General features: G+C 41.2%; 4 protein-coding genes across 16 annotated transcripts in view; all 4 read right to left on the bottom strand.

Moving 5' to 3' along the window:
- Positions 1–5260, bottom strand: part of vsx2 (visual system homeobox 2) — an 11093-nt gene extending 5833 nt beyond the window's left edge. Inside the window, exons 1-3 of the mRNA XM_060933023.1 lie at positions 4858–5260; positions 4302–4386; positions 3149–3272 (exon numbers count right to left, since the gene is read on the bottom strand). Coding sequence (XP_060789006.1) covers positions 3149–3272; positions 4302–4386; positions 4858–5260 — 612 coding nt within the window. The remainder of the gene's footprint in view (positions 1–3148; positions 3273–4301; positions 4387–4857) is intronic.
- An 8685-nt stretch (positions 5261–13945) lies between these two features.
- lin52 (lin-52 DREAM MuvB core complex component) lies at positions 13946–34804 on the bottom strand. Its single transcript, XM_060934043.1, has 6 exons — positions 34755–34804; positions 30990–31064; positions 30448–30485; positions 30288–30354; positions 30066–30149; positions 13946–14782 (listed from the first exon to the last, which is right to left on the bottom strand). The coding sequence occupies exons 1-6, from the start codon at positions 34771–34773 to the stop codon at positions 14727–14729; spliced, it is 339 nt and encodes a 112-aa protein (XP_060790026.1). The 5' UTR covers positions 34774–34804; the 3' UTR covers positions 13946–14726.
- A 7859-nt stretch (positions 34805–42663) lies between these two features.
- pomt2 (protein-O-mannosyltransferase 2) lies at positions 42664–97763 on the bottom strand. Of its 3 annotated transcripts, XM_060934039.1 has the most exons (21): positions 97227–97763; positions 97050–97134; positions 89186–89290; positions 86261–86369; positions 86000–86108; positions 82972–83131; positions 82783–82889; positions 82608–82690; positions 75649–75758; positions 70835–70895; positions 64492–64552; positions 60642–60720; positions 60266–60417; positions 57666–57757; positions 57504–57580; positions 57347–57418; positions 57188–57247; positions 49146–49251; positions 47940–48080; positions 44373–44484; positions 42664–43387 (listed from the first exon to the last, which is right to left on the bottom strand). In XM_060934039.1, exons 1-21 carry the CDS (start codon positions 97523–97525, stop codon positions 43282–43284), a joined length of 2286 nt encoding a protein of 761 aa, XP_060790022.1. In that variant the 5' UTR covers positions 97526–97763; the 3' UTR covers positions 42664–43281. The 3 variants fall into 3 exon arrangements, with proteins under 3 accessions (XP_060790022.1, XP_060790024.1, XP_060790023.1); XM_060934041.1 differs by lacking the exon at positions 97227–97763 and having other exon boundaries at positions 96950–97129; XM_060934040.1 differs by lacking the exons at positions 70835–70895; positions 86000–86108; positions 86261–86369.
- Positions 97764–100429: 2666 nt separating this feature from the next.
- The window catches only part of LOC132894343 (uncharacterized), a 35184-nt gene continuing 18 nt past the window's right edge, over positions 100430–135595 (bottom strand). The window contains exons 1-13 of one of the 11 annotated variants that reach the window (XM_060934034.1): positions 135556–135595; positions 129401–129519; positions 129003–129303; positions 128722–128914; positions 125126–125420; positions 122582–122885; positions 119989–120175; positions 115703–115901; positions 112078–112381; positions 107491–107655; positions 103899–104046; positions 103686–103755; positions 100430–101406 (exon numbers count right to left, since the gene is read on the bottom strand). The exon at positions 135556–135595 is cut by the window's right edge and continues 18 nt beyond it. In XM_060934034.1, the coding sequence (XP_060790017.1) occupies positions 101081–101406; positions 103686–103755; positions 103899–104046; positions 107491–107655; positions 112078–112381; positions 115703–115901; positions 119989–120175; positions 122582–122885; positions 125126–125420; positions 128722–128914; positions 129003–129303; positions 129401–129519; positions 135556–135563 (2619 nt within the window). In that variant the 5' untranslated portion in view covers positions 135564–135595 and the 3' untranslated portion in view covers positions 100430–101080. The other 10 variants (XM_060934033.1, XM_060934036.1, XM_060934029.1 and 7 more) reach the window with 10 other exon arrangements.

The raw sequence follows: 135595 nt of genomic DNA, 5'->3' as shown, positions 1-135595 counted from the left end.
AAGAATTATTTATTAAAACACATTTTTGAAATTCAATTATCTATCTACAGAGATACTAAGCCCTCATCTCACCATTATTTACATTATTTCACACACCACACCACCCCCGGAATTTTGAAACAGTTTCACCCAGAGAGAGACGTTCTTCTGCTATGATTCTTCTGAATACTCGACTTCTGATGAGGCAACGTGGTTGGATGTATGGAGTGCTGTCTCGCTAGGTTCCGGTAGTAGCTATACCTGTAAGTTGTTTTACTTTCTGTGTATGCTAGGCAACGAAATGAAAGCTAATAGTTTTGTAAAGTGATAGGCTTTAGAAAGTAAACAACTTGTGTGTTAGCATTACTAGCAGGTCAGCCTAGCTCGGGTTTTCGCCTGTGTGCTATTCAGTTTAGTGATATACTTAATTTGTTTATTTTAGTTTTACAGAAATCAAGGATGAACACATCTGTATAAGTTTGAAGTCTTCAGTAAAGATCCACAATCTAAACCGTTCGGTATCTGTCTATTTTTTGATACATCGCTAGGGCAGAATAGTTCCATTCATTGCTTGGGAATATACTTTCAGAAAAGATGGTTTAGATGGTTGAATCCATTTTCTTTGATGGTACAATAGCTCAATACATATTTGACAAGATGACTTGATTGTGAGTCTTTCTTGAGCGTAAGTAAAAATGATTTCTATGATTTGCATAAACTGCTGCATCGACAACCTATGCCCCCCTCCTGGAACCTATGCCTCCCTCCTGGAGCCCATGCCCCTCCTTTGCCACCCTAAGGAAAAATCTCTGGAGCCGCCACTGTTCCTGTCTCACAGAAACTGACTTGAGAAGGGTTCATGACGGCTTTGTGACGCCAGCGACGCATTTACGGCTATTTTGAGAGAAATTTTGTCGCACGGATTTTTTGAACATGTTCAAAATTTCAGCGACGAAGGGGTGACACTTTGCGACTCCTGTGAGGAAATTGAGAAGCCCCGCAAATGTTTCAAGACACTTTTGAAACTCTCTCTCAAACAACGTTCGCAATTTGTCGCAGCCCAGTGAGATCCTGGCTTATCTCACTGGGCTGTGACTAGTCGGAGACACAACAATTGCGATAAAATATGTGAATATCAATTCAGTGTGATTCCAAGTGAAAATTGTTGCTAATTCGCATATTTTATCGCAATTGTTGTGTCTCCAACTAGTCGCAGGGGTGTCGCCGCCCAGTGAGGTACTGGCTTGGACCTGCAGGGGCGGGGCCAATTCCGAGCTCCACACAGACCCATTGGATAGGAAATTATCCAACCATTTTGGAATTTTTCTATGGGCTCCTGAAGATGGCTCTCATTTCATGCAAGTGAAATTGGTTATCGGTCTCGGGAAAGAAAAGCAGGCGGAGACAGCGAGGAGAAGCGACCCCTAGGGCACGCCGAGGCTGATTGAAAAATAAGTTAATTTCAGGCCCAATCGATGGTGGACAGGCGGGCAAATATCACGGGAAATTAAACGAGCAGCGCCCAGGGGAGCAGCGCCATTGACCCGCGCTAATAAATTCAATGGAGTTATTTCATGTGAAGCCGCAGTGCGCCTCCGCTCCGCTCCGCTCCCCACTCAGCGGGCTCGTCTGATTTAACTAATTACACTCGATGAGAAAATTAGATGTTAATCTTACTTAGGACTGCAAGCAGCTCTTATTTATTTATTTATTTATTTCCGTATTATTTATTCATCGAGAGGAGCTATAATGAGGGCGAGATTAAAAAGGCGCGTGGGCAGATGGATGGCTCGGGTCACCCCGCAATCTCCTTCCGCCGTGATTGCTTGATTAGGTCGTTAGCGCTCGCGCTCCAAGACGAAAATTGTTTCACGTTCATCACGAGGCCGATGAGAAATGATGTGTCCGAATAACACAGAGAAACGGCAAGCTTTACTTTCAAGGCTCGTTAGGTGCTGACTGATGGGCTTCAGTTCCACCTGATGGAGCAAAACCTGAGACAGAATCAGCCTCTGAAAGGCTCACAGTGTAAAAGTGCACTGAAAGCCAGCAGGATCACCTGCACTATCGGACACACCACGCCAAATATTTTAACCTTGGTCAAAAAAAAAAAAATCGAACTGATCCCTTCCTGCAGTAGCTTGCAAATTGAGTCACCCTTTATCACTGCTACTGCAACCACTAAAACACTTAGTATAAATGCATGAGGGACAAATACCAATAACCTCTCTGGAGGCCAAAGAAATTCTAGAGGTTTTCAGCAACGAAAAATATTTTATACTGATTTTTTTTCCATTCAGTATCAAATTATGATTTATTGCATTTTTTTCTTTCTATCTGTATGATGAAGCAAAAGCATCCAATAAGCACCATTTCTGAATTGCTGGCTTTAGGAATGATCAAAAATGCGAAATTATTATTATTATGATTATTATGATTATTATTATTATTATTATTATTATTACAACGCAGCAAAACGGTCCACCAATGCATGTTTTAATTTACACATATAATCGTGTTGTAAAAGAAACATGATTAAAAACAATCGGTAAGAGTCGGATTAAATATCCGCATATCATTCATACAAAGGTAAAATATCTTAACCCAGGCAGAGCACTATGTTACAGACCACACAAATAAGATCAGAGAAATTTCAATTTTACTTCCTTTGCCAAAAAACAAATTTCATCAATAATATTTACTATTTTAGACTCAAAGTATAAAGATTGATCAAATAAAAGGCACGAAATGTTACATTAACACGGACTAAAGCCAACTGGTTTTAAAACTGAACCAACATTTTTTAAAATTATTATTATTATTATTATTATTTTATTTACGACATAAAGATAGAGAATAAAAATGAATTGTACAAAACATGTAGTGGACGCGATGAAGAAAGGTTTTCAGTTTCAACATCGTTTCAGGGATGGCAGATGGCCATAATGTATAATAATAAAAACAATAGACATACAGAATTATCGGTACTGTATATTATTATTATTATTATTATTATTATTATTATTATTATTATTATTATTATTTCCTCCACGTGTCTGATATGAAATGATAATTCCCTGTATTCTCTTATAGCAAATTACAGAATTAATTCCGTTTAACAGAAAATGACATAAGGGTCTATAGCATGCCTTATAATAGGCTAAATTACCTGTATTCTGTCTTCTGGTAGTTCAGTCTTCATAGCCAGCATCTCCCTGGCATACACATCTGGATAGTGAGCTTCATTAAAAGCTTTCTCCAGTTCTTCCAGTTGATAAGAGGTAAATATTGTCCTATAAAAGAAGAAATAGCCTATACTCAGCTGAAATTCCTGAAACACTTCCTAAACAATATTCTACACTCAATAATATTTCTCCATTTAGGTGACACAAAATAACGAAATGAAACTAAATTAATAATAGGAAACAAAGACTTCAGCCCTGTATTATCTTAACAGTGTTAAAATGTTTACTGAGAATCTTTTTAAGGCCAACAGGTTAAATGTTAGAATCCTTTTCCTGTGTAGTTGTTCAGGGCGAGGAGAGACTCGTTATTAAACTGGGTGTAGTTATAAGTATAATGCAGTATATTCAGTGTGAACACTGTGGCCTGTTGCACTGTGAAGGTACTGGGTCTGTAAATGCCAGTGGTAAAGTAGGTCAGTGTGCATTACTCTGAATGTAAACTCTAGTAATAAGATTTGCTTCAGTTATTATAACACCGCAATAGACATCAATCCTTTATTATTGTTTTTTTATACACAATCGAACAAAGCTGAGATTCTTAAAATCAGTTCTTTTTTTATTTTTAAAGGACTATAACGGTATATAAACGAGCACTGAAGTGTTAAACTCGACATCACCTTTCCAGCTAATAACAAGTTCACTCGGCCACATTATTGCCTTTGAAGCTGCATGAGCTCTTGGTTTATAAACTCTTACACCAGCTCAAGTCCAAGTGCAATTCATACTGCGATGGAGAAGATAAGTTTTCCATCATTCCTGTTATGTTACTAAATATACAGATCTATTACTATTATAATAACACGAACAGTAATAATAGTATTTATTATTATTATTATAACATTGTATAATACAGTATTGCAATACCATATTAAACTATAGTGTACAACACATACTATATATATGAGAATATTTACAGATAATTCTCTTCAAATGCCTATGTTTACATGATGGTGTCAACAGAACAAAGTATAGTCTTCATCTGAATTTATAAACTAGATCTAGCCGATTTAAAGTGTACATCTAATTCAGTGAAGATTAATCTCTATTCTGTAAAATCATAAAGCTCTGAATAATTACCTATGTCGCCTCTTCTTTCGCTTCTTGCTCTGGCCCAGGGAAGACTTGGATGTTTTTCGTTCACTCGAAGAAACATCCTCTGAGTCTATAAAATTCAGAAACACAGCGTTTGTGGCCGCGAGCAGAAACTTGAATTTGCAGAATAAGCGCCTCTGTGGAGCAGTTTTTCTGGCCTGTTGAACTCATCAGCATCAATTACCTCAAAATAAACCCATGACTCCATATGTAGTGTTGCTGTTCTGCTGAGGCCAGAATTACATTCGTTTGAATATTAAATTATATTGACTCACCAATAATTTGCCTCGATAATAATGATGATAATAATAATAATAAGAAGAAGAAAATGGAAGAGAGGATGGAGAAGGTGATGATGAAAAAAAATTCCTCAAAATTTGTTATTCATTCTCTTGCACCTCGTATAAAGATGGTAGAAATGCAGAATCAACACAAATCTGTAGCACCAGGTTGGAGCATCTACACAACAAGGCCCGTGTGTGTGTGTGTGTGTGTGTGTGTGTGTGTGTGTGTGTGTGTGTGTGTGTTATGAGACTCGTACCTGAGCTGGCAGACTGTCCGACCTCCTGAGGTGCTGTCTTGTTGAGAGGTTGGAGATGGACGTTCTGCGCGTCTGACAGGACATCCAGAAACGAGGGCTGCCTGTAGAAGGACGGAATACCCCCGGGGCCGATGAATCCCATACCGACCCCGACGGCAGCAGGGCCAAGTACGGAGCGCGCGGCCAGCAAGTGCGCGCCCCCGGGGATGGAGTCCAGCGCGCTCCGAGGCGCCGAGGACGCCTCCTTATTCAACCCCAAAATCTCCTGGATGCCGAAGCCCGTGCACCTGGGTGCGTGTGATGCGATGCTCTTTGACAAGAGCGGGTTGCTATTCCCTCCGTTTTCAACTAATTTCGGTTTGTTCATACTCTCCGATAACACAGCCCCTTCCTTCCCCGTCATGGTGCCTCTGAGGATAGTCCCCCGCTTCCCTTGTGCACAGGAATTCACCAGTGCAAATACACGCGACCCCCCCCCAGAAAATGTCCTTTTATCCAAAAGGTCCATCCCTACATGGGCCCGAAGTCGGCAGCCAATCACCTGCGAGCAACAATTTCACCAAGGCTCAGGACGCGTTTGATCCGTTTGTCGAAATGAGATTTTGTTTCAATAGTTTATATTCGAAACGAAATGTCAGGGGGGAAAATCGACATGTTCAGTCCTGGAGAGAAGCATCATTTTATCCCAAAGATTCACACCACAACAACAACATTATTATTATTATTATTATTATTATTATTATTATTATTATTAATGAATAAATTTATAATTTATTTATATTCAAATTTATATTTTCCTGTCACAGTTGGAAATATCAAATTCGAAATAAGCCTTAATAATATAATAACATGGTCAAGAAGTGCACTTCTTGCCCATGTTATTATATTATTAAGGCTTATTTCGAATTATTCCTGTCCAGATACCAGGACAAAGACCAGTCTACATGACAAGTGGATTTCTCGACTTGATGTCAGAAAATGACATCCAAGGTCCTCGGTATAAAATAAATAAACAAATAAAAAATATAAATATGATGAGAGGAGGTCAGAAAACAAGTGCGTTTGGTGGTTTGAGAAATTAATAAAGACATCACAAACTCACTCAGGGTCTGAATGTCACATTGTCTGGATCAAACCCATGGAGACAGATACGATACCCACTACACATCGAAATACTGTCGATATTCTACTCGATTCACCAACACAGGAACACAGCATGACTGGGACATTTTGCCACCAGGCCAATGACTTATACAGTGTATTGTTTTATTTTAGGTAGATGATATCCTATAAATCAACCCTGTCTGGTGTTATTAAAGCTGTTCATGAGTCGTTTTCGAAATACTACGAGTCCTGTTTCATTAGAAGCAGCTCCGGGGCTCCGATCAGTCAACCTCCTGGATTCATTCTGTGAAAACGAAACCAAGTCGAAACCCAGAAATTCTCCATTTTAGGCTACTTGCGATTGTTGAAAGCTATTAGAGCCGATTAAAAGCTTCAAGGTTTAGGGATTAAGGACACCCTACTTTTAAAACGAATCTATTGAGAAACCTAATCTCATTTCAGCACTTGGCTCATCTGTCCATAACCCTGCTTTGATCCAGCTATAATCACATCAATTGGCCGGGATTTTTCGATAACATAAATCAGCTTAATTTGCTGCAATTTACAGACAGCAGTTCTGAACATCAGACTGACATTGAGTTATTTATACTCGTGTATAAGCACAATTAAAAAGGTGGGATTGGTTTTGCCTAAATACAGGCTATTTAAATGGAAATGTACATTGGTTTTCTGTTCTTTTTGTATGACGAATTGTCTTATTTCATGGTAGGGGCATCAGATAAAACAGACAAGCGTGATTAATAGCTAACAACTGACATCAACAGTTTATAGGCTAATAATGTCTTAGATTCAATGGGAGGCTCCAGAAAACGCATATGATCAAAATAGGCTAACTCTAGTTCTCTTAATTTTTGAAAGAAATTTTTAAAGACTTGTATCAGAATGAATGAGAAAGTCCAGTAGGAAGAATCACGTAATATAAAAGGGAGGTGAAACATAAATCCAACCAGTCAAACCTACAGATGGCGTTACAAAGTCACAAACCCTGACACAGAGCTGAGACTGACATCCCCCCCCCCCCCCCCCTTTTATTAAATATCTCACACTGTCTAATCAGCTATTACCAAATTACAGTGAGATTTGTTTCGTTTGGAGATCATTTGTGCCACAATTTGGACATCTGGGCAGATAATTACTAGAAGATAATTTATGGAAATGAGCAGCGAGACGTTGATAGAGACTGAGATAACAGCAGTCTTATCAAAGTGCCATGTGCTGATGCATAAATAAAGGTCACGATTCGTGTGAGACGGCGGCAGAGCAGCGCGCGAGACGCGTGGCTGAGCGGATTCAAGTCGCGTAAAGTCCCGCGAGAGTTGCACCCAGCAGCTAATAAAAGTGACGTGTACAGGTGAGCTGAACGAACAAACCGGTGACATTTTATCTGTCCAGGTGAACGGACGATGAGTTTGGTGATATCTGTGCGTCCTGTTTATTATTTACAAATAAAGATGAGCTTTAATAATGGATAAACATCTGGAGCTTATCAGCTTAAAAGGGAAAAGAGCAGAGAAAAGCTGTGATTTTGGCCATATGGAACATTATTCAGTCAGCAGGCCATGCGGAGTCTTTACTGGCATGTCGCCAGGATAATTAGTTGAGGTGGCCATTTAATTCTAATTAAAAAGTAGGTGTAAACATCTGAATTAATTCCGTAGTTTATAACACACACACACACACACACACACACACACACACACAATGGGTTCTTTTTATATATGTAAACCAAAGACAACTGTTAATAAGGGTATTGGAAATCAAGGGTTAACTTCACTTTAATGTAACTTACAGTTACATTAAAGTGAAAAACAAAAAGGTGTTTCTCACACACCCGAGTATCCCTGATGGAATGACACACAGACTACATGAAGAACGAGTGAAGACACATTTCAACACGTCCTGAGATTGTGCATTTTTAAGCAAACACATGGCATTGTGTGAATACATGTGATTACAATAAAAAAAAAAGAAAGGAAACGAAATTATGATCCATCACATTGGGAAAAAAATGATCCCAACTGCCGTACGTCAAAAAAAAAATTACCATACAAGAAATTATATGGAGGGAAGGAAAAAACAAAACAAAACACAGACACAACATGTGAAAATCCGGTGAAATGTAACAGGAAATGGCTAAAAACTGTGTATAAATCTCATTTAGATTCACGTGACTATATACACACACACAATATATATATATATATATTTATTTATATTTATATATCAATCATGTCATTATCTCTAGCCGCTTTATCCTGTTCTACAGGGTCATATATTATATTATATTATATTATATTATATTATATTATATGGAGGGGAAAAAAAACCCACAGACACCACATGTGAAAATCCGGTGTGAAATGTAACATGAAATGGCTAAAAACTGTGTATAAATCTCATTTAGGTTCACGTGACTATACACACAATATATCTCATCTCATCTCATTATCTCTAGCCGCTTTATCCTTCTACAGGGTCGCAGGCAAGCTGGAGCCTATCCCAGCTGACTACGGGCGAAAGGCGGGGTACACCCTGGACAGGTCGCCAGGTCATCACAGGGCTGACACATAGACACAGACAACCATTCACACTCACATTCACACCTACGGTCAATTTAGAGTCACCAGTTAACCTAACCTGCATGTCTTTGGACTGTGGGGGAAACCGGAGCACCCGGAGGAAACCCACGCGGACACGGGGAGAACATGCAAACTCCACACAGAAAGGCCCTCGCCGGCCCCGGGGCTCGAACCCAGGACCTTCTTGCTGTGAGGCGACAGCGCTAACCACTACACCACCGTGCCGCCCCACACAATATATATATGTATATATTTATATATCAATCATGCCATTATCTCTAGCCGCTTTATCCTGTTCTACAGGGTCATATATATGTGTGTGTGTTTTATTATATTATATAATATATTATATGGAGGGTGGGAAACCCACAGACACCACATGTGAAAATCCGGTGTGAAATGTAACATGAAATGGCTAAAAACTGTGTATAAATCTCATTTAGGTTCACGTGTATATATATATATATATATATATATATATATATATATATATATATATATACACACACACACACACACACACACACAGGGAACAGTTGAAACTAATTAGAAGCTATTAACTAGAAATTTCATTGCGGTTAATGAAGAAATCAATGTTCTGCTGATATGCTAATGACGTCATCCAGTCAAATTAAAGCCATATATTCACTCAGTCTGCTGTCAATTACAGACATGCTCCTGAACTAATCTGGGCTGGGTTTTGCTGCTTATTGTAAATGGGTGAAAAAGCCTCGCAGCTTTTGATAATTCATCCACACTGGGAAATGGGCGCGTCCTGATTTGCATGCATAAGAGGACAGACTGATAAAGCTGCAGATTACAGAAAGATTTAGTTCAGTCATTCGTGAAGATCGGATAGCCCATCAAAGGCTGCAAGATCTGATGGCTTTCAGATTAAAACGCAAACAGCTGTTGCATAATTTGTTATTTTTGTTCTCAGTATTGTGCCCGTTCACAGAAGCACTGCAGCATGAAGTTTATTTTTGAGCTGCACATGCAAAGGAGTTTAGTCAGGCCAATCTTTAAATGCTGGGACAATAATTAAAATGTATTCTGCATTGCACGGGCGCACCAGCCTCTGCTGGGAATATGGATAAAATATGAAGACAGTAAAATGGAGCCTTGTCCATAGCACATGAATGCAGACTTTGATTGTTGGAATAATCCTCAGCAGTGGCACACAACGTGGCGCATACCAATCATGTTTACGAGCATATTTTGAAACACTTGACAGCTATTTTTCTTTCTGAGTTCTGGCAAGAACGTTTAGTCATGGGGAAGGTCACTAGAAGGTAACAAGCTTGATATAGGCTGTGGTTAGGGACAGTGCACTGCATTAGCCCAACCCTTATCCAGATTGCCAGAGCTTGATATGCTCATGTCAGGCAATCTAAATGAGAAATCGAGGCTCGAAGCCATTTGTCTACATTTTGACCCACAGGCCTATTAGAAGTGATGAATTGTTTTAAAGGTTGGATTTAATACTTTCATACTCTGTTCCCAGACAAAAAAAAGACAGAGTGCACTGTGTGGAATAAGGCTGTGGAAAAGATCTAAATTTGAACACAGCTCTATAAATTGTTTGGAAATGGACAACAGGCTTACAGAAGAGCCCTACGACTATGTCAAAGTGCTTGTGGGCATGAGGCCGGTACAACTAATAACATAAAAAAGTTGGCACTTATAGTGTCCTAAACAGTCTTATGTGAAAATAGAAAGAGCAGAAAGAGCAGCAGACACCTTGTGCTGAAGAAGTAGAAAAAAATCCCACCACTCAGCGAAGAGTTCCCCCCCTCTTCCCCTGTGTCTGCTGACAGGGGTGTGATGACCCCAAGAAGCAGAGTTTGCTAGCTCCAGTTTTCTCATGGTGCTTCTACAATAGGGTTTTTGGAAGTTGCCTGTCGGCATTGCTTAATTAGGCAAGGAGTTGATTAATTTGCACTAATTGACAGCTAATTAAAGGCCCAAGGGCACATTGGATTGACATTTGTCAGGACACTGGGGTTCAGTGAGGTCAGGGCAGCGGATTTGTCGCTCTGCTGGGATTTCTGGGTTCCACCCCCCTCCAGGAGACAGCCACTCTGTGGGGAACGAGTCCTGTTTTTTAAGGCAGCTGTCTGAACAACACCCTGGTGACCGCCGGCTACTAGTGCCGGAGGCCATACTGTGAACCACAGCAAACTTGGCATGGGGTCGCGTTGCTTTACTCACACGGCTCATTGCACTTGCTGGTGTGATGGTGAAATCCAAATCAACAAGTGCAACCAACAGTTTCAACAAATGCAAATCTCTTGCAGAGACGCTTCATATTGCATCAACTGTTTACAATCAAATTAGGAAATTCTGGTAAATTAACATGACTAAGTATGACATGAAAATACTGGTTAAAAAAAGTTCAATGACTCCAAACATATACTCAAGAAGCCACTTAACATCTGTACATTCATGATGTTATCCCATGAGCCAATCACGTGGCAGCAACACTGCATAAAATCATACAGATACAAATCAAGAGCGGTCAGAACTGGTTTGAGTATTTCAGAAACTGTTGATTTCCTGGCACATTCACAGATAACAGTAACTGGAGCAGGGATGAGAGTGGGTGGTCACCAAAAAAGCAGAAAACAAGATGGCGCCCGAAGCTGGGGGTCTGGGAGGGATACCCCCCCCAGGAAAATTTTGCAAAATAAGGCCTTACAAACCACTTTTCCTGCAATCTGAGCTGTAGTAGATAAAAAATCTGTTGTCTTTTTTATATATTTACATGAAAATATGTTTCAAATCAATAGGAGTATTGTTTGAATTCAAAATAAAATCACATTCTACATTCAAGGGTATGGTTATAATTTATGATCAACAAAAATGACAAACTAAATTCACATTAAACGCAAGTTTTATTAATTATCAAAATGTTCATATAATAAATAAAATTTCTTCGGGAGAAAAGGTCAGTCACCCTATGTCCTCATTAGTTGCATATGATTTCAAAGTCTTTTGAAATATTTAAGTTTTCAAAACTGTCAGCATTAATTCAGATTTACTGACCATCATATACATCTCATCTCATCTCATTATCTCTAGCCGCTTTATCCTTCTACAGGGTCGCAGGCAAGCTGGAGCCTATCCCAGCTGACTACGGGTGAAAGGCGGGGTACACCCTGGACAAGTCGCCAGGTCATCACAGGGCTGACACATAGACACAGACAACCATTCACACTCACATTCACACCTACGGTCAATTTAGAGTCACCAGTTAACCTAACCTGCATGTCTTGGGACTGTGGGGGAAACCGGAGCACCCGGAGGAAACCCACGCGGACACGGGGAGAACATGCAAACTCCACACAGAAAGGCCCTCGCCGGCCCCGGGGCTCGAACCCAGGACCTTCTTGCTGTGAGGCGACAGCGCTAACCACTACACCACCGTGCCGCCCATCATATACATGTTCAATGTATTAAATCAAACGAATGCTAAGTTTATGGGATAATGTCTATGTACACTTTATACAATTATTTATAGTTCACAGTCACTTCTCATTTTCATTTAATCATTTCGACGACTTCTTCAGCCTTTTGGCCAAAGACAAAAGCTTGTCAGTCCTCTCTCCGTTTTTTATACCAGCATCGATTTCACGTACCTTCGCTTCGTCTCGCTTGTCAATTGCATTCGGCATTTTGAGTAAAAAAGCCGATACGAAAGAGAAACGTATTTTTGAAGCGCAGTGACGATGAACATGTGCAAGTTTCGATAAAATAGAACAGATGCGGGTACTTTTGTAAGAACTGTTATGATTGGCTTTTGTTCTCTCCCACACTCTTGTAAGAACTGTTATGATTGGCTATCATGCTCTCGCCAGCGATGTTTTGGCCAATTACATTGTAGATAACACGTATTCTACCGCGAGACTTAGCGAGACTAAAGATGGCGAAAATTTAAACATGTAACATCGTCGTATGCTTGAGTATCACGAAGGAACGTACCCCAACCCCCCTCAATGAAAAAAAAATCTCAACGGATTTGGCATAATATCGATTTTTGCTCAGAAAAAGCGGAAATCCGCCGAAAAGCGGAAAACTCTCATCCCTGCTGGAGTTTATACAGAATGGTGCAAAAAACAAAAAACTGTCCAGCAAGCGGTAGGTCAAATAACTCCTCTTTTCACAACCATGGTGAGCAGAAGTCTCAGAAGACACAACAAACTTGGTGGATGGACCTCAGTGCTGCTCACAGGTTGTTTTTCAAACCATCATCTGTGACGTCTAGAGATTGTTGTGTGCAAAAATCCCAGATCAGCAGTTTCTGAAATAGTCAAACCAGCCCACCTAACAAAAACTACCTTGCTATGGGCAAAGCCACAGTGATCGCATTTCCTCCATTCTGATATTTGATGTGAACAGTCACTGAAACTGTATTTGTACAATTTTATGCATCATCTTATGACTGGAAATGAGCAGGTGTTCCTAATAAAGTAGCCACTGATGGCAAATCAAGTACCTTAAATGTCAGGAGGAGGAAAAAAAAAATTACCTAACCACTCTGTTGTCAGACCTTATAATAAAATAATGAAATAGAGACAGGGGGGAAAAAAAAGTCATATTGGAAAAATCTGCATAAAAAGCACTCAGGTTTTAGTAGGACACCAGTATGAGTGGTGTTTGTCGGTAGCAGGAGTCTCAATTCAAAGACAATCAGGGTGTATTAGGGAGGGGAGAGGCATAGTTGCTCAAGTTAAAAGGAGCAAGAGGACCCCAACCATATCTGAAGCTTCTGGACATCTCCAGCCAATAACAGCCCTGCCCATTGTCTCACCTAATTACACTGGCCGGAGTGTTCTTTGTTTCCCATTCAGCATGCCTGTCCGATTTCCTTTTCCGTGAGACCACTTGCTCCACTGTCTCTGGAAGTGTGCTAATTAGAGAAGAAATGGCCCTAGTAATTATGTCAAATCTCATTAACATGGATGACAATGAGCAATATTATTTTTATGCAATGTTTTGTGTCAGGGGCCTCCAAACTCCCAATTCACATTAAACAGGAGAAATGGCCTTGCACTAGCCTGGAAGCGGGATCCTAATGGGACAAGGCTATAGAGCGTCATAGGCATGAAGTTATTGCCCCAATTAAAATGTTTTGACGGTGCCGCTTAAACTGCCCTTGTTTTATGAAAGGTACTTTTTAGGAGAGTCCCTAAACACTATTATATCTTGCTGCAGATTGAAAGCAACAGAATAAATGTCAATGATGTCAACAAACCAGATACGTTAGTAGTTTTTAAATGTTTAAACAAATTTGAACCCATTAATTAAAAATTATTTTATTAAACAAATAGTGTCAACTGGAAATAAGACAAGAGTAATTTAGGTCAGTCAATAAATATAGAGCAGACAAAAAAAAAGCATTTAATTAAGGAAAAAAAAATAAAAATATTTTACACATTCTACATATACAGGAAGCTGCATCAGTTCACAATGTTTGTAATTACACCGATTGGCCATTTTATCAGGTTGGTAAGAATTAGAGACTGCGTCCCGTCTGTTGCTAAACCTCATCCACTAATGGTAAAGAACCACCATAAGATCACAGCTGAGCAGAGGACTTTTGGCACGGCAGCAACACTGACGATAACGTGTGTTGTGCTAGGATGAGCATCAGGCAGAGCAGCACTGACTGGGTTCTTAAACACTGTATTTTTACTGGCCACTTTATAAGACACACTAACTGGTTGGCCCAGCATGCAAGTGTACAGTTGGCCGGACATTTTTGTCAGGTAGTACGTTTCTTAACCCAGCAGTAACACTGCTGCACCTTCTGCACACCATTACTACTATTTCAGTGTGACTGAAAATGGTTCCCAACTTGAATGACGCTTGGACAGCAGTGGTCCTAATGTGGTCCTTTCCCAGTCGAAGATGTCAGTTTATAAACTGTATATAATCAACAGATCAGCTATAATCAATAATTTATCTATGTAGTTAATGCACCTGCATGGTAGATTTGCCTGATAAAATGGTCATTACCTGCATATGTACTTAATAAACTGGTAACTCTGCATATAAATAAAAATTTATCCAGCTAAGCTTTCAGATGTTACACATCGTGGCACTTATTTTGCTACAAAGTCTCTTGATATAGGTCCAAACACAATCCGTCCGTCCTTTCAGTCTTCATTTTTTTGGCCTCTCCAAGATGTTAAGGAATTTCCCTCTCGTCATTTCTCTGGCTGGAAAACAAAACAAAAAGGGGAGATATGAGTGTGCCTTTTTTTTTTAATAAAAAAAGTCAGTCAGGGCACCACAATGTCAGTTGGAGCTGAAAACTGTAGAGTACATGCAATCGCAGAAATACGGTGTAATTTTATATAACAATCTTTGAGAGGGTGAACTTCCTAATGCAGAAATCTAACGCACTATTCAGAGAGGATACGTTTTCTAAACATACACCACGGCCAAACATTTGTGGACACCTGATCATGTCCGTTAAGTAATGACACTGGAGCACATCTGTAGAAATTATGAACAATTTGAAATGGGATAAACTGCATCAATAACAGAGATGGGAGTGTCTTCATGACGTACACATGATTATAATGCTAAAAATTCAGTATCTACTTCTTGTACGATTTGTGACCTTGCAAGCTGTGCTCGTTTGTTAATAGGTCACCTGCCAACAACATATACAAAGCCTAGAAGCCTTGACATGAGCTCGGAACTCGATAACTTACCTGTCAAAGACAGCAGGGTTTAATATCACAACTGTACACAATGCAACAAAGATAGAGACAGTTGTGAGCAAATCTTCTCAATATAGGCCAAACAAAACTATAGCTCATAATTTAATGAGCCATAAGCATCATTTTAAGCATGAAAAGACAGCTATGATCAATCTTACTTAGACTACGTTCAGACTGCACCCTGAAACGACCCATATCCGATTTTTTTGCCCATATGCGACCTGTATCCGATTTGTTATTGACAATCTGAACGACACATCTGATTTTTTCACATGCGACCCAGGCCGCTTGGATATGTGGTCCTAATTCCGATGCATATCCGTTATTTTCACATGCGACTGCAGTCTGACCGGACAGGTCGCATTCATGCGACCTACACGTCATCAACAAGAGACAAACGTCACTATTCTGCGTTGGCTAATCCCGCCTCTTTGGTGGAAAACAACAACATTTGTACAGTTTTCAGAATTTAAATAGACTTTTATAGAACTGATCAAGCTAATGGTGGATTTGGTAGGGACCTGGATGTTAAATCATCCTGTATTACAAGATTATAAGATTGTTCTGGAAATTTCCAGTAATTTGACACCTTCGGTCTCATTAGTCTGCTGCCCACATTAATCAGATTATTGTGTGAGTTCCGCCGCCGCCACAAAAACCACATCGCCAGGTCTCGCCTCATCTCCATGCTTTACTTGCAAACTTGAAGAGTGCGCTTTTTTTTGTTTACGTTATTACGTAGATGTGCTTATTACATGTCAATTTGCGCATGCGGGACACTTTTGGGTCGTTTTCCGTTCATATTGGAGATCGCATACAAGTCTCATATAATTGGTAATGTGAACGGCCTAACAAAAAAATCGGATTTCACAACAAATCGGATATGGGTCGTTTCAGGTTGCAGTCTGAACGTAGTGCTACATACAGCACAATTAGCTCAGTTTCAAAAAAGGTTCAGAACCATCTTGAGTGAATAAGAGGAAAAACTGTTTATGAAGCAGATGGTTATAATCATAAAACGCTAAAATAAGCTATGGAGGAAATAATAATCCTTTTTCTTTAACCTGTATCTTCAGTGTTGAGAAGAAAAAAAAAGAAAGTCACGCAATGTGCAACTGAAACACACCTACGTGCAACTGGTGTTTCCGTCAGTGACAAGATGGGTCCTGTAGCTTACTGTTAAATAACAGACAAGTCCACAACCTGTACTGAAATGTGCTTTGCATTTGCTCCAACATATGAAGGATAGTCAGTATATCCCCTTCGGACACCAGGAAAAATGCTATGGAACATCACGTGTACAACCGTACACATTATGTCAGAAGGGGTTAAAATCCAGAGATGGCCAAAAGTACACAGAGGACATTACAAGTTTGCGTGAAGGTATAAAGTTTATTTTCGAGTGAGCGAAGCAAATGAGTGAAAATATTTTGAAAACGAGAAGATAAACTTCATATCTTTGTGCCACCATGTAATGTTCTTTTTATTACATGGACGCAGCCACAAAAAACATGCAAGTTAATCAAAAATAATTTTGATTTTGAACCGGTTCGCCATTTTGACAACGCGTGTCTAGCGAGTGCGAAAACATTGGGAGTGACGTCATCGGAGTGAAAAGGCCACTCAGATCTGTGATGTATTTTGTATGAAAAATGCGAGTTTTTCAACATGAGGTGATAAACTTCATATCTTCAAGCCAATGTGTGATTTTCTTTTTATAATACAGACACATTCACAGACAAAACGTACCCACATTTCTCAAAACAATTCATTAGTTTCCTCATGAGTGACGTATAGAGATTTACGTCATGGTTTTGAATCTCCATGTCCCGGCTGTAACTCATATGAAAAATACCAGGGGTGTATTTCCCAGTAAAACACTCGCGTCCATATAATATATAGAGATATGCAACCTATATTTGCCACTACTCAAAGGTAGAGGTAATTTAACAGCACTGTAGTGACAAAAGGACTGACGCACAGGAACACAGATGTTGGCTAATAGAATAGTGCCGCAAATTGTAATTTAGATGAACTGCCCCATGTGGAATAATAAACGCCGGGAGTTTGTGTCAGTAGCTAGACTCTGAGTTGTCAATCACTGGGTTAAACATGATGGCAACTGGATTCAGACTGATTAACTTTGCTTGGTACTGTCTCTTCAAATAACACAAAACAATATAATCAGAAGCAAGGCTGCTCAGGCAGGGTTGCAGCCATGAATGAAACCATCAAAAAGAGAAGGATTAAAAGGAAGTCATTTGACCTGCAATTACTGCTTAAAGAGGAAAAGGCCACGTTTATAAAAGTGAAATGCTGCCAGTGAGGGTGAGGCAGCGAGGCTCCATGGCAAGTTCTGAAATGGCAGACGACCTGGAAGTGAGTTAATGTACGTTTATACTAGGGCTGTAATGATATGCATATCGAAATCGAAATCGCGATACGCAGAGCCACGATCCGTATCACGATACAAGAAGGCAGAATCGCGGTACACCCTTTCAAACTTCTCCTCAGCCCAAAAACAGAGGCGCTTCCAAACTTCAATTTAATGAATACTCTACTTTTTATTTAAATTACATTTTAAACTTACTTAAATTACTTTTATTTTTTAATATTTATTAGTAAGTCATTTTTTCGCCGACCTGCGACAATCTTCTGCGAGTCACGCAACGTCCACACTCGTCACTGGCAGAGCATTCATTTCTTTTAAGCGGTCGCCATTCTGGTTGCGACGCGGGGAGCGAATCTGTAAACAAGCAGCTCATTGGCTGGCTAGGTGTGCCACAAGCCAATCACAATCACTTGACCGGAAAGGCATGCAGTGTTGCCAGATTGGGCAGGTTTAGGTGCTTTTTGGCTGGTTTTGAACATATTTTGGGGTGGAAAACGTTAGCAATATCTGGCAACACTGAAGGCATGTCTGCTTGGGCGGAAGCCTTCTGCGGCAGTTACATTTTGACACGCGAGCAATGTTTCACCATAAAAATTCCGTAATTTCCATCTGTTTTCCGCGATCACAGAAAATCATTGGCCCTATAAGAGTGAGACAGTGAGAGAGCCACCCCCCCCCAAAAAAAAAAAAAAAATCTTAACGGATTTACACGATTTGGAAAAATGACTTTTTCAGAACCGAAAAAAACAGAGCTTCCGGCTCAACAGTATTATTTTGAGAAATAAAACAATCTTTGGATATACATTTGTTCATTTTTGCATACATATTACTCATTCTCTGCAGTGGTCTGAATTATTTGTTATTAAATAGTTAATGTAAGTAAGTAAGTAAATGTTAATAAGTCAAATTTACTACTTTAAAAAAAACATTAAAAAAAAATCGTGGGCGTATTGAATCGTGGGTCAAAAATCGCGATACGAATCGAATCGTGAGTTGGGTGTATCGTTACAGCCCTACTTTATACACAAAGCACAGTAGTGACACTATTCAGTACATAATGCCCGAACAAAAATAATTATTCTTAAAAGACAAAAGGTAAATAACCGTCTCCCTAAAACAGGATTTTAAGATAAACAATGACCACGGAACTGTATTAAATGACAAAAGCGATTGTCGTATGGTACACACAAATTTGTACTAAATATCTGTTGAATTCTTGGTTGATACCTACAACATATAGTCAAAGACATTCACATCACCATGAAGGAGCTTGGGTTACTTCACTAAAGCAGTGAAGTATCATCCATTCCTCCCAAAAACAACAACACAGCGACCCTGTGGATGGCGCATGGCACAACTGGTACTCACGAGCTTGGTGCTTTTACAGCACCAAACTTCAACTGATTTTAACATCATCTATTCTAAACAAGCTCTAGCCCATGCCATTTGAACAAAGTGTTCTGCTCACTGCTCTGATTAGGTCATTATCAATTATTTCATTTTAAAATATATATATATATAACCCCCCCCCCCCCCCCCAGCTCATCAGTGTTAGAGAGCAAACAGTAACAAATCCATTTATAGACAAACTCATAAATCAGCATTTGCCACAAGTCACCATGTAACTTAATCCCCATTACTTACCCATGATAATCCCACTAACAGCTCGTTAAATGGCCCAGTGGTTTCTGGAGAAGTCTGCAAATAGAGGAAGGCCCTCATCATAGCTAAACTAACAATTTCATCCCTAGCTCTTTCGCACCCTTACAATCTCTCACTCATTTTCTGTCCAAAACAATACGGGAGCCGATCTGGCTTAGCTCTCTCCCCGGAGACCTTGCCACCAGAGAGCAACCCTCTGATCCACTCATTAATTAGATTTCCATTTATCCTCTAGTCCCATCAGAGCAGAAGGGAAATGATTTGCATTGAGTGGGTTAGATTAAAAGAGGGTCCAGCAAAATAGCCACCTTCTTCTTTTGGCACGTGCCCATACTCAAGTGCAGCACACAAACACACACATACAGGATCAATACTGATTAGCAGGAGTTAGAGATTTGTTTAGTTGATTCGAAAGGTCAATTACTAATTCTGTACTTAGTTAATCAGCAACTTCTTTGCCTTGACATCCATACAAAATTACATACTGTGGATTTCAGCAGTTCTGTATTAGCCTTTGCTGCTGTGTAACAAACAGTGATCAGAACCAGGGCAGCCTTCTGCAGACATATAAGCTCACTAAGGGGGGGAAAAAAAAAGTATTACATCAACTCAATTTGAAGAATGGAGTGATACAAGTGGCTGTTCAGTCACACGGTGTGAATGTGGCTAACAATGGAGATTACAACTAGCACAGCCATATTAGCTTCCTTTTCACTAGCAACCGAGTGCTGATCATTTCACACAATGAGTACTTTATTTTTGTCTAGACCTTGCAAGTTCAGATGGGGAAAATACATTTCAAAAAGGCAACATAAGCAGAATCGAGATCATCCAAACCTTTTGAGGATGCCTGCGTAAATAGTGGGGTGTGACATGGATACTCCTTTCTTCCATCTTATGAGCTGTGGCTGATTAATGTGAGGATTGCAACAGCAACAAGATGGATCCTTTTGAACCCAGAAGAGAAAATGAGTCCCTGGACTGAGCTGAAAACCCTGTTTAGATCCGACTGCCCCAAATCACTTTCATTAAGAGTCAAACACACCAATTGCACCCCTGTTGCACATCTCAAACTGCCGCTCGCCTATTACGGGGCGTAATCTTTATTTAATAGATTTAACATCCATATTCACTGCCCGATTCCCAGGAGAGCGAGGCGGAACGCCGAGGACACACATGGACACACTTTCACATACACATGCATACACATTAACCCACGCCCACATGTCCCCCGCTTTGGAATACATACACCTGACGCTCATGTTTGGGCTCAAAATTCAATTACCCACTTATTGATACTTCACAGGGATATTTAAGATGCAGACATGGAGAGTGATTTCCCAGGGGAGCCACCGCTTCCTCTTAATGTCCCAGTCGAGAGCTCCTCACCCCTCCCGCCTGTTCTCTACACCACGAATCATTACACACAGGCACGTGTACACACACACACTGTCTCTTTTTCGCACTCTCTCACTCACACACACACACCACAGCCTATCCCTGTCCATGAGGTCTCCTTATTAATAGGCAATCAGTCAAAATTCATTCATTAAAAACCTTAAAAGGTTTCTGCACAGACACTATGATTAGCTGGGAAAGAAAATCCAATGAATTCCTAATGCACCTATGGAAATGAGGTGTCATTTCCGATCTGTTGATAGAGGCAGTGGAGAGGACGGAGGAGGGAGCGGGAGCTGGTTGCGTTTCCTCTTCCTCCCTCCGGAGCCAGTTTAGCTGCAGCCAAATTCAGCTGTACATGTTGCACATGATGCGTGAAGCTAGAACGCAGACCAAAATATAACAAGACACTCGAAAATAATTATTGGACTATATTCTCTTCTTATCAAATGCTTATATCTTTAATAGTCAGAGATAAGCAACGTTCAGAGCGACATGCACTGCCTTTTTCTTATTATGCCCAGATCAGGTTTGTTTCAGCTTGATAAACTCGGGAGAGGAGAGGCTGCGAAGTCAGATCTAGCACACACATTTCTGCTTGAAAGGCTGAGGGAGTGGATATATAGGAGGACAGCTTTCACCCAGCACAGCCGGTCATCTGACAGCACTTCATAACTGTTGGCCCCTGTGGTCAGGTGTCTCTGATGGATTGATGGAAGCCCATTACTACGATGCTGTAGCGTCCGTCCAATCATTACAGTGCTACAGTGCACTTAATAGAGCTGAGATTGATCTCAGGGAGGGGGCATTGAACACTGGGGCTATTAGTGTTGGACAGGTGTGACCCTTCAGCCTCACTCCTGATAGCAGAGCAACTACAAGATGGTAGTTTTAGTGTTAGACGTGCTCCTTTTTGTGAATTTTGCAGATTTCTTCAGCCTGGTAATACGGTTTATCCAAATTGCTTTTAAGACTTTATTTGCTCTCAGTCTAACAATTTCATCACATCAGAATCACCCGTTCACTAATGGAAAGAAGTGCTACTCATGTGAAATAAGCAACATACTAAATCTTAAAGAAACTGAGTAAATAATACTAAACACCCCCTCCCAAAAAAACCCCCCAAAACAAAGCAGTATTACACTGTCCAAAAATCCCTAACACAATATTTACAAAGACATTTTCCTAAATTAAGACCCTGCCTCCTGAACATTTGTCAAGAGGAAACAAACGTTACATCACACCATCATTTTGCAACAGCAGGCATTAGTAGTATCATCAGCGTTGCCTAAGACCTACCTGTCCCAAAGGGCCACTCTCTATTCAATTACCTTCAATAACAGCACTTATCAGTGTAGTGAGTGTCCCTGTGGGACTGGAGGGTCCTGATGAGCACGCTCAGACAGCAATATTTATCATGGCCCGGAGCAGATGGGAACTGGTAGGGGGAAGGAAGGCTGGGCACGCGTCAGCTCCTCCGAGAGCACTGCTACTCAGCGTCACTTGGCTAATGGAGGAGGGTGTGTGCGTGTGTGTGTCCCCAAGGAGGTGGATCTGGCACACGCCTCATTGTCATGCTTACAAAAATATGGCCACATGTTTGCATGCGTAGTGAGATCAGGCACAATGATGCTTTCTCATGTTATACTGTCCTTGCTATATCCAAGAAAAAAAAAAAACTGTCCTGAATTTACTAAAAAATAAATAATCAAATTACCAACCTAAATAGCAATTATTAAATCCTGCTTAGGGGCATCTAAATAAATAACAGGAAGACATCCAAAAACAGTTTAAAAGAACTGTAACTCCATTAAGTCTAAGCCACTTGTGTGTCCTCCAGCCAAAGCCTTCAAGGGTGAGTTTTCACTGCCTGATTACACAGCCCCATTAACCAGCTCAGGACTTTAATGGCCACCGTGGCACAGTAAATCGTCCTGGCACAATCCCTCCGCCTCACATATCCTACCCCGCCCTTCACTAGCTCATTTTAAAAATGCTGCAGAGTGAAAGAAACATGAAGAAAAAGTAACTGAGATTTACAAGGCTTTCTTGACAGCTGCGAAAATGAAGAAAATTAAATCCCACCATGTTAAAGGTCATTGGTGGTTAAAGTCTCAGGGAACAAATAATAATCATAATTTTGTACTTGCTGAAAGTGGTCACTGTGGACCACCAAGTGGACTTCATGTATGTTATTGTAGAAGTACAAATTACCATTAATACAAAGTGGTTGGAATAAATATACGAGACCTATTAAAAAAAAAAAAAGTGATCAAATCCAGCAAATAATTAAACAATTCTCTCTTGTGATAAAGCATCTCCACAAAGAAATTTTGTTTAAGCTTAAGCTCCATGTACTTTTGGTTTATATACACAATTAGGACACAATAGTTTATATACATGGTTTAATAGTGTCTTATACCCTGTCCACACTAGGGATTTTGTACCGATACGATACTACTTTCGTACCGCAACACCTGTCCACACTAGCAACTATACCGGTACTGTAGCGGTGTAACTGTATCGGTACGAAACCCACAAATGTATGGGTTTCATAGCGGTACAGTAGCGCTTCGCTGTAGTGTGGACAGATGAAGCGGTTCTGTATTGATACAAATAAAATGCGCATGCGCAATGAACCATTCCTACTTCTTCCGGGTTATTCATACAATACAATACGCACGTGCTTTCCAGCTGTAAATAAAACGTCAAAATGGCTCAAAACGACCGTGGAGCTACATGGAGCAAAGACGAAGTTGTGTGTTTGTTGGAGCTTTGGGGAGACGAGCGATGCCAGGAACAATTGGAACAGGAGATTCTTTGTTTCTTTCTCAACTGCCTCGCGCGTTTTATACAATTCGACTGAATAAATGACCACCAGAAATACAGACTGTACAGTGACAACAAAAAGCACACACACGTTGTTTCATCCGCCATATTCTCGGAAGGAAGTTACTCGGTAACCACGGAAACATTTCGCGCACGCGCATTTCAACTACCGTGAAAGAAAACCGCAAACATTTCTCGCTAGTGTGGACAGATGCACTAAACTGTACCGGTATACTTTGTATCGATACAGTTGTAACACTATCATACCGGTATATATGTGAACACAGCTTTAATTGCTCTCCTACGATGAACTAAATTTCATTGTACATTTGTGCAGTGACAAAGGCATTCTGTTCTACTCTAATATCTTACTGATGTTTTGATAAAAACTTATGGTTAACATTCGTTTCCGAGGGGGGCATCGTGGCTCGGGTGGATGGGGCGCCGTGCCATGGGTCCGGGGACCCGGGTTCGATTCCGGCCCGAGGTCATTTCCCGATCCCTCCCCGTCTCTCTCTCCCGCTGATTTCCTGTCTCTGCACTGTCCTATCCAATAAAGGTGCAAAAAGCCCAAAAAATATCTTTAAAAAAGCAGTTTCTGAGGTTAATGCCCTTGTATACATTTTTTCCCCTGAAATTGTTTCTCCAAACAAGGAGTTTCCATTTGGAACTTAGAAGAAGCAGCCTGTAAGTGCTCAGCCGACATATATGAGAACTTTATGAAAAGACTCTCTTATGAAACTGGTTGAAAAAAATACCAAGAGTGTACAAAGCTTCAACAGTTATTTCACAGCATTAAAAGTCTATTATTTTAAAATAGCAGAAAATAACGAAATTTAAAAAGTGACCACGTCTACTTTTTAAAACATTTCTGCTTTTACAAAGTAATAGTGTTTCAAAACTTCCACTGCGAGTGAACAATGGCAGCAAATAAAGCTTACAAACACTGCACTGTTCCTAAATGCACAATTAATTCAAGCAAACATGTATACACCAAACATGCTTCTGAGCAAGCAATTGCTTTGTGCTATTTGCTGGGATGAGGGTGAGCATTTAAAGAGGTACAAAGTAGGTCTGTAGCCAGCATTTCAAAGAACCGAACTACTCAAAACCCACTCGTGGGAAACACCAAAACCATAGGCACAACCCTCTAGATCTGAATGGACAGAGCAAAGAGATTTTTGAAAAACTCAGAGAAGCCAGCAGTGTGTGGGAGCTTAGCCTGGGCCCACCCATCCTAAGCGTGACGCAACACGAGGGCCTGTTGCGAGCTTGTCTGGCCAGGCAAGCTATCTACAGCTCTTCCAAGCTCCCGAAAAATCGGGAGCCAATCAACTTTGAGCATCTCCAACGGCCCTGGGTAGAGGCGTGTTCAAGGCACTGACGTAGTAGAACTGCAACCGGAAGCCATAGATTGTTTACAGAATCTATGCCGGAAGCGCTTCATTCACTAGAAACATTATGAACATGGAGCAAGTTCTCATTGAAAACGGAGCAAAGAGCAGCCCTGGAGGTATTTATTGAAAGGAAGGACGTTTTCGCCTTGCTCCCAACCGGCTTCGGTAAGAGTTTAATCTACCAGTTAGCCCCGTCACGTCACATACGTCAGAGGAAAGAGTGATGTGATTGGCTTAAGCTTCGTCACAGCCTTTTCTGGCTTCGACCAGTAGCAAACTGAGGCATTTCAGGGAGGCGGGTCAACCACGCGCTTTGGGAAACGGTTGGGCTTAATATCTTTGCCAGACCAAATGCTCGCAGAGCTTTGAAGTCACGTTAGCCAGACTAGTGGGAGCTGGTCCTGTTGCACATCATGACTACGCATTTGTTCCTCCTTGAGAAAAGTAAGCTGGACAGTTGCATTGTGACCTGCACATGCTAGTTTATTAGCGTTGTATTTATTAGCAATTGTGCCAGGCAATCTAAAGGAACTGGCTAACTTTTTGGTTTTTTTTTTAAGCTAATCATTTACTGCTTGCCTTAATATCCAGAATATAAAATTAATTGACTGTTTGCTGTCACTCAGGCATTTCAGTACCTAAAGAGTCTTATGTCCTAGTGCAATGATCATGGGCATGCTCATTGCATAGTGTGTGTGTTTTAATATACAGCTTTCTGTTTTAGTGAACGTGAAGTGTTTACATGTAACAATTAATTTAGTATTCCAGCAAGACTATGTGAGGTGATGATACGGTCAGCTGTTAATCCCACCAGACTGAGAACTTTATGTGGAGAAGCAAAATCTATCCAAGACTAAGTAATGTTTTAAATCACACCTATGTTTACATTCCTTTTTTTGTCCGTCCATCCACCCATCTTCTTCTGCTTATCCAAAGTCAGGTCACGGTGGCAGCGGGCTAAGCGGAGTATTCCAGGCGTCCCTCTCCCCAGCAACGCTTTCCAGCTTCTCCTGAGAGATCCCAAGGCGCTCCCAGGCCAGATGAGATATATAATCTCTCCAGCTTGTTCTGGGTCTACCCCAAGGTCTCCTCCCAGTTGGATGTGCCCGGATTTTAGGAGGCATCCTAAAATCAGATGCCTGAACCACCCCAGCTGACTCCTTTTGACATGAAGTGGATCCCTCCAGATGTCTGAGCTCCTCACCCCATCTCTAAGGATGAGCCAAGCCACCCTATGGAGAAAGCTCATTTCAACCGCTTGTATCCGCAATCTCATCCTTTCGGTCACTACTATACGTGAGGGATGGAATGTAGATTGACTGGTAAATCCCCTCCGAAGAATCACCACCTTAACGTGGTGATTTGGGTTTGGGTGTCCTGGTGATCCTGGGAGCTGTGTTGTCGGGGACATCAGCCCCTGGTAGGGCCTCCCAAAACAAATTGGTTCCAGGGAAGGGGCCAGATTAAAAACAATTCAAGACCCTGATGAAATGGCAAAGAAGGAGCTGCAGCACTTCGCCCGGGAGCAGGAAACCGAGGCCTCCTCCTGGAGCCAGACCTGGGAGGGGAGCTCGCCGGCGAGAGTCTGGTGGTCGGGCCTTGGCCCATGGGGCCTGGTCAGGCAAAGCCCGAAGAAATTACATGGAGCCGCCGCCATGTGGGCTCACCACCTGCAAGGACAGGCACCAGGGTCGGGTGCATCGTGAGCCGGGTGGCAGGCAAAGGCGGGAGCCTGGGCGTGCTGATCCCCGGCAACGCAGACTAGTGATTTTTTTTTGTATGTTTCAGTAATTATTAGATACATATTACTGTCATTTTTCATGGGTTTGGGAGCTATACCATGATATATAAAATATTTTAACTGTATAGTCAACAACTCATTAGGAACATAGGTTTCTCTATAGGTTCTTTTAACATGTTACAATTCATTACACAGGCAACGGCTTCTACCGACATACAGGCTACTTGACCACTTCTAAGAAAAGTGCTGGATGCTGGAAAAGTGCTCATATACTAGCCTACTAGCTTGTTGTCAGGTTTAAGCCTGAGCAATCACAAATGTACAACTGAACTATGATCATTTTATTAACACCATGCAACCAACATTACATAAAACCATGACAAATTAGGTTAGGCATAATCCCTAAATGAATGGACACAGTCTAATCAGAGCCATCAGATGGAATTTTACAAAACAGCACTGAGCTCACATGGCGCTCTACCTCTTTGTACACTCAGCTCATCAATGAGCTTTCAACGCAGTGTGTTTGGCTGAAGCCCACATGTGCAACAGTGAAGGGAGCGCAGCATGCATTTAAACAAACGGTCCTCGCAGAGTCATCACCGACTTTAAACGAACATGAATTACCACAAAATGCTGCATTTAGAAAGCTCAATCTACACATGAACGATGAGTGTCATGTGGCATTTGTTACATCTGCTGCCTGTGCCTTTCAACCAATCAATCCCAGTTGCTTTAATGCAACTGAACGGAAAAATCATCCATAAACTAAACTCATTCTCATTATCTGCTCCCCGGATGCAGTGGCATTCTGACCGTTCTATAGATATGGCCTTGATTCAGACAGGCATTTATGTTAATTGCATCTATTAAAGTTATCAGGATCGTTTCACTTGGCGAGGAAACCAGTGACCTGCCACTGACCATGTCTGAACACATCTAGTATCCACACACCTGCTCAGTCTGCAGGTGACGTCTAAAAGCATTCTGTACCTACCTTGCACCTTGTCCAGGTCTTCAGTCATTGTCAGGTGACGGCTCTGCCTGCTCACATTTTTTGCGTTCGTTCAGTGCGGTTAACAAGAGGTGACGCCATCTGTTGCGATCTAATGCTAGTCTCGCACCATCCGAGATGTTGCAATCGTCACCCAAGGGGAGCCGGAGGTCTTGTTCTAAGATCTTCAACAGGGATAGCCTGGGACACCCCACGCGTCGAGACCCATGAGTGGGCAACCAGTAGAGGAGACGTAATGGGAGCCTCTTACTTGGCATTCTAGCTACATGACCGAAGTAGAGGAGACGTCGATGACTGATGACGGTTGCTAGTGTGGAGCACCCAGTTCTTCTCCTTATCTCACGGTTTGAAACATGGTCATAAAATCGGACATTCAAAATCCTTCGTAAGCAGTTGTGATGGAATGCATCCAAACGCTGCTGTTGTTGTTTAAGAGCACATGTTGCACAGCCATAGAGCAGTATCGTGATTACTCCACACTCATAGATTGTAATTTTGGTGCTCAATGTTATCCCTCTATTCTTCCAGAGCGTTAAAGGCACTAGAAGCTAGACCAAACCCGGTGTTAATCTTTTTATCTGGAGGAAGCATTCTGAGAACCATCTAAAATTGTAATTGGTAACCACCAACAAATACTGAACAACTCCGGTTCTGATATCTAATCCATCTAAACAAACCAAACCCATACTTAATAAACTACCTGCCTTTAGTATAAATACGCAGGTGATTATAAGCCTGTGTCAGCTGAATTGGTCTCCGATGATTTTAAGACAGCAAAACCCCAGCAGGTCCACAAAAGCAAGGTCATTCCCCCACCCCCAATTTTTTTTTTTTCACTCAACATGTCAAGTTTTTAAAGCTTAGAATTGGTACGGTCGTAGATATGGCAGGTCAAAAGGTATACATTTGGGGCATCACCACAAAATGAGTCCAATGGCGCACAAGTTCGTTCTGAGACTTGGCGTCTTGAAAGGAGAGCGCGTCAAAAAATGACCAATATATCATTTTTTTCTAATTTTACTCTAAATCCATTCTTTAATCTGTAATGTATTTGTCACCAAAATATTACAACCTGAATATGAAATCTGATATGAAAAATACATTGGAGGCCAAATAAGTGTGTGCTATGTATTAATTTAAATTTTCACGTCACAAAATTTGCAGCTGATTTTCTCCAAATTTGATTTTCTCATAAGATACCTTAAAACATTTTTGGACGTTTCTCTGGATTGGATGCACCAAATGTAAGAAATAAACCCTGATTATAAAAGGTGAATAACTGTAGATTTAGAATATCCAATAAAAGAACCTTTTTTTTTTTTTGACTGATCGGATTCATATACGTCAGGTGACACGCTCCATATACGTAGATTTACTACATATTTTCCTGGTATTATTTCAGTTTCTATTGCTTGGAAGCACAATCAGGTTTTCAAACCCATAGCAACTGTCAGGTTATTTGATTCTTTTATCCATCTTTCATTACCTGAAATAGTGAACAAGGGATCAAGAGATATATCCAGAACCAATTTCCCTTAACATTCTACTGATCAGTTAGCATCATATGGGAGCAGTTTGTAAATTATGTCTATCAAGAATAATGCTGTAAAGAACATATACTGTACTAGTATAGGAGTGTGCATACTTGGACAGCCTGCATTCTGTGCAACAGTGAAGCGATTGTGGGTTTTGTTTTGTTAAGCTTAACAGTACCACCTAGAGGACAAACGAGCTCTTGGCCGAATTCACAATAAATGCTTGTGAACGCGTTCTTTCAATATCAGGTCATCGATATTACTTCATTTTTATCAAGAAACTAATGCCCAAATATACAACCATGTCAATGAAACATGCAAGATCGAGACAGCTGAAGTTGGTCCAGCTGTAATTACCACACTGTTTAACAAAAATGTGGCAGGAGAAAGCATGCCAATGAATAAAGAGACTATTCCTTTTCTTCAGTTATCCATCATTAATTTACAAACATTTTGCTGTTTAACTACAGGTTTCACAATCATTACAGTTTTGTAGACTGACTTTTCACCTGGCGACTTGTCCAGGGTGTACCCCGCCTCTCGCCCGTAGTCAGCTGGGAGAGGCTCCAGCTTGCCTGCGACCCTGTAGAACAGGATAAAGCGGCTAGAGATAATGAGATGAGAATGACTTTTCAAATAATGTTCACAGTGCACAGAAAGTTTAATTTCAATCTATTTCTATGGAGTTTTGCTTTACTTTCAGACATGTGACTGATGTGAACTGGCCTTAACCTGCCAGCAGCTCCTGAGGCACACATTTTTCTTGGTTTGAATATAATAGGATGAAAAATATGTTCTGCTTACACTCTTCCAAGCCCAGCTGATATGCCAAGTTCTGCAGCCCTTTAACTTTTTCCATCAGGTTAGCTGTGGTCAGACTTCCCAACTCTGTGACAGTAAAAATAGAGTAGTTCAGTTAAAAAGAAAAACTGATTCGCACAACCAAAAAGTAATGAAAATCATCAAGATTAACTGCAAAGCTTTAACATGCATTTGCGGTTTGGTCAAACATGCATGAGATGAGACCTTTCAACATTTCAATGTCTTCTGACTCCAATTCTGCCATCCACTTGGGTGGAGAGTTTGTTATTGGCTAAAGGGGGGGGGAAGAAAATTATTCTACTCTTGATCACACCATACAAGTTTAAGATCATTAATATGTGATGACTGTGTGTACAATACTTACATTTTTAAATGAAGCAGCAAATTCTGAAACCCCTGGCACTGTTTCCAAACAACCAAGACAAATATTAAGTAAAATACAATCAGTGCAGGAAAGTGTAACTACATACATTCATCACTCACACTGGACAATAGATTTATTTCATAGATAAATATTTTTGGGGGCGGCACAGTGGTGTAGTGGTTAGCGCTGTCGCCTCACAGCAAGAAGGTCCTGGGTTCGAGCCCCGTGGTTGGCGACGGCCTTTCTGTGAGGAGTTTGCATGCTCTCCCCGTGTCCATGTGGGTTTCCTCCGGGTGCTCCGGTTTCCCCCACAGTCCAAAGGCATGCAGGTTAGGCTAACTGGTGACTCTAAATTGACCGTAGGTGTGAATGGTTGTCTATGTGTCAGCCCTGTGATGACCTGGCGACTTGTCCAGGATGTACCCCGCCTTTTGCCTGTAGTCAGCTGGGATAGGCTCCAGCTTGCCCGCGACCCTGTAGAACAGGATAAAGCGGCTAGAGATAATGAGACGAATGAATGAGATGATTCTTCCAAAACTTACATTGCTCTGGCCAGAGATCAGGTGAAGCTCGATCAAGGTTTTCATAACTCAGTAATGACGACTCAAAGTCCTCAGCTGTGACAAAGGACAGAAACTATTCATCAGCTAAAATGAGGGAAGCGTAAGATATAGTAAAGGCACCATATTATATATAAATATATAAAATATATACACACACAGTACAAGTCAAACATTTGTACACCCCTACTCATTCATAGGTTTTTCTGCACTTGGACTGTTTTCTACATTGTAGAACAATACTGAAGATATCAAAGCTATAAAATAACATATGGAACATATATGGAATTATGTGGTAAACAAAAAAGTTTAAAAAACAAAACAAAAAACATTTCATATTTTAGATTCTTCAGCATAGCCACCATTTACCTTGATTATAATACATAGGGCCAAATTACTCAGTTCTGATTGGTCAATCAAGCAGGGCATTTTTCCTTAACACGGGGCCGTATTTCTGAAATGCTATTGGCTAGTTCGTTGCTTGGTTACGGTTACAAAAATTAGCAAATTTTGTCAACAAAATGGCTTTTGTAAAAAAGTTCCAATAAAATTTTGTAAACCATTTTCAAAATCCTTGTGTCGTGTCATGATGAAAGACGCTTTAGAAACTGATTCAAATGTGCAAGATAGTCTTGCGCCCTGATTGGTTCAGAAAACATGAATGACAAATGTTGTGAACTTGAATGGCTTCCGAAGTATGAATTTGGCCCTATATATTATAAACAAGTAATCGTATGGTTCCTCATAAAATAAAGGATCAATTTCACTCATGATTTCAAAGTTTTCAAAACTTCAAAATCACTCGTGAAATTAAGCCTTAATTTTACTGGGCCCCATACACCTACAGTACCTATATTAATGCTTTACATACTATTGGCATTATCTTAACCAGCTTCATCAGGTAGTCACTTGGAATGCTTTTCAATTAACACATGTGCCTCGTCAAAAGTTAATTAGTGCAATTTCTTGCCGCCTTAATGCGTTTGAGATCAAACAGTAAATAGTAAATAATAATAAAAACACAGTAAATAGCCCGATTCCACAACTGTAGTAAGCCATACTACGTCAAGAACTGCTCAACTCAGTGAAGAGAAACGACATCTATTACTTTAAGATAGGGCTGTGCGATATATTGAATATACTCGATATATCGCGAAAATTCTGTGTGCGATACATTAAATTATTATATCGTAACTATCGAGTATTTTATGGTCATCTTCCAACTTGCGTTTGTTTCGTGTTTGTTTAAAACCTTTTCCGGTGGTTTTCTCCCTGTCCCTCAGGCAGTAACGTGAGAGGCTGCCTAAGGGTAAAGAAAACAATAACGTCACGCACTCGCCAACCAATCCCGGGCAACATCTCAGTGCTGAAAGGAACTTCCGGGAAGATTTTCTAGTTTCGGTTGTGTTGCCAGATTGGGCGGTTTTAAGTGCATTTTGGCGGGTTTTGAACATATTTTGAGCCGGAAAACATTAGCAGTATCTGGCAACACTGCCAGCGGGAAGATTTCCTGGTTCCGGTTTACAGCGCTGACTCAGTTCGTGCAATCGCTGGTGTTGCATAGGCTACTGTGTAAGCTCTGGCAATTTCAGCGACAAATTACTTCCTAAAAGAACTAGTAAGGGGTCAGTCAACTGGCATTTTTTGGATACTGCGAGGACGTGGAACAGCAAATGCCAGTTTGTAAAGTGTGCAAAAAAAACTGTCATCACGGAAGGCAGCAGCACTACAAATATGTTCCATCACCTGAAACTCACCCGGTACAGTATGAAGAGTCTCTTAAACTCTGAACTACCTGCCCACAAGCTAACTCCCCCAGCTAAACAAATGACCATAGCGGCCTCGTTCTCCAAAGCCCCCCCATATGAGAAAACGAGTCAGAGATGGAGAGCTATAACGGATGCAATCACTAACGTCATTGCCGAAGACATGATCCCAGTTAGCAGTTAGTATAGTGGAAAAACCAGGCTTCCAAAAATTACTAAAAACACACTCGATCCCAAATATGAGTTGCCTGGTCGCAGACATTTTACAGAGAAGGCAATACCGCAATTGTACACATCTGAGAGGCAGAGCCAGAAAACATTCAGTTCAAAAGTGTGCAAAGAGAAAAATTATGTTTTGCAGATCTCTCTCTTCTCTCCCTCAATCTCTCTCTCTATTGTGAATGTTCCAGTGGTTCTCAGTAGTCAGGTTAATAGCTTGGAGATCTATTTTTTTTTTAAATAATTTAATGAAAGAGCACTTTTCTTATTTAGGCTAAATGTCTTTCTCAGTGTTGAGCTTGCACTTTATTGATTCGAGCTCTGAGCAGCTCTGTATTGTATTGCCCCTTTGTTGCAATTTTCAAGATTGTTTTTGCAGTTTGTGCCACATCTTTGTTGAATAAAAACAGTCTTATTTCAATTCAATTGTGATTAATCACTAACATGAAAATTTAAAATGTGTTGTTGAAAACCACCTGTAAAGTTAACCAAGAATGTTATTTAATCTGCAGGGATTGTAGTGAAAACAGTAAAGAGTAAAAGTTAGATTTCATGGGGTCCTTTAGAGGAGATTTAAATATATCGAGATGTATATCGTATATCGTGAAATGGAAAAAATGTATCAGGATATTCATTTTTTCCCATATTGCACAACCCTACTTTAAGACATGAAGTGTCTTTTAATTAATAAAAATAAAGAAAAAAAATATTGAATTAGAAGGCATACCCAAATTTTGACTGTTACTCATTATCTATGGAGGATATTACACAGTGGTGCAAAGATATGAAGATTATCTCTGAGTGGTGAACATGTACTTCATGAGTGAGTGAAGTCTCTCTCATATACAGCGTCTTGCAAAAGTATTTCTCTCCCTTGTCGTTTGTCCTGTTTTGTCACATTACAAGCTGGAATTAAAATGGATTTTTTTTTTTGGGAGGGGGGTTTAGTATAATTTGATTTACACAACATGCCTACCACTTTAAAGGTGCAAGTTGTTTTTTTTTTAAATTGTGACAATTTAAATATTCACCTGCATATTTATACTAAAACTATTACCTGATAATTGTTAAGTAATGATCGACTGGCTGTACATTATCCCTGGCGTATCTTTTATTCTGTTGTGTATTCAGATACTCTTCCATCTTCACAAAACACATTTTGAGATGCAAATAAGCCAGATGCTTAAATTAATATGCAAATTAGCCCGTGTCGTCACCTGGCGATTTTTAAACCTGCAGGAACTACTTTCCCCTTAAAAGAGTTGGCACTACTGATTGTTGTATATTTTGTTTGGTCGTTCAGGCTGCCGCTTTTAGTAATTCCTCATTAATCAGTACTCGGCTAAACAACACAGCAGTAGATATATCTTTGGTAGCTAACCACAATACTTCTTAAACAGCGAGTATATTCTCGATATCGGTGTTAACACAACGCCGAACAGAACCGAATCTACTGTTTGTGATATATCGGGCGGACATTTTGCTCACTGCATGCTGACAGCTGACTAGCCTGCTAAACTAGCTAGCATAACGACACGGTTACCGTCTAGTTGGCTAGCGGGAGGCTACTAGAGACCGATAAACAGGCGCTAGCTGGTAAAAGTAAAAGTAGCATTATTGTGAAGCTATTAACCTCAACATTCAACAAGGAAGAAGGCGTGTTAATTCACACACACACACCATGACACGCAGTGACCTCTTCCCATTACATTTAAACATCGACAGCAGAGAAATTAGTTGTCTGAGAGGAATTAAATTTTACCTCCATTCGGAGACGCCATTTTGACATCGAATCACGTGACGGGATAGAGCCAATCGTTCAGGAGAGGTTTACCGAATAATGGGGAAAGCCCCGCCTTTTTGGAAGCCTGCTGGGTAATGAAGTTTACATTTACACTAGGAGACTGAGAAAACAGCCAGCTTTAAAGGGCTGATGACACGAACATGACTCTATGCAATTTCTTAAATAAACTATACAACATGGCAAACATGTTAGATTTCTGTTATAGTTACGTGAAAAGAAGCTGTTGTTACGCGAATATCCAACTTTCAATTGCACTGCGCAAGAAAACCGGGTCCGTGGCTCGCGGCCATGCTGTGACGTCAGCGGAAGAACACGCTGCGGTTCACTGGCTGTTCTACTCTGGTTCTACTCAATGGAAATGGCGCATGAAAACACCGGTCTACTTGGCAGCTGGCATCACATCTCATCTCATCTCATTATCTCTAGCCGCTTTATCCTTCTACAGGGTCGCAGGCAAGCTGGAGCCTATCCCAGCTGACTACGGGCGAAAGGCGGGGTACACCCTGGACAAGTCGCCAGGTCATCACAGGGCTGACACATAGACACAGACAACCATTCACACTCACACCTACGGTCAATTTAGAGTCACCAGTTAACCTAACCTGCATGTCTTTGGACTGTGGGGGAAACCAGAGCACCCGGAGGAAACCCACGCGGACACGGGGAGAACATGCAAACTCCACACAGAAAGGCCCTCGCCGGCCCTGGGGCTCAAACCCAGGACCTTCTTGCTGTGAGGCGACAGCGCTAACCACTACACCACCGTGGCTGGCATCACAGTTCTGAACAAAAGAACAACCAAATACTGGTACTTTAAGCAGTGATCATGATGGCATGATTTTATCTGATTTTAAATAAATGAGATTGATAATAATGTGAATGTTCACAATTAGTACATACAAACTCTGCAGCTGAGCAATTCCAGCGTTATGGACGTGACACTTGAACTCAAAATGGCAACAAATGACCCAGTGCATGTTTTATTGTCTCCCAGTATTTAAACAGGTGTTGCATATTTTAAGGCTGTACCATACTGGAGAAGTGATAGAACAAGAACAATTCCCATAGTACATCTAGGGCATGCCAGAAAATGCCAATAAAAGATGCGTTATGGATGTGACAGAAAAAGTATCACTTTTCTTGGGTGACTGTACATTTTTATCAAACTCTGTGAAATTGTAAACCTAATGTCGAAATGGAGATATCCATTTGATAGAGGGGTCCAAGGTGAATATTAAAAAATCTTTGTTTAAAATATTTTGTACTTCATGCAGAGTTTCGGAAGGAAAAGTCAGCGTTATGGATGTGACGAAATTCCGTTATGGATGTGACGCGTCTGAAATAGACATGGCATATGTTTAGAAAATCAGCAATTTAACCACCATAACCCTTTGAAAAACTCTCTAAATATCAGCTAAAACTATCAAAGTTCTTAAATAATATTTAGGATGGCTATTGTTTTGCTGTTTTGTGGATTTTAGCATACATTTCTGTGGCTTGTGGCAATAATATAGAATTGTACATGATCAAAGTTGATTTTAGCTTGGGTTTTACATTATAAGAAAGAAAGACTGACAGTGACATATTAGGTTGGTTACAAATTGGTTCAACTTATTCACATCTGTAAAATACAGGCCTAGGTGATATCTCTGGGAGTGGTTTTGATGTATTACATGTTGCTTTATTTTTGCATGGTGAGGTTGACATTTACATGGAATTGCCCAGCTTCTGATTCAGCAGCTGCGTCATACTCTGCAAAAACATCAGCAAGAACCTACAATATAAATGGAAATGCAATACACTAAGCTCAAATGACTTTTGGAAAGTATAATTTCTACTTTTTTCCTACATATTCTTGAAGTCGGTCATCGGGGTACTTGCTACCGTTCCCTAACAACGCATGGCGAAGGGTAAAGTGTAGTGTTGCTACGAGTACTTGCTAAAGCCTCCGGTGGAAGATCCTCGATGTGCTGATAAGACATACAGTTCTATATAACACACAAGTGTCACGATAATCACAAAACAGATGCAAATTGTTAAAATACCTCATTTTTAAGCAATCATGTGTTGATCTCTTCCGAACAGAATCTATGATAGCCTACCCTCTTTACCCTTTGCCTCTCGTTGCTAGGCGGCAGTTACATGAAAGCCGCAAGCTTTCACAAGCAAATACATGACTGATATCATGCCGACTTTATGATCACATTTATGATTATCATGAATGTGTACTCTATGATGTGTACTCTATGAGCGCTCTGGAGCGAGTCACTTCCAAGATGGCCGCGCAGACCGCATGGTTACTATTTTTAGCATCATGCCGGAGCACTACGTACCACGGGTGATTGCTCTAAGACAACGAGGGAGGCTCAGCCTCCTCTAAAAATGACGAACATCATGTAGGATGAATTGCGCTAGGCTTATGTTATAGCCGACGTTATAACATTGCTATTTCAGATCCAGAATCATAGAAATATATGTGCTCAACCCAACTACAGTGCAAAATAATTCCCTTATAACTTTAATGTGCGCGTGAGTTTTTCCCCCTCGTGACAGCGCGATGCAGCCCAGCCTCAGTGGACTTCAATGGCATTTGGGAGCTCTGCGCTTTTCAATCTCAAAATGCAAGACGATTATTGGACAAATACTGCGAAAACGCCCGCCCACGGAGTCTCACGGACTCCCGGCCTCAGTGGACTTCAATGGCATTTGGGAGCTATGCGCTTTTCAATCTCAAAATGCAAGACGGTTATTGGACAAATACTGCGAAAATGCCCGCCTACGGACTCCAAGCCTCACATGGGAGGGACATGGCAAAGCTTTCCGCGAGGAGACTGGTGATTGGTGAAAGCAGCCGGATATTTTCTTTGATTGACAGCTCGTTTCAAATAGACAGGCAGCGGTGAATCTCAGTTCAGTCCCATGCGGATTCGCAAGTGCTGTGGTGTATTGTAAGAGATCAGCTTACATTTCGATTTCATTCATTACATACGGTTTCTACCAGCTTTTTTAGTTTGTATATATTTTCATTGTAAATAAAGTGTAAATATAGTGTTGTCAAGTTTGCTATCTTAGTTCCAGAAATTTCGTTTATTTGAGTGACTGAACTTGAACTTGAGGGGGCTAGTCAGCTAGCAAGAAAGCTGCGCACGGATGCCAAGTATTGCTGATTTAATTTTGGCGAAGCCATTTGCCAGTCTTCCTTTCGAGGAAAAATTAAAATTAAAGAGCAGGGTAGACCAACGCCTCAAATTGACTTGGTGAAAAAGGTAGGGAATAATACTCGTTCCTTTCAGCTCTCCTGGTACGAGAAAGTGAATTGGCTAACAGCAAGTGACCCACATCAACAACAGTAAATTGGCTAGTTTAGTAATATGTCATGGATGGACCAAAAATATAGAATCTATTTAAAATGTTTATGCTGAGTATATTATATTGGAATATATATTTTTCTGGATATGAATTAAACACCGCTACAATTTGGAAAACATTTTTAAACAAAAACACAGCCGAGAACATTTCACACTACAGACCTGGATTAAAAGTGAAGGGTTATCAAAATTGTCAATAAAACATTTCTCAGTCAAAATAAGTAAAATATAGGGAAAGTGTCATTGAATGAATGTGTGGCACCCAGCTCTACTGCTGAGGTTCCTGACAAAGAGCTGCTTTCAATAATGATCAATTTTTAAACAACATGCCACAATTTTAAAATATACCCCCCCCCAACACCACCATCATGTATATTGGACAGTAGGCTAATGGGCCAAAAGAACCTGTTATTTCAGTTTGTGACGCTGCCAACAATCAGCCAGATCAGAGGCAAGAGTATGGGCAAAATTGATGTTTTTTCTTTTAAAATCTGGAAATATCGTAACTGACCAGCCTCCCCTGTTTGAAAGACTACCAGCCGCCACTGCTACGTACCTTTATCTTATGTCGTTTCTCAACACATGTTCTGACAGGAGGACTGTCTTTGGAGGAGTCGCCTTGTCCCAGGCGACTGCTGGATCCGGCATAGCTACTAGTAGACCCCCTCCGGAATACTGTAGGCACTGCTGATGGTAGCAACACACGTTTGTGCTGAACTGAACACCCAAGAGATTCTTTTAAGCTGGGAAGGGTGTCAAAACAATCCAAATCGAAGTGTTCAGAGCACAGGACGGATGTTGGTGAGGGCTCCCACTTGTCACGAGTGCGCCTGACTTGCTTCACCCACTTCACATGCAGCTCTGGATCTCTGGGAAACTTGAATAAACTTACCCCATCCTTGCGGGTTTTGGAGCAAAAGCCGGCAACACAACGCGAAGGCATAATAACTATAATGTATAATAATAATACTAATAATGATAAACTGAACACCTGTCGCATCAACAACAAACTGGTAAGTTAGGAGGAAGATTCTTTCACTGACGTCATATAGCTCCTCCTCCTCTTTCGTCTCCTGGGTGCTGCAGCCCCGTCAAATTTGCCCAAATAGCCGCGTTTTTTATCATAACTTGTAAAATAGGCGCCTTCGTGAATTAATATATGGATCATCGGGAATTACTTATGTTATAAAACATCGCCAAAGATGTCAAAAACGTGTCATCAGCCCTTTAAGTGGGAGAAAGCTCCTCAAAGAGAAAAGTTTTATTAGTATAGGTAATGTCCTTAAAAACAGCCTTTCAGCCAACGAGCCGGCATCAGTGTGGATAGGCCTGAAGAATATCACTAACTACAGGAGACCATCCACCAATACTGCAGTGAACCATCAACTGGCTGACGAGTTGAATGTGTTCTACTACTGCAGATTTGACACATTCACACCTCTCCCCCCCCCAGTCATTAAAGACCCATTTACACCCCCTGCCTCCTCTCGCCTCTGACCCCACACTAGCACTCGAGATCTGTGAAGAGGATGTTTGTCAGCTTTTCCGCAGACAGAAGATCAGGAAGGCACCCAGCCCAGACAGTGTGTCACCCTCCTGTCTGAAAGTCTGTGCTGATCAGCTGGCTCCCATCTTCACCCAGATCTTCAATAGATCCCTGGAGCTGTGTGAAGTCCCCTCATGCTTCAAACGCTCCACAATAATCCCGGTTCCCAAGAAAACCACCATCACAGGACTGAATGACTACAGGCCTGTAGTCCTCACATCTGTAGTCATGAAGTCCTTCAAGAGACTGGTGTTGTCACACCTGAAGGGTATCACAGACCCCCTGCTGGACCCCCTGCAGTTTGCCTACCAGGCAAACAGGTCAGTGGATGATGCAATAAATATGGGTCTACACTACATCCTGCAACACCTTGACACTGCAGGGACGTACGCCAGGATCCTGTTCGTGGACTTCAGTTTGGCATTCAACACCATTGTTCCAGACATCCTCCACACCAAGCTCACCCAGCTCACTATGCCCTCCTCCACCTGTCAGTGGATTACAAACTTCCTGACTGACAGGAAGCAGCAAGTGAGGATGGGGAGCATCATATCCAGCACTCGGACTATCAGCACTGGTGCCCCCCCAAGGGTGTGTGCTCTCTCCACTGCTCTTCTCCCTTTATACCAACGATTGCACCTCAAAAGACCCGTCTGTTAAACTCCTGAAATTTGCGGATGATACAATGGTCATCGGCCTCATCCGGGACGGTGATGAGTCTGCATACAGATGGGAGGTTGAACGGCTGGTCTGGTGGTGCGGTCAGAACAATCTGGAACTGAACACGCTCAAAACTGTGGAGATGACAGTGGACTTTAGGAGGAGCCCCCCACTCTGCTGCCCATCACCAACAACACTGTGACTGCTGTTGAAAGCTTCAGGTTTCTGGGTTCCACAATCTCTCGGGACTTGAAGTGGGAGACCAACACAGTCACTATCATCAAAAAGGCTCAGCAGAAGTTGTACTTTCTGTGCCAGCTCAGGAAGCTCAACCTGCCTAAGGAGCTGCTGACACAATTCTACACTGCCATCATTCAGTCTGTTCTTTGCTCTTCCATCACTGTTTGGTTTGGATCGGTCACCAAACAGGAGCAGAACAGACTGCAACGGACAATAAGGTCTGCAAAGAAAATTTTTGGTGTCAACCTGCCCTCCATTCCAAGACCTATACCTGTCCAGAGTCAGGAAACGGGCAGGTAACATCTCTGCGGACCCATCACACCCTGGTCACAAACTGTTTGAACTTCTCCCCTCAGGGAGGCGATATAGATCACTGTATGCAAAAACAACCAGACACAAGAATAGTTTCTTCCCTCAGGCTGTCTCTGTGATAAACAGCTAAAAACCAGACTCATATATCAGTAATATCACTTGTAAAATATCTGCACACTCATACCGTCATTCTGTGCACACTGTATACTTTATATTTATTTATCTATTTCATACTTGACTTACCTGGATTACTTTGCATTATGCACCTATTGCACCCCTTTTTTTTTTTGTTTGTGTATACGCTTTTTATCTGTTTTGTACTATAAGAGCTAAGTGAAACCGGAGTCAAATTCCTCATGTGTGTCCACATACCTGCCAATAAAGTGTTTCTGATTTTACGAGGAACCATACGATTACTTGTTTATAATAAATAGGGCCAAATTCATACTTCGGAAGCCATTCAAGTTCACATTTTGTCATTCACGTTTTCTGAACCAATCAGGGCGCGAGACTATCTTGCATGTGTCTTGCTGAATCAGTTTCTAAAGCATTCCTTGTTTTCGCAAATCTCTCGCTTTTCCTGTGATTCTTGAAAACTAACATCTTTCAGGATTGATCCCGGATAATTCTCGTCTCAGATGCTGATCCAATGCTGCCTGCATTACTTTAAAAGAGTCTGGTTCGTAGTTTTCCCCATTTTCTTTCCTCACTTTTGCATAAAACTGCGATAGTACCATTGTCTAACTCACAGCATTCATATGCCACTAGAGAGTCGTTTATTTGTCTTTCTGCGGCCCATTTCTTAAACACGGAAAGCCAAAAATTCGTACTTTTTTGGTATTTTCACTTGCAGCTTTCAATTGGTTTATCATTTCTTCGTCAAATATAGCGAAACGCGGCATTGCTGAGTCAGCCATTTTGTTGACAAAATTTGCTAATTTTTGTAACCGTAACCAAGCAACGAACTAGCCAATAGCATTTCAGAAATACGCCCCGTCTTAAGGAAAAAAGCCCTCCTTGATTGACCAATCAGAACTGAGTAATTTGGCCCTATGTATAATAATAATAATAATGATTATAAAACAACAGCGTTTTTCACTGCTCAAAACGTGATCATTTTCCGATAACAGCACATCTCTAACAGTAGTGCTAGGTGTTCTTCAAATGACAGGTTTATATTAATGTGTTCATTTGAAAGGACTTGGATGATCTAGATAGTTCAAGTGTAATAAAACTTTGATACATTATACATTTATAAAAACCACATGATTAAAACATGCTGTTATTTAATAAAGAAAAACAGAATTGTGGAGATGTTGAAGTTTTTGACATTTATGGAAAGAGTGTCAGTGCTTTGTAACAGTCAGTAGGTTTTCCACCATGGGAAAAATCTTCACCATGTGGATTTTGCACTTTCCAGTTCGACAGCATCTTGACAATCTGTGTTTTTTTGTCTTATTAACTTCAAAAGAGACAGGAAGAGACGTTTTTGAGGAAACAAGTGTTTCTATCTGCTATAATGTAAATGATAACAGGAACTAACTTGTCCTTCTATGACATTAGTTGTAACTCTAAACAGTTACGCATTTCATGTTCATTCGCTGTGGTACAGGTATAAGAGGAATAAAGGGCATAATGTTATATGGTAGTTAATTTCTTGTTCCACAGTTTACTTTTTAATACTTATTTAATAATTGCATAAGATTCAAGAATGAAGCAAGAAAACAACCTTCACAGGAAATTCTTGTAAAAAATATTTAATATTTACATTAAAATGACCTGTTTGATAATCCAATCTGATCCAAGGATTGGATATTGCCAGCTGTTGCTAGCTCTCAAGACACTACAATTGAAGACTTGAAAAACGCAGATCTTTTAATAATAATAATAATAATAATAATAATAAAGTCCCAAAATGCAAGGGAGATTTCCATAATTCCAATAAACTCCCTTTCAGCCCTAATCCACTCCCTCAATGAATCATCACTACTTATATATCACCTAAAAGGCACTTAGTATGATTGATTGTGTCAGTCAAACCTGGAATAACTATAAAATACATCCAACTGGATTACAAACATGTAAAATTAAATAATGATTTACAATACTGATGACATTCTACTGCACATTTCCCTCAGCTGTAAGAGAAATGTAGCTCTGTGCTAATGAAATGAACTAAGTGATGCTTTACAAACTGCTAATCATTTATAAATTAGCAACTCTAGTACATTTAATAACCTTGTGAAATGAGTCATGCAAGTTTAAAGGAGAATGAAATGTCAGTATTATAGCAGCTCTCTAGTCACTAGACTAGTTAATAGGTGATATTTTCCTGCACCACAAATCATGTCAAAACGCTTTAAAATTCCCAGGAGTCCAACCACCTGAGTCCCGCCATGTAGGAAGCAGGATCGTGAGCAAGTGGCCCCTTCATGCCATAGGACAGAGGGTGGAACAGGTAGAAGCTGCAAAGAAGGGAGACAAATGATCACAAACATTATTAAAAAGCTTGAATTGCAATTTGATCACATCACAGGCAGGTTAAAAAGTCCAAGTCTGCTACTTCTATAACTTTTTAAAAAATGATTAAATCTACTACAGAAACAAATGTTGTTAATATATACCAAGTCTTAGGCACCCTATTTTTTTCATATAAACTTTGTTAGAGATTTCTATTTTATGGCTTCTACATTATCGAGTCAGTACAAAAACATTTTAGGAGTTCCAAACGTTCGTTTTCCAGCACAAAATTAAATGTTACCGGAAGAGAAAAAAAAAAAAAAAAAAAAAAGTTTGTACCTGTTAACCCTAGAGGTTCACATACTTTTGCTACTCACTGATATGCAACATTGGATCATTTTCCTCACTAAATAAAAATCCAAATATAATATTTTTGTTTCATTTGTTTAAGTGGGTCCCCTTTATCTACATTTAGGACTTGTGTGAAAATCTGATGTTTTAGGTCGTATTTATGCAGAAATGTAGAGGATTCTAAAGGGTTCACAAACTCAAGTCCCATTGTACCTAGTGCACTACATTCACAGTACAAAGCCATTTGAGATTCAGCCATAGGAATAGCACAACTCCCAAAAAAAAAAAAAAAGTGCCTTGCAATATCTTACATAAATGATGTCCAATTATTCTGAGCCCTTTTCAAACTTTATGACTACTTACGTTAGCTGACCAAAATTGTATGTGGGATCTTAAGCATCCAGATTTCAAATACATGCATGTAAGAATTATGGAAACCGATTATAAAAACTCTACTGTGACCGATAGTGATCTTTATCAAAACACCTAAAAAGTTAAGGCAGCTCACGAAAAAAAAAAAATTACAACCTTCAACTAGCTTAAAAAAAAGTCTAAAATATAAAAATAGATTTTAATAATCTTTGAAACATGAAAAGCTCTTAACAGGAAATTAGTGAATTCAGTGTGAAGTGCTCTTACCTTTGGAGGAGTCCGAACAGTAGCACCATTTGACCTGCTCTTAAAATGCACTTCGAAACAGCAGGACTAAACAGGAGGTCAGCATTCTGCAGGAGTATGTCAAGTGTTATTCCTTTAAACAGAAGAAAAAGGTTGAGAGATTGTCACCAAGATTTCTGAATGACAGTTTTGCTTTAGACTGTGCTTTAAGCTGAGTTTACACTGTTTCACAGTCAGTGCGTTTACATGCACATAGAGAAAATCGAATTTCTGCCGTTGCTCGACTGAAATCGAAGTTCTAAATGCCATGGAAATGCCTTAGCTAGGCTGAAATCAAACCGAACTTGATTTCTCATAATCGAGCTACACGACCTAGATTATGCGATTGTAGCCGAGCTACTTAGTGCATGTAAACCCTATCGAGCTACGTAGTCGAGCTACTTACTTCAGCACTGCCCCTTCCGGGAGTGATGAGACCACAAGCAGGAAACACAACAGCCTCGGTCGGCATGACAACGAATCATGACAACGGCATGAATCTTTTCTTTTTGTGGCATTGTTTGCACTGTTAAAATTTAGCTCACTTACTGTATCACCAAATACATCTGTACAGCTGTTGCATAGCTGTGAATTGTGTACATAAGTCACTGTATTTTTGTGTGTGTGTGTGTGTGTGTGTGTGTGTGTGTGTGTGTGTGTATATATATATATATATATATATATATATATATATATATATATATCTCCCCAACATCTGAAGAATGTCAATAAAAACAAAAAACAATTGAACTTTTTGTGTGTTTATTAAGACATAAGTTAAATTGTAAGCAAAAACGGACTTTAGAAAAATATACAATTGTGCAAAATAAGTTGTCTAACAAAACAGTGGTCTGCGCAGGACAGTTTGTAGCCATACAGTCTGTTAGAGCAAGCCAAACAGCTTGAGCACGGAACTTGTGAACACGGAACTGCCAGTGTTGCCAGATTGGGTGGTTTTAAGTGCATTTTGGCGGATTTGAACATGTTTCGGGCTGGAAAACGTCAGCAGTATCTGGCAACACTGCTGATAACTTTGTTTATACTCTTGAATAGCTCTTCTTCATGACGACAACCGGAAGTGTACCAACACGATGGGGCGTGTAGCGCCACCTGTGGCTCGGGTGCACAATGTACCTCACACAATAGCTCAATTTCCTTGTGTGCATGTAGGATTGGATTTCTCTGGCACCCCTGCTGGGACCCTTAGCTCGATTACCGACAGTAGCTCGATTTGGATGTGCATGCAAACGCACCGAGTGTCAAAGAATTTTTAGTTGCGAGATGAGATATTAGAACACACACACGGCTGATGTACAGCCATTGTGACCAAAGACCGCCAATAGCAATATCATTGTTGGAGCTCGAGTGGCACATCATCTGGAGATTGAGAGTTCGACTCCCAATGATGCCACAGCCATCTGTGGCCTGGAGTCCAATAGAGCAAACTCAACTGTGCTCTCACATACCCCTTTTCCACCAAATCAGTTCCAGGGCTGGTTCGGGGCCAGTGCTGGTTGACAACTCGTTCAACTTGCGAGCCAGCTGAGAACCAATTTGCTTTTCCATAGCTCGCAGAGCTAAGCGGAGCCACGTCATTACGTCGCTGTATACGTCAGTTACGTCGTTGTATACGTCAGTTACGGCGCTACATTTACATAAACCTTTGCACGAATATCAAAGCAAAAACAACACGGAAGAAGCAGCAGCAGCAACAACAAGAATAATAATGGATGACTTCGCGTTTGTACAGCTGCTGCTTCTCGGCGCTTAAAAATGGCGATCTTTCGCAGTCTTATTGTTGTTGGTCTTAACAACTCCGCCCCCCCCGCTGACGTAAGCGGTTCTTTCCTCTGGCCCAGCAGAGAGTTGGTGCTAGCCTGGAACTGGTTTTTCTGGCCCCAGAGCCAGTTCTTTGTCAGTGGAAGCAGAAAACCCGGTTCCAAACTAAGCACTGGCCCCGAACCAGCCCTGGAACTGCTTTGGTGGAAAAGGGGCAACAGAGGGATGGGCAACATACTCTCCCTCTCTCCTATTGGCAACACTAGACAATTACGGGTGTCTGAGAGTCCATACATGCAGTAGAGGGTTCAGTCAAAGACCTCACTAATGCTCTTATGGCTGAATGAGCAAATCCCTACAGCCATGCTCCAAAATCTAGTGGAAAGCCTTCCCAGAAGAGTGGAGGTTATAACAGCAAAATGGGACTAAATGTGGAATTCAACAAGGTCAGAGTCCCCCCCCCCAACATTATGCCTTCTTAAAGTAAAGGAATCAAAGTACACCAGAGGAAGTTGAAGTTTGGGGTGGCTAATCATCCCTCCTTGCAGCTGAATAGCTGGGTTACAAAGGTCACAGCTCAACATGGCTGAGTCGAAGGCATACAAAGGCACCACTGGTAGCCAACATACATCACTACTCATGCTTGACCACAGCTCAGATATTCACACCTATGGACAATTTAGAGTAGCCAATTAACCTAACTGCATGTCTCTGGGCTATGGGGGGAAACCGAAGCACCTGGAGGAAACCCACACAGACACGGGGAGAACATGCAAACTCCACACATGCCCCTTTTCCACCAAAGCAGTTCCAGGGCCGGTTTGGGGCCCAGTGCTTAGTTTGGAATCGGGTTTTCTGTTTCCACTGACAAAGAACTGGCTCTGGGGCCAGAAAAACCGGTTCCAGGCTAGCACCAACTCTTTGCTGGGCCAGAGGAAAGAACCGCTTACGTCAGCGGGGGGTGGGGGTGTCGGAGTTGTTAAGATCAACAACAATAGCAAGACCTCGAAAGGTCGCCATTTTTTTTTTAAAGATTTTTTTGGGGGCTTTTTTCACCTTTTTATTATTGGATAGGACAGTGTAGAGACAGAGTGGGAGAGAGAGACGGGGAGGGATCGGGAAATGACCTCGGGCCAGAATCGAACCCAGGTCCCCGGATTTATGGTATGGCGCCTTATCCACGACACCCCCAAGGTTGCCATTTTTTTTTTCTTTTTATAGATAGGACAGTGTAGAGAGACAGGAAATCAGCGGGAGAGAGAGACGGGGAGGGATCGGGAAATGACCCCGGGCCGGAACCGAACCCGGGTCCCCAGATCCACGGCACGGCGCCCCAGCCATCCGAGCCACGACACTCCCAAGGTTGCCATTTTTAAGCGACGAGAAGCAGCAGCTGTACAAACGCAAAGTCATCCATTATTGTTGTTGTGGCTGCTTCTTCTTCTCCATGTTGTTGTTGCTTCGATGTTCGCGCCAAGGTTTATGCAAACGCAGCGACGTAACTGATGTATACAGCGATGTAATGACGTGGCTCCCCTTAGCACCCCGAGCTATGGAAAAGCAAACTGGTTCTCAGCTGGCTCGCAAGTTGAACGAGTTGTGAACCAGCACCAGCCCCGAACCAGCCCTGGAACTGACTTGGTGGAAAAGGGGCAACAGAGAGGCCTCTAGGCTCGAACACAGAACCTTCTTGCTGTGAGGCGAAAGTGTTAACCACTACACCACCGTACTGCCCAAGATGGTCCCAGTTTATTTTCTGTTTCTCAATACCTGTAAGCATACTGCTGAAGAGCATGGCAGGGAAGTAATGGTGGTAGTACAGAATTCGGCCCATGATGTAGAAGGGCATATAGTGTAGCAGCCAACCCAAGAACAGCATTCCACCACCTTCGATAAGAACCTGGCAGCGTGCTACAAGAATGGAACACACCTGTTATTAAATGATCAAAAAAAAAAAAACCCTGTCCACATAGCAAAGCATCATGAAATAATACATTTCATGTAACTATATGCATGAGAGTTTCATGATCAGTTACTACATGAGCCCACGCTACACCTATAAAGTCACTTCAAAAAGGTTTCGAATTGACTATTCAATGCTGAAATTCAATGCTTTAAATGGTAAAATAAATGTTAAATATGATAACGTGCATACTTTATGGCATTAGAATAATTTCAGTAGAAGTTTGAATTTAAATATTATTATTTTGAAGTTGTACGTTTCAGAATTTGAAATGTAGTTTGCAAAAAAAGTTATCTAAAAACTGAAATTCACACTTAAGGGCGTATGACTGAACATCTAGAGTTTAATAATAATAATAATAATAAATTATATTATATAGTGCTATATATGTACACTATAGCGCATTACAATAAAAAAAATGCAAACAATTATACTTCAAGTCTAAAATCACTACAGAATAAAAATAAAAAAAATTAATTTTCAGTAAATAAGTCACAATCTAAGAAGCATAAGCTGATTTAAATTAGAACGTTTTCAATTGTTCCTCGAAATTGTTAAATGTTTACACATGACTTAAGTTCTCTCAGCAAGGTATTCAAACTGAAGTTTACATACAAGTCATTTCTAAAAAGCATTCGGTCTCTCCGTTAATTCATAATTAGATTCGTTTTTAAAATAACATCCTGCAAGCAAAAGCAGCTGAACACAGATCCCGTCTCCCATACACTGCAGCATATTGCAGCACAGTAGGAAGCAGCAATATTCAATGCGAGCTAGACCACAGACACGGGATCTTCCTAGCCAGGATTTACTGTATGAAAAAAATGTTTCTCCACTGTAACCATTAAAAATGTGCATTTAAATTCAAATCTACAAATAGCATGATTCTCCATAGCATACTTTTGCCAGGTTGTGGATTATATTTAAAAATGTGTAAAAATGCTAACATTTTCCCCCACTCGGTCACACAAATCCATAACCCAAACACATGAACAGAAGCATTTCCTTCTTACCTTTCCTTTCTCCTTCAAGTTTAGCTCCTCTCTGTAAGGCCAGAGAAAACAGACCCACCATAACAAGAAACAGAGCCAAAGAGAACAAATTGAGCCACCAGATCACCTGTGGAACAGACAGAAAGGTACAACTGAGGCCCTGTCCACACGGCAACGGATTCAGGTGAATCTGATAAAATTGTTTATTGTTTCGGCCTGGCGTCCACACGGCACCGGCGTTTTGGGTGCCCCAAAACGAAATCTTTTTGAGAACGGGTTCCAGAGTGAAAAAATCTGGCAACGTTGCCGTTGCGAAGTCGTCTGGATGAGTAGAATGGATTTGTTTACGATGACGTCACAACCACATGACTGTCAGTGCTTCACGTCGGGTAGAAGTGTAACGAACTCGATGCGAGTTGTCAACAAATCCTGTAACTTGGTTCATGAAATGCGCTTACAAAATATTTTCACTGTGAATATTTATTGTGTAATGGTGCAGAGAGAGAGAGAGAGAGAGAGAATAGCCCTTAGGGCAGAGTCTTTAGTCCAAACACTGCGGAAGCAGTACCAAACCGCGCACCGCCCGTGCGCTTTCCAAAAACAAAAACAATCCCCCCAGCAAAAATAGGGAAAAAAAAAAGGCGCGATCTCACCTCTTCAGATGTTGGTTTAAGTCCGACAATACATTCCTCAAAAATAGTGTAGCGGCTAACATGAAATTTTCACCAGAATATTTCACTTGGTGAGCAAAGCATGAAAATTGGCACACATGTAGATCAAACCATACTGTTTCCAAAACAATTGTTGGCCATTGCGATTTCCGCCATTTTAAAGATGGCCGCCGCCGTTTTCAAAATGGCGTCATTTTCAACAACCAAATTTCCAAAATATGGACATACATCTTTATCGTGGTCATTTTTTTTTTTTTTAAGATATTTTTTTGGGCTTTTTGCACCTTTATTGGATAGGACAGTGTAGAGACAGGAGATGAGCGGGGGAGAGAGAGAGACGGGAAGGGATCGGGAAATGACCTCGGGCCGGAATCGAACCCGGGTCGCCCGCATTCATGGTATGGCGCCTTAACCACCTGAGCCACGACGCCCCATCGTGGTCATTTTTTTGGCCGGATTTTCACAATTTTAATGTAGAAGGCTTTGGTTATTATGTGAGTGAAGTTATAATGACTATTCTTTCAAAATAATTCAACCTGGATCAAAACTGTCCAGGAGCATGATAAAAGTTTGATTCAAAAGGGCAACTAAGAAACTGTCGTTTTATATTCTCAAAAGAGTAAATTGCAAACACTACCAGGGCACAATGGTGCAATTTACTGCCGTTAAACTCGGCATGGGGTTCAGTGTAAGCTTTGTTCATTATTGATACAAAGTCTCCCAAATACATTACGATCCGCCCCGTATATACAGGTCATGATGTCGTATCCAAATTGACGGAGTGTGCCAACGTGGGAGAGCCGAGCCAAGAGGGACGGGGCTAAAAGTCCCTCGAATGGTGTACAGATCGCACGGGAGTTAAATTGCACTGGATGAACGATCGGGCTAGGTGTAGGAATTCCATCTTCGAACCTAGTTGTATCCCATACGTTATATTAAAAATGGTACATATAATAATAAAACTAGTAGGCGAAAACTGTAAAAATGACACCATTTTGAACATCATGGCAGCCATCTTGAAAATGGTGGAAACTTGAGTGGCCAACGATGATTTTTGGTCAGGTACATGCAGACAAAATTTCATGCAAAATTTGGTGCTTTGCTCACCAAGTGAAATATTTTACCAGCTATCCGCTCCACTAAAAGGGCGTAGAAGAACAAAGTAATCCATCGACGTGTAGCATTCAATTTATTCCGGACCATTAAAGAATTCTGAAGGATATCAGAATGTTGGCGTACCGGCTTCCATCTACCCCCATTCATTCCTCTTTCCGCGTCTTTCGTTTTACGCTACTGATTAATAATCAAAACTTTGTGGCTGATGCTACAGAAGAAGGGGTTTATGCACATGCGTCTACTTCTTCTATTGTTCTGGTGTCTCTGATGGGACCGTCTTACAGCGCACGTAGAGGCGTGGCATGTGTATTGCATCGTTTTCAGCAAGCGTTGCGTTGCCATATGAACCTGATATTTTACTAATCCGTTGCCCATATGGACGAGATATTTTTAAAAAAAATCTCGTTGTCATGTGGATGTAGCCTGAGTAACATTTCCTGAAGGATTTGGAATATAACTGCGCTCTCTTTTGGTTACCATTTTCTTTAAAAAAAGTCTATGCATTTTAAGAAATGTGTACAGTGCCTGTCTAACTCGGTTTCACAGAAACTGCCTACTAATTATGAATTTTCTTAAGTAGACAATTAGCGTTCATGAATATTCTTAACAGACTTCAGTTCTGAAATACGACTGCTGCCCTTCCAACATACCTGTATGAGCCTGAGGCACAATATCAAAGAGGAACTAAATATTCAGTTGAGAGTGCTGCAGGAAGTTAGGGGAGTCTATATTACAGTTGCTCAACTTAAGCTGTGTTCACATATATACCGGTACAATAGTGGTATAGGTGGCACGGTGGTGTAGTGGTTAGCGCTGTCGCCTCACAGCAAGAAGGTCTGGGTTCGAGCCCCGTGGCCGGCGAGGGCCTTTCTGTGTGGAGTTTGCATGTTCTCCCTGTGTCCGCGTGGGTTTCCTCCGGGTGCTCCGGTTTCCCCCACAGTCCAAAGACATGCAGGTTAGGTTAACTGGTGACTCTAAATTGACCGTAGGTGTGAATGTGAGTGTGAATGGTTGTCTGTGTCTATGTGTCAGCCCTGTGATGACCTGGCGACTTGTCCAGGGTGTACCCCGCCTTTCGCCCGTAGTCAGCTGGGATAGGCTCCAGCTTGCCTGCGACCCTGTAGAAGGACAAAGCGGCTAGAGATAATGAGATGAATGAGATGAGAATAGTGGTATAACTGTATCGATACAAAGTATACCGGTACAGTTTAGTGCATCTGTCCACACTAGCGAGAAATGTTTGCGGTTTTCTTTCACGGTAGTTGAAATGCGCGTGCGCGAAATGTTTCCGTGGTTACCGAGTAACTTCCTTCCGAGAATATGGCGGATGAAACAACGTGTGTGTGCTTTTTGTTGTCAATGTACAGTCTGTATTTCTGGTGGTCATTTATTCAGTCGAATCGTATAAAACGCGCGAGGCAGTTGAGCATCGCTCGTCTCCCCAAAGTTCCAACAAACACATAACTTCGTCTTTGCTCCATGTAGCTCCACGGTCGTTTTGAGCCATTTTGACGTTTTATTTACAGCTGGAAAGCACGTGCGTATTGTATTGTATGAATAACCCGGAAGAAGTAGGAATGGTTCATTGCGCATGCGCATTATATTTGTATCGATACAGAACCGCTTCATCTGTCCACACTACAGCGAAGCGCTACAGTACCGATACTGTACCGGTACGAAACCCATACATTTGTGGGTTTCGTACCGATACAGTTATACCGCTACAGTACCGGTATAGTTGCTAGTGTGGACAGGTGTTGCGGTACGAAAGTAGTATCGTATCGGTACAAAATCCCTAGTGTGGACAGGGTATTAAACATCGAATTCAGGAGAAAGCAAGGTGAGGATAAGTGAAGCAGCTCACTCACCAAAGGAGAAAAGCATTTTACATGCCAATACAAACAGACACCTGTGTGAAAGGCAGTCTTTTGTAATTAAATGTCACGTCAGATAACGTAATAGTGTGTGTCGCTCTTTTACTCAAAAGTACTGACCATGGCTCTGAATGATGTCCTGAAAGAATCACCGAAACAAATTTAACCCACTGGATAAAGAAAGCTTTGTTTTAGCGAACAAGTGAAGGGATTTATATGGCACTATACAGCTAGAAGGGTTCATTTCTCCAGGCTCAAAACAAAGCAGAATTTAAGAGCCAGGGACCCTTTTAACTGTGAAATAAATTTCATGGACCCCTTCCACACAAACATAATCCAACTATAATCATCATCATTCAAAATGCATGCTGTATATATTTAACAGCTATTCCACAAAATCGAGTTGTACATGAGCTGACAGCCAAAACGTGTAGCGCCGAGTTGGCTATAGACCCCTTCGCAGTAAACGTCATTCATACGTAAGCGGAAATTGCGCGCGCAGCCTGGACCCAAAAAAGACTCAGAAATGCCTAGTTGTTGTGTTGTCGGGTGTCAGAATCGTAGCAGTGATGGGGTTAAAATGTTCAGAATTCCAGCAGGCTCTCACCCATTCCAAAAAAAAAAAAAAAAAAAAAAAAAAAAAAAAATCGCCGATGTCTATGGCTACAAGCCATCAAACGTGTAGACTGGGATGAAAGCACCATCATAAAATGCGTGGGTTTGCAGCGCCCACTTCATCACAGGTAAGATCAGGCTATTTATTAAATCTTTCTTTTTTATTCTTTCTAGTGTTCGTTTATTGATGTAGCAAAATACTTTGGTAATGTTTGTCTGATTAGCTGGGTCATAGTTACACAATGTAATGAATATTGTTAGCATGTTAACTTAGCTTTGCATGCAATTTTGTTTGTAGGAGAGCTCTCGCTTGACTCAAGCAGTCCAGATTTTGTGCCATCATTATTTGTGTATGCCGAAAATCACAATTTTAAAGCAAGGATGGAAAGGTAAAATTGTGTGCCCTCACTCTAAATGCCAACTTACGTTGACTGCTCTAACCTAGCTCCCGCCCCGTTCAGTTTCATTTCTGCTCTCTGCCTCTCGCTTTTTACGCAGCTCTGATTTCTCTTAGCTGCACTCTTTACACTATCATTCCTTTCATGCCATTACCTCCTGCAAATTGCTGTTTAGTGTTGGTATTTGCTGTTGTAGCTAAAGCCACATTGCCATCACATCACTGGCATAATTTGATTAAAACAAAATGAATATGAATGTCCCATTGTTAAGTTGTACATGCCCGCACATAACAATCATATGCGTCTAAAGACTTGTAGGCACGAAGTTTTTCGTGGGTGTACACTGAAGTCTTTAAGGTACGAGTATATATCTGGCCATTGTATACCAGGGAACTTACTAACATCGTCCGTCCACTCTTTAATTAAATGCGGATCCGGTAGGCGATGTCCACTTGTTAGAGTTAACTTATTTATGTAGCATTCTCGATCTTGTAACGACAATTGTTTGGCATAATCTGACAGCTCATAATGCCGGTCTATGGGCAGCGCCATTGTTTCTGGGTCCAGGCTGCGCGCGCATCCTGGAAACGGTCGGTTTGTTTACAAACATGCGAAGGGGTCTATAAGCCATCTATGAGGAGATTGAGTGGAATGACTCTCATCATATCCACATTCACTGGATTTTGAGAAACAGAGCATTATTATTATTTTTTTGCAAATCCAATAAATAAACTTTATACAAAACATCTGACAAAATAATTTCTGCTTAGAATGTAAACGAACTGGCAAAATGACAGTAGCAATTTGTGAAAAATGCAATTTTTTTTGGGGGGGGGGGGGGGGGGGAGAGATACATTCTTCCCATCAAATACTTTTATTCCATATTTTGTTGCTTTTTTGTATTTTGGGGTGGTTGTTTTTTTGGCAGTTGGTAAACCAACTTAAAGGATATGGGACATGAAACATAAATGCACGCTATATCAGTTTCTTTCCATTAAAAATATGAATTAATTGCATCAACAAATACAAAATCTATTAAATTCAGCAAAATCGTTATATTCGTGATTATATGGCATTTCTGCTCGACTTCCGATATGCATTTTTTGCAACCGGAAGAGCCGCTGTCACGTGATGATACGTCACAAAAACTTTCGGGCACAGCACAAGCGGGTAGATGAATGGAGAAGTGGATGACAAGAAAATTGTTTTTATAGTCTTTAAAGTACATTGGACATCATACATTGGACATCATGGTGTATTGTGCTGCTTATGGTTGCAATAATTCCAATGGGAAATGCCCTGGAGTAAGTTTTTTTGCATTCCCCAAGGACCCGAAGCTGAGGAAAGTGTGGGCTCACCTGCGCATGCGCAGTAGGCTTCGCGCATGCGCAGTAGGCTTGGTAGGACAAATCAAGAGGTAGGATAATTTTACAGAACACCTGTTGAAAAAACTTTGCACCTACTGTTTCCCACAAACTGTGTTCGGACCATTTCACTGAGGATTCTTTCAACATTAATACTCAGGTACTGAGCGATATTAATTCATGAAACATGAAACAGGAAGTATAAGGATGAGAAAAAAAAAAAAAACAGTTTAAATCGGGAAGCTGCGCACATTTGCGCCAGGCTGCACAAATGTGCGCAGCTTCCCGATTTAAACTTTTTTTTTTCTCATCCTTATACTTCATGAATTAATAACGCTATTTTTTTTTAAATCAGATCTGCGCGATTCAGCCGTGAAAAAGGCGGCATCCGCCGAAAGGCGCGCTGTTTGCATCCCTGCACGGAGGCCAGGGGACAGGGCAGGAATATTTTTGTTGATACGAGTGATCCGGTGCGATTTCGCGACCCCCCTGTTGAAGACCTCTGCGCTAAGCGACTGAAAGCCGAGGTAAGGATTAGTATTATAATTTTGGGTGTATCAATTATTGATTATCATAATTCTGACTCGTTTCACCATTTTGAATGTTTTCATCTCGGAGTCTGGAAGCATTGTATCTCAATCAATCTCGAAAAATATCAGCAAAAAAAAAAAAAAAAAACTAGCTTGCAACGGACTTTAGCTAGATCTATGATGAACTTTCAATGTATGATACAAAAATAATACTTCTTTCAACAGATCATTAGCCTTTGAGCAGAATTGTTTTTAACTTACCAGGAAGTGTTATCCAGCCGACCGCTTTCAGTTTCATGAGGGCTGAATGAACTCTCACTCTCAGAATCATCTGACCCGTCAGAGTAAAGACAAGATCTATGTTCATGTGAATTTCCAGCTATCGGTTCGAATTGATAGGGTCTAACTTCACATCTCTGTGAAACATCGGGAATGTCACTGTCGATGGTGTCCATTTCGGTAACCTGTTTACATTAGATACCCAAGCGCTGGCTCCTTGGAAAGTTTTTGTGACGTCACGGGTCACATGACCACCTAGCTCATTAACGAATCCTTGTTTTACGCTGATGTATAAAAAAACTTGAATGTGATGATTTTCACATTTTTGACGCCCTGCAGTGATTTAGATGGCATTTCTTATGTCCTTTATACATAATTATGCCCAGGTAAAAATCCATGTCCCATATCCTTTAAAAGGTGCATTACCACCACCGACTGGACTGGAGTGTGGAACAGGAGATATTGGGGAGGGAACAAACAAACCAATAAATAAACTATATTCTTTTAGCTATTTCTGTTTCTTTTAAATATTTGATAATTTTGGGGGTTTTGTTTTTGAGTAGAGTTTTTAATTCGTCCTCGGCTGGTTCAGCAACACGGTCCGCCATTTTGTTTTTCTCTACTCACAGTATATGGGCTGACTGCCTTGTAGAAGAGTAGCCAATCAGAGTGCGCGATTGCTCATATCCAGTGAATGTGGATAAAATATTAATCTAATATACCACAAGAGGCTCCGGTTGAAATTATGGATTCTTTGAGATGATTGGCATAGTACTATTTTCTGAGGGGCGCAGCCAGTCACTGAAGAGAATCCATAATTACCGGAGCCTCTCAGTGCATGCGAGATATGTTCTATATATTCTGGTGCTTAACTCCGGAGCCCCAGAGCTGAACTTTACACCATCAGAACATGTTCAGTCTTGGCTGACATTATTTATAGGCCGACTTCTTTTTGAATTATTGAGGTTTAGATTAAATTCCTTCAAGTCCACCAACTAGTTAAAAAAGCTAATGGCTTTGAGAATGGTGATAACTAACAATGACTAACAATGTAATGACGGATAGTGATTTCCTAAAAAAAAAAAAAAAGCCCCTGCTTTATGGACCCCACAATAACGGAGGATTTTATCATAGCTAAACTATATAGTGTAAACAGATTTCACAGTATAAACTAGTTTCCACAATATAAAAAAATAATTAAAAAGAGAATACTCACAGGATTCCCTAAAAGATACACACGGTACTCTGTTTCATTCACTCCAGAAAACCTTAAGCCCTATGCATAAAAGTGATAAGTATTATTTCTTAGTAGATGAATTCACATGACTAGTGCTATCCAAAGTGTAGCAATTCTTGTGTAACACATAAAAGTTACCTGATAGTTGATGGGCCAGTGCCAAGGTTTCGAGTTAACCTCATTGTCTTTAGGTTTCAGGCCACTATTTCCCTAAGTGCAAGAAACATAAAAACTGCATGAGGATACATCCTAGTATCAATGAGGTTTTTTCCCTGCATGTTAGAGATCATCTTACCCTGATCATGACAATATGAGATTCAAGCAAGATCTCCAGGAAGGAAGGCTTCAGCACACACAAACTAATGTTGGGCACTGTGGAGACACAAAACCCACACTTTTTGTTGCAAGTCCAAAAGCAAAATCACCTTGTTGACAGGTTTTTGCTGCAGTGACTTACATTTGGGGTTGATGTGATCTTCAATGTTCCACTGGGAGTTTGGAGTTTCCTTTAAGTATGGACTACACGTGACCTCTACCTGTTCCCAGCCCCTTTAAAAATGTGAGATGTTTGTATTAAAAAAGTATATTTTATACTGCATTTATCCCTAGCACGTCATTCACAAACTAATACGAATTATTCAGCAATGACAGTAAACGCTACTATGAAACCTAAGACTGCCAATATGAGCGTGAGGTCCATTTTGTACTTCTGTGTCTGTAAATGCAAGCATTTATACATAGTTGCTAATGTACTTCAGGATTCCCACTGTAAATCAAAATGTCAAATTCTCTGACTTTTTCCTGATTTTCACCGACTGAAAAGCTGAATTTCCATGACCTAAAATGAACAGGAAAATCAGGCCACCTTTGTGCCGAGCAAACAAAAAGCAGCCACAGTATTTTAAAGCCATCAATCTGCAAGCTTTATTTACCAGCTCACAGACATTTTTAGTACAAAACGTAAAGTTTTCACTGCTGAAACATAGTAAAATAACCCAATGAAGAAAAATATCTCATGGAAAATATTACATTTTGATAAATGGCAACGAAAATTTAAACATGCTCCAAACAAAAGTTCCTGATATTCCATGACTTGGCCCAAAAACGATCAAATCCCCTGACTTTCCCTGCCTGGAACAGACTTTAAAATTCCATGATATTCCATGACCTGTGGGAACCCTGGTACTTGAACATACTGGGAATGTGTGTTCTTGAGGGAAGTGTACTAAACCATCTCATTATCTCTCTAGCCGCTTTATCCTGTTCTACAGGGTCGCAGGCAAGCTGGAGCCTATCCCAGCTCACTACGGGCGAAAGGCGGGGTACACCCTGGACAAGTCGCCAGGTCATCACAGGGCTGACACATAGACACAGACAACCATTCACACTCACACCTACGGTCAATTTAGAGTCGCCAGTTAACCTAACCTGCATGTCTTTGGACTGTGGGGGAAACCGGAGCACCCGGAGGAAACCCACGCGGACACGGGGAGAACATGCAAACTCCACACAGAAAGGCCCTCGCCGGCCACGGGGCTCGAACCCGGACCTTCTTGCTGTGAGGCGACAGCGCTAACCACTACACCACAGTGCCGCCCTGTACTAAACCAAAATTATTTAATGTTTTTCTTTTTAAATAACATTTTTATTATGATTCTTAAATTATGTAGATCACCTAGCTTACAAAAAGCCCTGTGAGTTTGTTGTTTCTACAGGAATGATAAATTCTTCATATGAATGCATCAAAATAAACCTGTGGTTTTAATTACAACCAGCAATAAGAACTTCCAAACAATCAGATTATTGATTTCAACAGTGCTGTGGTATAAGAAAAAAAAAAAAAATTATACTTAATTTTGTACGATACACGTTTCACAACTAGGCATGAAACGATTCACCCAACTCACAATCTGATTCATGGTTCATTAATCAGTTTTCTCACAATATTTTTGATTAAAAAAAAAAAAAAAATTATGACCAGAAAAATGCAAGACTTATTTTCCTATTCTTTCTTGACTTAAATATTATTTTTATTAAATTAAAAATAAATGTTTTATTTTCTTAATAACCAACAATAATTATTTACCCACATTTGTAAAGGTTGGAATAAAACATAATATCTATTAATTAAAATATCCCTTCTATTAAAAACAAAAACATGTTAATAACAAATAGGCCTTTTCCTAATAAAGTTTTCTAAACATTTACCTCTACCTCCATTTGCTTCTCCTTTCTTTAGCTTTCAGCAGTCTGTAAAAACATAGCTCAGCTTTCTTGTTAAATCTGTTTGTACGGTCAATCGTACAACAGCTCTTTCCCATTTTAGATCTTTTTTCTGTGCATTTTCGCAGCATTAGAGCTGCGCTACTTCCACCCAAGGTGAAGTCACATGCATTCCTGCTATTATACGTTATTGCACCCTCTGTAGTCTAAACAATGCAAGTACAGCTAGGAAAAACTAAGATCATGTAGCTTGATAATCATGATTCATTTTTTAAAATTTAATCTATTTGAATAGTCATAAATTTGCATTGCGATTTATTGTCACCTGTTCACAATATATAGGTTTGCTAACAAATTGCCAGTAATGCTGCATTTTTAACAATGGAAAGAGAAAATAAAAATTATTGGAGCAATTGTAACATTTTATAATTAAAAAAATTGAGCACTAAAGAGTAACTTCTAATCAGAGATTTTAATTGTTATAAAAATACTTTGGATACCAGCGATATCCCTGAAAACTGTATTGTTACAAATTTGATCACAATATTGATATCATATTGCCCAGGTTTACTTAGAAGCAAACTTTTTTGTTTTTGGCCGATGCCCTTGGATGCACTGCCTTGATCAACCAATCAGCAACAGCAAGTACAGCACTGCAGATTCGCCTTACACATTGTTGAGGAGGTGTGCATGCTAGCAGCTGTGCAGACCCACTTATCTAAAAACACTCTTTTTTTTCTACTTTAGGACATAGATACAATATGTGTACACACAGAAGTATAAATGGACCTCTGGGGTTAAATGACAAGTCACCACAGTTTAAGAGGTTCTTACCATTTTGGGAGCATCTTGCCTGAGGAATAGAGCACACAGCCTGTGGAACGATGTAGGAAGCGCACTTTACTGCGCAACACCTTCACCGGGTCACCCTTCTTCCCTCCACACACCTCCACCTGCCAGAGATCATTGGGATCCCCCGTACCATTCTAAAGAAAGAGAGCAGGTTATGTTTATGATCTCTGGTGCCATGATATCTACACTAGCATCTGTTAAGGTGAATCATGCTAACATGGCCGGAAGAGACTGGAACCTAGGAGCCACCAATTAGCAGGATGTTATTTGCATTTTCCTAAGAGGTGGCATAATTCAATGTTCACAACGTTAGCATTTTTGAATTTTAACAGACACAAAAATCCACCATGATGCTCACAATGCCATAGCCCGTGACTTGAAGGTGCTTCTTAGTCAGTGGTGCTTCATGAAGGTGACTATGCAGGTTGCGCGTGGTCCTGAAAGAAAAAAAAAAAAAAAAAAAAAGTGTTAGTGTCAGGCAAAAGCATCAGAGTTTGTGGCTTGTTCCATTTATCCATTAGTAAAAATATGGCATAGGTTTGTGACACTGCTCTTCAAGGTACAATCATTCAATCTCGCTACATTTATAAAATAGGCCAGAATGGGCTCATCCCTCGCTCTTTTTCAAGGAAAAAAATATAAAAGTCTTAGGTTTTGGCTATTTTTTAAATAAAATGTTTTATTTGCTGCTGACAAAGGACTTAAAATGGGTTATATTTGACTTTTGTGGAACCAAGAACAGCAGCAACACCAACCACTGTAAGTAAAAATACACAGTATGGTATGAAGTGGAGGCTGGGGCTGATTTCTTTCTAGCCCATACTGCATATTCACAGGGCATATCTGCAACAGGCATTTCAAGCGAGTCCCTTAGATTTTGCGTCCATTGAGGCTGATCTTTTTAGGCCTGTGTCACGGACACATCCGCATGCCATCAGCTTTGACCGAGAAAGCACATGTAAAATACAAATACCAGTGTTTCCCTGACCATTATACTGGGGGGCACCCCCCCAACACACATTATATCCATCCAACCATTATCTCTAGCCGCTTTATCCTGTCCTCCAGGGTTGCAGGCAAGCTGGAGCCTATCCCAGCTAACTATGGGCGAAAGGCGGGGTACACCCTGGACAAGTCGCCAGGTCATCGCAGGGCTGACACATAAGCACAGACAACCATTCACACCTACGGTCAATTTAGAGCAGGGGTCACCAAACTTTTTTCTCTGGGGGCCACATTGTCGTTCCTGACTGTGATGGGGGGCCGGGGTCGGGTCAGCTATATCACATAGAATTGTATGACCCAGACAAATATGACCACCAGCAGGCCTCATTGTGTAGTAGAGATTACTAGCCTGGCACAGCCATCCCCACTACTATATCCCCACTACTATATCCCCACTACTATATCCCCACTACTATATCCCCACTACTATATCCCCACTACTATATCCCCACTACTATATCCCCACTACTATATCCCCACTACTATATCCCCACTACTATATCCACACTACTATATCCACACTACTATATCCACACTACTATATCCACACTACTATATCCACACTACTATATCCACACTTGATTCCTGGCATATATTTGTTTATCTTTACTAGTGGTTTGCAAAAGTAGTAATCGAGTCTTCACACTTTGTTTTAATTTGAAATACCACAGATATTCCATTTATTTATTTTCTAATAAAAATAACATCAAAGCTGTCAAGGTAAGAAACATCTGCCTAGTTGAGGTGATTGACACTGGCAAAGGTGAGTGGAAAATTATAAATTGTAGGTAGGCCTGTTGATATTATTAATAATATAAATAATAATTGTATGCAGCACTTAATAAAGGTCAAATAAATAGGCCTATAAAATAAATACATTTTAAAAAACAGTGAAATTATAATAATATGAGCAATAGATCAATAGATCACAGCAGTTGTGCTGTGTCCTGCACGTCATTGCTCTCATCCATGGCCAAAGCAAAAAACTCGAATTCTGACGCTTTCTCATTCAGCTGGTCATACACGTTGTCCCCCCAAATCTTCGGTTCGCCTGGTCATAGTAGGTGCGGAGAGACTCGCCGCGTTGAGCGCATCCTTGTCGGGACACACCTCCTCGGCCACAGCAAGCATGCATACTTTAACAAAGTCCCCATCAGTAAACGGCTTTCCATGGGTAGCTAGTAGGTGAGCTACCTTATAGCTAGCTCGGACAGCAGCCTGGTTGATCTGGGTTTGGCGAAGGAATACATTCTGTTGTGCAGCCGGTCCGCATTTCATCCTCCGAATCCTGTCTTCTCTTGTTTGCCCTCACAAACTAGCATACTTTTTGTGGCGGGTTTCGTAGTGACAACGCAGATTATATTCTTTGAAAACCGGCACACTTTATTTACATACAAGATAAACTGCACGGTCCTTACACTGAACGAAAAAATAATTGGTGGTCCACTGTTCTTTAAAAACTCTGCACTCTCTGTCAGCTTTTCGCTGACCGCTAGCCATTTTGCTGTCCTGAACACTGACAGTTCTCTGCGCATGCGCTGCCCGTCACTGCTTGATCGCGAGCATATGACGAAAATTCGGAAAATATGAATAGTTCATTTTATAACTAAATATCAATTTTAATTGATAAAATTAACAAAATACAAGATGCAGACATGTTATTATTTGCCAAAAAGCAATTTAAAAAAATAGGCCATGACCACTTTTGGGGATTGCCTCATAGGGCTGGTTCAAGTGATGGGGGGCAGAGGGGCTGGTCAAAGGGGGGTGGCGGGCCAGATCTGGCCCGCGGGCCGTAGTTTGGTGACCCCTGATTTAGAGCCACCAATTAACCTAACCTGCATGCCTTTGGACTGTGGGGGAAACCGGAGCACCCGGAGAACATGCAAACTCCACACAGAAAGGCCCTCATCGGCCACTGGGCTCGAACCCAGGACCTTCTTGCTGTGAGGCGACAGTGCTAACCACTACACCACCGTGCCGCCCACACATTATATTAAAAAATATATTATATAACTACTTTTTTTTTATGGTCTGGGAAAAAAAAAATCCCAGGAGAGCAGTTCTATTGTAAAAATTGTCAATTATTGTTCTAAAATAAATGTGAATATTTAAATATGACTCCTTTAACTGTTTGCTGAGATCCAAATGCTCTGAAATAGGAGCAGTGGGGAGGGGTCCTGCAGGTGACTATCCTCATCCAACACCCTCCCCCAAACCAGTAAACTGAGGCCCTGTCCACACGGCAACGGATTCAGGTGAATCCAATAAAATTTATCGTTTCGGCCTGGCGTCCACACAGCACCGGCGTTTTGGGTGCCCCAAAACGATATTTTTTGAGAACGGGTTCCAGAGTGGAAAAATCTGGCAACGGCGCCGTTGCAAAGTCGTCTGGATGAGTAGAACGGATTTGTTTACGATGACGTCACAACCACATGACTAGAACAAGTCATCACACCGGGTAGAAGAAGGGGTTTATGCGCATGCGTCCTACTTCTTCTATTGTTCTGGTGTCTCCGATGGGACCGTCTTACAGCGCACGTAGAAGTGTGGCATGTGTATTGCATTGTTTTCAGCAAGCGTTGCCATATGTACCTGATATTTTACTGAGCCGTTGCCCATGTGGACGCGATATTTTTTTTACCCGCTAAAAAAAAAAAAAAAAAAAAAAAATCTCGTTGCCGTGTGGATGTAGCCTTAGGGGAAAACACTGAATGATGTTAATAAACACGACTGAGGTTTATTACTTTCTCGATCACTGATTTTTCAAAATGCCTTTGGAGGAGAAACCAGAAGTAAATCGACCAAGCTACCACTGTCCAAAGTACAAACTACATGAAGCGACAGTTGAAAGAACTTTTAAGTTTTGTATGGTTTGAGTGTGACAAGCTTTATTGTTTACCCTACATGCAATTAGAAGACACGTCGTGCTTATCAGATGTGCAACAATTGACTTAAAAATAGTAATCACAAATAATATTCCTTATCAAGCCTTCAATGAATGTGCATGTATGATAGCGTTAAGTCTTTGATAAAACCCCATGCTAACAAGCTCAAACATAATGGTGATGTAATAGTAAATGGCGAGTTACTAATAAGTAGCACAATTTTTTTTTTCACTCTCCTATTCAATATCACAACCAATTTTCACTGAAGACAACTCAATATAAAACAATTCAAACCCAAATCATGAAGACACTCACTCTTTGTGCTCTAGCCGAATGACGTCACCATGTCGGACAAGCTCAGGAGTCCCTGTGGGATCTATAAAAAGACATAAAACAAGACAAAGTCACCAATACAACATGCAACTGATGCCAGAAACAACAGTGTGGGTACATGCAAATGCAGTGTTTTCCCCAGAAAAAAATTAAAGCCCTAAATTCTGGCATGATAATACACAGACAATTGAGTGCTAATGGTGTGAAAGCAAGTGCCAAAGGCGCGAAGCGAAACTAGGGGGGTCCGGGGGCATGCTCCCCCGAAAATTCTTTGAAAATAGATGCTCTCAGGTGCATTTTCAGGGTCTCTGAGAGGTTTTAGATACATGATTATAGAATAGATTTTACCAGTGTTTCAATGATTTCTGACCTAAATCAGAGATGCCTACCCCAAATTTTGAATTTCAGTATTCTTGAAAACATTTTTCAGTATTTTGGAATGACTTTCAGTAACATTAATTTATGCGCATTTCCATTATAAAGAGGTGCATATACCACTATGTTTAACATTTAAATTAGTGCTGTCAAGCGATTAAAATATTTAATCGCGATTAATATGTCGCGACGGTCATAGTTAACTCGCGATTAATCGCAATTTAATCGCACATTTTTGTCACATGAAAAACCATTGTAATTCTCTTATCAGCATAAAAAAGTGAATGGGCTTGTTTTGTATTGCAAAGCATAACACGTCTTGACACAGCCACTGCAAAGTGAAACCTAAGCCGAGCACCGGTGCTAGCAAAAGAACCATGAGTGAAGTGATCTACTGCTTGAGTTAGTCTACAACTCAGAGAGACAGGTTACACAGTGACGGTAGGCTTGACATGCTTGATTATAATATAAAGTACACTATTATATTAACTTTATGTTGTTCGTTGATGAATATTGCATTGAATCTGATCTTTACTGTTTCAGCTCACTTAACACATTTTGTACTTTTACACTTTCTGCCTGTTGATGCGTCGCGCTGTCCAATCAGAGGCGGCCAAATTTGCATATTACAGGAAGGATTTCTGGGATAGCATTGAGTTTACAGTTCAGAGGGATCTGGCTTCTTTAGACGCTGTCTTCTTAAAACTGAATAAATATTTAAAAAGAGCCAAATTAGCCAGTCTTTTGAACGGCTCTTTTCAAAGAACGGATCACGAAGATGCGGATCCCATCAAAGAGCCATAAATCCCATCTCTACTAGCGCGCCCTGCCCGCGCTGGTTCTTTGGGAGGAGGACAGAGGACTCTGGCTGTGCAGGGCATTACAGTCTAGCTGCTATCGTTTGTCTCTGTTGCAAGTTCCTGGCAGTTTCAAAAGCTTATGAAAAACCTACATCATGTCACAGAGCGTTAATCTCGCAATAAAAAAATTATCGTCGTTAAAATTGAGTCAAGTTAACGCGTTAATAACGCGACATTTGACACAGCACTAATTTAAATTATTAAAAAGAACTGTTTTGTGTGACTTGAATAAACAAAACGCGAGCAGCCATCTCAACTGAATTTCCACTCAACAAATTTCTAGAGCATACAATAGATCACATTTTTCTAAATACAATAGTGTTCCCTGTTTGCAGACATTACGGTTGACTACCAATCATTGGTATTGAATGTAACTCCTCAAAAGTATTATATTATATTGCCTGGCAAAATGTTCTACCTGTTAACAGATTCTAATAAAATAAAAAAAAATTGCTTATTTCATGCCAAAGAGAGTCTGACATTGTTATCTTAGGGCATATTCAGACCAGGATAGTTCGATAGTTCACTTGCTTTGGTCCGAACCAAATGTGTTTTTTTTATTTTTTCATTTTGGTGCGGTTCACTTTCACACTGTACATTTTAGTAAGCGGACCAAAATCTGTCAACAAAGCCACGCGCCCTGAGGTCGTTCAGCTATTGGTCAGAGACGACATGCGCACAAAGCGTTAAGTTCAAAAGTAGTCATGGAGGCTTTCCGTGCTGTTATTCTTTTTAATGTCATCAAAGCTATATGTTTTTTCCAGTTTTTACTGTTTTCACAATTGTGCGATTACTATGCTGTTGTACAAGTAATTTATCAACGACGACTTCAAAGGGCAAGGCGGCTACGGAGGATAGCACTGATGAGCGCACATCATGTTGTGACAGTTCTGGCTCTTCACGCAAGACGGAAAAGGTATGTGTCGGGATATTCACCTTATCCATCGTAATAGATGAATTTCTTTTTTGCGTCGCTAGTACCGCCACTTTTTGAAAGAATGTCCCTGATTTTAATGTAGGTCTGACGGAGTTTCTTCACTTTTAGCCGACATTGTTCTGGGGAGCGCGTGAACCCCTTCTCCTTCATTTTCTCACTGAATACAGCAAACACGTCGGCATTTTTGTGTGTTCTCTCCAAAAGCTCAGATATGTGGACATCTGCCCATATATCCACAAGGGTACGCGTTTCTTCCTAGGCCCACGTTTGCCCCCTACTCATTTTTTGTACTCTGTAGTCTAGCCTACCACTGGTCTGAATGACTGAACGACTGTTGTAAGGTTCCCTTGACAACCGAAACAGTGTTTGCACTTTGCGGTGGAGTGTCAAGACTCTGTTTCCCATAATGCTCGACAAACGACGGAAGCTCCCGAGGTACAAAAAAGCAAAACTGTCAGATTAGGTCCGGTCTGCTTTCACACCTCCAAAAGGTCCGCACCAGGGTTCCTTTGGTCCGGGCCGAGTCTGACCTTGCAGCTCGGTCTCGGTCCGCTTGTTTGGTCCGGACCAGAGTTCGGTGGTTTGTATTCAGACCAACCCAAAAGGTCCGGACCAAGGGAAATTTGGTTCGTTTAGTCATTTGGTCCGGACCAAACAACGTAGGTGTGAATATGCCCTTAATGTCCCAATATATAAATACTTCAGCATAATGCTTCAGAAGAGACATTGAATAAAATGGCATTTATAATTGTATTTAAAACAGTGGAATGATCAATTTTTTGTCACAATCCCAAAAGCACTAATCATAAAATTCTGTTTTTGATCATACTACATGTACATTTGCACTTGCAACACTGAAAAGACTTTGAATTAAAGAAGTACAGCCAGTGTTTGATATTTCAGTGAATAAAAATCAGACATGTAAAAAGAAACTGAATAAGTTTAACTCACATTTCATGGCACTAATTGGCAAGTTCAACTCCAAGCACAGGTCAACCATCACCACTTCAGCACGTGTCACGTTCCGTGTCTTTCCATCCACAGATTTCGTAAAAAACTGCTGGATGCCCCCAGATTTACTTTCCGCCTGACTCGCCATTTCAGCATACTCCATATGTTTTTTTTTGTAGTTGACATGCCGCGTGCAGTCATCGCGACCACCATGAGTGATGTTAATGTCAGTTCTACACAGTTTGCAGTGCGCGTATCCATTGCCCTTTTGACTGGGTGTAATGCACAGCCATGCTACCGTATCGAAAATAGCGCGAACAAATGTGCGGAATCTGCGCATGTCACACACAGCATGTGTGGTTGTCGTAAAAATAAATAGCCTAGCCGTGAATCGCGCATGGATTGAAAAAGTCACTTGGACATTTAAAAACAACTCACTGGAATTTAAGACTTTATAATAATTCCGTACAGAATAACACTGTTTGCCGTAACATCGTATTTACGTAACTTTTCCGTACAAAATACGGCCAATCCGTACTAGTAGGCATCTCTGCTAAATAGTATTATGTATACACATTTGAAATTTCACCATAAAGTTCAACATGCAAGTTAAACTGTTTTGTTATAGGTTACTGAGGTATATGATAGATTGAAAATCTACAGGGATCCCTTAATTACCTATGATCAAGTAGTGTTGTAACAAAAATGTGCATGAAAACATGAACAGTGGTTTGCTCCAGCTTATGCAATCCAATGAAGAGAATCGATCATCATGACCTCCTGTTGGAGGGATCTGAACCTAAGAACTGCCACCTTAAAATAAGTTGCTGTATTACTATAACTGTAATGATTTAGAATGTTTCGGATGCAATTACCGTAATATATGTAGAACTAAGATGCACTGAAAAGAAAAGTAAGGCAACTGCATATTATAAAGTTTAAATTTTGGCACTTTATTAAATGGACTAGATTAAAGATTAAAACATATATTTAAAGGAAAACTTAATTTCTACAGTTTAAGTTTGCAGAAAGATTACGTACCGTATTTTTCGGACTATAAGTCGCACTTTTTTTCATGGTTCGGCTGGCCATGCGACTTATACTCCGGTGCGACGTATATATGTTTTTGTTTTTTCAACGCGGAATAACTGGAGCTGATGCTGAGTCTGACGACAGCCACGCAGAAGAAGAGGAAACGGCGCTTCATCTGCCGCTGGAGGCAGAGTTGTTCAGAAGCGACACCGAGGATGAGGAATTCAATGGATTTGCTGATTTGGAGTGAAATCATCAGCTTGATAAACTTGATTGACCTGTGTTTTATTATTAATGATAGGCCTATAGTTATTTAAATAAGTTATGTAGTGATTTTAGGCAGTGCTTAATTTGTGAAGTGGGAGGTCCCAGAACGCAGGAGGTGGGTGGGTCCGGCGACTCAAAAAAAAAAAAAAGGCGGGGGATGGTTTACTAACTTTTCGCACATGCGCTTATTGTGTGTGTAAAAATAAATAAATAAATAATAATATCAGACATGATCTTAGAAAACGCTTTAGTGACAGTTACAGACAGTAATATGTGATATTATATTATAAAATATTAATTTTTATTAGTCTATATATTAAATTATATATTACATTTATCTTCTAAAATAACAGACTGTACTCATCACAACCGGTTTATTTCACCATTGGAGATCAGATCACACAAGACATGAGTTAAATGACTCATTTTAAGGATTTAAGTAGGGGATTTAAAAGCGGTTGTTGTTTTTTTTTTTTCCACTAGACGGTTGTTTCTACTACCGTACCGTCTTTGGAGATGATATACCTATAGCCTACTTGACCTCTGATTTGATGAAATAAAATTCGACAAAAATGAAGAATGACACTCCTCGATGATGACTACAGCTTTAATAACACAGATGAAAGAGCCATGGGGCGATAATCAGCCCTACCGGTAAAAATATTCTAAAAGCAAACTGATTAATGCATCAGTAATAGGCTACTAATATTAGTTATAATAATAATATAGGCCATTAGTAATAACGATAGTGATAGTATTAAAGATAGTAGTAGATATTTAAAATAATCAGACTAGGCTACTTACAGGGCAAAGGGCGTGTTATCACTGCTCAGCTGTTCGTTTATTAAATAAACAATGCAGTCGCGCAGTAACCACGCGCCGCTTATCAGATACAATCACAGATTCTATGGATAGAATAACCCTTCAAAAAAGTGCGACGTATATATGTTTTTTTCGTCTTCATAATGCATTTTTTGGCTGATGCAACTTAAACTCCGGAGCGACGTATAGTCCGGAAAATACGGTACTTTTAAACACATTTCATGAAGGGAATTTGTTAATAAGTGTCAAATGTAGCATAATTTCGAATAATAATGATAAGCATATTTGGCAGTGTGATGTCACTGTGAGCCTTTAACAAAAGAATAACCCGGAGCCTTCTTTTGTTAAATGGATCCCAGTGACATCACACTGCCAAAAATGCTTATGATTATTTGAAATGATGCTATATTTGACACATTTGGACAACTTCACTTCGTGAGAGTGTTTATAAGTACATAATCTTTCTGCAAACCCAAACTAATGAATTAAGTTTTCTGCTCCTTTAAAGCAGATTAATTCTCCTTGGCTTTTGCTTGGCCCAATGTTGGCCAACCCTCTCATAGTCCGTCTCGCTGTCATCCATGCTGATGTGGATTAATTTGTCCAGCGAGTCTTCTCCTAGCTTATTAAAATCAGTCGGCTTTGTCCGTCTGGTGGGGGACAACATTGGCAGCCAATGAGATCGCTTATAATGAATCGGAAACTTCCGGGATGTCTGAAGTTTTCTTTCGATGTTTTTATTGGACGGTTTGAACACGTGATCTTGACACAGCCAACAGATTAGTTTGTTTACATCATACCACGTGGACATATTACTTTGACAGAATCAACACAAACATTGGAAAAAAAGATGGCTTGTTTAACACAAATATCAATCAGTATGTAAATGGATCTGTTATTTGCTCTCCTATGTATCTAGTTACTTGTGGGTAGGAAATGTAACGTATCGGTATAAATCTAAGCGTATCGGATTTTAACTAAAGCGACTAAGCGTATTGGCAGGCAGAGCAAGCGTATCGGACCCGACACGCTAAAACGCTTTGGGGAAAACCATGCAAATGATATCCAGATTTCCCCTCACCATCATTAGGTCTCTTGACGAGCCACAGATTATTAAAGTCTTTGTGCAGGTAAGCAGTGACCTATTAAAGCAGAAATGCAAGGCAGATTAGTAAAGCAGAACATAACATTATTGCTGATGTTATAAAATGAGCTAGCCAATAATTTAGCTCTGGACTGCTCAAATAAAACAAAGAGTCCTGGAACCACCTCAGTGATAAACACACATTCAGCAGAATGATATCTAAAGAAGGGTTCAAACTCCTCCTGTGTGCAGTAAGTGAACAAACAGAACAGGAAAGGGTCACATACACACCGCTTTGAATATGTAAAGAATGTATGTAGGTCCGTCACAGTTATTATATAAAATCACGTAATTGCAGTTGTTCGAGTTGACACAACAGTCTTTCACAATTCGTTTCTTGATCTAATCAAATCACTGCACCACTATGTTTTAATTATTATTCTGGGACATGTGAATTATCAGTAATCATATTAACACAGAAAAACGATTTGAACAATGCTGTAATTTAACTTCATTCACTTAAATTTGTTCATAAGATTTATTTTATTAGTATGGCAGAGTACATTATAATTTGTAGTATAGTGCATCGTTTATTGCCCAGTAGTCAAGTGTTCAATTTATTACACGTGTCATGTTTTTCCCCCCAATGAGAGTGTGAATGGTTGTCTGTGTCTATGTGTCAGCCCTGTGATGACCTGGCGACTTGTCCAGGGTGTACCCCGCCTTTCGCCCATAGTCAGCTGGGATAGGCTCCAGCTTGCCTGCGACCCTGTAGAACAGGATAAAGCGGCTAGAGATAATGAGATGAGATGTTTTTCCCCTTTACATTAGGGCTGCCACTGTCGATTATTTTGATAATCGATTACTTGATCGTTTCCTTCGATTAATAAACAAGTATTCAATATCATTTGTCTTAAAACCTGCTTGTACAGACTATTAACTTTTTTTTTTAGATAAATGCTACATATACTGTAAGTGCTATATACACTACCGTTCAAAAGTTTGGGGTCACCCAGACAATTTTGTGTTTTCTATGAAAAGTCACACTTTTATTTACCACCATAAGCTGTAAAATGAATAGAAAATATAGTCAAGACATTTTTCTGGCCATTTTGAGCATTTAATCGACCCCACAAATGTGATGCTCCAGAAACTCAGGCCAAGTTTACATTAGACCGTATCTGTCTCGTTTTCTTCGCGGATGCACTGTCTGTTTACATTAAAACACCTGGAAACGCCGGGAAACGGGAATCCGCCAGGGTTCACGTATTCAATCTAGATCGTGTCTGGTCCAGTGCTGTGTAAACATTGAGAATACGCGGATACGCTGTGCTGAGCTCTAGCTGGCGTCGTCATTGGACAACGTCACTGTGACATCCACCTTCCTGATTCGCTGGCGTTGGTCATGTGACGCGACTGCTGAAAAATGGCGTGGACTTCCGCCTTGTATCACCTTTCATTAAAGAGTATAAAAGTATGAAAATACTGCAAATACTGATGCAAATACTGCCCATTGTGTAGTTATGATTGTCTTTAGGCTTGCCATCCTTCCACTTGCAAGTGGTAAGTGACGCGCATGCCCGACATGCACGGAGATCACACACACACAGCGGCTCAGTCCCGAATCACTGCTCGTGCGCTTCACTCGCGCGCTCTGTGAGCTGCGCAGGGCCGGAGTGCGCACCCTCCAGAGGGCACTCGCCGTTCAGGGCGGAGTGATTTGGAGCGCAGGATGCCTGCGGAGCCGAGCGTATCCGTGTATTGGCGTTGCTGTGTGCACGCGAATCGTGTATTGGCGTTGCTGTGTGCACACTAATCGTTTTAAAAACGTTAATCTGATGATCCGCTGATACGGTCTAATGTAAACCCCACCTCAATCTGCTCAAAGGAAGGTCAGTTTTATAGCTTCTCTAAAGAGCTAAACTGTTTTCAGCTGTGCTAACATGATTGTACAAGGGTTTTCTAATCATCCATTAGCCTTCTGAGGCAATGAGCAAACACATTGTACCATTAGAACACTGGAGTGAGAGTTGCTGGAAATGGGCCTCTATACACCTATGGAGATATTGCACCAAAAACCAGACATTTGCAGCTAGAATAGTCATTTACCACATTAGCAATGTATAGAGTGGATTTCTGATTAGTTTAAAGTGATCTTCATTGAAAAGAACAGTGCTTTTCTTTCAAAAATAAGGACATTTCAAAGCGACCCCAAACTTCTGAACGGTAGTGTACATTCTTAAAAAAAAACAAAAAAAAATGGTTTAAATCAGGAATAAAACCCATATTAAGGACATGGTGTTATTGGAAAATAAACAACTTTGGGGTACTAACACGTGATTTTCCTAAAACATATGTCCCACTGTGTTTTATTCCTCTTGTACCACAGCAACATGTCAACGATTACATCTTTTTTAAAAATGTCATACTTATCAGCTTACATTAAAGCAGCTATAGACTGTTCTGTCCTCACCAGCCTCTCTTTTTTCCTCTCTTTCAAAGTTAATAGGACACAAATGCAGCTCGTCTCGTTACAGAGAAACCGTAAAACGCAAACTCCTCAATCCTGAACACATTTTTGTCAGAAAACTTACCCTTATCTGCTATAAAGTGCTGAGACTAGAGACTCCGCCCAAAAATTGTAAATGAACATTTCCTCACAGAAAACTTCCCCATATTGTAAATATACTTAATTTAGTCTACAATTCTGACTTAATGAAAAATTCTCAACAATTACAGTATACAGTACATGTTTATAATATAGGGGAGAGCGGGGTAAGATGAGCCAGGGGGTAAGATGAGCCACCCCCTGTTTCTAAGAAACAGTACACAAATGTGACCATGTGACCACATTCAAAGGGGGCCGGGACCATTTACTTACACTTGTGGAGAGGAGCACCACATGTCAAACTAGGTGAGGGAGATATTTATAAAAATGTGTTTTTGTGCTTTCTAAGTCAATTCCATGTTTGTCCACAGTGAAGATGATTTAGAGAAGACAAAAGTAGAATAATATTTAGACACATTATGGTTAAGTTAGTGGCTTTCTAAGCTATGATATGAATGCTAATAAAAATAATTTTGATTAGCCTAATCCCCTTTATTAGCATTTTTCTACAAAATGGTGGCCACGGGGTAAGATGAGCCATTAGATGTGGGGCAAGTTGAGCCACTGGCTCAACTTACCCCATTGGTGGCTGAGCTTACCCAATATGGATGACACTTAAGTTTTCACATTTACTGGTCATATATGACACACATACACATATATATATACATATACACATATATATATATATATATATATATATATATATATATATATATATATACACATACATATACATATATATATATATATACACATACACACACATATATATATATATATATATATATATATATATATATATATATATATATATATATATATATATATGACATCAGATGAGGAAGACCAGTTGTTAGATGTGGGGGATTACGTTGTGGCAAAATTCACAGGGAAGAAGAAAGTGCATTTCTTCATTGGCCAGATAATCAAATTGGATGTCTTCGAAATAGAGGCAAGATTTCTCAAAAGAAGCCGGTCATGCCATGGCTCTGCAAGAAAGCCAACCTTTGTCTTCAAAGAGAAAGATGAGGCTGTCCTGTCAAGACAGGATATTGTGAAAAAATTGCCCCGCCCCTTTACTGTTGGGGGGACAGCACGGAGGGAGAGGCAAATGGTGTTCCCTTGCAATTTGAACGCTTGGAACATTGAATAATGATGAAATTATTATGGATGGAATGATTGCTGCATGTTTTAACCTACTGAAAGAAATAAGATTTTTTGGCACTGTTCTACTGTTTTAATAATTTCTATAATATAGTACATCTCTCATTCCCTCTCTAACCATCCCTCTTTCTATCTATCTACGCATATCTCTCTCTCTATCCATCTATCTATCCCTCCCTATCCCATCTCGTTCTATCACCTCTCTCTTCATCTCCCCTTCTCTATGCAACGGCCCTATCCCCCACTTGATTGACTTGACTTGATTCACTGATTGCATTTCTAATAATAAAAGTTGTTTACTTTGTTAACCTAACATGTTTTGTGTTGGCTCAATTTACCCCACACAGTGGCTCATCTTACCCCGTGCATGGGGTAAGTTGAGCCACTTGACATTTTTTTTTCAAGAGGTAATATCACTCTAACCATAAGAGCTTATCAATTATTTTTTGCTCAGACAGTAACAGTACACTTTGAAATTTGGTATGGTGTGTAGACTGGAAGCAAAAATGGCTTTAACATGTAGTTATGATGAAAAATGTAAAAAGTGGCTCATCTTACCCCGCTCTCCCCTACACCAAAATTATTTTTTTTAAACAATGCATGGCTTGCATGAACAATAATTCTACAGTATCTGTAGAATTATTTCTACTATTTCTAACTGTAAGGGAGACAGAGAAATTTAAAAGAGCAAATTCTTAATCTCAGTTCACAGTATAACAACTTTGTTAAAAATTTGACTGATTTGTTATTGCTAAGTTACAATCGTCCATTCATGAAAAGAAAACGTAGGCTTTAATGCTGCAATGTTATAACGACGTTTGTAGTTTCATTTTGTTTACTAATCGAGTGGTTGTTTCTAGTCGAGTATTTGCGACAGCCCTACATTACATAGACAAATATATATTCAACATTGATCAATAATGGAACAGAAAAGACAATTAAACTGTTAAATTGAACGATAAGCTGCTGAACTGTCATCACAATCATGTGTATTTATGAGTAAGCGTAATTAAAAGCCTAGTAAGACAGTACTGACCTGTTGTTGTTGGGCTCCAACCCCCTCTGGATACAGGTGCCAGTGGGAATGAAGATATCCTCCAGCTATTCGTAGGTTCTTCACGGTTATTACTGAGCCATATGCCAAGTCTGTTTATGGGCAGAAAATAATCTTAAAACAAAAATGGATTCAATTTCATTTGGTTTAACTTGAAAGAGAATCTGACTTTCAAGTTGGTCTTCATAATAATAGCCTGAAGTAAGGAAGCAGGACTGGACAATATGAAGTTATGAAATCAATATAATACCATGATACACCTATTTCTGTTATGTATTAGTGCTTTTTAAAACTCCTTCGTTACTCACTGTAAAAGTTAAACAACTGGACATTTCAAACATTTAAAAAAATATATATCTATATATCAGTTGGTTAATTCCCCCTCCCTTTTTTTTTTTGCATCCCCCCAGTTTTCTCCGAAATTTGGTCACTTGCCAATTCCCACCCAGAAGCCTGCTTTCCTCTACACTGTCAGAAATAGGGGATACGGTAGGAGTCCATTTCGGTCCCCCAAGGTACAGTACCCCCTAGGCCTCATTATTGGACCTCAAGGTAACTAGTACCCCTTTTCCACCAAATCAGTTCCAGGGCTGGTGCTGGTTCACAACTCGTTCAACTTGCGAGCCAGTTGAGAACCAGTTTGCTTTTCCATAGGGGTGCTAAGGGGAGCCACGTCATTACGTCACTGTATACGTCAGTTACGTTGCTGCGTTTGCATAAACCTTGGCGCGAACATTGAAGCAACAACAACACGGAGAAGAAGAAACAACAATAATGGATGACTGCTGCTTTACTGCATCCATGATATCTCGTCGCTTATTTAAAAATGGCATCCTCTCGTGGTCTTGCTATTGTTGTTGGTCTTAACAACTCTGCCCCCCCGCTGACGTAAGCAGTTCTTCCCTCTAGCCCAGAAAAGAGCTGGTGCTACCCTGGAACCATTTTTTCTGGCCCAGAGCCAGTTCTTTGTCAGTGGAAACAGAAAACCCGGTTTCAAACTAAGCACTGGCCCCGAACCAGCCCTGGAACTGATTTGGTGGAAAAGGGGTATAGGCAGGGCTCGAAATTAACTTTTTTTCTTTGTGTCCCCCAGTGGTCCCGAATTCTGTGTTGTATTGTCCCGAATGGAAGCAATAGTGTCCCCATTTTTTTCCTCTCTGAAATAACCAGTGGTTAATATTATCATATGAAGTTACTATTATATTTGTAACTATACGATTTTGAACCCTTTATATCATTTTTACAATAAGTCACAAAACACAAGTGACATGTCCAATACGTCATCTACTTCAAAATTAGTTATTGCATTTTCAGTTTATTAAACTTTGGCGATCTCACTGTATGAATAGATACCCGTTTATTTAAAAGGGGCCAACTAGCTCATTCAGAAAATGTTTCAACTCACTACATCTGCAGTACACTTTAGCTGAAAATAAGACCCCTTTTATGTTCGTTTCATCTACTTATACCTTGAATATCTGTTGGCATATATAAGGCCAACTTATCATTTTCACCATTACCGTTATCCATTTTTATGTAATATACCTGTTGCCCCATTCAGAGATGTTTTGAAAGCCATCAACCATACCATCAATGGATGAAATGCACACCCATGTTGCAAGCAGTACAATAGAAGGTTTGACCCAAAAAACGAAATATTTTAATCCGGTCTACAGTGTAAAATAAAGGAAAAATGCCATCCAATCATATCGAGGTACTACCTCAAAATGATTGGATACTGACACGTCAATCAGACTGAAGCCCGCGACTAGCCCGTCCCTTCTGTGTGTGGGTGTGTGTGTGTGTGTGTGTGTGTGTGTGTGTGAGAGAGAGAGAGCGAGCAGAGTGTCACACAGAGCGCAGGATTCTCTCAGTGCGCTCCTTCCAAACAACGGGGATTTACACGAAAACGGAAGGAGATATTCACAAAATTCTTTCACAGTGAGCGCCACAAGGCTCTCCTGAACACACGGATGTAATTTTTTTTGTCTGTAGTGTAAAAAAATGAGGTCACTAGAGCGAATTAAAAACGAGTGACTTTTCTGCCACGTTTATAATGGGAGTCTATGAGGCTGCGCGGCTGTGCTCTCGTTACTTTCAGGCTTCTCATTCAAAAACTGTAAATCCTATCGCTCAGGGAGACACATTGTGTGAATCAGGACAAGTGTGGCTACTACTTTTGAGAAAATTGTGTGTGGAGTGAAAATTGGGGCTGAAAACACAGTTTAAATGAGAAAGTTTGAGCTATTTTTCCAAGCTCTTTACACTCTAACTTAACGAGCTCCACTGGTGTGTAACGCAATAGACACCCATTATAAAGCCGGACTTTCTCAGGCTTTATAAAGGGGAGGAGGGGTGGAGACGTGGGGGGTGGGAGTGTTTCTTGTCAAAATATGGCTTGCGGGAACCGTTATTCCAAAATCTTGTACTGCACCTTTAATGTAGAACTTTTTTTCTAGATCTATTTTTTTCCCATTGTCCCGGGATTGTCCCAGATATGATAATTTTGTGTCCCGATGACATTTTTTATGGTCCCCAGGACGTCGGGACACTGTTAGTTTCGAGCGCTGGGTATAGGTGTACCTTTTTAGGGCCAAAAGGGTACATACATGTTCCCTAGCAGTATTTAAAAAGGTACAAACAAGTACCTTAGAGGGTACTGCCCCAGTGCCAAGCCGTTGTACCCCTAAAAGGTACAATAACGCACTTTATTTCTGAGAATGTACGATATGACAACTACCAGCTTGGGAAGGTAAAGGCTAACACATGCTTCCTCCATGAACCCTGCTGCCACAAAGTAGGAAGTATACAATGTCTGGAATATCTCTGCATGCTGTAGAATTACAATTTCCCTTCACTAGAACAGCCGCCTGAGCATGATCCAACATGACAATGCCCCTGTGCACAAAGTGAGCTCCAGGAAGACATGGTTTGCCAAGGATGGAGTGGAAGAACTCAAGCGGTCTGCACAGAGTCCTGATCTCAACCCCACTCAACACCTTTGGGATGAACTGGAACACCAACTGGACACCATGCCTTCATGCCTGACCTCATTAATACAACCCCTATTCCAAAAAAGTTGGGACAAAGTACAAATTGTAAATTAAAATGTAATGCAATAATTTACAAATCTCAAAAACTGATACTGTATTCACAATAGAACATAGACAACATATCAAATGTCGAAAAGTGAGACATTTTTAAATTTCATGCCAAATATTGGCTCATTTGAAATTTCATGACAGCAACACATCTCAAAAAAGTTGGGACAGGGGCAATAAGAGGCTAGAAAAGTTAAAGGTACAAAAAAGGAACAGCTGGAGGACCAAATTGCAACTCATTAGGTCAATTGGCAATAGGTCATTAACATGACTGGGTATAAAAAGAGCATCTTGGGGTGGCAGCGGCTCTCAGAAGTAAAGATGGGAAGAGGATCACCAATCCCCCTAATTCTGCGCCGACAAATAGTGGAGCAATATCAGAAAGGAGTTCGACAGTGTAAAACTGCAAAGAGTTTGAACATATCATCATCTGCAGTGCATAATATCATCAAAAGATTCAGAGAATCTGGAAGAATCTCTGTGCGTAAGGGTCAAAGCTGGAAAACCATACTGGGTGCCCGTGATCTTCGGGCCCTTAGACGGCACTGCATCACATACAGGCATGCTTCTGTATTGGAAATCACAAAATGGGCTCAGGAATATTTCCAGAGAACATTATCTGTGAACACAATTCACCGTGCCATCCGCCGTTGCCAGCTAAAACTCTATAGTTCAAAGAAGAAGCCGTATCTAAACATGATCCAGAAGCGCAGACGTCTTCTCTGGGCCAAGGCTCATTTAAAATGGACTGTGGCAAAGTGGAAAACTGTTCTGTGGTCAGACGAATCAAAATTTGAAGTTCTTTATGGAAATCAGGGACGCCGTGTCATTCGGACTAAAGAGGAGAAGGACGACCCGAGTTGTTATCAGCGCTCAGTTCAGAAGCCTGCATCTCTGATGGTATGGGGTTGCATTAGTGCGTGTGGCATGGGCAGCTTACACATCTGGAAAGACACAATCAGTGCTGAAAGGTATATCCAGGTTCTAGAGCAACATATGCTCCCATCCAGACGACGTCTCTTTCAGGGAAGACCTTGCATTTTCCAACATAACAATGCCAAACCACATACTGCATCAATTACAGCATCATGGCTGCGTAGAAGAAGGGTCTGGGTACTGAACTGGCCAGCCTGCAGTCCAGATCTTTGACCCATAGAAAACATTTGGCGCATCATAAAACGGAAGATACGACAAAAAAGACCCAAGACAGTTGAGCAACTAGAATCCTACATTAGACAAGAATGGGTTAACATTCCTATCCCTAAACTTGAGCAACTTGTCTCCTCAGTCCCCAGACGTTTACAGACTGTTGTAAAGAGAAAAGGGGATGTCTCACAGTGGTAAACATGGCCTTGTCCCAACTTTGAGATGTGTTGTTGTCATGAAATTTAAAATCACCTAATTTTTCTCTGTAAATGATACATTTTCTCAATTTAAACATTTGATATGTCATCTATGTTCTATTCTGAATAAAATATGGAATTTTGAAACTTCCACATCATCGCATTCCGTTTTTATTTACAATTTGTACTTTGTCCCAACTTTTTTGGAATCGGGGTTGTACTCTTGTGGCAGAAAAACGTAGTGAAGAGTCTTCCAAGTAGAGTGGAGGTTATTCTAACAACAGAGGGGGACTAAATTTTAATGGGATGGTCAAAAAAAAAAAAAAATGGTCAGGTGTCCACAAACATTTGGCCATAGTGTACAAGGGTAAGTCAAAAAGTTCTTAGACAGATGTTGTAATTTGAAAAGGTGTGAAAGACATCCCCCAGAATTCTACAAAGAAGGAATTCTCCGATGGAAACACCGCTTGCAGAAGTGTTTAGACTTAAATGGAAGATATGTAGAGAAATAGCTTTGTTATTTTCATAAATAAAGATTTGTTTCAATTTGTCTTAGAACTTTTTGACTTACCCTCATATATATTATGATATACATTATATACAGTGGTATGCAAAAGTTTGGGCACCCTGGTCAAAATTACTGTTAACAGTTAAGCAAGTTGAAGATGAAATGATCTCCAAAAGGCATAAAGTTAAAAGACGACTAATTCCCTTTATATTTTAAGCAAAAACCATTTTTTTATTTTCATCTTTTACATTTTCAAAAAGACAAAAAAGGAAAAGGGCCCAAAGCAAAAAAGTTTGGGCACCCTGCATGGTTAGTACCTAGTAACATCCCCTCTGGCAAGTATAACAGCTTGTAAATGCTTTTTGTAGCCAGTCTTTCAATTCTTGTCTGAGGAATTTTCATCCATTCTTCCTTGCAAAAGTCTTCCAGTTCTGAGAGATTCCTGGGCCGTCTTGCACGCACTGCTCTTTTGAGGTCTATCCACAGATTTTCAATGATGTTCAGATCAGGGGACTGTGAGGGCCAGGGCAAAACCTTCAGCTTGCGCCTCTTGAGGTAGTCTATTGTGGATTTTGAGGTGTGTTTAGGATCATTATCCATTTGTAGAAGCCATCCTCTTTTCAACTTCAGCTTTTTTACAGATGGGGTTATGTTTGCTTCCAGAATTTGCTGGAATTTCATTGAATCCATTCTTCCCTCTACCCATGAAATGTTCCCCGTGCCATTGGCTGCAACACAACCCCAAAGTATGACTGATCCACCCCCATGCTTAACGGTTGGAGAGGTGGTGTTCTTTTCATGAAATTCTGTGCCCTTTTTTCTCCAAACATACCTTTGCTTGTTGCTGCCAAAGAGTTCCGTTTTAACCTCATCGGTCCACAGGACTTGTTTCCAAAATGCATCAGGCTTGTTTAGATGTTCTTTTGCAAACTTCTGACGCTGAATTTTGTCGTGAGAACGCAGGAGAGGTTTTCTTCTGATGACTCTTCCATGAAGGCCATGCGTGTACAGGTGTCACTGAACAGCAGAACAATGTACCACAACTCCAGAGTCTGCTAAATCTTCCTGAAGGTATGTTGCAGTCAAGCGGCGTTCTGATTTGCCTTTCTAATAGTCCTACGAGCAGCTCTCTCTGAAATTTTTCCTGGTCTTCCAGACCTTATCTTGACCTCCACTGTTCCTGTTAACTGCCATTTCTTAATTACATTTCGAACTGAGGAAATGGCAACCTGAAAACATTTTGCTATCTTCTTCTAGCCTTCTGCTTTGTGGGCCTCAACCATTTTCATTTTCAGAGTGGTAAGAAGCTGCTTAGAAGAACCCATGGCTGCTGATTTTTGGGACTAGGTTAGAGGAGCCTGGGTATTTATCAAGCTTTGAAATTTGCATCACCTGGCCTTTCCTAATGATGAGTGTGAACAAGCAATAACCCTAACAAACTAATTAAGGTCTGAGACCTTGGTCAAAGTGATGAGTGCTCAAATCTCCTAGGGTTCGCATACTTTTGCAAGTTATTCCTTTCCTTTTTTCACTCTAAAATTGTACAAAACCAAAATAATACACCGATATTGCTTGTTGAAAAGTGTGTTTCACCTTTAATTTTATGCCTTTTGGAGTTCATTTCAGCTTAACTGTTCACAGTACCAGTAATTTTGACCAGGGGTGCCCAAACTTTTGCATACCACTGTAAGGCATTATGAAGATTCCTTCAAGTTTTGGGATATAATATTCAGCCACACTGCCAACCCATAATAGGAAGTGCTTCTTAAATGGTCCAATTATCCAGTCGAGCATTTTGTGAAGGACTGATGGTGCTATTAATGATTTTTTTTTTTTTGCAGACGAGGCTAAATTAAATTAAACCCACAGTTCAAAACAGATCTGTAAAAACAGTGTTTGGCATCTCAGCTTCGGCTTAAGAAATGAGAATCAGTACGTGACGCATGATTGGTTGAAGTTCCTGGACAGAAAGCTGACAAATACACTCACATTCTGGCATGGTGGCGTTGTGCAGGTTGTTTCCAATCAGGCGAGACTGAAAAGCCGAGCTGAAGAACCCGTCTCCTGGACCACTACGCAAGAGCGAAGAAACAAGGGCTGTTTGAAATTCTCTGCATGTGATAGTACAATTTATGATAACAGCAAAACAGAAACTTCTACATACCTTCTGTTTAAGATAACAAAATGAACAGCAAACATTGTAGTGTATAGGAACAAGGGGATCATTATCAGCCCAAACACTCTCGCAGCCAAGTGCTTGGCAAAATCCACCTGATGAGAAATGAAAACTGGATATAAACCCCAGGCAGAGCTGAGCCATACAAGTCTAATCATTTATCTACACTGTCCTTACCAGAGGGAGATGAACATCCCCCAGTAGTTTCCAGAGGTCCCATGCAGTATTGATGCCCACTAATAAAATGACAAACAGCCCTACAAACTTGACCCCCAGAGAGCCAGCGAGGTTCACTCCTGTGAGCAGCAACCACAGCCACCAGGGCCAGCTGAAGGGTCTAGAGCACGATACAAATAGGACAAAATGTCAGAATGACAAATTAGGCTCAAAGCCTGTATACGGGCTAAAGATGAAGCCTACTTTTTAGTCATTAAATGCTAGCAGTTTTACAGAAAATTATGAATATGCATAACTATACTTCTCTGCTGTTACAATTGACATGCAACAATTATCCACCAAAGGCGACGTGAATATCGGTGAATAATAACCAAGATGAAGTTGAGGTTATTATTCATCGATATTCACCGAGCCTGAGGCACATAATTGTTTTAGTATACATTCACAGATGATTATTTAAATTAATTAAATAAATAATAATTTAATTTAAAACTTCAAAAGTGACATGAAAGTGTAATAATGGCACAGTGCAGACTTGTGTCACATAAAATACTTTGTTTTGAAATAAATTTTTCAAAAAAATTTATTCCACCTTACCTTTGAATAGTTTTAGATCAAACTTCGAAGCATCTTTAGTGCTTTTCGGAACAGCGTTTTCTTTCATAATTTGTAATTCTTCCTCACTTATGGTGACAAAGCAATGGGACACCATTTTGCTGAGTTGTTCGAGGCGATTATTGGAAAATAGTCTGAATTCCTCGACCAATCAGCGCGCGGGATTTCCTATAATCACCTGCATATTTAAACTAAAACTCAGTTATTCACTTATCGTCCACGGTACGGTTCTAACATTAGTAGTTTTAAAAAATTGGAATAAAAAAAGTTACAAATAACCTTAATAGTATACCGTCAATGGCAAAAGTTTGCACTGCCAAGGTTCTGAATGGGGGAAAAGGAACCAATAACCTCTGTTTTATAAGTTAAACAAAAAATTTAAAAAAGAGACAGGAAAAAAGGTAATAATGAAACGTGGGTATATCCTGCAACAACACAACAATCCAAAAATCTAAAGCAAAATCTACACAAAATAGCCTGAAAAACACCTAAAGTAATAAACTGATATTTAGCTATAACCCTATTTGTATCCGGAAGTGATTAGAAAGCGGTGGATGACACCTGATAAACTTAAACCAGACTTTTTTAGAATGTGCTATATATTATTTTTATTTTATGATACATTTTAGAATCTTAGTGCAACTTCAAAATAGGCTGAAGGCAGGTGTAAGCTTGCAAGACTTATATTAAAAGTGGATATCACGGGTAAATTCAGGAGCAAGATCAATGTAATTCTCCTATTTTATATTAAACTTTGGTCAAATATCTGTCACATTTTGCATTTTGTGCAATTTTTTTTACCTTGCGCAATACCAGAAAAATTCAGTTGAAATCAAGCCATTTGAGGCGAATTGGTCCACCTCTGAAAAAACTTGGCATTTGGATTTCCCGGGAAACACTGATTTTCGTGACGTCATCTGCGGGACGCCACCCTCTGAATCCTACGTCAGCGCTGGTTTGTTTATGAGAAAACGACCTGGTGGTTTTCTGCAAATTTCTTCAACGTTATCGCGCAATTATTAAAATGGTTAACAGATGTATTGTAGGAGGGTGTAACAACACCAATCTTGATGGGATTAGTGGATCTTCATGGCTCAGGTGGATAAGGCGCCATACCATAAATCCGGGGACCCGGGTTCGATTCCGACCCGAGGTCATTTCCCAATCCCTCCCCGTCTCTCTCTCCCACTCATTTCCTGTCTCTACACTGTCCTATCCAATAAAGGTGAAAAAAGCCCCCAAAAAAATCTTTAAAAAAAAAAAAAAAAAAACACGAAATTGGTCCAGAATATGCCCTTTAAACTAGTCCACCAACTCCAGCTAGCTAAATATATGCACCAAAAACTATCACGCATGCTTACTGAAATACACATACAAATAACAATGTATCCAAGTCTAAAGTAAACGCAATACAACTAATTATCCGTTACTCTGCTATCGTTATCTCTTTAGCTAAAGCACCTTTGCAACTGGATAACAAACAATACAAATTTCACAGTGGGAAATAAATAACAAATCAGATGACTATCATTCACTTTCCACCAAATTATACAAATGTCATACCTGTTCAACAAGAATAAAGCTAAAACTCCATCATGTCTAAATCCATTTCACTCCTATCGATTATATTGTGCACTCTCACTTGTTCTCGCCCGATTGGCTTATCTGTGTATAGTTTGAAATAATGGTTAATGTACAGTCTCTGACCTGGAGTGTGATGGATGTGTATAAATTTTGCACCAATTCTGACGTGCAAGCCCTGACCCAGCAGTGACAGTGAATGACTATTCCAGGATAATCACGGCGACTCACATCAGCTAAGGAACACCATATAATAAACTATTTTTGTGCTTTTACCCAATAAACCTGTTCATCCAATTGTAACAAAAATAATGTTATGTGGGGCGGCACGGTGGTGTAGTGGTTAGCGCTGTCGCCTCACAGCAAGAAGGTCCGGGTTCGAGCCCCGTGGCCGGCGAGGGCCTTTCTGTGCGGAGTTTGCATGTTCTCCCCGTGTCCGCGTGGGTTTCCTCCGGGTGCTCCGGTTTCCTCCACAGTCCAAAGACATGCAGGTTAGGTTAACTGGTGACTCTAAATTGAGCGTAGGTGTGAATGCGAGTGTGAATGGTTGTCTGTGTCTATGTGTCAGCCCTGTGATGACCTGGCGACTTGTCCAGGGTGTACCCCGCCTTTCGCCCGTAGTCAGCTGGGATAGGCTCCAGCTTGCCTGAGACCCTGTAGAAGGATAAAGCAGCTAGAGATAATGAGATGAGATAATGTTATGCACTGGAGCTTTAAACAAAGTCTGACAGACTAACACATCAGTATTCTAATTTACAGTGTTCTAACCATAAAATCTGACAACGATTACAGTGTGTACAGATCAGCCACAGAGTAATGTACGTTTTCCTACCTGAGTCTTTGCCGGTTGAATTTGACCATGCTCAGCACAGCTCCCATAATAAAAAACATCAGGATGGGATCGAGCAGGATGTACTGCGAGAGGGTAATGAACCCAGTGTCTAAAGGGAAGCAGTCACAATGTTAATTGTGTTTAGGTTAAACAAGGTTAATGTTTAAATGTGACAGTGTTTTTTTTTTTTTTTGGTGCGGTTTCTGGTTTTAATCGCATTTTTGCAAAGATAAACATGATCCAACATTTCATCCTGCGTACCGAAAATGAGCAGGGATGCTGCAATGAGAGCAGCTGCAGTAGAACGAGACAGCTCCCAGACCACCAAGTAAGCAAAAGGAGGCAAACAGGAGCCGAGTGCTGCGCAGAACTGAACGGACAAGTGAATCAAGCAGTGTTTTTAAGAGCACAAATGATCACGTCAGTTATTGTTCCTAATTAAACCAAAAACAAACTTACCTCAGGTAAATAACATTAAGCCATCGGATACAGAGCCGTTAACATCAACAGTGGTATAATACAATATCTATTCAAATAATACCAATTATTCTATCCACATACACTGGATATGAGCAATCTCGCGCTCTGATTGGCTGCTCTACTACTAGGATATCAGCTCATATATTGTGAGTAGAGAAAAACAAAATGGCAGAGCGCATCAAGTCAGATACAGCACTTTATCAAGGATTTATAAAAGAAACAGAAATAAAGAATATAGTCGTGTCTCTGCCCGCCCCAATATCACCTGTTCCACACTCCAGCCCAGTCAGTGGCGGTAATGCACCTTTAAGTTGGTTTGCCAACAGCCAAAAGAACCCTAAAGAAAAAGAATAAAATGGTGCCGCATGTTGCTGAACCAACCGAGAACGAAATAAAAACTCTACTAGAAAATACCCCCCCGCAAAAAAAAAAAAAGGAATAAAAGTATTTGATGGTAAGAACACATTTTTTTAATTTTTCAAGAATTATGATTATAGCATTTTTTCACAAATTGCTACTCTCATTTCACCGGCTTGTTTACATTCAAAGCGGAAGTGATTTTGTCAGATGTTCTTGTATAAAAAGTTTTTACTTATCGAATTTTAGCACAACTTTATTCATCACACACTTGTGAAATTTCCTCTCTGCATTTAACCCATCTGAAGCAGTGAACACACACATGCACACACACGTGAGCAATGAACACACACACGTGAGCAATGAACACACACACGTGAGCAATGAACACACACACGTGAGCAATGAACACACACACGTGAGCAATGAACACACACGTGAGCAATGAACACACACACGTGAGCAATGAACACACACACACACACACACACACGTGAGCAATGAACACACACACACACACACGTGAGCAATGAACACACACACACACACACGTGAGCAATGAACACACACACACACACACACGTGAGCAATGAACACACACACACGAGCAATGAACACACACACACGTGAGCAATGAACACACACACACGTGAGCAATGAACACACACACACGTGAGCAATGAACACACACACACGTGAGCAATGAACACACACACACACACGTGAGCAATGAACACACACACACACACGTGAGCAATGAACACACACACACACACGTGAGCAATGAACACACACACACACACACACACACACACGTGAGCAATGAACACACACACACACACACACACACGTGAGCAATGAACACACACACACACACACACACGTGAGCAATGAACACACACACACACACACACGTGAGCAATGAACACACACACACACACACGTGAGCAATGAACACACACACACACACGTGAGCAATGAACACACACACACACACACACGTGAGCAATGAACACACACACACACACACACACGTGAGCAATGAACACACACACACACACACACGTGAGCAATGAACACACACACACACACACACGAGCAATGAACACACACACACACACACACGAGCAATGAACACACACACACACACACGTGAGCAATGAACACACACACACACACACACGTGAGCAATGAACACACACACACACACACACACACGTGAGCAATGAACACACACACACACACACACACACGAGCAATGAACACACACACACACACACGAGCAATGAACACACACACACACACACACACACCCACACACACCCAGAGCAGTGGGCAGCCATGCTAACAGCACCCGGGGAGCAGTTGGGAGTTAGGTGCCTCGCTCAAGGGCATCTTAGCCCAAGGCCGTCCCATATTAACCTAACCGCATGTCTTTGGATTGTGGGGGAAACCCACGCAGACACAGGAAGAACACGCAAACTCTACACATACCCCTTTTCCACCAAATCAGTTCCAGGGCTGGTTCGGGGCCACTGCTGGTGCTGGTTCACAACTCGTTCAACTCGCGAGCCAGCTGAGAACCAGTTTGCTTTTCCATAGCTCGCGGTGCTAAGCGGAGCCACGTCATTACGTCGCTGTATACGTCAGTTACGTCGCTGTATACGTCAGTTACGGCGCTACGTTTACATAAACCTTGGTGCGAATATCAAAGCAAAAACAACACGGAAGAAGCAGCAGCAACAATAATAATAATAATAATAATAATAATAATGGATGACTTCGCGTTTGTACAGCTGCTGCTTCTCGTCGCTTAAAAGTGGCGATCTTTCGCGGTCTTGTTATTGTTGTTGGTCTTAACAACTCCGCCCCCCCGCTGACGTAAGCGGTTCTTTCCTCTGGCCCAGCAGAGAGTTGGTGCTAGCCTGGAACCGGTTTTTCTGGCCCAGAGCCAGTTCTTTGTCAGTGGAAACAGAAAACCCGGTTCCAAACTAAGCACTGGCCCCGAACCAGCCCTGGAACTGCTTTGGTGGAAAAGGGGCAACAGAAAGGCCCTCGCCGGCTGCTGGGCTCAAACCCAGGACCTTCTTGCTGTGAGGCGACCGTACGAACCACAACACCACCGTGCCGCCCCAATTTGCAAAAAATGAAAATAAAAATGCTCCGTTTCAAAAAAAATCCAGTGAATGCGGATATAATAAAACAGTTATTCCACTCAATCTCATTGTACATGACTTATAGCCAACTTGTGCTACGCGCTTCATCGGCTATCAGCTCATGTACGACTTGATTTCGTGGAATAACTGTTAAATATATTTTCAAGAATAGAAGTGATAAGAGAATATTTACTCCTCTCATCCCCCAGTAGTTGTGATGCTCATATCTGTCCCCTGGTTTGATGAAAGGAAAGGTGCCATCGTAGCCGGTCAGATATCCTGCTAGGCCAATCAGCATCTGAACTCATAAAACAGAAATAGTTAGCCACATGCTATTAACATTAACTATCCTGTTGCTGAATTATCCGACTGTACATACTTCTGTTTACACTCACAGGGGTCTTAACTAGCTGAATGGTGAGGCAGAGGAGTTCGTTCACAGTAGGAATGTTAGTGTGTGTGTCTAGTGGTATTACTATTACAGCAGTGCTCTTGGGGGTTTTTAAGCACTATATTAGACACACCTACTTTGCTGAAGGTTTTGTTACTCATCCTCTTGTCTTTCACCAGTTTCAGTTTCTAACCACGGGACTAAAATGTTGGAGATTTTTAAAATTTATGCACCGTTCTCAACATGTTCAGAACCTAGCTCAATAACAGCTAGCTGAGATACATTTGTAAATCAATCATTAACCTCAGGGTTGCCAGGTTTCAGCAAAATTTCCAGCCCAACTACATCTCTATACATTTTTTGGATAGAGATACAAGCCCTCGATTGAATATCCCTCACCCAAATGGCCTTGCATTGCATTTGTTTTTACACTTTGCAGTAGGGCTGTGCGATACGGGAAAAAAAAAGAATATCCCGATACATTTTCTCCATTTCACGATATACATCTCGATATATTTAAATCTCCTCTAAAGGACCCCATGAAATCTAACTTTTACTCTTTACTGTTTTCACTACAATCCCTGCAGATTAAATAACATTCTTGGTTAACTTTACAGGTGGTTTTCAACAACACATTTTAAATTTTCATGTTGGTGATTAATCACAATTGAATTGAAATAAGACTATTTTTATTCAACAAAGATGTGGCACAAACTGCAAAAACAATCTTGAAAATTGCAACAAAGGGGCAAAACAATACAGAGCTGCTCAGAGCTCGAATCAATAAAGTGCAAGCTCAACACTGAGAAAGACATTTAGCCTAAATAAGAAAAGTGCTCTTTCATTAAATTATTTTAAAAAATAGATCTCCAAGCTATTAACCTGACTACTGAGAACCACTGGAACATTCACAATAGAGAGAGAGATTTAGGTGGGGTTTACATTAGACCGTATCAGCGGATCATCAGATTAACGTTTTTAAAACGATTCGCGTGCACACAGCAACGCCAATACACGATTCGCGTGCACACAGCAACGCCAATACACGGATACACTCGGCTCCGCAGGCATCCTGCGCTCCAAATCACTCCGCCCTGAACAGTGAGTGCCCTCTGGAGGGTGCGCACTCCGGCCCTGCGCAGCTCACAGAGCGTGCCAGTGAAGCGCACGAGCAGTGATTCGGGACAAATAGCAGGAAGTGAAAGTCCGCGCCGTTTTTCAGCAGTCGCGTCACATGACCAACGTGGCATGACCAACGCCAGCGAATCAGGAAGGTGGATGTCACAGTGACGTTGTCCAATGACGACGTCAGCTAGAGCTCAGCACAGCGTATCCTCGTTCCTCAATGTTTACACAGCACCGGATCAGATACGTAATGGATTGAATACGTGGGCCCTGGCGGATTCAAGTTGTTCCACCTGTGGAGTCGTTTCCCGGCGTTTTAATGTGAACGGACAGTGCATCCGCGACGAAAACGAGACGGATACGGTCTAATGTAAACACCACCTGAGAGAGAGAAGAGAGAGATCTGCAAAACATGATTTTTCTCTTTGCACACTTTTGAACTGAATGTTTTCTGGCTCTGCCTCTCAGATGTGTAGAATTCCGGCTGCTGCCTTTCGTGATGACGGGTTTTTTTTTTGCACACTTTACAAACTGGCATTTGCTGTTCCACGTCCTCCTCGCGATATCCAAAAAAAAATGCCAGATGACTGACCCCTTACTAGTTCTTTTAGGAACCAATTCGTCCGCTTCCATTTTTAATTTGTCGCTGAAATTGACAGAGCTTACACGGTAGCCTACACAACACCAGTGATTGCACGAACTGAGTCAGCGCTGTAAACCGAAACTAGGAAATCTTCCCGCCGGCAGTGTTGCCAGATACTGCTGACGTTTTCCAGTCCAAAATATGTTCAAAACGCACTTAAAACCGCCCAATCTGGCAACACACCCGAAACTAGAAAATCTTCCCGGAAGTTCCTTTCAGCACTGAGATGTCTCCCGGGATTGGTTGGCGAGTGTGTGACGTTATTGTTTTCTTTACCCTTAGGCAGCCTCTCACGTTACTGCCTGAGGGACAGGGAGAAAACCACCGGGAAATGTTTTAAACAAACACGAAACGAACGCAAGTCGGAAGATGACCATAAAATACTCGATAGTTACGATATAATAATTTTATGTATCGCACACAATTTTCGGCGATATATCGAGTATATTCGATATATTGCACAGCCCTACTTTGCAGCATGCTGTCTTACTTATGATTATCTGTGAACGTTTGTCTTTTTATCACCACCATGATGCTGTAATTTCCCTCGGGATTAATAAAGTTATGAAACAATCCACAGTGGCGCAAACGTATTTGTGATGTACAGAAATCCACTCCATAATCCCCCCCCTTTCCCTATCGCAAACTTTGTAACAGATCCTACAACAGAAATGAGTTCTGTACTGAGACTTGGTGTTTGTTTGCAGAAATGTATTAGATTTAATTACGATTGACGGTTATAAAACAAGATCTTAGATGCAACCCAGTGTTTTTAACCTGTCTGCTGCCCTCCCTTGAGCATGGGGCATCGTGATTACTGCCCCAACGGTCTTCGATTGTGTGCCTCTATCTGCACTTGTTGCAGTTCTAATTTTTAACCAATAGATGAAATAATAACTCAGAGCTTCGGTGGGCTGTGACCGTTTACCTGATGTACTTTTCATTAGTTAAGAGTAAAGTAATGCTTTAAAAGGTCCCATCATGTACCTTAAATTATGTTTAAATGAATAAAAAGATATGGATGGTGCAGTGGTTAGCACCGTCACCCCACAGGAAGCACATTCTGGGTTCGAACCTATTGGTCTGCTGGGGCATTTTTGTGTCAAGGTTGCAAGTTCTCCTTGTGCCTGCATGGGTTTCCTCCCATAGTCCAAAGACAAATGGATTATAAGAAAGAAAGCACAGCTTTATTCATCACACACTTGTGAAATTCCTCTCTGCATTTAACCCATCTGAAGCAGTGAAAACACACACACACACACACACACACACACACACACACACACACACACACACACAGAGCAGTGGGCAGCCATGCTAACAGCGCCCGGGGAGCAGTTGGGAGTTAGGTGCCTCGCTCAAGGGCACCTCAGCCCAAGGCCATCCCATATTAACCTAACCGCATGCCTTTGAACTGTGGGAGAAGCCGGAGCACCCGGAAGAAACCCATGCAGACACGGGGAGAACATGCAAACTCCACACAGAAAGGCCCCTGCCGGCCCCGAACCCAGGACCTTCTTGCTGTGAGGTGACCGTGCTAACCACTTACACCACCGTGCCACCTATAAGCTTGAATTTGAGCATGAATGGCTTCCTGCTTCTGCGTTAGCCCCCTGATAAGTTAGTGACCCGTCCAGGGTGTACTCTATTTCTCAAACATCATCAGCTGGGATTGGTTGCTGCTCATCTGCAACTTTCAGGAGGATAAGCATGATGTACTATCCATCCATTATCTGTAGCCACTTATCCTGTCCTACAGGGTCGCAGGCAAGCTGGACTGGACAAGTCGCCACACAGACAACCATTCACACTCACGGTCAATTTAGAAGAAGAAACCTTTATTCGTCACATGCCCGGGGAGCAGTCAGGGGTTCGGTACCTTGCTCAAGGCCGCCCCATGTTAACCTAACTGCATGTCTTTGGATTGTGGGGGAAACCGGAACACCCGGAGGAAACCCATGCAGACACGGGGAGAACATGCAAACTCCACACAGAAAGGCCCTTGCCAGCCGCTGGGTTCGAACCCGGAACCTCCTTGCTGTGAGGTGACCGTGCTAACCACTACACCACCGTGCTGCCAATTAACCTAACCTGCATGCCTTTGGACTGTCGGGTGTGAAGGAAATTTAGTGAATGAACATTCCTATCCTCTGTGTTTCTGTGTGTTGAGCTCAAGTGGCCTAGTGTACTGAGAAAAGTTGATTTCCCACAAGCTGTCATCACCTTTCTGTGTCCTTGGTGACTTTGGCTGGTGATAAGCAGGCTGTCTGAGTTCTGTTACATTATGCCTAATCACACATCCGCTGCGCATCTCAGAACACACCAGGTGCATGCTCTAACAAAGAACCGATGTTTAGCTTCGAGGGAAAGCCTCGAGCCAATCACATGCAGACGTGAGCAGTAACCGAACACCTTTAGAGTACAACCCCAATTCCAAAAAAGTTGGGACAAAGTACAAATTGTAAATAAAAACGGAATGCAATGATGTAGAAGTTTCAAAATTCCATATTTTATTCAGAATAGAACATAGATGACATATCAAATGTTTAAACTGAGAAAATGTATCATTTAAAGAGAAAAATTAGGTGATTTTAAATTTCATGACAACAACACATCTCAAAAAAGTTGGGACAAGGCCATGTTTACCACTGTGAGACATCCCCTTTTCTCTTTACAACAGTCTGTAAACGTCTGGGGACTGAGGAGACAAGTTGCTCAAGTTTAGGGATAGGAATGTTAACCCATTCTTGTCTAATGTAGGATTCTAGTTGCTCAACTGTCTTAGGTCTTTTTTGTCGTATCTTCTGTTTTATGATGCGCCAAATGTTTTCTATGGGTGAAAGATCTGGATTGCAGGCTGGCCAGTTCAGTACCCGGACCCTTCTTCTACACAGCCATGATGCTGTAATTGATGCAGTATGTGGTTTGGCATTGTCATGTTGGAAAATGCAAGGTCTTCCCTGGAAGAGACGTCATCTGGATGGGAGCATATGTTGCTCTAGAACCTGGATATACCTTTCAGCATTGATGGTGTCTTTCCAGATGTTTAAGCTGCCCATGCCACACGCACTAATGCAACCCCATACCATCAGAGATGCAGGCTTCTGAACTGAGCGCTGATAACTCGGGTCGTCCTTCTCCTCTTTAGCCCGAATGACACGGCGTCCCTGATTTCCATAAAGAACTTCAAATTTTGATTCGTCTGACCACAGAACAGTTTTCCACTTTGCCACAGTCCATTTTAAATGAGCCTTGGCCCAGAGAAGATGTCTGCGCTTCTTGATCATGTTTAGATACGGCTTCTTCTTTGAACTATAGAGTTTTAGCTAGCAATGGCGGATGGCACGGTGAATTGTGTTCACAGATAATGTTCTCTGGAAATATTCCTGAGCCCATTTTGTGATTTCCAATACAGAAGCATGCCTGTATGTGACGCAGTGCCGTCTAAGGGCCCGAAGATCACGGGCACCCACTATGGTTTTCCGGCTTTGACCCTTACGCACAGAGATTCTTCCAGATTATCTGAATCTTTTGATGATATTATGCACTGTAGATGATGATATGTTCAAACTCTTTGCAATTTTACACTGTCGAACTCCTTTCTGATATTGCTCCACTATTTGTCGGCACAGAATTAGCGGGATTGGTGATCCTCTTCCCATCTTTATTTCTGAGAGCCGCTGCCACTCCAAGATGCTCTTTTTATACCCAGTCATGTTAATGACCTATTGCCAATTGACCTAATGAGTTGTAATTTGGTCCTCCAGCTGTTCCTTTTTTGTACCTTTAACTTTTCCAGCCTCTTATTGCCCCTGTCCCAACTTTTTTGAGATGTGTTGCTGTCATGAAATTTCAAATGAGCCAATATTTGGCGTGAAATTTCAAAATGTCTCACTTTCGACATTTGATATGTTGTCTATGTTCTATTGTGAATACAATATCGGTTTTTGAGATTTGTAAATTATTACATTCCGTTTTTGTACTTTGTCCCAACTTTTTTGGAATTGGGGTTGTACAATAGATAACGGCCAGTGAGACACAACTCGGAGTGCGCACTCTCGGCATCACCTCAGGTGGTGTCGTCGTCTTCTTTTTCCTTTCCTGTTTTATATGATCTACTATAATGGGTGGCACGGTGGTGTAGTAGTTAGCGCTGTCGCCTCACAGCAAGAAGGTTCCGGGTTCGAACCCAGCAGCCGGCAAGGGCCTTTCTGTGTGGAGTTTGCATGTTCTCCCCATGTCCGCGTGGGTTTCCTCTGGGTGCTCCGGTTTCCCCCACAGTCCAAAGACATGCAGTTAGGTTGACCTGGGGTGGCCTTGGGCTGAGGTGCCCTTGAGCAAGGTACCTGACCCCTGACTGCTCCCCAGGCGCTGTGTGCATGTGCACGTGTTCACTGCTTCAGATGGGTTAAATGCAGAGGATGAATTTCACTGTGCTTGAGACAAAGGTTTCTTCTTCTTCTAAATAACTGAAAAGACAACTGCTAAGCATTCTGAAGTGTTTATTAGAAGTTTCCATTGCACAGAGCACCTGGAGGAAACCCACACGGACAACATGCAAAGTTCACACATACCCCTTTTCCAGCAAATCAGTTCCAGGGCTGGTTCGGGGCCAGTGCTGGTGCTGGTTCACAACTCGTTCAACTTGCGAGCCAGCTGAGAACCGGTTTGCTTTTCCATAGCTCGGGGTGCTAAGGGGAGCCACGTCATTACGTCGCTGTATACGTCAGTTACGTCGCTGCGTTTGCATAAACCTTGGCGCAAACATCGAAGCAACAGCAACACGGAGAAGAAGAAGCAGCAGCAGCAACAACAACAACAATAATGGATGACTTCACGTTTGTACAGCTGCTGCTTCTCGTCGCTTAAAAATGGTGATCTTTCGCAGTCTTGCTATTGTTGTTGATCTTAATAATGCCGACCCCCCGCTGATGTAAGCGGTTCTTTCCTCTGGCCCAGCAAAGAGTTGGTGCTAGCCTGGAACCGGTTTTTCTGGCCCCAGAGCCAGTTCTTTGTCAGTGGAAACATGCCCCTTTTCCACCAAAGCAGTTCCAGGGCTGGTTTGGGGCCAGTGCTTAGTTTGGAACCGGGTTTTCTGTTTCCACTGACAAAGAACTGGCTCTGGGGCCAGAAAACCCGGTTCCAGGCTAGCACCAACTCTCTGCTGGGCCAGAGGAAAGAACTGCTTACGTCAGCGGGGGTGTGGGTGTGGAGTTGTTAAGATCAACAAAAATAGCAAGACCGCAAAAGGTCTCCATTTTTAAGCGACGAGAAGCAGCAGCTGTACAAACGCGAAGTCATCCATTATTATTATTGCTGCTTCTTCCGTGTTGTTTTTGCTTTGATATTCCCGCCAAGGTTTATGCAAACGTAGCGACGTAACTGATGTGGCTTCCCTTAGCACCACGAGCTATGGAAAAGCAAACTGGTTCTCAGCTGGCTCGCAAGTTGAACGAGTTGTGAACCAGCACTAGAACTGATTTGGTGGAAAAGGGGCAAACTACACACAGAAAGGCCCTAGTCGGCCGCTGGGCTCGAACCCAGGACCTTCTTGCTGTGAGGTGACAGTGCTAATCACTACGCCACCATGCTGCTCCCTGGATGTACTACAGGTGTTTTTTTTTTTTTTTTTTAAAGTATAACCATGACAATCACCCCAAGGACAGTTTGGTGCCTTTCTTCTGGTGCACTTTTATCACTGATATCATTCTAGACAGACTGAGGGTTGGACTGGAAACAAGTTCCTGGGGTGAGTTTTGTTCCCAGTCCACCCCTGGGTGCAGGTAGTGATTTTATACCTGTTCAGTGACCCTGGATAGTCATAGGTGTGCCTGATGAAATGTCCAGTGAGTGTAGATGAAGGCAGGTGAACTCTACAGTCAGGTGCCCCAGTCTCACCTTGCCCAGTGGTGGATGAACGTCAAAGAAAAACGTGCGGTTAATATAATAGCTGCCCATCTTCCCAAAGTGAGTCTCATCCCAGCTGCAAATGAGCCATAAATTAGATCAGCTTGGTTTGTGTGTGCATGTTTTAAAATAGTTATGGATATTATTTCCTTTTAAAGACATCCTCACCACACATGCGGCGGCTCGGTGAGCTTGTAGAAGCGCGTGCACGCGGAGAGCAGCAGCAGCAGTGTGAGGAGAGAGGACACCGAGCCGGGATTAGCGCCACGACAGTACCGGCGTTCAGACACGTTTGGAGATGATCCGTTTAGTAAGCATGCCAGGCTGTGGGAGTCTGAAGTGTGAACGCGTGAAGGTTCAGGATTCACAGGTTTGCTGTGTACACGCTCCTGCTTCTCTGTGCGCGTGCGCGTTCTCCGACTCCGTAGAAACCGCTTTCCGACGCCATGATCTTCACTTTCTTCCATTAGATGGAGTCAGAAATGGTGATATTAATGATAAATAAAGTAACGGCAGTAGGTTAGCCCGGTCAGCCGTGTAGCGCTGGAGCTGCTGTCAGCTAGAATGAAATGTTCACCTTCATTTCATCTCAGTTCAACCCTCAGAGAAAACATATATAAACCAGTACACATGACCGAAATGCGCATGCTCAGCGCCCTACAATGTTTACACTCTCCTCAGGATTCGCGTTTAACTTCTACTACTAGTTCTTCTTCTATGAGTGTGCGTATTCACCTGAATATCCACATCGCCACCTGGCGGCCGGTTGTGGAATAGGGAGAAAGCTCATCTCATCTCATCTCATTATCTGTAGCCGCTTTATCCTGTTCTACAGGGTCGCAGGCAAGCTAGAGCCTATCCCAGCTGACTACGGGCGAAAGGCGGGGTACACCCTGGACAAGTCGCCAGGTCATCACAGGGCTGACACAGAGACACAGACAACCATTCACACTTACGGTCAATTTAGAGTCACCAGTTAACCTAACTTGCATGTCTTTGGATTGTGGGGGAAACCGGAGCACCCGGAGGAAACCCATGCGGACACGGGGAGAACATGCAAACTCCGCACAGAAAGGCCCTCGCCGGCCACGGGGCTCGAACCCGGACCTTCTTGCTGTGAGGCGACAGCGCTAACCACTACACCACCGTGCCGCCTCATCTCATCTCATTAGGCCAAAAAAAAAAAAAAAGTGTGTTTCCGGTAACATCTCATCTCATTATCTCTAGCTGCTTTATCCTTCTACAGGGTCGCAGGCAAGCTGGAGCCTATCCCAGCTGACTACGGGCGAAAGGCGGGGTACACCCTGGACAAGTCGCCAGGTCATCACAGGGCTGACACATAGACACAGACAACCATTCACACTCACATTCACACCTACGGTCAATTTAGAGTCACCAGTTAACCTAACCTGCATGTCTTTGGACTGTGGGGGAAACCGGAGCACCCGGAGGAAACCCACGCGGACACGGGGAGAACATGCAAACTCCACACAGAAAGGCCCTCGCCGGCCACGGGGCTCGAACCCGGACCTTCTTGCTGTGAGGCAACAGCGCTAACCACTACACCACCGTGCCGCCTCATCTCATCTCATTAGGCCAAAAAAAAAAAAAAAAAGTGTGTTTCCGGTAACATCTCATCTCATTATCTCTAGCTGCTTTATCCTTCTACAGGGTCGCAGGCAAGCTGGAGCCTATCCCAGCTGACTACGGGCGAAAGGCGGGGTACACCCTGGACAAGTCGCCAGGTCATCACAGGGCTGACACATAGACACAGACAACCATTCACACTCACATTCACACCTACGGTCAATTTAGAGTCACCAGTTAACCTAACCTGCATGTCTTTGGACTGTGGGGGAAACCGGAGCACCCGGAGGAAACCCACGCGGACACGGGGAGAACATGCAAACTCCGCACAGAAATCCCAGTATTCCTGCCAGATTGATTTGGCATGATTCTTTATAAGGACCTTAGCCTCCGCCTTACTCACAGGGATTAGTAAATCTACCTCTTTATGCTTGAGTGTTTGTTTGGCTAACTTGTCCAACTGCTCATTACCCTCAACACCAGCATGTGCCGGTACCCAAAGACAATTAGTTACTATTCCTACTGCTTCTAGATGGAATAATGTACTGTATATACTTCATTGATGAGGTCGCCCCTGAATGATCTACCTGAGTCAGGGTCCTTCCAGAACAGGTTGATTTATACAGACATCATGTGACACATTGATTGCACACACATGGATCTTAACTAATTATGTGACTTATGAAGTGAATTGGTTGGAGCAGCTCTTATTTAGGGGTTTCATACGAAAGGGGGTGAATATCTATGCACACTCCAGATTTCTGGGTTTTTTTCATCTTAATTATTGTGTCACAATAAATAAAAAAAAAATTGCACCTTTAAAGTGGTAGGCATGTTGTGGCACTCAAATGGTGCTAACCCTCCAAAAATCCATTTTAATTCCAGCTTGGAATGCAACAAAACAGGACAAACACCAACGGGGATGAATACTTTTGCAAGATACTGTATACGTAGTAAAGAATATGAGCTCAAAGTGCAGACTTTCAACTTGAATTTGAGGACACTGGTAGAGGAATTACAGCATTTTTTAAATTATTATTTGTTTAATACATGGTCCTACTGTGACTTGCAAGAAAGCAGATAAAAAGCCTGGATTTGATTTCAAGTGCGACATTTACATTGGATGTATAGTTGGATGCTTTCAAAGGATTACTTATTGAGGGACCATTACTTTTGGTCCCTTAAAGGGTGGGTGGGTTGCATATAAAAAGTGCTATAATTCCTCTACCTGATTTGGCTGTGGGGCGGCACGGTGGTGTAGTGGTTAGCGCTGTCGCCTCACAGCAAGAAGGTCCGGGTTCGAGCCCCGTGGCCGGCGAGGGCCTTTCTGTGTGGAGTTTGCATGTTCTCCCCGTGTCCGCGTGGGTTTCCTCCGGGTGCTCCGGTTTCCCCCACAGTCCAAAGACATGCAGGTTAGGTTAACTGGTGACTCTAAATTGACCGTAGGTGTGAATGCGAGTGTGAATGGTTGTCTGTGTCTATGTGTCAGCCCTGTGATGACCTGGCGACTTGTCCAGGGTGTACCCCGCCTTTCACCCGTAGTCAGCTGGGATAGGCTCCAGCTTGCCTGCGACCCTGTAGAACAGGATAAAGCGGCTAGAGATAATGAGATGAGATGAGATTTGGCTGTAAATTCCCTTAAATTAAAAATGAAAAAGCTGAAAGTCTGCACTTTGAGCTCATGTTCATGGTTTAATTCCAACTCCAATATACTGTGGTAAAAAAAAAATTGGACCAATAACTTTGTCAATGCCCAAATATCTATGGACATGACTGTATATCTGTTGAGGTCTCCAAAAATAATTTAATTTATTAAAAAAAAAAACAGCTGGTCTGTTCATCATCAGCATCATCATTACTTTTTATCATACATTTTGCAATGCAGTCTTAGACGCATCATCAATGATGGAGTCACTGTTTCATTCATCATCAGATTTTTTCTCCCAGGCGGCCTGGGCAGGGGTGATCAGTCCGTGGCCTGTGTCCTAAGAGCATCTGTGGACCAGTGATCACCCTCCAGAGCTATCTTGAAGCCCATCATGAGTGACAGCCTCTGTGGTGTTCCTGAGAGCTTTCTTCATTTGTCTTCCTGTGACATCAAGGTGCTTTAGGGCTGGGTGCTCCGGGTTTATCTGCACTGAGCTGGTCTTTGTGCCACTGATTGCGCAATCCTGTACCTACCAACTGTTTCTCACTCCCATTTTCTGTCTGTCAGATCATTTAATAAATAAGCTAAAAATCTACAGTGGAAACAGAAATCCAAGTGAAACAATCGATTTATCTTCAAAGGTTATGTAAACATCTCAAAATATACAGTACCTCTGTTAAACATTTCAAAATAAAGTAATCAGCAGTAGCAAATGAAACTCTGAACCTTACTGTTCACGCACATGATAGGAAAGATTCCAGCAGTAATCTGAAACGTGAATGCTCGATTAAAACTCGAGTACATGAGTGAGGGGTGCACTGCTGTTAAGGTATAAAGTTTGCATATTTCCATAAACTCCATGCCTGACAACCACCCCAGCCTCGGTGCACTTTGCTGATGCAGCCACCTCTGTCTCACACTGAGTGACGAATTTCTCATAGAGGTAAAAGCCTTTCCAGCCTTCAATGGCATCATGGTGCTGCACTTTGCTGCCTTTAACTACACCAGTCATGGTGTCCTGGGGAATGATCATCACACTTCCCGGAAGCTCCATGATGGACACGTGCCTGCCCGTATTCACGGGAAAGAATGTTGCATTGAGCAAGGTGTTTACTGTGGAGAACACATTTCAAAACACAGTTCGGATGTCAGCTTAAGACCACATTACTGTGCAATTCCATGTAACGTAAAGTAGCAAGACTCAATAAAGAACCATCATGTTCATCGTCCAAAATGCTGAGATGCAATCACCTTGAAAAATACGCTCTGATTTTACAACACTGTAAATACAAAGACAAACTTTTTCTGAACTGTAAAAGCATTTACACAATAATATTTCCGAGAATATAAGTCTTATATTTTTAATTAGCTCATAATGTAATTTCATTGATATCAAAGAAAGAAACAAAAAACAGAACAATTATTTGTCGAGTGTTGATGAGCATTCAAGTTATTTGAAAAACTTTCCTGAAAGGAACAGAATCAGATTTTAAAGAGAACGGGCTTTATTTATCAAGCTGGGTATGAATGGATTTATTTATAAATCATTCATAGAAGCGCTGACACAAGAAATTTAGTATTCATGAAAATCCTGTCATCCTGGAAAAAACCTTCATATCTTTTTATATATATATATATATATATATATATATATATATATATATATATATATATATACACACACACATATATACATATACACACACATACATACACACACACACACAGTGGATATTAAAAAAAAAAGTGTACACACCCCGCAAAAATGCTAGGTTTTTCTGATGTAAAAAAAATGAGACCACAATAAATAATTTCAAAACTTTTCCCACCTTTAATGTGACCTATAACCTGTACAACTCAATTGAAAAACAAACAAATCTGTTAGGGGGAAAAACAAAAAACTTACAATAAGCTGGTTGCATAAGTGTGCACACCTTTAAACTAATACTTTGTTGAAGCACCTTTTAATTACAGCATTTAGTCTTTTTGGGTTCACACCTGCCATCAATTAAAATGACTCTGATTAACCCCAAATAAAGTTCAGACATTTACTCCGTTGCATCCTCCAGCAAAAGCCAGGGTTCACAGAGAGCTTACAAAGCAGCAAAGGGATCTCATTGCTGAAAGGTATCAGTCAGGAGAAGGGTACAAAAACATTTCCACGGCATTAGCTATACCATGGAGCACAGTGAACAGTCATCAAGAAGTGAAGAAAACATGGGACAACAGTGGCATTACCGAGAACTGGACGTCCCTCCAAAACTGATGAAAAGACAAGATGAAAACTGGTCAGGGAGGCTGCCAAGAGGCCGACAGCAACACTGAAGGAGCTGCAGGAATTTCTGGCAAGTACTGGTTGTGTACTACACGTGACAACAATCTCCTGTATTCTCCATATGTCTGGACTATGAGATAGGGTCAAAGAAAAACATCCAGGCCTGGCTAAATTTTGCAAAAAAAAAAAAAAACATGAACTCTCCCAAAAGCATGTGGGAAAATGTGCTATAATCTGATGAAACCAAGGTTGAACTTTTTGGCCACAATTCCAAAAGGTATGTTTGGCGTAAAAACAACACTGCGCATCACCAAAAGAACACCGTACCCACGGTGAAGCATGGTGGTGACAGCATCATGTTTTGGGGTTGTTTTTCTTCAGCTGGAACAGGGGCTTTAGTCAAGGTGGAGGGAATTATGAACAGTTCTAAATACCAGTCAATTTTGGCCCAAAACCTTCAGGTGTCTGCTAGAAAGATGAATTTAATTTTTCAGCATGACAATGACCCCAAGCATACATCAAAATCAACAATGGCTTCACCAGAAGAAAATTAAAGTTTTGGAATGGCTCAGCCAGAGCCCAGACCTAAATCCAATTGAAAATCTGTGTAGTGACCTGAAGAGAGCTGTGCACAGGAGACGCCCTCGCAATCTGACAGATTTGGAGCGCTTTTGCAAGGAAGAGTGGGCAAATATTGCCAAGTGTAGATGTGGCAGGCTGATAGACTCCGACCCAAAAAGACTGAATACTGTAATTAAATCAAAAGGTGCTTCAACAAAGTATTAGTTTAAGGGTGTGCACACTTGTACAACCAGCTTATTGTACAGTTTTTTATTTTTTATGTTTTTCCCCTGAACAGATTTGTTTGTTTTTCAATTGAGTTGTCCAGGTTATAGGTCACATTAAAGGTGGGAAAAGTTTTGAAATTATTTATCGTGGTCTCATTTTATTTACATCAGAAAAACCTAGCATTTTGTGTGTGTATGCACATATGCATATACTATATATATACTGTATATATACACACACACACACACACACACACACACACACAAAGCCATTACAAAAAGTATACAGTATTATTAAGTGATCCTGTCATTAATTTTACTATACTTACCCATTTTGGGAATGATTTTCTCAGTCGCGCCTTTATAAAAGCAGACATAGATCACAATTCCATTATGAATCTGTAAAGAAGAGATCAGCCACATCACATCACCAACCACAATCATCAATTATATAGAATACAGAATACATCAATACATAAATTATGCAGAACAGTATGTCGATGTTTCATATGAAAAGTTGAGAAAGCAAATTAAAAAATGACCTCAACCCATTCCGAGTCTGCATCAGCTGTCTGAGGCTTGACCTGCAGTAAGGCATGTGTGCACTGCTGAACCACAGTCCTGGCACTCAAGCTGCTGGTTCTCTGCTCCTGTGCTGAATCCTCAAGCAACTGATAAGAACCAATGGCACTGCCAAGAAATCACATGAAAACAGTATTGCAAAGCAGATCAATGTGAGGTTTTTTAGGCCTTGAATTAAGTATTTAAAACGGTTGACTAATCAGAAACACAGCCATTCAGAAGGCAAACTGATATTCCGTGCTATCAGAGGTGATGAAGCCTTTTTTTTAACGTCTGTTTGCTTCTGAAGACATTTCAGATTAACTGTGGTGTAAAAAGATTACAACACGTCCAAATAATCACTCTGCATGTTACCTATGAAGATGGGTGACCCCCCCCCCCCAAAAAAGCTTTATATACATCATCTCATTCTCTAGCTGCTTTATCCTGTTCTACAGGGTCGCAGGCAAGCTGGAGCCTATCCCAGCTGACTATGGGCGAAAGGCGGGGTACACCCTGGATAGGTCGCCAGGTCATCACAGGGCTGACACATAGACACAGACAACCATTCACACTCACATTCACACCTACGGTCAATTTAGAGTCACCAGTTAACCTAACCTGCATGTCTTTGGACTGTGGGGGAAACCGGAGCACCCGGAGGAAACCCACGCGAACACGGTGAACATGCAAACTCTGCACAGAAAGGCCCTCGTTGGCCACTGGGCTCGAACCCGGACCTTCTTGCTGTGAGGCGACAGCGCTAACCACTACACCACCGTGCCGCCATATATATATATATATATATATATATATATATATATATATATATATATATAAAAAATATGACCCCTGTGTCACCTTATATTTGTCCCCCAGTTAATCAGGAAATCATGGATTACAGCTTGAAAGTTCCTACACACTCCAATCAACTAAAAAATGTACAGTTTAGGGGGCATTGTGGCTCAGGTGGATAAGGCGCCATACCATAAATCCGGGGACCCGGGTTCAATTCCGACCCGAGGTCATTTCCCGATCCCTCCCCGTCTCTCTCTCCCGCACATTTCCTGTCTCTACACTGTCCTATCAAATAAAGGTGAAAAAGCCCGAAAAAATATCTTAAAAAAAAAATTTACAGTTTAAAATGGGAAACATGCTTCAGTTACACTATAATTTCCAGGGGTGCCAATAATAGTGGCACGTGTTTTAGTTGAAAATAATTATTCCTCCATGAGGAATTTGTTTTTCTCTGAAAAATTTTTTTTCAATTCAAGGTTGGATTTTTCTCATTTTTTCAGTGTGAGATGAAGCTACTTCACCAAAAGGTGGATTTTTTTTTCCCCTCACTCTTTTAGTAATCTTTATTAGGGGTGCCAATAATCATGGAGGGCACTGTATATGGCCAAAAGATGTATGTGGACACCTTTACCATCACACCCATATACATATGCTTGTTGAACATCCCATTCCAAAACCATGGCCATAAATATGCAGTTGTTTCCCTTCTACTGCTATAACAAATCTTGAGTTTCACAGGAAACAAAATGCATCTCTCTTATTCAATGAAGTGAGAAGCGATTCTCCAAAAACAGATTTCATCCTATCAATAGGATTGACAGTTTGAGATGTTAACTCTCTACTATACTCTACCGTTCAAAAGTTTGGGGTCACCCAGACAATGTTGTGTTTTCCATGAAAAGTCGCACTTTTATTTCCCACCATAAGTTGTAAAATGAATAGAAAATATAGTCGAGACATTTTTCTGGCCATTTTGAGCATTTAATCGACCCCACAAATGTGATGCTCCAGAAACTCAATCTGCTCAAAGGAAGGTCAGTTTTATAGCTTCTCTAAGGCCAAGTTTACATTAGACCGTATCTGTCTCGTTTTCTTCGCGGATGCACTGTCCGTTTACATTAAAACGCCTGGAAATGCCGGGAAACGGGAATCCGCCAGGGTCCACGTATTCAATCTAGATCGTGTCTGGTCCGGTGCTGTGTAAACATTCAGAATACGCGGATACGCTGTGCTGAGCTCTAGCTGGCATCCTCATTGGACAACGTCACTGTGACATCCACCTTCCTGATTCGCTGGCGTTGGTCATGTGACACGACTGCTGAAAAACGGCGCGGACTTCTGCCTTGTATCACCTTTCATTAAAGAGTATAAAAGTATGAAAATACTGCAAACACTGATGCAAATACTGCCCATTGTGTAGTTATGATTGTCTTTAGGCTTGCCATCCTTCCACTTGCAAGTGGTAAGTGATATGCGCTGGGATCACACACACAGCGGCTCAGTCCCGAATCACTGCTCGTGCGCTTCACTCGCGCGCTCTGTGAGCTGCGCAGGGCCGGAGTGCGCACCCTCCAGAGGGCACTCGCTGTTCAGGGCGGAGTGATTTGGAGCGCAGGATGCCTGCGGAGCCGAGCGTATCCGTGTATTGGCGTTGCTGTGTGCACGCGAATCGTGTATTGGTGTTGCTGTGTGCACACTAATCGTTTTAAAAACGTTAATCTGATGATCCGCTGATACGGTCTAATGTAAACCCCACCTAAAGAGCTCAACTGTTTTCAGCTGTGCTAACATGATTGTACAAGGGTTTTCTAATCATCCATTAGCCTTCTGAGGCAATGAGCAAACACATTGTACCATTAGAACACTGGAGTGAGAGTTGCTGGAAATGGGCCTCTATACACCTATGGAGATATTGCACCAAAAACCAGACATTTGCAGCTAGAATAGTCATTTACCACGTTAGCAATGTATAGAGTGGATTTCTGATTAGTTTAAAGTGATCTTCATTGAAAAGAACAGTGCTTTTCTTTCAAAAATAAGGACATTTCAAAGTGATCCCAAACTTTTGAACGGTAGTGTACATTCTTAAAAAAAAAAAAACTGTTTAAATCAGGAATAAAACCCATATTAAGGACATGGTGTTATTGGAAAATAAACAACTTTGGGGTACTAACACATGATTTTCCTAAAACATATGTCCCACTGTGTTTTATTCCTCTTGTACCACAGCAACATGTCAACGATTACATCTTTTTTAAAAATGTCATACTTATCAACTTACATTAAAGCAGCTATAGACTGTTCTGTCCTCACCAGCCTCTCTTTTTTCCTCTCTTTCAAAGTTAATAGGACACAAATGCAGCTCGTCACGTTACAGAGAAACCGTAAAGCGCAAACTCCTCAATCCTGAACACATTTTTGTCAGAAAACTTACCCTTATCTGCTATAAAGTGCTGAGACTAGAGACTCCGCCCAAAAATTGTAAATGAACATTTCCTCACAGAAAACTTCCCCATATCAACGATTACTCACTTTTTAAAAATGTATAAGAATAAGTGCATTTATATAAACCTGTGACATGCCTTGGAGCCATAATGACTGTCCGAGGTGTGCTGTTTGAAAAAGTTAATCAACACTTGTCAGAATCAAGAGTTCATCCGTACTGTGGTACAGAATACCGTACAACACTTACAGCTAATAACAGTCCTGCATAGCAATGTATCGAATGGTTTCTGTTTCTATGTCGATATGGTAGTTAATAGTCCAGCTGTGTACCTTGTTACTGAGTCAGTCAGTGCTTCAGCAGCGGCAGTGCTGTGAGGTTGAGTTGGAGCGAGGATCTCAGGCGTGGTGATGATCAGACACTGTGGGATAGCCAACTCCGTGACTGACAGGTGGAGCTCATTTTCAGTTGTCAGAACCCCGTTTATCTGTGTTGGACTATAAAGTGAAGATATTACACATAGGATATGAAATGCGGGCGGCACGGTGGTGTAGTGGTTAGCGCTGTCGCCTCACAGCAAGAAGGTCCAGGGTTCGAGCCCAGCGGCCGACAAGGGCCTTTCTGTGCGGAGTTTGCATGTTCTCCCTGTGTCTGCGTGGGTTTCCTCCGGGTGCTCCGGTTTCCCCCACAGTCCAAAGACATGCAGGTTAGGTTAATTGGTGGCTCTAAATTGACCGTAGGTGTGAATGTGAGTGTGAATGGTTGTTTGTCTCTGTGTCAGCCCTGCGATAACCCGGTGACTTGTCCAGGGTGTACCCCGCCTTTCGCCCATAGTCAGCTGGGATAGGCTCCAGCTTGCCTGCGACTCTGTAGAACAGGATAAAGCGGCTACAGATAATGAAATGAGATCATGTCCTAATAAAAAGTCATAAGAGTAATGTAATAATGATAATAATGATTCCATCAATGTATTTTTCTTAAATTTTTGTGTATATGAAAACCAGACTATAAATGCAAAAAACCCCAAAAAAACTCAATACAATATATCCCATCCATCCATTATCTGTAGCCGCTTTATCCTGTTCTACAGGGTCGCAGGCAAGCTGGAGCCTATCCCAGCTGACTACAGGTGAAAGGCGAGGTACACCCTGGACTAGGGTATTAGGCAGAAAAAGAAATTTACCAGTCAAAAATAATATTTTATATAATCCTGATAAGCGCCGCAGGTGCGAAGACGAGCGCCGCAGGCGCGAAGTCCCTCTAGGGGGGTCTGGGGGCATGCCCCCCCAGAAAATTTTTGAAATTTAGACTTCATTTCCTGCATTCTAGGACATTTTCAGGGTGAAATGGCGTGTAATTTCTGATCAGAAATATTGCATATTTTTACTTTGTATTTTTTTCAGTTTCACTCCTGAATGTATCAGATGTATGTATGGTGTTTGATTTGGTAACAAAAGTGAAAAGAAAATAAACAACAATGAATTGTATATAATCTTTTGATCTAGTTACAGTATTTAATAAAAAAAAAAACCAACAGTATTCTATTTTACCATACCCCAATGAAACCCCCTTGTTAATCAATGTATCACACATACCTTTTCTGTCTTTTTGTGGAAAAACGAATCAGTTTTTGTCACATTCAATTTGGGGCGTTTGTTGGGATTCATCTTGATCCAGAAGAGTGAGTCAGCAAAAAAAAATGCGGTTCTCCCGCCAAGAAAGAGGAAACTACAACGCAGGGTGTTTGGCAATTTTCGACCAATCAGAATTCGCGATTTATTCAGTCCGCATGTTACAAGATTCAGTGCGGGCCAAAATGGCGGAAACGATGAAATATTCTGATTTTTCATTTCAAGTTTTCAGTATTTTTCGTATTAAACTGTGTTTCTTACGATTTGTAAATGATGGCGGAACCACACACGGACTGGCCATCGGGAGTAGCGGGAGTTTTCCCAGTGGGCCGGTGGTTCAGTGTGGGCCAGCGGAGAAAAAAAAAAAAAAACAGTTGCGCGCTGGCCTTTAATATGATAAGCAATGTTAACAGTTTCTTTAACAAACTGTTAACATTGCTTATCATATTAAAGGCCAGCGCGCAACTGTAATAAGCAATGTTAACAGTTTCTTTAACAAACTGTTAACATTGCTTATCATATTAAAGGCCAGCGCGCAACTGTAATAAGCAATGTTAACAGTTTCTTTAACAAACTGTTAACATTGCTTATCATATTAAAGGCCAGCGCGCAACTGTTTTTTTTTTTTTTTTTTTCTCCGCCGGCCCACGCTGAACCACCAGCCCACCGGGAAAACTCCCGCTACTCCCGATGGCCAGTCCGTGTGTGGGCGGAACATAACTGGATTTATCGGATGACATGTGGGAGTATTCATGTGCGAAAATTTTCGGCATTATCGTCCGTTTCAGTATCCGTCTGTGTGTATACTTGCCCGTTGAAATCGGCAATCGCCCGTCAAATTTACGGGTGGACGGGTCTCTGCCTAATACCTTACCCTGGACAAGTCACCAGGTCATCACAGGGCTGACACATAGACACAGACAACCATTCACACTCACATTCACACCTACGGTCAATTTAGAGTCACCAGTTAACCTAACCTGCATGTCTTTGGACTGTGGGGGAAACCGGAGCACCCGGAGGAAACCCACGCGGACACGGGGAGAACATGCAAACTCCACACAGAAAGACCTCGGTCGGCCAGTGGGCTCGAACCCAGAACCTTCTTGCTGTGAGGCGACAGTGCTAACCACTACACCACCACGCCACCCCAATACAATATATGTATAGGGGGGAAAAATTGAATGTGGCTTAATTGATAAAGTGATGGAATTTCTATTGAAATGCACAAATCTATTAACTTACAACACACACCGATTAGCCATAACATTAAAACCACTGACAGATGAAATGATTATTACATTGATTATCTCATTACAGTGACACCTGTCAAGTGGTGCGATATATCAGGCAGCAAGAGAGCAGTCAGTTCTTGAAGTCGATGTGTTGGAAGCAGGAAAAATGGACAAGCGTAAGGATCCGAGAGACTTTGACAAGGGCCAAATTGTGATGGCTGGATGACTGGGTCTGAGCATCTCCAAAATGGCACAACTTGTGGGGTGTTCCCAGTATGCAGTGGTTAGTACCAGGGCTTTGAACCAGAATTTTTTTCCTATTGGTTCGTTCCGAACAGAAACAGAATTTTAACGTTTCCGGTTTTGGGTTCCACCATTAAATAGACGTTCCCGAACTGGTTAGAACAAAAAAAATTTCGTTCCCGGAACGGTTAATTACGTTCCCTGTCAGCTGTTTAACAAATGGCTATAAAATTATGTCTCTGTCTCATCCAGCTTAAGCCAAATGTAGGCTAATTCTATTACAACCTTCATTAAATAAGACAAGAAATAATTCAAAACAATTATTATTTCAAATGTTGGCGATTTGGATTCTCAGTATGTCTTCCCATCTACAGAAAAAGTGCCAAAAATGAAAGAGAATTCGTTTAGTGTGTTACCAAAGGCTAGTCAGGCCCTATGCATTGATAGGCTAACAGAGGTTAACGTCATTTAATGTTCGCGAGCCTCTCATTAACGTGGACAAATATATTGATATCGTGTTTGAAATTGACGTTTTCGAATAACGATAGACTGCAATATTTACCTCTTATTTAAGATGTGGAGACGTGATAGTAGTCCACCCTCCCGCTCTCTCCATTCAGTCAGCGAACGTCACACAGGAAGCGAACCCCAGCGGGTCATAGAAACTTGCGCAGGAGAAGAATGACTTTTTTTATTTGTAGGCTACGGAAACTTTGAGGAACGAAATAAAAACCGGTATTAACCGGTTACCATTATTTTTAATAAGCGTTTCTGTTCCGGAACATAAAAAATAATAAAGTTTCTGGTTTCGTTTCTGTTCCATGTGAAATAGAAAAAGTTCCCGGTTTTCGTTTTCGTTCCTTGAACCAGTTCAAAGCCCTGGTTAGTACCTACCAAAAATGGTCCAAGGAAGGACAACTGGTGAACCGGCGACAGGGTCATGGGCAGCCAAGGCTCACTGATTCACATGGGGCATGAAGGCTAGCCCATATGGTCCAATCCCAGAGAAGAGCTACTCTAGCACAAACTGCTGAAAACATTAATGCTGACACCTTTCTGTTTTAGCCAGCACTAACTTTTTCAACAGTTTTTGCGATAGTAGATCCTTACACTTGCCTATTTTTCCTGCTCCCAAAAGATCAACTTCAAGAACTGACTGTTCTCTTGCTGCGTAATATATCCCACCCCTTGACAGGTGCCACTGTAATGAGATAATCAGTGTTCTTCACTTCACCTGTCAGTGGATTTACCTTCAACTAATTTAAACTGCTCCCCGGGCGCTGCAGCGTAGCTGCCCACTGCTCTGTGTGTGTGTGTGCGCTCATTGCTCACTTGTGTGTGCATGCGTGCGTTCACTGCTTCAGATGGGTTAAATGCAGAGGAGGAATTTCACTGTGCTCGAGTGTACATGTGATAAATAAAGGCTTCTTCTTTAACGGTTTATTCCACTGTCATTTTTAGATGGTACGAGTTTTATGATGCGAGGTGAAATCTGAGCTTTCCCAACATTTCCAGTGCCAGTTATAGACAATGAAGACATGAACACTTATAATTACGATTACGCATGCTATATAATTATAACATCTAAGTACGAAGCTTGACGTGAGCACATTGTTAGCGTAGACACTGCATGTTCTATCTTTTCTATTTAAAGTCTTCAGAATCTTCACATCATTATAAAAAGACAACAGTACACTTTTTACTTGTTAGAGTTCCAGTAACTCGCTTCAAATCTGCGTACCATTTGGAAACATATTTGCTGCTGCGAAAGTCTGATTGAGATTAAGATTAAAAATATGATGAAAGCTACCTGTCTTGATCCAGTATGTTGTCTAAAGGCTCAGGGAGCTCAGGACTGGCACAGAACTCCACGCCATGAGTTTCGTCAGAGCTGGAACACTGGGGGCAGCGCTGGATCCACAGAGCCACATCTGCCCTCATTGAGCCCCAGAAGAAGTGTTGAGAGATGAGCTTCAAGCACTTCTCCAGCTCCAGGTGGTTCATGTCGTTGTGGTAGATGGTGAGGGTTGAGTACACCTCCTCTCTACTCCTGACCACCCTGCGCCTCCCGTGCTTCTGTGTGCCTCTGCCCGACAAGTAGAACAGGAAGCCATCTGAAATGGACAGAAGTGATCTGTTAGGGTTGCAGTAAATGTGCAGAATGGGAAAGGCAGTGCAATAGTTTTCAGGAGTTCATTTTCAGTCATTACCTCCGCCAAGGAGGTTATGTTTTCGGTAGCGTTGGTTTGTCTGTTAGCAACATTATGGAAAAAGTTATGAACGGATTGCTCTGAAATTTTTCCAGAGGTGTGACTGGGCACAAGTAACAATCCATTAAATTTTGGCGGTGATCCGGATCACCTTCTGGATCCCAGAATTTTTTAAAGGATTCTTGGTGGAGGTCTGCGCTCTCCGAGTGCTTTTCTAGTTTGTATTAAAATGAATGAAACTCGGCTTTGATCCAATTCGAGCAAATAATGTCAACAGAAGAAATAATGATCATGTATTTATGATGTTTCTATAATGAAGGATAAGCACATTCCTAGGGCGGCACGGTGGTGTAGTGGTTAGCACGGTCGCCTCACAGCAACAAGGTTCCGGGTTGGAACCCAGCGGCCGGTGAGGGCCTTTCTGTGTGGAGTTTGCATGTTCTCCCCGTGTCTGCGTGGGTTTCCTCTGGGTGCTCTGGTTTCCTCCACAATCCAAAGACATGCGGTTAGGTTGACGTGGGGCGGCCTTGGGCTGAGGTGCCCTTGAGCAAGGTACCTGACCCCTGACTGCTCCCCGGGTGCTCTGGTGTGGCTGCCCACTGCTCTGAGTGTGTGCGTGCGTTCACTGCTTCAGATGGGTTAAATGCAGAGGATGAATTTCACTGTGCTTGAAGTGTGCATGTGACGAATAAATGTTTAAATATATATTATATGGACACGAGTGTTTTACTGGGAAATACGCCACTCGTATTTTTCATACGAACTACATCCGGATGGCAACCATAACATATTTCTCGAAATGTCACTTGTGAGGAAATCAATGAATTGTTTTGATAAATTTGGGTACTTTTTGTTTATGAACATGTCTACATAATAAAAAGAAAATCACTCTTTGGCTTGAAGATATGAAGTTTATCTTCTCGTTTTTAAAAACTTGCATTTTTTATATGAGATACATGGCAGATCTGAGTGACATATTTAAATAATATTGGCTGGCATTGAGTGGTATATCAGATATATTCCATTCAGCTAGCATGATATTGAACGAGTCGAAGATGAGTTCAATTTCATGCTAGCTGAATGGAATATATCTGATATACTACAAAAAAAGCCACCCAATATTATTATTATTATAATAATACATACACACTCTCTTCATATCAGCATTCTTGAAGGCCAACAGAGCTTACCCACAAGTCGGCGCCGTCAGCACAGCAATGAAGTCACCTTCCAGCCGGTGTAGCGTTCATCAGTAGTGTTAGTGAATGCTATCAAGAGCAAGTAGCACAGGCTAACGACCAAGAAACTAAAATTTCTGTTTCCAGACTCTTCTTCCACTCAGACTTAACCATTCATTTCCCGATGTAATTTACTTAGTTACTTTTAAAATCAACATTGACAACTACACACAATGGAGCGGCCTAGCACCCTGCCGCTAATCCCTTGCAAAATTCTTTGCCCTGTTGCTTTTCTGGTGTGTCTGGCTAAGTTTTGGCTGAGCTGAAGTTCCAGCTCTAAAAGTAACGGTTCGCCATTGCTTGTAAATACACATGAAGAATATTTAATGAAGTTTTGGTAGCCTTTGGTGTTCAAAGTGTCTTTCTCTTTCCCAGTGAACACAGAAATGCTTCTGCACATGTGCAGCAGAAAACTCTCTCAGTGAATATTCGCATCAGCGCCGACGTGTAACGTCATGTTGTCTTGACAACCATGCAACATCGTAAACCATATTCAACGCTCATTCTCTATTGGGTAGAGTGACGTAATACAAGTAGGATAAGCAATATACTAACGATATTGCATGCTATCAAACTGAACGAATGAAACCTGCCAGAAGGGGATAGAATACATATATGTTATTTACCAGCTGGGAGGTCCGAATCGTGAAATACCATGACCGAAGTCTTGAAAGTACTGAGCGAGGCCCTCTGGGCCGAGTTCAGTATTCAAGGCTGAGGTCACGGTATTTCACCATACGGACCGACCTTAAGCTGGTAAATAATATATTTATTTTTTTCTTTACCAAATTCTAACAGAAAATGAGAGCGCCCGAAAGGGAAAACCGAGCCGCGGCGAGCCGCCATTTTGAATCCTCATTCATGGCTGTAATGCAAATTGCTTCCTCCTCGGTATACAAGTGCACTTCCATGGCAGGAAAAAAAAACTACATTTTGCCACCTATGTAGTCCCCTATTTATACAAAATTGAGTCATTCAGGATTCAGCCTTGTTTTTGCTCGGCGTTAGCAACAGTTAGAGGTTTTTAGCTTTCTCCTGAAATGTTTTCTTTTATTTCTTTTTCCTCAGGGTAGTAAAACTCGCTTTTGCTGTGAGCACTGTTGTTATCGCTATCCATGATGTAAAATTAATGCTATTATGCTGAGAAATGCTGGCAAAAATTTATAAGATTTTTGATAAAAATCTTATAAATAAATCTTATAAAAAAAGATAAATGTTGACAAAAATTGCTACTATGTTTGTTGTTGTTGTGAACGAGCGAGTCGCCAGAGGGCCGTAACCGGGGTCCGTACCGTAGGATACGGACCTGCTCACCAGCCAATCAGAGCGCAGGATTTGATGGAAACCGGACTGCGAAAAAAATTCATGTTTTTATTCCATCCCAAGTGTGTTTTGTATGTATCATAATTCCCAATATTTCACTCCAGTGACGTTACTCCGAGTGCTTTCCCACTGACTTGGCCTTCGTTGTCAAAATGGCAAACCGGTTCAAAATTAAAATTCTTTTGATTAACTTGTGCATTTTTTGTGGATGTGCCCATATAATATAAAGAACATTACATGGTGGCAATATAAACTGTAATCTAAACTGTTTAAGAAATGGCAAGAAATGTCACACAGTGGTGTGAAGATATCAAGTTTATCTTCTCATGTCGAACAATATATCACTCGTTTGCTTGGCTCACTTGTGATATTTACATTCACCACTCGAAGATAATCTTCATATCTTCGCACCACCGTGTAACATCCTCTATTTCTTGCCATTTCTTAAACTGTTTATATTACATACAATATATGAATAATCTCTTATCTTTATCTGTAAATGCCAGGTAATCATAATTATAAAGTTTTAGTTTTACATTAATATTCAAATTTTGGATAAGAAATACAGCGCAATATCACTTCTTTTCCTCCAAATGTCATTAACCCAGCTGCCTAAACAATTATTTTTAATCAGAAATGTATTTATTAACTATTGATTCCTCACCATGGATAGCAAATCTTGAGCAGAGTCTCCTGAAGGTGTTTTTCTCCACAGAGGTGAGTCCAGGTGGATAGCCTTTCCCTTTCAAATATTTCTCAACTGCATCATATTTCGAGAAAAAAGCATGCTGGGTACTCGAGCCATCTATTGCCTCTGAAGAACTGCTCCTGTTAGCCATACCTTGAGAAGCACCTTCCTTATCCTGTGAAGAAAATCTCTACTCAATCATCTCGCACACAATATGAAGGAGTGCGACACGGTTTGACCACAGCGGTATAGAACATGAACTTGACATGATTTTGGCATCGGTGATAATTGTTGGAATCGTGTCTAAATCACGTGTGGACAATAAATGCATTTTACTGAGCTGCTGGAGTTTATGATGAAGTTCTGACATGTCTGAAAATCTAATCAGACATCATAGAGTGTGAGCAGTGTCACGATCTGATCTCTACATCAGACCCTAGTAGTAAAAGTGCACTTAAAGCATATACGCAGAGCCATGGCCTCACTTTCATTTATAAATGCCTTGAGACCTCAAGAATGGCACAGGAATATATTTAAGTGTTAACAATAAATCTAATATAGTAATTTTTATGATTAAAATTATTCTTATAGGTAGCGGTCTGAGTGAATGACCTTGACGTCCGTAACGTCACAGCAGGAAGTCTATCGGTCTCATCGCCATTTCCGCTATACTAAAACACAGAGCTGACTGCAACTCCGATCCTCCATTTTGAGCTAATTTATCGCCATGCCACGTAGATGTGTTTTTGGCCGGCGCAGCAACATGACAGAAGGTGGCTTTACGTTGCATTCATGGTCCAAGAATGTTCAAACTGCAAAGATTTGGACGCATTTTGCGAGAAGTTCACGGGCACACTCGGCGCCTACAAAGTGGTCTCTACTCTGCTCATTTTACTGAAGACTCGTACGAGACCTCTGATCTGTTGAGGAGCGTTGGCTATAAGCCCGTATTGAAAGAGGGTGCAGTCCCAACAATTAAAGAAAAATAAAACAAGAAAAGTATTTATTTTATTTTCTTAAAGTAAGTTCAGTTGCACCAGTTCTCCCGGAGTGAGCCAAGGGTTGTTGGTAAAACCTGGGATGGAATGGGACGGGACATGACATACCGCTCAGGCAGTGACCTCCCCGCAGTTGTTGCTAAAACCGCTGACATCCCGTTCCGTCCCGGGTTTTAGTAATTGCCTGAGCCGAGCAGTAATGGCGGAGTACACAGTATGGAGAGAATGAATGGACCAGCTGTCTTATTTCTAAACTGGATATTGCTGCCATCTCGCCTTTACGTGGAAGAAGTGAATGAACGGAGAACTGAACAAACAACTGAAAGATTGTTTCAAAACGATCGGCCTTCAAGGAGCGAGAACACAGACGGGTAAGCTCCGACTCTCATTTGGATAAAAAAACAATACATTGTTTACCTGCATTTAGATTAATACATGTAACTTGTATTGTGTGTTTGTTACCGGTATGAGATTATTTAATTTGCTTCAGAATGTGACTGTCTCAGTTCATCTGATTATTTAATTAGCCTTTTACGTTTTATCAGTGAAAATGCATGCATGTACATGTATGTTGCATAAGTTATAACACCTATCCTGTTATAATGAGAGTCAACCCACAATCAATGAAGTCAAATCAGTCATAGTTGAGCAAGTCGATAACGGTATTTCTTACTTTCACTATAAATTTTTATTAATATGACTTTGGTCAATAGCTGTTGAAGGCCTCGGCCTTAAAACCGGTTACCGCTGTGACGTCACGCACTCGGCTGGCTGGCTCAGCTCCAACGCCAACTTTGCGGTCGATTTTAACTCTCAAAAATATATATATTTTTATTCCCATTTATGCAGCATACAAGAGTCAAGGATGGAGATACTATCCACTCAGAAATGTATTTAAAAATAAAGGCTCTGCGTATCTGCTTTAAGTTGTCTAGTTACAGTGGTGCTTGAAAGTTTGTGAACCCTTTAGAATTTTCTATATTTCTGCATAAATATGACCTAAAACATCATCAGATTTTCACACAAGTCCTAAAAGTAGATAAAGAGAACCCAGTTAAACAAATGAGACACAAATATTATACTTGGTCATTTATTTATTGAGGAAAATGATCCAATATTACATATCTGTGAGTGGCAAAAGTATATGAACCTTTGCTTTCAGTATCTGGTGTGACCCCCTTGTGCAGCAATAAATGCAACTAAACGTTTCCGGTAACTGTTGATCAGTCCTGCACACCGGCTTGGAGGAATTTTAGCCCGTTCCTCCGTACAGAACAGCTTCAACTCTGGGATGTTGGTGGGTTTCCTCACATGAACTGTTCGCTTCAGGTCCTTCCACAACATTTCCATTGGATTAAGGTCAGGACTTTGACTTGGCCATTCCAAAACATTAACTTTATTCTTCTTTAACCATTCTTTGGTAGAACGACTTGTGTGCTTAGGGTCGTTGTCTTGCTGCATGACCCACCTTCTCTTGAGATTCAGTTCATGGACAGATGTCCTGACATTTTCCTTTAGAATTTGCTGGTATAATTCAGAATTCATTGTTCCATCAATGATGGCAAGCCGTCCTGGCCCAGATGCAGCAAAACAGGCCCAAACCATGATACTACCACCATCACCATGTTTCACAGATGGGATAAGGTTCTTATGCTGGAATGCAGTGTTTTCCTTTCTCCAAACATAACACATCATTTAAACCAAAAAGTTCTACTTTGGTCTCATCCATCCACAAAACATTTTTCCAATAGCCTTCTGGCTTGTCCACATGATCTTTAGCAAACTGCAGACGAGCAGCAATGTTCTTTTTGGGAGAGCAGTGTCTTTCTCCTTGCAACCCTGCCATGCACACCATTGTTGTTCAGTGTTCTCCTGATGGTGAACTTGTGAACATGAACATTAGCCAATGTGGGAGAGGCCTTCAGTTGCTTAGAAGTTACCCTGGAGTCCTTTGTGACCTCGCTGACTATTACACGCCTTGCTCTTGGAGTGATCTTTGTTGGTCGACCACTCCTGGGGAGGGTAACAGTGGTCTTGAATTTCCTCCATTTGTACACAATCTGTCTGACTGTGGATTGGTGGAGTCCAAACTCTTTACAGATGGTTTTGTAATTTTTTCCAGCCTGATGAACATCAACAATGCTTTTTCTGAGGTCCTCAGAAATCTCCTTTGTTTGTGCCATGATGCACTTCCACAAACATGTGTTGTGAAGATCAGACTTTGATAGATCCCTGTTCTTTAAATAAAACAGGGTGCCCACTCACACCTGATTGTCATCCCACTGATTGAAAACACCTGACTCTAATTTCACCTTCAAATTAACTGCTAATCCTAGAGGTTCACATACTTTTGCCACTCACGGATATGTAATATTGGATCATTTTCCTCACTCAATAAATGACCAAGTGTAATATTTTTGTCTCATTTGTTTAACTGGGTTCTCTTTATCTACTTTTAGGACTTGTGTGAAAATCTGATGTTGTTTTAGGTCATATTTATGCAGAAATATAGAAAATTCTAAAGGGTTCACAAACTTTCAAGCACCACTGTATGTAAAACATTGACTTACAGTACTGTGCAAAAGTTTTAGGCACCCTATTTTTTCATACAAACTTTGTTATAGAGTTCTGTTTTATGACTTCGACATTATCCAGTCAGTACAAAAACATTTTCGAGATCCAAACGTTCGTTTTCCAGCACAAAATTAAATGTCACAGGAAAAAAAATGTTGTATCTGAGCAACATATTGCATGAGAAAGCACTTTTCAGATTAAAAAAGAAAACATAATGAAGGCTGCTGGGTTTTGGTGTAAAATGAAGAAGCGAGTGTGACAAAGTGTCCAGAAGAACTGTGGCTGGTTCTGCAAGATGCTCAGTAAAACCTACAGCTCATTTCCGCATAAAACTGCACTCATTGTACCCGAGGCTACTCTTTTTTTAAGCAAATGTTCATCTCACACCAAATATTGACTTTGTTTCATTGATTATGGCTTACTGCTGTTTATAGTATTTTTTTTTTTTTTAGTGTTGAAACATTTCATTTCATTATTTTTAAGCCATTTTTGGTCTATGGCATTTCTTTACCTGTGTCTAAGACTTTTGCACAGTGCTGTGCATGTCTACATTCTGTGACTATTTCTTCTGAAGTTTCGTTTACCAGTTATCAAAAAAAAAAACAAGATTTCTCTCATCGTACAGTTTAAACCTGGTGTAAGAGAGATAAGAGGTAAAACACATGAAAGAGACAGAGGAGTGTAAGCTACCTGTGAGGTACAGAGGAGCAGGGTGGGGACTGCGTGAGGTTTGAGACAAACAGAGTGTCCTGAGTGCTCGAAGCAGTCCTCTGTGAAGTGAGTGGAACACACGACAGACCTGGGCCGGGGATGCCAGTTCAGCCTGCGCAGGCTTCTGATCCACTGATTAAGACGCTCGGGATCATCAAACGGAAATCTGCCGAAATACAGTACAGGTTTAAGTGCTGAAAGTACTTGCATCATAAACATGATGTGATAAGAAAGTGCTTCAGGCAGGAACAAACAGCTCCTACAGCCCTGCACAGTCTTCTGACCTAGTTTCATAACATTTTCAGTGAAAGCCTCTGAGGTGTTAAAGCCTACATGCTCTTTTTTTCAGCTGCTAAGAGAGATTTGAATAATATTTTCAGAATACAGTGGCAGATACAGCGTAGGTCTCTATGTTTGCTTGTGGCTCTGGTTAATACCCTCTTTACCTCATAACTAGCTTCTGTTGGACTTCCTTCTCTAGACAGAATCACTCTTGTGCTATTTTCAATTTTTCAATAATGGATTTCATGGTGTGAATGGCTGTTTGTCTCTATGTGTCAACCCTGCGATGACCTGGCGACTTGTCCAGGGTGTACCCCACCTCTCACCCATAGTCAGCTGGGATAGGCTCCAGCGGCTGACGAGGGCCTTTCTGTGTGGAGTTTGCATGTTCTCCCCGTGTCCGCGTGGGTTTCCTCCAGGTGCTCCGGTTTCCCCCGGAGTCCAAAGACATGCAGGTTAGGTAAATTGGTGGCTCTAAATTGACTGTGAATGTGAATGGTTGTTTGTCTCTCTGTTACCCCTTTTCCACCAAATCAGTTCCAGGGCTGGTTTGGGGCCAGTGCTGGTGCTGGTTCACAACTCGTTCAACTTGCGAGCCAGCTGAGAACCAGTTTGCTTTTCCATAGCTCGGGGTGCTAAGGGAAGCCATGTCATTACGTCGCTGTATACGTCAGTTACGTCGTTGTATACGTCAGTTACGTCGCTACGTTTGCATAAACCTTGGCACGAATATCGAAGGAAAAACAACATGGAAGAAGCAGCAGCAACAACAACAATAATAATGGATGACTTCGCGTTTGTACAGCTGCTGCTTCTCGTCGCTTAAAAATGGCGATCTTTCGCGGTCTTGTTATTGTTGTTGGTCTTAACAACTCCCCCCCCCCCCCGCTGACGTAAGCGGTTCTTTCCTCTGGCCCAGCAGAGAGTTGGCGCTAGCCTGGAACCGGTTTTTCTGGTCCCAGAGCCAGTTCTTTGTCAGTAGAAGCAGAAAACCCGGTTCCAAACTAAACACTGGCCCCGAACCAGCCCTGGAACTGCTTTGGTGGAAAAAGGGCATGTGTCAGCCCTGCAATGACCTGGCGACTTGTCCAGGGTGTACCCCGCCTCTCACCCATAGTCAGCTGGGATAGGCTCCAGCTTGCCCGCGACCCTGTACAGGATAAGCGGCTACAGATAATGGATGGATGGATTTCATGGCGTTCCATGTGATGCTCAAAGTTTGCAATCTATTTTATTAACCAAATTGAGATTGCTACTTTTCCAGAACATTTTCCCATAAATTTTTTAAATGGCTCTAAGGTCTTTGTGATGTTCTAAGTATGTTCTCTACTCTAACAATCTCTGGAGTCTAATGTATTTATACTGAGACTACATGACACACAATTTGAAAGTCAAAGTCCCAAGTCCCTCCCGTGCCAGGACCTGGTCTTCCCAGGCAGTCTCCCATCCCAGTACTAACCAGGCGCCAATCTCCACTTCTATAGCCCTCGGCCTCTCGCCTATACAGCTAGGGTTACAGTGGGGGGCTAGTCCTCTGGTAACCGCGAGAGTTTGACTCCTTACTCGCATCTGCATTTGCAGCGTGTCTTGCCAGACGGCAGAAGGTACCATTTTGATGATGGTCTTTGGTATGACCTGACTGCAAGTAGAACTCGCGATCTCCCGATCGAGAGGCGGACACGTTAACCACTAGGCCAACTCGCGGTACTTTACTTGAAAAGGTTTCCATTAAACGCCATTCAACTGATTATGCGACTTCTGATAGCAACTAAACCTTGCAGTTTCTTAGCAACGGGGTTGAATACTTATGCAATCACAATTTTATGTTTTCATTTGCAATCATCCCAATTCATTCCCTGCACTTAGACTGGTGATATATAATCCCAATTATGTTCACTTCAGATCCAGGTTGCAACACTACAAAATGTGGAAAATTTTATGGGGGTGAATACTTATGCAAAATATACATGCATGTATCTACGCTACTTTTTTTAACAGCCACTAGTAGTACTGGTTGAAGCAGCGGCTTATTAATCAGTAATTACAGTGGAACTAATAGGAAAGGTAGATGCCGCGATGAGAGTGAGGAATGTGAGTCTGGACTCGTCACTGACTCCTGGGAGCCTTAAGGGTTAATAGATAATCAAAAAAAAAAAAAAAAACTGACAGCAGAAGGAAATTATTTCAATCACGTGTGTATGGCAAAGTTAATACATGATCCACATATCTAGGGGTCTGGAAATTTTCCAAGCTGAAATATAATCTGTATAAAGCCACAACTGCTGCTCACCGGTGAAACGTCAGACCCAGCGTCCTCTCCAAAGGCCCATTGTAGTTATTACAGCTGTAAACTGAACACCGGTATTTTTGTGTTGATTCATCCATCTTCATGCAGAACTGGCAGTTTCCAATCCACTCCTCTATGTCCCTGGTCATCGTGCCCCAGTAATAAAGCTCAGATATGGAGTTCAAACATCTGCTCATACCAAAGTGTCCTCGTTTGTCATGGTGCTCCTTTAGCACCTCAACGACCTCCTCTCTTTTTCGGAGGACTTTCTTGCGCTTGGAACCATGGTGATAGTAAAGGATCCCATCTTAAAATAAAGAGCAGTAAAGAAGAATCAATTACTTTGAGTAACTACGTAGAAAACCGATCACTTATAATGGGCCTTGCTCACGATATTTTCCTAAGGTTTTGCGGAAGAATAAATGATGGCTAAATAAAACAAAAACTTCCTGCCAAATTTATAAACGTTTGAGTAACTGTAATTGATTTTTTTTAAGTTCACGTGCGTCTGGCAATAATTGCCAGTTATGGCCCTTTTCCACTACCCTTTTTCAGCTCGCTTCAGCCCGACATGGCTCGCGTTTCGACTACCTTAGAGCAGCACAACTCCGCTCGCTTCAGCCCTGCTCAGCCCCCAAAACTCGCACGGTTTTGGAGTGGGGCTGAAGCGAGCCAAACCGAGCTGAGTGAGGCTAGGGGTGTGAGGAGACACTCCCCTGTGCACTGATTGGTGAGGAGGAGTGTCCTCACATGCCCACACACGCCCCGCGAGCACGCTGGGATCTGTAAACCCGGAAGAAGAAGAATTACGAATTACGAGAATTTCTGAAGCCTTATGCGCCTCGCCTCATCTATGCGCTCTTGCCAGTATCTGTTGCCGTTGTCGGTGACAACAAGCCACAGCACCAAAACCAGCAACACTAACGACTCCATGTCCCCCATGTTTATTGTTTACTATCCGGGTCGTGAGACTACCGCTTAAAAGGTCACTGATGTCACCGTTTGCGCCGCCTAACGACTAGGGGTGGGTATTGGCAAAGAAGTCACGATTCAATTCGAATCACGATTCACATGCTACGATGCGATACTATCACGATGCATCACGATTCTTGAATTATTGCGATGCATTGCGATATATTCAACATACTTCAGTGAAAATGTAAAAAAAAAAAAATAGAGCATAATTACCAGTGGCTGTGTACGATCTGGATAGTGTCTCCAATTGATGCATAACTTAGAGCAACTCAGTTCATAACTGAATTTAATGAAACGACTTTGGAGGTAGTTGCCATTAAAACAAATACTGTTTCCATACTTAACGAGTGGACACACTAATGACAAAAATTGCATAGGATTTATAAAACTAAAAATAATAAAAGAAAACTAATAGCAGCAGTTTTCAATTTCTTTGCAGCACCTGCAGTATGGGAGGACAAGGCAATAATAAATATCAAAATATATATACTATATTACTCAGTACATTAAATTATCATCATCATCATCATCATCATCATCATATTATTATTTGTTACATTACTTTACATTATATTTAAATGCCTTATGCATTTATAGTTTGTGGAGCATCCTCAAATTAGGAAACAATACACTCATTTACCATATTTCTTTTAGCATGTTGTAGTACCGCAGCAGTTATGTCAGACTCGGTGAGTGTGCAGATGTCCTTCTCAGATTTAGGTATTTCTGCAGACAGGAGTGCAGCGTGGATGGCAGGCTGTTGCTCTAAAAAGCGCTCAAGCATGTCGTGCGCGCTGTTCCAGCGAGATTTGTAAACAGAGTCGCAGTCGCATATGATGTCTATGCAGAATGTCTAGGTCGCAGTAGCCCGCCGCCGGAAATGCCACTGGCATGAAGGCAGCGGGCGTCAAAGACTCCACGGCGACATCTACAGGACTGGAAGTTGTATTCTACTTGTTTTTGGCTGATGTTCGCCAACCATTCATACAATTTTATTTATTCATTTTTTAAAATTAATAATCGATATTTGGCGTCAAGAATCGATGCAGTATATCGTGAAAGTTAGTATCGCGATGCATTGTCATGACGATTATTTTGCACACCCCTACTACCGACATCACGTGACGTCCACCCACTTTCGCTAACTCCACCCAATGTGTCCACCCACTTCCAGCCAGCACGGCTCAGCGCGGTTGTAGTCGAAATGCAACCCCAACAGCCCCACTCAGCTCGACTCAGCCCGACTCAGCACGGCACAGCCGCGTTGGTAGTGGAAAAGCGGCATTAGTACTTTTACAGAACAGCTGATTTGCATTTAGTGACGCCCACAAAACTCCATAAAAGGGCAAAGCTCACAGAGCTGAAAACGACAACTAAAAGGCGAAAGAGCTCCTGCACTAAATCGTCCCAGAATGCAGCTCAGCTCAGCCACTGCAGCACATCAGCTACCATAACACTTCCTCCATTTATTTCATGTGATGTCAGACACGTAGAGGTACTTTTCATGTGTTCTACTAATAATTTAGTTCCGTTACATGAAATTCAGCACACGGTCTAAGCGAGAGCGTTTACCTTGAAGACAAAAGCGTTTGGCACACCTCCTGACCATGTACCTAGTGCAATAGGGCGTACTGCTGTACACTCCCGTACGCAGATACTTCTCCAACGCATCGTATCTTCTGAAATAAGGCTCGGACTTGGAGCTCAGAAGGCTCACTTCACTCTTCACTTCACTTCCCTTTGTGCTGGTCTGCATGGAGGAATCTTTGGAATAAGGATGCTCCACATGGACCACATCCTCCTCGATAGAGGGATTCTCATCATTCCCGGATTCCACGCAGCGAGCATCCCAGTATTCATGGTTGCCCTGTTTCAATAATAAAACCAAATCAAATCATTTCACGAAACACCGCTGATGAATAATCACATCATATTTAAATCAAATTCGAGCTGTGGGGTGACTTCATGGAACAGACTGGAGACAGAAATAAAACAAAGTGCAAATATAAATCTGTTCAAAAAAAGATACAAAAAATATTTTTAAACAAGTATATAGAAGAGGAAGTATGTTAATGGAGGATGATGAGAGATAAATAGAGTAGGGTTGACTGTTATATTAGAACTAACTTAGTATATGGTATATATGGTACAACCCCGATTCCAAAAAACCTGGGACAAAGTACAAATTGTAAATAAAAACGGAATGCAATGATGTGGAAGTTTCAAAATTCCATATTTTATTCAGAATAGAACATAGATGACATATCAAATGTTTAAACTGAGAAAATGTATCATTTAAAGAGAAAAATTAGGTGATTTTAAATTTCATGACAGCAACACATCTCAAAGTTGGGACAAGGCCATGTTTACCACTGTGAGACATCCCCTTTTCTCTTTACAACAGTCTGTAAACGTCTGGGGACTGAGGAGACAAGTTGCTCAAGTTTAGGGATAGGAATGTTAAGATGGATCATGTTTAGATACGGCTTCTTCTTTGAACTATAGAGTTTTAGCTGGCAACGGTGGATGGCACGGTGAATTGTGTTCACAGATAATGTTCTCTGGAAATATTCCTGAGCCCATTTTGTGATTTCCAATACAGAAGCATGCCTGTATGTGACGCAGTGCCGTCTAAGGGCCCGAAGATCACGGGCACCCAGTATGGTTTTCGGGCCTTGACCCTTACGCACAGAGATTCTTCCAGATTCTCTGAATCTTTTGATGATATTATGCACTGTAGATGATGATATGTTCAAACTCTTTGCAATTTTACACTGTCAAACTCCTTTCTGATATTGCTCCACTATTTGTCGGCGCAGAATTAGGGGGAGTGGTGATCCTCTTCCCATCTTTACTTCTGAGAGCCGCTGCCACTCCAAGATGCTCTTTTTATACCCAGTCATGTTAATGACCTATTGCCAATGGAGCACTTGCATGTGACGTCACAGCTAATCCAGATTGTGACAGACGCCATCGTGTTGGTCAAACGCCATATTCTGCCTTCTACTTCTGGTTCTACTTCTGCTTTTACTTCTATTTCTTCTGGAAAACCCTACAATTCTACTACAACGACTGCGGCTACAAGCTCTCCCTACCTGTGCACGTTTATGTTTTTTGTGTGTATTTTTGCGTGTTGTTCGTCTGTACCAGACTTCAATATCCACTACAACCGTATGGACTTACTGGACATTGGTTTCCAGCAGAAAATGACGGTTTGTAGCGATTTCCATCGCATGCACAACATTCTGGACGAGAAAAAAAAAAAAACATTCCGGGGTCTCCGTGGATTGTTATTGGAAGCAAAGCGAAGGAGGCGGCGCCGGGAGCAGAAGCAAAAGTGAGGCTACAGGCAGAGCCGGCCTGTTGACTAAGCTCAGAAAACAGCTACTCAAACCTCCACTGCCAAGCCTCTACCTCTCCAACGCCAGATCCATGTAAACAAGACGGACGATTTGGAATTACCTTATTCTATTCTATAATCGGCTGGTCAGTGCTATACTCAATACTTAAGTGACTTACCCATCCAATGAGGATTATTTTCTTGTTTACAAGATGCCACATCTGAGTCGCTGACAAATCCTGAATTTCTGTAAAAATAACTGTCCAGAGATTTATAAGCACGCAGTGCTTCACCACTGAACAGCGAGGGAAAGTTGATGAGGTAATCATACACGTCCGGGTATTCCGCTGGCAGTTCAAAATCTGGTCGTGAAAACTCCGTCCGGAAAGCCATAAGGGTCACAAATCTGTAGATCGTTTATTTTAGACATATATCTAGTTATCTGTTCATTAGAAAAATGAGCCGTGTAGTCCGTCGGTTGAAATTGATCCATTCTGTACACGAGTGCAGCAGTATTCAGCGGTGTTTTTGACCGACAAGATGGGGGTTGTGTACTTTCCGGTCACTTGACTGCAAGATCTCTATTGACCTAATGAGTTGCAATTTGGTCCTCCAGCTGTTCCTTTTTTGTACCTTTAACTTTTCCAGCCTCTTATTGCCCCTGTCCCAACTTTTTTGAGATGTGTTGCTGTCATGAAATTTCAAATGAGCCAATATTTGGCATGAAATTTCAAAATGTCTCACTTTTGACATTTGATATGTTGTCTATGTTCTATTGTGAATACAATATCAGTTTTTGAGATTTGTAAATTATTGCATTCCGTTTTTATTTACAATTTGTACTTTGTCCCAACTTTTTTGGAATCGGGGTTGTATATATTTATTTATGGGGATAGTTTATATATTCATATTTACAGGGATAGGTATGTAGTAGATATTTATTTTTGTAATGATATATTTATATAGATATTTATGAAGTGTATATATGGTATGTAGTATATATTTATTTTTGTAATTAAATATTTATATAGATGTTTATGAAGTGTATGTGTGTGTATATATGGTATGTGGTATATATTTATTTTTGTAATTATATATTTATATAGATATTCATGAAGTGTATATATGGTATATATTTTTATAGGTGTATTAATGTAGTTTGGATTTTGGGGTAGTTAAAAAGGGGTGGGAAATTAAAAAAGTATTGTACTTCTTCCCACTCTTTTTTCGAACAATGTGCGGTGTTTTGTAATGTCTTAGCTCTTTATGTTATTTTATTTTTTTTTTATTTCTCGTTTTCTTTCTTTTGTATGTACAAATAGTTACATACATTTTTATACATGTTCGAAATAAAATAAATTCATTCATTCAAATTATTGTGATATTCGGTGATCAGCCATTAATCTACAGCACTGTGCAAAAGTCTTAGACACAAAGAAATGCCATAGACCACAAATGGCTTAAAAATAATGAAATGAAATGTTTCAACACTAAAAAAAAAATACTATAAACAGCAGTAAGCCATAATCAATGAAACAAAGTCAATATTTGGTGTGAGACGACCCTTTGCTTTAAAAAAAAAATAGTAGTCTCAGGTACAATGAGTGCAGTTTTATGCGGAAATGAGCTGTAGGTTTTACTGAGCATCTTACAGAACCAGCCACAGTTCTTCTGGACACTTTGACGGTCACACTCGCGTCTTCATTTTGCACCAAAACCCAGCAGCCTTCATTATGTTTTCTTTTTTAATCTGAAAAGTGCTCGCTTATGTAATATGCTGCTTAGGTACATTTTTTTTTTCCAGAACTAAACGTGAGGTGCCATTTACCTCCTGTGGAGTTACAAATGTGTCAATCGTGGGCACGGCGTCAGGTTTAAGGCAGACAACATCGTTGCTTCGATCAAAACAGTCCTCGGTGAAGTGTCTGGAGCAAATAGCTGACCTGCTGTGAATAGACCAGCGGTCTCTCTGACAGAACTTAATCCAGCGGCTGAGCCTGTCCGCATCACTGAAAGGGAACCTGTTGACAAATCAGAACGTTTTTATCACCGACATGTAGGAGTGCTCAAAATGAAACCTGAATTCTTATAAATCTTTGCAACTCATACCGGTGAAACGTGATGCCTTCTTCATTATCGGCCAGTCCAGAGCTCTCACAGCCCGGGACGATGCACTGTGAGCACACGACTGGATTGGACGGATGCGAGCAATCTTTACAGTTGTCTATCCAGTCACTGATGTCTTTGGTTATCGAGCGCCAGTAATACAGATCTGACACGGCTTTCAGGCACCGAGAGCGGCCTGCGTGCTTGCGGTTGTTGTGATGCTCCACCAGCACTTCTCTCACTTCCTCTTCACTGCGGAGTACCTTACGCTGACGCTTGCCATCTATATACCAAAGTGCACCATCTAAAATTACACACACACCAGAACGAAGGTTTCTCATGGACCGATATAGAAAATAAAGATATGTAATGATTATTTATTACATAAAACGATTACTCACCTCCCCAAAGAAATTTCTTACTACATCTCCTTATTACACCTTTTGAAGCTTTATCAAGTTTGCTGTATGTCCCAAATCGAAGATACTTCTCCACATCGTCAAACCTCTGAAAGCTCATCCTTGAGACAAGAAAAAGATATTTAAACAATTTCACATGAAAATAACGGTGACTTTTCATCGCGTTAGGATGCAACGAATAGAAATAATGTCACACTTGAAGAAAAGGGGTTTTTTTAAATCTGAATTTACACTTGAGTGAAAAGTTTGCCCCTTCATAGTTTGAGTGGAAAAGGGAATGCGTACCTGTAATTTAACACAAACCATTATGCAAGCTTTTTTTTCTCAACTGTATCCTCAGTTTCTGACAAAAATACTCAGTTCTTACATTCACACAATAATCACTACAGCAAATGAACATCAGTGCACTTTTTGCCTTCACCGTCAGCTACAGATCAGCCGAGAAAAAGTATATGCCCCCTCCTGATTTCCTCTCCTTTAAATGGTTTCAAATCCACATACAAAACGTGATACATGACATGAACACAAAGAAACGCAAAGCACAGCTTTTAAATGATCCTTGAACTTACTGAAGCAAAAGCTTATGCAAAACTTACTGCACATCATGTATGTGAAAAAGTAATCACTCCCTAATCTTAATAACTGATTGCGCCACCTTTAGCAGCAACAACTGCAGCCCGACACATCAGATAATGGAATGTCAGTCTTTAAGGGGGCAGTTACTTTTTCACATAGTGCCAGTTGGCGTCGGATAACTTTTGTCCTTCAAAAAATGAAATGATAATTTAAAACTGTATTTTGAGTTTTTTCACGTTGTCTTTGTCTGATATTAAATTGTCTGAAGATCTGAAACAATTACGTGTGACAAATATGCAAAAATAGAAGAAATCAGGAAGGGGGAAAATACCTTCTCTGAGCACTTTATATAAATGTTTTACCTGAACAAAAAAATAGTTTGAAAAAATATTACTGGGAAAAAAGTGAACGTGTTCAATAATCCAGAATGTAAACAACACCAGCCAGAGTGTCTAAATGAAAACCCAGCATTAAAAATGAAACTCTTTTAACAATAATTTTCAGACACTGATTCTAATAAAACATTAATTTAACCAATCAAGCAATGTGCTCGCCCATCCCAGGCAACAATCTCATTTTTTCCCAAGGTTTCTTTGCTGCCAGTGGCTGCTTTTTGCACTTAAAGCCAAACGAAACACAAAAATAAACTCCTTTATATTGACAGATAATATCCATACAAGACACATTTGAGTGTTCAATTGTTCATAATTGTATACTGTGTACAGACTGTTTTTCTTTTAAAATAAAATGTCCCTGGGCGCTGATATTTTACTCTCCCCGAGATTCAAATATCGCACTCTGAGTACAAATTACTCAAGAGAATCCAAGATTGTGACATCACTTACACGGTATATGACTTACCAAGGCTGAGATCTAGTGGATACATCGCTTCTAACTTGTTGTAAACAACCCTGAAGATGCCCGAGTGTCAAGAGTTTGGGTGTAAAAATAAGCCCGATCACTTAAAGCCTAGGTCACAACCGGACGTACGATTTTTTGGCTGTGCGATTTTTGGCATTTCCCAAATCGCTGCGTTTTTTTTTTTGTTCGTGGAGAAAGACGCACGTTGGACGTAAGTTTGTCTTGCAACCTGAAAAAACGTAAGCGCCCGTAGAGTTTGTTTGACATGACAAAGAACCTCTGCGGCCGGTCTGCGAACAGTTTACGGCTCGAAAATCAGCACGTCACACGCGCGCCCTCCGTGCGTTTCTTGCGTTTTTTGCACGTAGACCGGCCGTAGGAGCACGTACGGCCGGTTGTGACCGAGGCTTAAGCAGTGAACACACACAGCGAGAGAGCGAGAGAGAGAGAGAGAGACAGAGAGAGAGAGAGAGAGAGAGAGAGCGCGAGTGCAGTGGTGCCTGGGGATTTTTTTTTTTAGAATTAGAAGACTTTATTTGATGGCTTTGTATTACTAAGGGAAATGGCATACTAGTGAACCGGTTACATCACAGGCAGATATCTGGTTTCAGTGCAAATGGTTGTGTAAATTGTTATCAAGTTTTATTTTTTTATTTAAATGTGCAGAGGAGGGGGGTGTTACATCATGGCACTTGCTGTGGTCAGCAAACTTTTTTTTTTTTAGGTTCAGTTTGACTTTAAATGAGTAGCATGTTTGCACTTTTTTTTAAATCATAGAATCAGCAAATACAGAAAATGTGGTTAACCAGCATCCATCTAACAGCATGAGAATATTAAGGACATTCGAATGATTCATCAGTGAATATCAGTGGAAATAAAGAAAGCAGAATTAGATAACGTTTTTCTTCTTCATATGATCTTCAGAAAATTCAGATGACGCAACTTCCTGTGGAAAATGTTATTTTGATTCCAAATAGTCCAAACACAAATACATTTCAGAGAGTACAATGTATTCAGGTAAGGGGGTGAATTTAATTTTATTGTGTTTTAATTAGCATATTTAAATTTGCATGTATTTCATTACTGCGCTCCAGTGCATTTTATTAATGTTTCCAAATTAAAATCTTATACTCACACATATCACTGTCATGCATTCTTCGATTATCCAGTATTATTATATAAAAACCTGGAAGGCAAATATAAGAAAATACGTGACGGTACTTTTCCGTCCCATTCTGTTCCGTACCGGGTTATGGGAGATGCGTACAGTACCAGTCAAAAGTTTGTATACCCCTACTCATTCATAGGTTTTTCTGTATTCTGACTATTTTCTACATTGTAGAACAATACTAAAGACATCAAAACTAAGATAACATATGACGTCAAGAACCGCTCAACTAAGTAAAGAGAAACATCCATCATTACTTTAAGACATGAAGTGTTTTTAATTAATATTAATAAAGAAAACCATTGAATTAGGAGGTGTGTCCAAACTTTTTACTGTTACTTGTGGACACCTGACCATACGTACTTATTCGAACATCCCATTCCATATTTATTCTCCTTTGCTATATAATAACCTCCACTCTTCCGGGAAGGCCTTTCAATAGATTTTGGAGCTTGTGGCTATTCAAATACAAGCAGAAACTGATGTTGGGTGACAAGGCCTGGGGTGCAATTTATCCCAAAGGTGTTCAGTGGGGTTGAGGTCCTCTTCCAGTACTAGACGCTGTATGGTCAATCTTGACCGTTATGTCTAGGCGTGCATAATAGTTAAAAACATCATTGTGCAGGATAAAAATTTATTGACTTAACAGGGCTCGAAATTGTCTGGTCACCCAAGGCGACTTAATTTGTCATTTGGCGGGTAATTCCTGTCACTAGGCAGCCCGGCTGGCTAGTTGAAAATAAAAAAATATATATATGAAGCGAAGATTCAGACTAGGGCTGTGCAATATATCGAATATACTCGATATATCTCCAAAAATTCTGTGTGAGATACATAAAATTATTATATCGTAACTCGAGTATTTTATGGTCATCTGCCGACTTGCGTTTGTTTCGTGTTTGTTGCGTTTGTTTAAAACATTTTCCGGTGTTTTTCTCCCTGTCCCTCAGGCAGTAACGTGAGAGGCTGCCTAAGGGTAAAAAAAAAACAATAACGTCACACACTCACCAACCAATCCCGGGCGACATCTAAGTGCTGAAAGGAACTTGCTGCAGGAAGATTTCCTAGTTTCGGTTTACAGCGCTTACTCAGTTCGTGCAATCGCTGATGTTGCATCGGCTACCGTGTCAGCTCTGTCAATTTCAGCGACAAATTAAAAATGGAAGCGGACAAATTGGTTCCTAAAAGAACAAGTAAGGGGTCAGTCATCTGGCATTTGTTTAGATATCGCGAGGAGGACGTGGAACAGCAAATGCCAGTTTGTAAAGTGTGCAAAAAAAAAAAAACAGTATCAAAATACTCGGGTCTTGAAATAAATGCACATTAGTCATGAACAGTGGTAACTACTCTCTTTTGTGTTATTTTTGACAGAAGTAAAATTCATACATGAACAAATTTTGGCGAGTTGATTTTCTGTTTGGCTAGTTACTTTGGAAGGTAACTAGTCCAGCTGGCTGGTGAAAAAAAATATGAATTTCGAGCCCTGCTTAAAAACAAGTTTGTGCAGATAAAAATTGATAAAAACGATCAGGTCAGATGCATGACACTCGAATCGTTCCACTTCGACTTCGGGAAACCATGTCTTCATGGAGCTTGCTTTGTGCACAGGAGCATTGTCATGCTGGAGCATGTTTCAGACTCTTTGTTCCAGTGAAGAGAAATTATTTTTTTAAATTTTTTTTAAAGATTTTTTTGGGGGCTTTTTTCACCTCCATTGGACAGGACAGCGCAGAGACAGGACAGGAAACGAGCGGGAGAGAGAGACGGGGAGGGATCGGGAAACGACCCTGGGCCGGAATCAAACCCAGGTCCCCGGATCCACGGCACGGCGCCCCAGCCACCCGAGCCATGACGCCCCCCAGTGAAGAGAAATTATAAATCTAAAACTTTCGATACTATAACTGTGCTTCCAACTTTGTGGCATCAGGTTGGGTGAAGCCCTACATACACTACCGTTCAAAAGTTTGGGGTCACTTTGAAATGTCCTTATTTTTGAAAGAAAAGCACTGTTCTTTTCAATGAAGATCACTTTAAACTAATCAGAAATCCACTCTATACATTGCTAATGTGGTAAATGACTATTCTAGCTGCAAATGTCTGGTTTTTGGTGCAATATCTCCATAGGTGTATAGAGGCCCATTTCCAGCAACTCTCACTCCAGTGTTCTAATGGTACAATGTGTTTGCTCATTGCCTCAGAAGGCTAATGGATGATTAGAAAACCCTTGTACAATCATGTTAGCACAGCTGAAAACAGTTGAGCTCTTTAGAGAAGCTAAAAAACTGACCTTCCTTTGAGCAGATTGAGTTTCTGGAGCATCACATTTGTGGGGTCGATTAAATGCTCAAAATGGCCAGAAAAATCTCATCTCATTATCTCTAGCCGCTTTATCCTGTTCTACAGGGTCGCAGGCAAGCTGGAGCCTATCCCAGCTGACTACGGGCGAAAGGCGGGGTACACCCTGGACAAGTCGCCAGGTCATCACAGGGCTGACACATAGACACAGACAACCATTCACACTCACATTCACACCTACGGTCAATTTAGAGTCACCAGTTAACCTAACCTGCATGTCTTTGGACTGTGGAGGAAACCGGAGCACCCGGAGGAAACCCACGCGGACACGGGGAGAACATGCAAACTCCACACAGAAAGGCCCTCGCCGGCCACGGAGCTCGAACCCAGGACCTTCTTGCTGTGAGGCGACAGCGCTAACCACTACACCACCGTGCCGCCCCTGGCCAGAAAAATGTCTCGACTATATTTTCTATTCATTTTACAACTTATGGTGGTAAATAAAAGTGTGACTTTTCATGGAAAACACAACATTGTCTGGGTGACCCCAAACTTTTGAACGGTAGTGTATGGGTGTGATGGTCAGGTGTTCACTTTTGGCTTTTAAAGTGTATTTAGGTATCAATAAAGTAAAATAAATTAATGAATGAATGAATGAATGAATGAATGATGTGGCCTACATGTGATCTGTGTCCATGCAGAATATGAAGAGGTCTTCTTATTAAAATGACTGAGCTGTAGAAAACTGTTAGTGTTAAAATTATTAGTGAACTAAAGGTGGTTTTGTAGTTGATACTGATTACATCTGAAGTGACTGCAGTAATGTGGAGAGGAGCTGAAGTTGTCTTGCTTAAGAAGAATAAGGTTGAATTCAGTAGTGATGGAGGTGGTGTTGTCTTTTTCCTTTTGCTCCTTTCCTCTCTTTCCCTCTGCAGCCACCTCACACTCACTTTACTGACACTCGAACGATGATCGCCAGTCGCTTCCCGGTACCGGTACATACCTCCTGCAGCTGGCCTTATTTCTTAAAATGTGCGCGAGTCAACATACTGACAGGAGCCACTTCTGAAGGGAACGCAATTTTACAGTACATCTGCTTCGCCGAAAAAAACCTTCACAAATTCCTCATATTTAAACATTTATCATAGTTTCAAAATTTTTCAGATATGTTACAATTCCTGGATGATTATATTTGAAGTTTATCCCCGTTTGAATAAATCGTAAAACAGAAAAGTACCCATGCATTGTCCTAAAGTGTGCATCAATAAAAATCGACG

Source organism: Neoarius graeffei, chromosome 11 (assembly GCF_027579695.1).
Source record: "Neoarius graeffei isolate fNeoGra1 chromosome 11, fNeoGra1.pri, whole genome shotgun sequence".
In the NCBI taxonomy this organism is placed as follows: domain Eukaryota; kingdom Metazoa; phylum Chordata; class Actinopteri; order Siluriformes; family Ariidae; genus Neoarius; species Neoarius graeffei.
The sequence above is the reverse complement of the archived record's forward strand: the minus strand, read 5'-3'. Positions and strand labels throughout refer to the sequence as shown.

Bases quoted from the DNA above. Each gene is read 5' to 3' on its own strand.
- lin52 (XM_060934043.1), bottom strand. The intron at 30,486-30,989 runs GTAAGTTTTGGA...GTTTGGAAACAG, and splicing joins TGATCTCTGGCCAGAGCAAT to TGCCAGGGGTTTCAGAATTT. The intron at 30,355-30,447 runs GTAAGTATTGTA...CCCCCCCTTTAG, and splicing joins TTGCTGCTTCATTTAAAAAT to CCAATAACAAACTCTCCACC.
- pomt2 (XM_060934039.1), bottom strand. From the start codon at position 97,525: ATGGAAGAAAGTGAAGATCATGGCGTCGGAAAGCGGTTTCTACGGAGT. The intron at 83,132-85,999 runs GTAGGAAAACGT...ATCGTGCTCTAG, and splicing joins TTCAACCGGCAAAGACTCAG to ACCCTTCAGCTGGCCCTGGT. The intron at 44,485-47,939 runs GTATTGAGAAAC...TTCTGTTTAAAG, and splicing joins CTTCAGCAGTATGCTTACAG to GAATAACACTTGACATACTC.